A 121896-nucleotide genomic window follows, 5' to 3' on the forward strand; every position below is an offset into this window, starting at 1 on the left:
TCAGACAGATGTACTTTAAATGTTTCAATACTTCCCATCCTTGATCATGTCCATTTTTTCTCAATATTTTACTACAATATATAAAGTTACAGTAAGTACCCTTAACATACTACATGTCCTCTGCATCACTGGTTAGTTCCTTTAGCTGGATTCCTAGAACTAGAATTATTGGATCAATGAATGAGAACTTTGAAAGATGTTTATATTCATGCAAATTACTTTCCAATATGTGGTACCAATGTGCCTTCCCATTAGCAAAATACACCTGAGATCACCTCACCTGTCCTCTCATTACTCCATCCACCTTTTCTCTCTCGCTAAATGTAAGGAGATTGAAGCGGTTGAGTTTCTGGATAATTGGGTCAAGCAAGTGTCTTGGGTCCTTGGATTTTCGTTACCCACTCTGTAGCAGATGTGGATGTCTGTGTGTTGCACACGTACACATGTGCAGATGGGAAAGGTGATGCAGAGTGAGACAAATGCCAATTCAAAAATAATGCAAGCTGTGATCTCATTTTGCTGCCAGTCACCCTTCATTTGAAAGCAACACACCCTCTTTTCTGTCAGTCACGTCAGGAGGTGTTCTCCTGGGTAATTTCAGGGAATCTCTCATTGCTCACATTCACATCCTCCTCCTCTGGATCTTATCTGCATTCCCACCAGCAAAATACACCTGAGCCCATCTCACCACACCTCTTATTTCCTCACTTAGAAGCTAAGTGGCCTCTCCTACCTAATCCCCCTATTCTTCCTAGTGGTGTAAAATAAACAACAAAACCCAAAGGATTGCTTTGGCCACCGAACCTTGTCATTTTGTGCTGCTAGTGAAGAGGTGGGGAGAACAGCAAAGGATTAGATATGGGCTCTCGTGAGGCTGAGACAGTTACTAGGAGAAGAAAAGAATCGGATCTTCCCTGGGCTCTAAAGCAGAACCAAGAGTCCTCACCCAGAGCCAATGGGACTCCCGTGTTTCCTCCTTACAGGGAAACATGAGCATGCTCTCACCTTGAATTTTACGACACCTGGAGGACCAGTAAAGCATCAGTGGTCCACAAAACAGGTTTTACAACCCCCTGCATCACTCTTTGTCAGAAAAGAAAGTTCCCCTGAGGAATAAGATGCAGGCTCTATGCTTGAGGCCCCTGTGCACCAGAAGACGAGAGTCACTTGGAATCCCCCCACCACCACCTCCCTGGATCAATCTTACTCTCCTTCCTTATGTTTTTCAGGCAACAAAGGAGCACCCATCAGAGAAACTCAACGGAAAAGGAGAAAAATGAGAATGGGGTGGGAATGATAATATTCCCATTGGACATTTGAGGAAACTGAGCTTAGTGATGTTAAGTAACTTGTCAAATGTCACAGGGTTAGGAAGGGGTTCCATCTTAAATCTGGTTAATTCTCAAGTCTGGGCTGCTGGACTCCACTCCACGTGCTGACCCTGTGGGCCAGGAACACAGTGCAATTTTGCACTTCAGAGTAGAGGACAGAAGGAACACTGTTAACTGACCTGATGACCCACTCAGGGAATGGGCTCAGTCTGTTTTGTGGAGGTGCTCACCCTTCCACATCCTGATAGAGCTCCCTAGCACCCTAAGATCCAAAGGGAATGATGTGAATGTGATGTAATTTCAGAGTCCCTGAAATCACCCAGGAGGACGTCCCCTGATTCAGCTGGTGCAAAACGTGCTCTACTTTCAAGTAAAGGGTGACAGGCAGGTGAGCCCACAACGTCCATCTGTAGAACTGGCACTGGGCCCACTCTGCACCATCTTGGCCACCACCTTCAAATGTGTCCATGTGCAACACACAGAGAGAGGTATTCAATGTTGATAGCCCAGCAGTTTACACAGACTTCCGCTTTCATCACATGTCAACTTTCCTTTCCACACCAGCTGTGGTTTGCCATTCCCCATTCCTGATCCCTTTTCTCTTTCACTTCCATAAAAAGGATGTCGAGAGCTTTAGTGGAATGGGCACAATTGAGCTAATGGGATACAATTAATGCAACTTCAGCAACATTAATTAGTTCAATGTTTAATAATAATTGAAGTCAGAAATTCAAAGTCATTCGAGTCACTGAATGGCTAATTTGGCCTGAATTATTCAGATAACACTTCGTTTCATTTTACTTACAGAGGCTCAGGCACAGAACAAATGCATGATGGATACAGGAAGAAAAGAGAAGGGGTCTTCTGAAATGAGTTCTGCTTTCTTGGGGGTCAGAAAGGCTCTTCTGAGTCCTGACCCCACCCTTCTGAGTCCTGACCCCACCCTGCTGAGCTCACAGCCTCTCGTAGCCAGGAGAGCCAGGAGTCAGCAACAATTTTGTAAATAACCTTTCAAGAGATCGCATACCACAGAGTGAGTCAGAAGATGCGGCGGCTCTACGTACCTGCGTGAGCACCAGCCATTCTTCTCCAGTCAGCCAGGAACTGGGTGGCCAACTTGTCCCAGTTTGCCTAGGACTTCACCAATTTAGCGCTGACAGTCTCACATCCTGGAAAATCTCTCAGCCCCAGGTGAACTGGGATGGTTGGTCACCTTGGCCAGGAAATGAGGGTGGAACAACGGGTCCTCTAGTTCATCCCTGTCTCTTTCCTTCTCTACAAAAGTAGAGCAACCTGTAACCCTTATGGGGCCTGCTGCTCCCATCTAGCCACATGGGGAGGGCATTTCTGTCAGTTAGGACAGAGGGCAGGTTGTCCAAATTTATCCATTTAAATTTTGTGTTACTTCTCTGAACTGAGATGTGTGTACGTATACACATGTGCCTCTGTGTGCATTAACATACACACACAAGTAATATATCATCACTGTAGGAAAATTTAAAATAAAGATAAGACAAGGGCTTCCCTGGTGGCGCAGTGGTTGAGAGTCTGCCTGCCGATGCAGGGGACATGGGTTCGTGCCCTGGTCCGGGAAGATCCCACATGCCGCAGAGCGGCTGGGCCCGTGAGCCATGGCCACTGAGCCCGTGTGTCCAGAGCCTGTGCTCCTCAACGTGAGAGGCCACAACAGTTAGAGGCCCGCGTACCGCAAAAAAAAAAAAAAAAAAAAGATAAGACAAGAAAGGGATCAAAAGTATTCATAATCCCACCATCCAGCAGTAACCATTTTGAGAATTTTTATATGTACCCTTATAAATTATAATGTAGGTATATAGATAGGTATAAATAACAGTTAAGTCCATTCCAGAAACAGATGGTAACAAAAAACGATGCTTTGAAGCTATTGTTCCTTCAACAGTATGAGTATGTATCCATGTCAACAAGTATACTTTTACAACATCATTTTACATGACCACATAACATTCCACAATATGCATATACTACAGATTACTCATTGCATTGATTAGGTAGGACATTTAGGCTGCTTTTCAATTTTTCAGTTAGGTAGGACATTTAGGCTGCTTTTCAATTTTTCAATTAGGTAGGACATTTAGGCTGCTACATCATTGAATACACCCTTTCTTATTGTCTTAGAATAAATTCTTAAAAGCGGAATTGGTGGGTCGAAGAGATTGCTTTATTAACTCTTCTGATGTATATTAGAAACACATCTTCCAGAAAAGTTATCACACTAGCAGTGTATAAGTATGGCTATTTCTCTCTTCCTTGAAAAGCCTAGGTTTGAGTGCTGCATGGTCTCTAAGAGGTATCTTAGAAACCATAATCAGTGTGAGAGGAAGCATTAGACCATCTGCAAAGCAATTATTGCAGTTTTAGAACTAGAAAGAATCTCAGAGATCTGGTCCCAGTCCATCATTTTCCAGGTGAGAAAACTGATGACCAGGGAGGAAGACACCTTGCCCGGGATCTATGGTACCCAGCAAACAGTCTCCTGGGCATTGCCCTGGGGCTCACATAGTGAGGGACCAGAAAATGGGTGGAGCCCTCACTGTGTGGCTGCCTTTTCTTCATGGAGAAGGATCAAAGCAGAGTAATGAAGCGTGACCAAGTAACAGTTGTCTACACTTGCTTCTGAAGAGTTCTATTATCTTACATCAATCTCAAGTAATCTACCCTAGCCACTCTCCGCACCCTCTGAACTCACTTTGTAAACCCACCATCCCTACTTTTTATCATTTGTGAAAAATGCCCCGACAACACAAGTACAGAAATCCAGATTTGGAAGAGGACTAGAGTTATTTCTCTAATATTAGGGATAGAATTAGGCCTTGTTCTGATTTTCCTGTGATTGCTCCTGGTTGTTTGACAGATTATTTGTCTTCTGGATACACATACACACACACACACACACACACACACACACACACAAAGAGACACACATGCACCTTTTTTTAAAAAGTAGTTTGATTAAATAAGATTCTGTTAAATTTAAGTCCTCAGCAGCAAAGATTGCCATTTATAGAAGTCAGAAATCGCCAGCTATCCTCTGTTCCACAGACCTCAGCTAAATGGTAGAAGACCGCTCTTTCATGGAAGCCAATCCCAACAGCCATACTTAGTCACAAATTAGTGTCAGGCATTCCTGTTCAACTCTTATTGACTCATCCTCTTTTTTTTTTCCGTGATAAAAGACTTTAATCTTTTAAAAAGATGTTATTAATATCTTAAAAGGCATGTCATCCTATCCAGTGTACACATAAAATATTGCATACAAAAGATTGAGATTCATGTTGGTGGTATAGTGGTGAGCATAGCTGCCTTCCAAAATATCGAGATTCTAGTTTTAAAGAGCCCAGAACAGTATCTGGCACATAGCAAGCACTCCATGCATGTTAAACCAAACTTTAAAATATGGTAACAAGCATTTGAAAATGTGTGGCTTATAAAGGTTTGAGGGGTGTGGGGAAGTGAGTTGAATGCCTGGTCCTTCCAGGGCAGGGAGGACTCCCTCTAACTTTTATTGACTCATCATCTAGCACAAATCGAAATCAGCGGTCAGCAAATTCTTCTGTAAAGGGCCAGGTAGCAGGTATTTTAGGCTTCATCGGCCGTATGGCCTCTGTCACCACCACTCAACCCTACCATTGTAGCATGAAAGCCAGGACAATACATAAGTGATTATGGCTGTGTTCCAATAAAACTTTATTTACAAAAACAGGTGGTGGGCAGGATTTGGTCCTCATGTTGCCATGGCTGCCCCAGATTTAAATCATCTAGAGCTTGTGAAAACACAGATTTCTGGACTCCTCCAACCCTCCGCCCCCCTCATTCTCCAAGGGATTCACTAGGTCTTGGGAGTGGGCCCAAGCATTTGAGTCTTTAAGTGATGCTAATGCTGCTGGTTGGAGGCCAAACTCTGAGCACCTCTGCTCTAGGGCAGTCCCATCAGCCCGAAGTGCATTATTAGACTCACAGGAGCCATCACATTTCTCTTCTGAGTGACTTAAAGGCTGTGTGTGCCTCTCCTCTCTCACCTCTTTGGAAGGTAAGCACTATTAGCTTTTGTCTCGGTCAAGGTAGCAAGTTAAAGTCAATGGAATCCTCTCTAGACAGTGCATGAGGGAAGGATGTATTAAGGTATGTTAAAGTGCTCAGGCTCTTTGCAAAAGCTGGAGGAATATGTTCTCGGATCAGCTTCTAGGAACAGCTCCCAGAGCGACACTGCAGAGTGGGCCTAATGACATGTTCCCACTACCCATCCTGTTTCCTCCCGTAACCTGAGTCCCAGCCAAAGTCCTACGCCAGGTGGGTCTGATTTTCAAGTCCCACATATGGGCCATGAGGGCAAGGGAGGCTGGAAAAGGCAGATTTGAGGATTTGATATTGGGAAGGCTAACAACTAGAGAACTATAAAAATATGGAGCAGGGCTTCCCTGGTGGCGCAGTGGTTGAGAGTCCGCTTGGTGATGCAGGGGACGTGGGTTCGTGCCCCGGTCTGGGAAGATCCCACATGCCGCGGAGCGGCTGGGCCCATGAGCCATGGCCGCTGAGCCTGAGCGTCCAGAGTCTGTGCTCCGCAACGGGAGAGGCCACAACAGTGAGAGGCCCGCGTACCGCATAAAAAATATATATATATATGGAGCAATGTTTAGAAGATTTGGGGGAACCACTATCCATACAATTCCATTACTGGGAAAGCAAAGGTACAGTGAGGAGCAGAAAGTTATAAACAATAAAGCTCCAGCTCGCTGGAATTTGTATCAAATTAATGGGGTTGGGATGGATAGAATAGGGGGGTTACAGATGAGGCAGTATTGATTATGAGTTGATGATTGTTGAGGCTGGGTGAACATGGAGGTTCATCATTCTTTCTTCTTTAGTGTCTGTTTAAAATTTTTCATAGTAAAAAAAATAAAATTTAAAAAGGCATCAAGACCAGGAAAGCATGGAGTTAAGTAATGATTTCTGAACCCTCAATGGCATGTTCTCTCCGAGAAGCATATACGACGTAATAAAAGACCTTTGGATGGGAGTTATTTTCATAGCACAATCATTGTTTTAACAACATTCCCAAAGGGGAAAAATAGGTGACTTTTTCACTGAAAGTAGGCCAAGATAAGGCATGATTAAGATAAGGCATGGGACACACAGTTTTGAGAGGCATGAGCCCACTGTGTCCCCCTTTGCCTGGCAAAGCAATAAAGCTATTCTTTTCTACTTCACAAAAAAAAAAAAAAAAAAAAAAAAAAAGATAAGGCATAATCACTGTGCTTGCTTCACTGAACAAATACACCATGACGACTTGTTACATCAATGGAGCAAAAAAAGATCAAAACAACTGGGCTACTATACAGGGTCTCCAGCAAATAAAAATGCAGGACCCAGGTACATTTCTGAATTTCCGACAAATAACAATTATCATTTTTTTAGTATATGTGTGTCCCATGCAATATTTGGGCCACGCTTATACTCAAAATGTATTTGTTGTTTATCCGAAATTCAAATTTAAGTGGGTATCCCACATTTTATCTAGCAACTCTATTTCTATGGCTTATAAAATTTAGGAGAGTCCATCCTCCCCACCCTTCTCCAACTCATGCCACACCTCACCTCCCTGCAGAGTGATTAGACACAACTCCTATAATTATGACTCTCTGGGTATTTACCATCAACTTTCCTTACGTTCCTAGAAAGACATTCTTCCTGACCCAAGACAGGTTCAGACTGTCAGCCTGACCTCTGGCCCTCGAAGAGAAGTCAGGAAGGAGAGCAGCCATTTGTCTAAAAGCCAGCTGCCCCCCAAGTTCCCTTCAATATCCTCCTACCATGGCTGAAATTAAGACCCCTGAGATGCACAGGTCACTCCTGATGCTGCATCCTTCATACACACAGATGGAGTCTGTAGAATCTGAGCTCCAAAGGAAACAGGGAAAGAGTGATTCATGCTGGAAGGCAGGAGAGATCTCTTCATCCAACCTAACTCTCTCTCAGGTTGTCACTGCCAGTTCCAGATGATCGAGTTTTTGTAGCGGGACGTTGCTTTCAACCTGACTTGCCTATTGGTCACTTGACAACTCTTTTGCATCTCCACTGGAGGTGAGCCAGAGGAAGGAAGTGACAAAATAGCATGAGTCAACATGTTACTCACCAGAAGTTCTGGTAAAAGGAGTAAGGGGAATTTAAAGGAAGAGAAGTATGTAGAAAACACGAGTTTTAGGAGATTGTAGGAGTTTCCCTTCGCCTGCGCCTCTCAACCAGAGACAAACCAAGAGTCAAGTCTCATAGCCGAACCTCTCCTGACAGAAGTTTCTAGACAGAGACTAAATTCCCTTTCCTGAAGTCATAGAAATATCTACCATTCATGACTTCTACTTTGCAGTTAAACAAATTTGAGAGCTCTGATGGGAGAAATACAATGATTTTAAAAGCTGGCGGCAGGATCCAGATGGACTGGGAGGAAGGCAGAATTCTTCATGAGGTTAGAACAGTTTTTGTTCAGAAAAACAGTACGAATGGGTATGTTTCGTTATAAAAGAGCAGGTGCTTCCAATGGAGGCCTGATGGGAAGTCTCAACAAAAAAGAAACTGCTGGGCTTCCCTGGTTGGGCAGTGGTTGAGAGTCCGCCTGCCGATGCAGGGGACACGGGTTCGTGCCCCGGTCCGGGAGGATCCCACATGCCGCGGAGCGGCTGGGCCCGTGAGCCATCGCCGCTGAGCCTGTGCGTCCGGAGCCTGTGCTCCGCAACGGGAGAGGCCACAGCAGTGAGAGGCCCGCGTACCGCGAAAAAAAAAGGAAAGAAACTGCTTGCTTTGCATAGAACAGGATAATTGTTATTATTATTTTAGAGTTCCCCATAGGTGGGGAAGACAGGGTTTTAGTGGGTCATAGAAGGGAAGAGAGCGGTGAAGAAAGGCGTGGCAGAGGGGAAGGGGGATCCAAGCAGACACATCAACAGGCAGGGCCATAGACAGAAGGATGGCCAGAGAGAAACTACCCATGCCAGGGCTGGCTGAGGATTCTAGGACAGTTCAGGGATACCTAGCATCCGTTTAAAAGATTATTTATTATGAAAAATTTCAAGCATATACAAAAGTAGACAGACAGGTATCATGAACCTCCATGGACCATACCCAACTTTAACAATTAACTCGCAGTCAATCTTGTTTCATCTAAAGCACCCCACCGACTCACCCCTCCCCCATAAATTATTTTGAAGGAAGTTCCAGATAGCATATTTCCTGGGTAAACATTTTAGTACAGCTTTCAACTTTAAGTAGTAGCCTCTTCTGGGCGCTGCTGCTGTCTCCCTAAATAAGGCAATATCCTCCCTAAAAACCTGTATAGAAGAAAGACACATCCCCACGTGTGTCCTTTACTCTCAAAACTCTGCTACATCACCGCTGACTGCACTTCAGACACCGGACGTGTGGCAGTTTTCCCACACGAAGCAACTCTGCAACACCAGCTGGGTGTCCTACAATTTAGCTCAAGTCTGACACCGCCCACCCTGGGAGAGTGTCAGATCCCACAGGTTAAGGGCTCAGTCCCACGAGACTCCCCCACCCCCAACCCCATGCAGATGCCAATCACAAGTCCAGGGTGTCACCTGTGCTTCTGACCTACCAGCTATAAACCAGAGGTTCCCAAAACCCCCTTTCCTTGGGTTCAATTAATTTGCTAGAGCGGCTCACATAACTCATGGAAAACAGTTTACTTACTGGATTGCTGGGTTATTATAAAAGGATATAACTCAGGAACAGCCAGATTGGAGGGGATGCAGGGGGCCAGATATGTGGGAAAGGGCACGGAGCTTCCGTGCCCCCAGCAGACACATCACCTTCCTAGCACCTCCACGAGTTCACCTACCTGCAAGCTGTCGGAACCTTGTCCTTTGGGGTTTTATGGAGGCTTCATTATGGAGGCATGATTAAGTCACTGGCCATCGGTGACTGAACTCAATCTCCAGCCCCTCTCCCCTCCCCGGGGCTCAAGGGATGAGACTGAAAGTTCCAACCCTCTAATCACGTGTTTGGCTCTCCTGGCCACCAGCCCCCATCCGTAGAGTCTTTCCAAAAGTCACTTCATTCACATAAACTCAGATGGGGTTGATGAAATAAAAATTCACATTCTAAGGCAAGTCAAGGAAAATTTAAACATAATTTTTCTCTGCCCTTTGGCCTCCTCTCGCCCCTCTACCGTGCACTGTATACCTGCATTATGCATGGACCAAACCTCCCCATCGGCAGAAATACCTGCTCAACCATAAAAAGCAACATTCTCCTGGCACCAAGACAGCTCCTTAAAAGATAACATTCCTTCTTAATCTTGTAAGGGGCCACGATGACCCATGACCCACTACTCACTTTGTATGCTTAGATCTGGATTGTGTAAACTGTCCATAATATGTCATTTAACATACAGCCCTATGTCTCAAAAACTTAGATAACTATGTTTTGACCTATTAATGGGCAGAACAGACCTCAGAGCTTTCTGAAAGACTGCTTCCCAGGTTATAATCCTCTATTTGGTGCAAACAAAATTTTCTATTTCTTTTTAGATGACTGATTAAATTTTTTTGGTCCACAGGGTTGAAAGGGGCTTGTTATGAGTAATAAAAGACACCTTCGTAACTCTTACCACTTAGAAAATTCCAAAGGTTTTAGGAGCTCTGTGCGAGAAACAGGGACGAAGGCCAAATATGTATTTCTTATTATAAATCACAATATCATAGCCTGTTACCTAGAGGAGCCTAGTTAGTGGTGCTTTGTGGAGGGGGAGAATTGAAAAAGGGGCCAAGTTCCACCCTGGGGATATCTTTTCAGACTCTGAAATAAGGTGACAGCAAAGTTGACTAGGGAACAGGAACCCACGGAAACCTCCAGGAAGGTCGGGGCGGGGGGGCGGGGGTGGCTTCCTATAGTATGCGTACTGTAGGATGACTCAAGCTGTGCTCTCAGGACACTAGAGGTAAGTTCACACCAGAGGCTTCTTGGAGACTTACAGGACACATCCACTCTGGCGACAGACTATTCGGGTTCCGCGAACTTTAGCAGGTTCCTCTTTCTCACTAGCTAATTCTGTATACATTTGAAATGAGGGTACCAAGCAACATTTTGCATTATTCAAAATAGCTTAAAGAAACCAGGAACCTTTCAGAGTTTGTTTTTCTTTTTTTCTCTCTTTAGAACAATGCATTGCTTAGGGAAAATAAAAGTCTATAGCTGAACTCAAAAGAAAATGGTCACAGGAACTCAAATGCCCAAGTCCATTCTCTAGACTAAGGGGTTAACCTCACCCTTCAGTACTTTATTACCTGTTCTCTACACCTGGGTTGTTCCACTCTTTTACCACAGGCCTGTTGTCAGCTGTTTTCAAAGAAAAAAAAATCTTTAATGTCATTTCTTTTCCAAATTAAAACTCTGTAATAACTCTTTGTCTCCCCTCCCCATGCGTTTTTCTGACACCCATGAAGAATTTCCCTTTCAAAGTCCTGTCTTCTTACCTCCATCACTTAAAGCTCCACTTGACACCTGCCTTCCAGGGAAGACAACACCCTTTACAGCTCAAAATCTTGCCAGTTTAGTCTTTATTTATTTTTTAATCCCTGATAAAATCTCCACTCACTCAGCACTATATATATGTATAGTTTGCTCACTCATCCTCTCCTCTGAGAATCAAGGTTTGCGTACTTGCTAATGATCCGATAATGCCCCATCCCTGGAGGACAAGGGACCCACAAAGAAAGAATAATCCTCTCTCACAGCCTTGGTTCTCAGAGCTGAGCATGCATCAGAATACCTGGAGGGTTTGTCAGCACAAAGACACTGGAGTCACTGATTCAGCAGGTCTGGGGTGGGCCTGAGAATCTGCATTTATATACAAAGATGAAAGATGAAAATGACTTAGTCTCTGGCTTTGAGAAAACTGCAGTCTGATGGATAAATCCCTCCTTCCATCTGAGCAGCACTTTACATTTGAAAATTGCTCTCATCCTTAAGAGATTTTTTTTTTCTTGTGGTACGCGGGCCACTCACTGCTGTGGCCTCTCCCGTTGCGGAGCACGGGCTCCGGACGCGCAGGCTCAGCAGCCATGGCTCACGGGCCTAGCCGCTCCACGGTATGTGGGATCTTCCCGGACTGGGGGACGAACCCGTGTCCCCTGCATCGGCAGGAGGACTCTCAACCACTGCACCACCAGGGAAGCCCCTTGAGAGATTTTTATTTTTATTTTTTTTAACTAGTCCTCACCACAATCCTAGGAGGAAAGTAGATTCTGGATTGAGGGTCAGAAAACCTGCATCCGAATTCCAGCTCTACCAAATATTAGCTTTGTGACTCTGGACAAGTTACTTAAACTCTCAAAGCCTGAGTTATCTGCAAAATATGAATAAAAACCTCCCGGGTAGATAATACCCATGTTTGTGAAAATTCTTTGTGGCTGAAAAGTGCTGTACAAATATTACATATATTATGTATAAATACATAATAGTAGAAAGGAACACAGCCTGGGGTCGGTGTCAGAGAGACTGTCAGAGTGTGACGAGAACACGGAGAAAGAAGATGCGTTCAGCTGGCAGGAGAAAGGGTTGGATGCGGGGAGCTTCAGGAAAAACAGGCAGGGAACTGGGTGGGGAAGGGAGGTGAAGGGCAAGGCAGGAAAGTGCATGACATACAAGGAGATGAAGGGTACGGGAAGATGATTAATCTAATGATACAGGTGGAGAAGGAGTTTAAGGCCACATTACTGTAAGCTTTGAGGACCAAGAAAAGGAGTTTGAACATGATTCGGTAGGTAATGGGCAGCCAATGAAAGGTTCTGATCAGCAGCTCAACGTGCTCAGAAGATAAGGACACTGGTCTGTGGACACGGCGGGGTCGGGTGGGCAGGGATGGGAACGGGGAGGCTGTGGAGGCAGAGAGATCTGTTAAGAGTCAGTTTTCCTTAACAGCCCTCCCTCCCGACCCCAGGTCCTTATCCACCTCCCCATACCTCACTGCTCTAGCCTTAGAGTAAATCCCAATCCTCTGAATCATCATCATCTCCCCCAGAGATCTCCCCCTTTCAAAATGCCGGGCAGCTCTTCTGTGGTCCCAGCCCTGCCTTCTGGAGTGAGTTACAGGTGAACACACTCTCCCTCTCCCTCCTAACTTTCCTGGTGACTCTCTTGTCCTTATTCATGTTTCTCTTCTTACTGCCAAGCACACCCAAATTTTTCAGCCATTTCTCACTTAAGAGGCTCTCTCCGCCGTTCTGGTTACCCTTCTCTGCATAGAATTTTGTTTCTCCCATAGAAAGAGAAGCACACAGCATTACCAAAGGCACTTGGATAATTTAAGCAAACAAACTCTTGATGTTTGGATAAGAATTTAATTCCCGGCCCCACCTCTTTTCTTTATGGGGTAACTTCACTGGGAGTACTTGAGAGAAGTTCAAGTTCAAGGTCAAGGTGGGTTCTCACTTATCTATGGGTGATTCCTTGGAGGCTTGATTGTAGTTAATTAAATCCTTCATCTCATTCTGACTTGGGTTTGCTTGGATTTAAAGTTGAACCCTACATGTTGCACATTCTTCCCTTATGAATGCCAGCCCTGAAATTCACACCCTCTCTGTTGTCCCCTAAATGTGTCACCAGACTTGCTTGTATTTCCTCCTTAAAATTTTCTTCAGGGCTTCCCTGGTGGTGCAGTGGTTGAGAGTCCGCCTGCCAATGCAGGGGACACGGGTTCACGCCCCCGTCCGGGAAGATCCCACATGCTGCGGAGCGGCTGGGCCCGTGAGCCATGGCCACTGAGCCTGTGCATCTGGAGCCTGTGCTCCGCAACGGGAGAGCCTGCAACAGTGAGAGGCCCGTGTATCGCAAAAAAAAAAAAAAAAAAAAAAAAATTTTCTTTATGCTTTTCATGTGATGATAGTAATCTCTAGACGAACGTTACATTGTTTCTTCATTTCCATTTTTCCAAGCCTGAAAGGTCAGCCTTTCTGTCTGTGGCTGATGTGTGGACATCTTTGGGGATCCTTTGTGGCTTCACTAGGCCCACTATAAGTCTCTTTAGCAGCAACACAACAGAAATGCACTGCTAACAAATGCCCACTTCCCCTAATTACAGGGCCAGTGAGATTTCAAGTTAAGACCACGTTCAATCATGCTATATAAACAAATCCTATCACCTAATGTTTAAATGGAAGCTCTCAGGAGTTCAAAATACCTTTAGACTAATGAATAATCATTTTATTATTATTATACACAAAATTCCTCAGTAGCTTCCCCTCAGTCTCCAAACCCCGAGAACGTTTTCCAATGTGTCTCCCTCATTTCATCAAACTACATACATAACATGTGTAACTAAGGAAAAATAAGGACGGACTGGATTTTCACTTCGTGTGGAGACTCATTCTCTTTGCTTACAGAAGTGAAACGTCTGTCTGAACTCAGTGGATGAAACGAGATGTTTTGATTTGAAAAAGATGTTTCTTTCATGTAGCTCAGTGTGGAAGCATACTCAGATTCATTCGGAGAACAATTTTTATTGACTGTGACTCATTAGAAAGAATGTCATGTGCTGGCATTTCATCATGAAGCAGGGAGTCTTTCCCTTATAGGGCCTTTGGCTCAAAAATGATTCAGGAAAGGAAAAATGGGCTTTTGTGGGAAACCTACTAACTCAGCCAGGACCAGATGGATGCAAGTTAAAGGATGGTACCCCTGCCACTCTTTTATGCTACCTCCTGAGGTGCTGGAGGAGTAAACCTTGTTCTTATGGCTCTGAAAATTAAGAACACAAGCACATGCTGATTTTCCCTCAGAAGGACTGAAATAAGCCAAGAAGACTATGTCCTCTATAAATTAAAGCTTCAGGAATTTTATTTTCAGGGAGGTGGATATTACAGGAAGTATCCATCCATATGTATGTGGCCACTTTAAAAATAAAGCACAGTGCTTCCCTGGTGGCACAGTGGTTAATCATCTGCCTGCCAATGCAGGGGACACGGGTTCGAGCCCTGGTCTGGGAAGATCCCACATGCCGTGGAGCAACTAAGCCCGTGCGCCACAACTACTGAGCCTGTGCTCTACAGTCCGCAAGCCACAACTACTGAGCCCGCGTGCCACAACTACTGAAGCCCACGAGCCACAACTACTGAGCCTGCACGCCTACAGCCCGTGCTCCACAACAAGAGAAGCCACCTCAATGAGAAGCCCGCGCACTGCAACGAAGAGTGGTCCCCTCTTGCCGCAACTAGAGAAAGCCCGCGCGCAGCAATAAGACCCAACACAGCCAAAAATAAATAAATAAAAATACAGCACAGTATTGACTGAGTCATGGAATTTTATAAGAGACTACAGGGTTTGAATCTTTCATTAAATGAATTATTAATAGGAGAAAGACCCTAAAACAAAAGTTTTACTGGACTAGATACAGTTTCATTCCAGTCTCTACAGTCCTGATTGCATCAGAGAGAGAACAGCTGAAGTATGTTTAAGCCTATTTAAGAAATAGGAGGCTTATTCTAATACCACAAATTTTTCACCCCAGAAGAATGTAATTATTCAGGGACATTTTAAAAAGCCTAACATCAAGTGTCTTCAAAGCAAAATTGAATATAGAATGGTTAAAAGACTTGTAATTGTTACAATAGAAATTGAACTGGAAAACCAAAAGAAAATCATCAAAATTCTTCTACATCAAAATGATAAATGAATGATTACACTGATCTCTACCATGTTCTGCTTTCTAACATGCTCTCCTCCCCACCTAAACGTCCCCACGTATACTTTCTCTTGTGCTCACCCTTCTTGGAAGTATTCAGGGTCATGAGTGGAGATATTTTAATACAAGAGTGCATAATACCCTTCAACAGACAATAAGTCTCAGTTTAGACAGTATATAGTGCCTTACATCTTTGGGATGATGTGGCAGATTAATGCTACTAGAAGGTGGTGAAGACACAGCCTTCAGGGAAGATAAATAATGTTGATTCACTCTTCTTCCAAAATCAAGGACAAAGCTGTGATAAACCTCATGGCTGAGAAGACAACCAACCAATATTCCAATAGACTGACAGCAAAAGGCAGAAGAAGGATGATGTATTTGTTCCCTGATGAATGTGGTGGTTATAGATGAAACATCCTAAAGGCAAGCACAGTAAAAAGGTGGATGTAAATTAAAGAAAACCAAAGAGGGAAGGTGCAGCAAAAAGCTAGACCACAACATGTTTTTGTACTTCCCAAGAGACAAAAGAGGAATCCTGCAATTTGATCTCCATGAAAAGACGTTAGGCTGGGGAGGTTCTCCAAATTCTGGGTCAAGATTTTCAGTTCACCTGAGAACACTCTGTGCTTAACCCTAACCCTTAACCTCTATGCGGTGCTACTTTTAGGTCATGTTCCCTAGGGTACGGGCTCCAACTGAAGGGGAGAGCGTACATCAAGGTCTGGTGAAGAACTGATCAAAAAACAGTGGAGATTTATATCAAAGTGCTGATTCATGAGGGCTTCAGAGATTTAAAAAAAAAAAGTAGCTCAGTATTTGTTTAGGTCTGGAGGGGGTGGGAGGTTACGGAGGGGACAGCTAAGGGATGTCGGATTTCTTCTCGAGGTGATGAAAATGTTCTAAAATGGACTGTGGGGACTTCCCTGGTGGCCCAGTGGCTAAGAATCCATGTGCCAATGCAGGGGACACAGGTTTGAGCCCTGGTCCGGGAAGATCCCAGATGCCGCAGAGCAACTGGGCCCGTGCACTGCAACTACTGAGCCTGCGCTCTAGAGCCCACGAACCACAACTACTGAGCCCGTGCGCCACAACTACTGAAGCCCGTGCACCTACAGCCCTTGCTCCACAACAAGAGAAGTCACCGCAATAAGCCTGCGCACCACAATGAAGAGTAGCCCCCGCTCACCACAGCTAGAGAAAGCCCACACACAGCAACGAAGACCCAATGCAGCCAAAAATAAATAAATTAATTAAAAATAAAATAAAATAAAAAATCAACTGTGGTGATGGTTGCACATATCTGAATGTACACTTTATTTTTTTTTATTTATTTATTTGGTCACGCCATGTGGCATGCAGGATCTTGGTTCCCAGACCAGGAATTGAACCCTTGCTCCCTGCAATGGAAGCACAGAGTCCTAAACCACTGGACTGCAAGGGAAGTCCCTGAATGTACACTTTAAATGAGTGAATTGTATATTATGTGAATTACATACCAATAAAGCCTTTTTTTAAGCCTATAAGAAATTAGAGAGACGGGTCAATGTGGCATGAGAACCAGCCTTAACACAGCAACCTCCCAGGGCTAGAAGGTAAAAACTTGGGTATAACTGACCCCGAAAAGGAAAGGTATTATCAAATGCTAAGTAAAGAATCACAGGGAAACTCAAAATCATCATATTCCATATTTTACACCTCTTAGGGGAATTCTGCCTCTCTGTCATTGTCTAGATACCACTATTTCCAAAGTTGAATTACCTTGCCCTGTTGGAGCCCACAAACTATGGGTGTGATGAACGTGTTACAGTTCAAACACTTGAAAGGGTGGTACCAGCCAGAGAATGGCTCGATGGGAGCAGTTTCCACATCTCCCTGCAGAATGGGGGTCCAATTAAAGGAACCATTATCCTGTGCTATCTGGAGAAAGTGTTTCTCAGATGAGTGAATTGGGAACCGAAATCCGGTAAAGGTGTTTTATTCCTTTACATAATTAGGATATCATTTACAGGACTTGGACCTCTTGGGTGTCCCCCAAAGCTCCTCACATAGGGCTGGCATTCCCAGAAACTTAATAAATACTTTCTGTTTTTAACTATATTGAATTCCAAAGAAGGAGCTTAAAGGTTAGGCATTTTATAATGGGTGTACATTCTACTTCCAAATGTAGTATCTAGAATATAAACCCTAGAAAAAGGTAAGTAGTTATTAAATACCAAAGCTCCTTTGAGAAATGATTGTGTCAAGTTTACTGGTTAGCATTAGTTTTATTAAAATGGTTAAGAAAAACTGCCCTAGCAGATATCTATAACTATGCAATCTTCAGCTTAGAATAATGTATTATATATGTGTAACTATAAGAACTTTTCCTTGTGAGCTTAATAATCTTAGCAACAGCTCCCTTTCCAAACATGCCAAGAAAGATATGTTGCTTCGGGTTACGGACACTGGAAAATCAACAGACCAAAACACCCAGAAGAAAGAAGTAGCGAGAAGTCTGACTCGGGTCACCCTGCAGTCTGGAGAGCTCAGGATGACAGCAGACTGTGATGCCCTTGAAAGCTTCTTCCCTCCCTCCCAGACCACCACTGCGTCATCCCCGCTGGGCCCGTCACACGTGCATGGTCTGCCACCATGCTGAGAGAAAGAGGGATTTAAAAGAAAGTCAGCCCCACAGAACCACAGTCAAAAAATAAATAAAGAAATAACTTTGACCTATACCCTTGAGACCGGAGCCAGATCCTGTTAGATAGCAAGTATCCTCTTTCTGTGTGCATCTGCAAGGACGAAATGCATTGGTTAAGTGGGTTAATTGGTCCGTGTAAGCAATGAGTTCTTGTGGGTATTCATTATGAATGCTCTGTGGGTGAGTAAGTAGTTGGGAAGAGAACCAATCAATTTCTTCCTTTCTGTCCGTGCTGGTTGTTCTGAACACCACCAGTGTCTCACCAAGTACAGTCGTCCCTTGGTATCCATGGGGGGTTGGTGCCGGGACCCCCACCCCTTCCCACTAAGTATTCTAAAATCCAGGGATGCTCAAGTCCCTTATATGAAATGGCATAGTATTTGCATATAACCTATGTACATCCTCCTGGATATTTTAAATCATCTCTAGATTAGTCATAATACTTAATACAATGTAAATGGTATGTAAAAAGTTGTAAATATGATGTAAATGCTATCTAAATAGTTGCTGGCACGTGGCAAATTCAAGTTTCACTTTTTGGAACTTTCTGGATTTTTTTTTTGTATGTATATTTTCAATCTGAGGTTGGTTGAATCCGAGGATACAGAACCCACAGATACAGAAGCCCCGACTGTCTAACTAGGTACCTTTACAGTACTTTAAATATGCTGAGTAAAACCATCAGTGTCCTCTGCACTGCCATCTTGAGTATAACAAATCGTTATGATTGCATAACTTGTTTATACTTCTTAAAATGCTGTCAAACATGTTTGATCTTCATAACTGAGAGAAGCTGTACAGTAATCTTTACTTTACCCAGGGAAGATTAACTGAATTTTCTTGACCATTGAAGTTTATCCCTTTATGTTACCATAATCAAAAAAGAAAAAAATTTTAATGAGTTTGAACAAAACTCTTTCTAAAATACACTGAAACAAACAAATATAAATTAAGATAAGAATTCTTTTTTAGTGTTTTGTCTCGGATATCAACAAGGGCTTTTCACTGAGTTATAATACCCAGGTTCAGAGACGAAAAGGACCCTCCTGGACATCACTGATGAGAATGTGAACTTTGACATTTTGGGGGAGGCAACAAGTTGACAATATGGATCCAAATCTTACGAATGTTCCAACTCACTGACCCCACAATTCTTTTATTCTTTTAATAATATTTGAGTGCCTATCAAATGCTACACACTCAAGGTACACTGATGACCAACACAGGTGAGCTCCCTGCTCTTAGGAAGCTTACATCCTCACGAAGAGAGAGCAAAACAATGAATAAGCGCACAGGTGAAGGGAGAAGATAAATTCAGACTGTGGTAAATCCTGACAAGAGAAGTAAGCCATGGATATGATGGAGCCTACAGGCGAGGAAGGAACTTGTTTCTGTCGGTGTCAAGAAAGCCCCCTGTGGCAGAAAGGCTGTTGCCCTGAGGATATCCAGTCTCCCTCTCACCCTTAAGAAGAGAGCCCCAACTCAAAAAGAAAACACAAAACTAAACCCATCTTTCCTGGCCATCCTGAAGAGCAGGACGGCATGTGAGATGTAATGGAGGTTGCTCGGTGGAACTTCTAGAAATGCTTCTGCATAAGGAAGATAGTGTCAAGTCAATCACATATAAAAAGATGTCAGAGATATCAGGGAAAAAATTTGGATTTTGAAAGAAGTACATGGATGATAAAGAGAAAAGCAATTCTGGCTTAGTTCTGGCTCTAAAAATACATGCCCTCTGCTTCCTCTACTTATTTAGCTGTAAAGCTTTAAGTGAAATAGTTCATGGTTTGGTAGAAAGTTCTTGCTTGGGGGAGGGGACTGCTGGGGGAGGAATGTTATATATAGGTGGTGTAATACTCTGTGCCAATATGTGTAGAAACATTGCATAATACAGGAGAGAAGTAAACTAAGGTAGAAAGAACACTGAACTAGGAGTCCATTGACCTGGCTTTCAGCGCTGGTTCTGCTCTAATAAGCTGTGTAATCCTGGCAATCAACCGCAGCCAGCTTCCTCAACTTAAAATGAGGAAACTGGACTCGCTCATCTGTAAGGCCTCATCTGCCCTCTGTAAGGCCTTGTCCACATTTCTTTTTTCCTTCCTTTTACCATTAATGTCACACTCACCCCCACACCCCCACACACATAAACATATAGGCTAAAGATTAAATCTCAGTATGTCTTTATCATGAATGGGTCAACAGAGAGGAAAAATAACAATCATGAGGGAATTCTCTGGCGGTCCAGAGGTTAGGACTCTGTGCTTTCACTGCCGTGAGCCTGGGTTCAGTCCCGGGGCTGGGAATTAACCCATAAGCCACATGGCACAGCCAAAAAAAAAAAAAAAAAAATTACAATCATGAAATGATGGTTATTTATGTCCAGAAAACTTAATACAGATTTTAGGATGATGAAAAAATGTGTCTGTGATCATCGGGTTGAACACATCTTACATGTATGAATAATGCACCTTATTGCTAGATCAATAATAGAGGCTTACATTTATCTGTATAATTAGTGTTTACAAAGCAATTTTATGTCCTACCACTTTCACTTCTGAACGTCAGAACTAATTTAAGAAATAGGGAATCCAAATTATTTCTTTTTTACAAATACACTAAGCTGTGCATATGTTAAATGATTTGCCCAAGTTTATACCGCAAGGGGCCGACCATGGGCCTTCTCCCAATTCACCAGCACTGATTCCTGTTCCATGCTGCCAGGCGGCTGGGATGCTGGAAGCCTGGTGCTTCCTGTGTCTCTCACTTTGTCTTTCTGTTCTGCCCATTCTCATAAGCACAGCTGAAGTCTCGGAGAACACCCGAACAGTGACGCAATGAAATTTCCAAACTTTCATAAAGTCGAAGCGATCACAGAGATATTCACCCAGCATCTTCATTATCAACTCACAGAGCAGTCACCTTTTTGTCTCTGCCACAGGGGTCTGCAAAGACTGCTTTTTTCTTTTAAATTTTCGATAGGAAAATAGACTACATAAAATATGTTAAACACTTTCATTTAAAAATAATGGTTAGCATTACACATCCGTCACCCGTCATTCATAACGGAACACATCTTTAACAAAATGTCCTACATCGACACAAAATAATCCACCTGCTTTCTTTCTGCCTGTAATGTGTCACCACCTCCAGTTTGCCTAACAATCCGAACACAACGTGAACACACAATCAAATCACTGCGAGTGTGGGTGACTTCAAAAGACATCAGGGGTACATCCTGTATAAGAACCACAATTGGTTACCAAGATAGTATTTATTTTAATCCAATTAAATAAAGTTAAACAGGAATATATGATGACCCTGAAAGGACGGACCAAATGCCACAATCGTGTTATCATTTTTATTTGTCCTCTCATTAAAGTGGATAAAACCACTGCCCCTTCTGAGTTCTCATGGCAGGAATTAATTCTCATGGCCTTAATACCTGAAGCTGTCTCTGTGAGCAAATTTGTTTCTAATTTTAAGTCTGGAAATGTTCAGAAACATTAATTAAAGGCCCACTGTGTGCAGAGTAACCTGAGAGGTCTTAAAAAGAAACAGTCCTTGAGTCCACCCTTTTTCAGAATCCACATTCACTCCATCAGGAAACCTTGTCTCTACCAGGATCCGAGCCCCTTACCCCATCTCCATGGACAAGCAAGGCCCCTGCATCTTTGCAGCAGTCTCCTAACTGATCTCCCAGCTTCTGCCCTTGACCCTGCAGTCTATTTTTAATGCAGCATGGACAATTCACCTCACTGGTTCAAAGCCTTTCAGGGCCTCCCATCTCACTTCAAGGAAGGCCCCAGTCCTGACTATGGTCCCAGAGGCCCTACAAGACCCATCCCTTTGACTTCTCTGGCCTCAGGTTCTATTCCTCTACCCGCCACTCCCTCCATCCCTCCAATCCACTTAACTTCCTTGCTGTTCTTGAGATACACCAGGCATATACTTGCTCCAGGACCTTCACCTTGGCTGAAGCCATCTGCAGCCTCTGCCTGAAGCAATCTATCCCAGACCATCCTTGCCACACTGTCCCACGTCTTTCAAGTCTCTGCTCAGATGCCACCTTCTCATTGAGGTCTAGCCCCACCACCCTATTCAAAATTGCTGCAGGTGCCCCTCCTCCCCAGAGCTCTCAATGGCCCTCACTCAGCTCTTCTTTTCCCCCAGCACTTACGCCTTCCAATGTGCAAAATAAGACCTAATATGTTTACTGTCTTCCTCTCCTCACTAGAATGTACACTCTATAAAGGGAGAGATTTTGTCTGATATTTGTCTGAAACAGTGCTCAGTACACAGAAGACCCTTAAGCATTATTGGTTGAATAAGTGAATGAATATCGATGCCTAATCCTTGTCTTGCACAAGGATTAACACAAATTAGTTAACAGGTGTGATTTCTAAGCATGGACCCCCAAATTATTGGATTTCTGCGCTGTATGCTGGGTCTTCTGTGTGACCACTGAAGTGTTTGCCAATCCTTGATTCAACACGCATTGGCCTCACTCTGCAATTAGAAGTTCTGAACGGAAGAATGGTCCAGAGCTGGGCAAAGTATATGAAAAGAAGAAATAAGTGGCTAAAAGCACATGAGAAAAGACTATTTTAACTTCCAAGACTAATCGAAGAAATCCATATCAAAGCAATAAGCCCAATGTTCAAGTATTATGTTAGCAAAGGTTTCAATATATCATAACACTCAATACTGGCAAAGCAACGGAGAAAAATGTACTTTTAGACACCACCCTTTAGAAAACAGAGCCGTTTTGGAAAATTATTTGGCTAATGTGTCTAAAGCCTTAACATATTCAGGAATTAATTGGTACAATTTTATCCTAAATGTGGAAATAGCTTTATTGGGCAAAGATTTTCTCACAGCTGTATTTGTGAAGGCCACATCTGGAAGCCACCTAAATGGCCCACTATAAGAAGATGATTAAGCAAACTCTACATGTCTCATCAACTCCATGCCATTTTTAACGACTCGTTAGTAGTCTAACAATGTGGGAAAGTCCTAATGTGATGCTATAGAACCCTCCACAAAGGTGGCAAAGAGGTAGGTTGAATATAAACAGAGGTAGGCCCATGATAGAGCAGCGCTCCTGGATTCCAGGCTGTTTGACCCCATCCATCTGATCCCAAATCCTCAGACAGCGTCTTCTGCTTTCCTGCACGTGAGAATAGTAGTTCCAATGCCCAGAAACCTTACTGTTTCCAAACTCTTAATCATATCCCTCCTCGGGGCTCCAGGAACCCTAAGCATGTGGGTACCCCGTGATCTGCTCTGAGACCGCATTGTTGCTGAGGGACGGGTATGAATTACAGTGGCCTCACTCCAAATACATAAAAAATAAGCGCAAACAAAAATGTAAGAACAGGGGTGTTAAATAGACAGCAAATGTATCTGTAGAAACATAACGCTGAATCCTATAAAAGAGTAAATCAGAATCAGGACTAACTGGGCACATAACGGTATACTTTGATGGATATAATTTGGCCCTCAGAAGTATTTTCCCATGGGAGTCTGCCAGGCAGATAAGTTCAGTCACAGGTACTTCTAAAATGCCATTACCACTACAATTTATATTACCTTTGATACATCCAATTCCATGGTGGTGTTTTTACACAGTAAGATGATTGGATCCACTCTGGAGCTTCAGCAGGAAAAAAACACAAATTGAATAAATTTCATATATGAACGTGGCCCCGGGCAGGAGCTCATTATCACACCAGGTAGTATATGGGGTTTTAGAATTTGGTAAAGATGTTGTTTACTCACCTATCTATGATCTATTCTCTTTCACTTCAGAAGATCTGTTGAAAGTTTTGCTCTGTCTTTAAAGGTTTTGAAGTACTTTCCTGGAGGCAATAGAGGACTGAGTGCTTGGCTGCTTTGCAAAAGAGACTTCCTATAGCCAGTTCCTCCAAAGTTCTGACCTGGTTCCAACAGCGAGTCACTGACACCAACAGGGTGTCCTACAATTCAATCCAATGCTGACATTAACCAGCTGGAGTAAGCACTAGACCCCACAAGTGAAGGATTCAGTCTCACGAGACTGCCCCCCTTTCAGATGCCAGCACAAGTGGGGTTGTTAAGCAGGTAAGGTAGGGGGTCCCCAGAGAAAGAGAACCAGGCGTAATTTTCTTGACATAAGAGAAGCCATTTTTGGCCTAAGCCATTGTGTGATCTACACCTGGCTGCAATGTTTGCCCTTGAACACATCTCCATAATTAATGATCTTAAGGGAACAAAGGAATGCAGGAACAGAGAAGTGGTCAAGAAACAAGACTCCTAGTTCCTCCTCGAGGGATGTACGTAAAGATATGTATCTGATACATATCTTTGAGTTCCGCAGGAACTAAGGCCCCATGCAGAAGATGGTAACTACCTGCTGAAACCCCAGACTGGTCAGAACCTGGGGGATGATGATGTTGACTTTTTCTGACCCTCGTGACTTCAATCAACCAAAGCTTGACTCTGTCCACCAATTCTATGCTGAATTCTCCTCTGCTTAAGCCTCTTCATGAATATGCATGTACCCTTAGCTTAAAACTTCTATTTTGCTGTTTGGGGAGACACTGCTTTGGGAAAGATCCCCAGTGTTCTCCTTAATTGCTGCAACTAATCAATCCTTCCTTCTCCCCAGTTTGGCTTGGTTGTTTCTTTTGGCTTGACACCGACCAAGAGGCAAAGCCAGTTTTTCAGTGAACAGGGTTCCCAGGCCACCAGCACTTCTGTCTTGCTGACTACAAATTTGGGGCTTTCTATACAAATATCAAATCATTGTCATACACCTGAAACTAATATATGTCAATTATACCTCAATTTAAAAAAATAGTCCAAAAAATTGGAGGGGTTTCCAAGACCCCTCTCAGGTTTGATAATCTGCTGCAAGAACTCACAGAATCCAGCAAAGAGCTATATTTATAATTATAGTTTTACAAAAACAGCCAAATGAAAGAGATGCAGAGGGTAAGGGGTGGGGTGGGGGTCAGGGCACAGAGCTCCCATCCCCTCCCAGGTACTCCACTGTCCCAGAACCAGGATGAGTTCACCAACCTGGAAGCATCTCAGAACCTCACTGTTCAAGAGTTTTTATCGAGGTTTCGTTACTTCGGCATGATCGGTTAAATCATTGTCCATTAGTGACTGAACTCAATCTCCAGCCCCTCTCCTCTCCCTGGAGGTTGGGTGTGAGGCTGAAAGTTCTAACCCTCTAACCTCACGCTGGGTCTTTCTGGTGTGGTCAGCCCCTCCCCTGAATCTATCTGAGGTTCCCACCACGGGTCACCTCATTAGCATCAACTCAGATGGTCAGAAAGGAGCTTGGTATGAACAACGAAAGATGCTCCTCTCACTGAGAAAAATCCCAAGTAGTTTTGAAGCTCTGTTCCAAGAACCTGGGACAAAGACCCAATACATTTTTTATTATACCGCAGTTCTGAAATGTGTTTTGTGGTGAAATCTCTTTACTTCAGCTTTCTAAAATGTAACCTGAAGTTAACACATTTAACTTCACGGACAGCTATGACCCAGGTTTCTGCCACTCTGGTTTTACCACAATGCTTAACACAGTTCTTTGAGCAAAGAATGCACCTCAACATGGGTTCTCAATTAATTACCTGATAGTGCTGGTATGTGCCACTTACACCACAACCCTGCTGGTGTTAGTGAGAAAGCATTGCCAGGATCCCAGAAGACCAAGGGCTCGGAAAGAGTTAGACCCATTAAATTAAGAACAGGAGGTGACTGTCCCAACCTAGTGGTGTTCTTCCAGATTCTATTGGCAGCAAGAGACAGAAACTGGACTCAAATTTGCTTAAGGGAGACTTATTGCAAAAACACCCCAAATTCTCTCTCTATATATAATTTTATATATATATATACACACACATATATATAAATGTATGTATACGGGTAGCTCATAGAACAAAAGGAAGAGCTCTTTGTTCAACCATAGACAGAAAACCAAGGAACTTCTGGGACTCCAGACATGGGAACCGTGTCTCCAATAGCATTTGGTCTCTGTCTCTGACTCTCATGGTCTGTTTCTCTCTGTCTCCGTCTTCTTCCCTCTCTCTGCCCCCCTCCTTTCAAATATTGTTTATTTTTGTACACCTTTTAAATTTTATTTTTATTTGTGTTAGCTTTCTCTCCTTCTGTTGATCAGCTTCTTCCTTGACAAAGCGGCAACAGCTTTGGGACTAGAGGGCAAAAGAGTCTTCCTGCCATCCCATCTTTTTTTTTTTTTTAAGATTTATTTATTATTTATTTTATTTTTATTTTTGGCTGCATCGGGTCTTAGTTGCAGCAAGGGGGATCTTCGTTGAGGCATGCAGGATCTTTTCGTTGTGGTGCCCGGGCTTCTCTTTAGTTGTGGCACGTGGGTTTTCTTTTCTCTAGTTGTGGCGCGCAGGCTCCAGGATGCGTGAGCTCTGTGGTTTGCGGCACGCAGGCTCTCTAGTTGAGGCGTGCAAGCTCAGTAGTTGCCCTGGGGCATGTGGGATCTTAGTTCTCTGACTAGGGATCGAACCCGCATCTGCTGCATTGCAAGGCGGATTCTTTACCACTGGACCACCAAGGAAGTCCCCCGCCATCCCATCTTAAGAATTGTTAGAAATACCCAAGTCTTGGGCTCCAGATTCTTACTCCTTGATCAATCAGTGTAGTTGGGAGATGGAGGGAGGGGTCACATAAAGAGAAAATAATGAAAATATCTAAGATTTATTGAACTTTACCATACACCAGGCAACATTCTAATCTTTAGTTACCAAACTTATAAAGCACTCGGAACGTGCCCTATTTTAGATGTATTGTAAATATTAACCATTAAATCCTCACAACAATCCTTAAGCAGGTGCTATATTATTCCCATTTTACAGGTGAGCCCACTGAGGTGTGAAGAGCTAAGAAACTTGCTCAAGACCACGTGGCTACTAAGTGGTAGAGCTGGGATGTGAACCAGGCAATCTGGTTCTTGAGTTTATGCTTTCAACCACAGTGCTACATCGTCCCCCCACTCTTCATGTTTTAAACTGCATGTGAGGTAAACAGTCTACTTGTCTCCAATTTACAGAGGAAGAAATGAGCGACAAACTGCATCCATAAGGTTGTAGGGTCAGGATTTAAACCCCCAGAGTCTGAATCCAAAGCCAGTGCTGTCATGGATTCTGCTGTGCTGCAGAGTTGGCGGCCGATGGGCACAGTGCCTTAAGCGTGGAGACATAAGCAGACACTGCATCCTTTGCACGTAGGACAGAGTGCAGAGCCAGCCACTCTTAGGAATTCTTAGCAGCCCCAACCCTAAGCTGGGGAGTCAGGCATGCTCAGCAGTAGAGGAGCTGTGGTCGAGGCCAAGTCGAGGTCAAGGTCAAGGAAGAGAGAGCCAACAGAGCCTTGGGAGAAAACCAGGGCTAAGAGAAGGGTTGGAGGAAACCCTCCACAAAGAGTGATCGGCCTGGGACGCTGATGGGTACGGCCACCTCTCTGTGAGCATACATGCAAAAGAGTCCCGAAGGCTGCCGTCAAGAAACAGCTGGAATTCTTCCCGAGCTCCTACCGCACAGGTCTGTCCTTGCCCTAGAAAGCCACAGGACTGCGTCAACTTAGAGTCCCTGAGAAATGCCTTCCCTGAGTTATAACTGAATGTCGCGCACTCAGCTTTTATCAAGAATTCAGATAGGAAATGACCATTTAAGGAACATCTTGTATTCTTCAAAAATCTGCCACTGAATTCATTGTTCTTACTTCTTATACAACGAGTCCAATATTCTGCCCACGGTTTAGAGCCAGGGAAAGATTCGCCTCTCCAGGTAAACATGCGTGCTAATATTTATCGGACAATGTGAACTACGTGGTACAACATGTTTTCCTCTCTGCATTGGCCCCTGCAAACCATAAGTTAAATTTAGTGCTGAATTGTTCCCGTATCATCCTAGGCTCCTGGATGCCTCCTAGTGAGTTCTGATTTCCCTTTTTGTCTTGAACCATCTTGGTGTTTTGTTTTTGCTTTTGTTTAACTTTTTAATTGTAAAGTAGAACATACAAAAACAAAGGAGTGTACAAAACAAAAACATACAGTACAATGGTTATCTCAAGATAAATACCCACACAACCACCACCCAGGTCAATACACAGGAATTGCCAGCACCCCCAAAGCCCTTTCGTCCTCCTGCCAAACACCACACATCCCTGAAACCGAGCAGACCCTGTGGGGCTCCTGGGCACAAAAGCCTTTCTGTGTCCCCCACTTCTTGATTACAGGAAATAGGCTTCATTCAGCTCCCATGCCCTTCCCTGGTTCCAACGGGTAGGTTCAAACAGTTGCTAATCAGGGAAGAGAGGGGATGTGGAGACAAGGGAGGAGCAGTCAAGAAACAATAGTGCAGCCTTGGGGCAGGGTCCTGGTTCCCCCTCAAGGGAAACATATAACAGTATCTTTGAGCTCTTTTGCAGTTACTGAAACCCCCATCAGGTGGGAGAAATTAATGCTGTGCTGTCCACAAGCACACAGACCCCAGACCGGCTGGAACCAGAAGGTTGATGCCAACTCCCAATTACCTCACCACCAACCAATCAGAAGAATGTCCACAAGCTGATCACACAGCCTCTTTGAACCATTATGATAAAAGTCCTCACTACTCCCTCCAGGTCAGGACACACAGTTCTGAGGGCATTAGCTCACCGTGGCCCCCTTTGCCTGGCAAAGCAATAAAGTTATTCTTTTCCACTTCACCCAAAACTCTGTCTCCGAGATTAAATTTGGTACCGGTGTACAGAGGCCAGATTTCAGCATCATCCCCTCTCCCCACCACCCCTCCCTTATTATTCTGACTGCTTTGTTTCTCTTTCTATTCCTACTACTTAAGAGCTCACCTTTCAACACTATGGTTTAGTGTGGCATTTCTCCTTTTAACTTCACCTAAATAAAATCATGCACTATGTAGTCTTTTGTGACTGTCTAAGTTCACTCAATGTTACATTTGGGCATATATATACAGTCCATGTTATTGTATATATTTGCAGTTCATTCATTTTCACACCTGTATAGTAAGCCATTATATGATTAGATCACAATTTAGTCATCATCTATTTCATTGTTGACAGACACCGCATTTTCAAATTTCATGTTCCTTTATTACTAATGTGGCTGAGGACCTTTTCATATGTTTATGGGTCATTTGGAAATTCTTTTTTTCTTCCATAAATTTATTTATTTATTTTTGGCTGCGTTGGGTCTTTGTTGCTGTGTGTGGGCTTTCTCTAGTTGCGGCGAGCGGGGGCTACTCTTTGTTGTGGTGCACGGGCTTCTCATTGTGGTGGCTTCTCTTGCTACGGAGCACAGGCTCTAGGCACACGAGCTTCAGTAGTTGTGGCATGCGGGCTCAGTTGTTACAGCACTTGGGCTTCAGTAGTTGTGGCTCGCGGGCTCTAGAGCACAGGCTCAGTAGTTGTGGCGCACGGGCTTAGTTGCTCCGCAGCATGTGGGATCTTCCCGGACCAGGGCTCGAACCCACGTCCCCTGCATTGGCAGGCAGATTCGTAACCACTGCGCCACCAAGGAAGTCCCGGAAATTCTCTTTTTGAACCAAGAAAACGGATTCTCCTGTGGAGCCTCCAGAAGAAAGACAACGCTGCCAACGCCTTGAATTTAGCCCATGAGACCCATTTTGGACTTCTGACCTCCATAACTGTGAATTTATGCTGTTTTTAGCCACTAAGTTGTATTGAATAGTAATTTGTTACAGCAGCAACAGGAGGGAGAAAGACCTCCTGGAATCAGTCTTTCTATATAAGCCTTTCCATTGCCACTGCGAAGAGAGGAAGAAAGCAAAGAAATAGAGACAAAAACATTGCCAGGAAGTGTGATAGGGAGCAGTAATTGGAATTCATAGAAATTGCCCCATAGAACAAGTTTCAAGCTTCAGAATTGCACAGACCAGTGTGACAGCTAACACGAACAGGGTCAACACAATACCGGTTAACATTTATTGAGTGGTTACTATTCGCTAGGCACTTTATAAACACCCATTCTTATACTTCTCCCTACAACCCTATGAGATCAAGGCTACTGTGCCCCATTTAACAGGGGAAGGACACTTACTTGGTGGCACTGCATGACATCAGAGCCCATGCTCTCAGTCACTGCCCTGCACTCATTCTCTAATGATGGCTGGAACATGACTCTGCCATTCAAGTTAAAGTTTGAATTATGAGCACCTACAGTCAAAATTATTGAAAATTCTCATGAATTCGTGCATGAGCTTTGAGAAAAAGAAGTGGTGCTTCAAACACATACTCATGAAGAATATGTAACTACATGGGACATTTAAGAAGATCAAAACATACAAACTCTGGACAGCAAGAGAAGTAGCTGTACTTCTGGGATGAGGAGAAAGACATTTCCCCAGTTCCCTATGGGAAAGTAATACAGTTAAGGCCAGAACTAATGTCTGTTCTCTCTACTTAGAACAAGAATTTGGCAAATAGTAAGTAGTTCATTCCAGGGTCCAAATTTTGTTACTCTCAATTAATCCTTTCTGCTATCATTTTAAAGTCCTGAATGAAGAATCTACTTCCAAGGATTACTGAAGTTCAGTATCAGAACCAGGTGAACTAGTTCAAAGAAATAAGCCACTTCAAGAATTAGACCTTAACAAAGCATATTTCCATCCGAGTGGGCAACTCTGAGTGGGCATCTGAGTCGCTTTTGCACCATTTTCTCTTTGATCCCACAACAGGAGAACAACATGAAAGATACTAATATTTTTATCCTCATTTCATAAGGAAGAAATAAAGAGGCCCAGAAATGTGAAGCGACATAGCTAACTTACACGGCTAACAAGTTCTAAACCTGAGACTAGAACCCAGGCTTCTCCACCTCTTCTCTAATCCTGACCTATTTTAGTGACAAATTCCCAGATTTACAAGCAACAAAATTGACTGATTTGGCCCACCCTCTGGTGAGTTATCAGTGAGCAGTGAAATGTTCCAAAAGTGGGCTAAGAAGGTAGAGCTTCTAGAACAGACTTAGAAATGGAATCATCATATAATAATGAATGCCATGCTTTTTAGCACTTAGAATGTACCAGGCAGTGTCTGAAGCCATTTTCATATATGATGTCATCTCACCTTAAAACATCCCTGTGAGAAATGTATATTATTGGCTCTACTTTACAGATAAGGGGAACTGAAGGTTAAATGGGTTAACTTACCAAGGGAACAGTAAGGAGCCTTATGACAGGGAATTGTGTGTTCACAGGTCCAGAATGCATCCCAGCCTCAAGAATCAACAGATAGGGACTCCAAGGGTACCCCTAGTGACAAGGGCTGAGCCTGCACTCAGCTCACCCTCTTCCTACCCTCTCTGTGCATGGTTTTCCTCTCTCTCTCTCTCTCTCTCTCACCTGAGGGTCATTTTTCTGTTGACATCTTCACTTTGATGCAGGAAATAGCATCAGGCCTCCAGGAGGCTAACGTTCTGATGCTTCTGTGATATTTCCCTCCCTCAATTCAGAAGGATCTGAACAAGCCAAAAAGAAGTTGTTTACTCTTCTTGAGTAATCGATGGGGCCACAAAATTTAAGAAGAATAATACTTTCATACAGTATTTTTAAAAATCAAAATTAATGCCAAAATATCCACGGGACTTCCCTGGAAGTCCAGTGGTTAAGACTCTGCGGTTCCACTGCAGGGGGCACGCGTTAGATCCCCGGTTGGGAAACTAAGACCCCGCATGCTGCGCAGTGTGGCCAAATAAGACAAACAAACAAACTCAGAAGATCCAAGCCTACAGTTGCACCACTCTCGCCACTCCCCTCGTCCCAGCCCTGTCAGATCGTCTATATTTAAATCCCTGACATTTTGTTCACTGTGGGTGTTTTTTGCATTAGTTTTTATTTTTTTAATATGGCACTAAAATAGTATTTATTTTGATGACTGAGTTTGGGTTTTTTTTTTTGAGTCCCCTTAAATTTGTGCCCAGGGTGAGCACCTCACTCGCCAATCACAGTCCTGGACTGGGTACATAGCATTCAGAATCACAGACAGTGGGCCCTGAATGCCAGTTTATAGTTTTCCTGCATCCTTTCTGTCTCCTCTACACGTTAGCTGCTCTCCATGCAGATCCACTGAATTAGTGACCGCCACACGCTCTCAAGTTCATAGCTGAGCAGTGGGGGAGAAAGAGGAGTCTGCCATGTTTCTTTCTCCTTCTGAAAGGACGTATTTTTACACCGTCAGTTTTTGCCATGAGGGAAATTCCTATCTTGGACACCCTCAAATCAGTGTTGACATGTAATCTTAATTATTGAATTCCTATCACTGTTTCTCTAATGCAATGGCTCTCAATCTTTAAAAAACAAATCCCTAAGCCCGGGCTGCTCCCCAGATCCAGGAAATCAGTATCTCCGGAGGCGTGAGCCTGGAGTCGGTAATCTTCAAGTCTTCCCAGATGGTTCTGATGTGCAGGCAAGATGGCTTTAGTGAAAGGCTGACACTCTATTTTCCTCCCTCCGTTGGTTTTCCCTTTGGTCCTTTCTAGAGACCAATAACAGTCAGGCTCCAGGGTCACAGGGAGCAGAATTCAATTCCTGGCTTTCCCATATACTAGCTTTGTGACTTTGGACAAGATACTTGACTTCTGTTTTCTCTTTTGTGCTCTGGAGATAACGACAGAATTGTTTGAAGGCACAAGTTAAGGCATCTAAAACACCAAGCACAGTGTCTGGCGTGTGTGCCTGCAGTTCCTCATGCACCTCCACACCCAGTATGAGCTGTTAGTATTATTAGTTAAGTGTCCATTCTTCCAACCAAATGATGGAAAGTCCAATGAATAAAGGTGGGACTGCTTTAGGATGCCAGGGGTTGGGAGAGACTCAGACCTCACTCTCTCTTCCAGGGGTCTGCAAACCCTTAGGGGTTCTAGCAAATAATTTGAAAACCACTCGTATGGGACGTAATGACATTACAGACCCAATTTTCACTCTGTTTGGGGTGGCTTTTCCTGCCTTAGAACTGCTGTGGTCCATTTCCAATCTCTCTTCTGGTGGTAGGATCTGGCTGGCTGGATTCAGGGACAGCTCTGTGGCCAGAAGAGCCAGCAGAGTAGGGCTGCTTGGCTCAAGTGTCCTCTGTAGCCTCAAGCTCATTAGTGGAATAGGCAGCCACTAACTTAGCCCACTGACCCACCCGAGAGACGCTGCTCTAAACCCCCGATCCCCTGGCTGGCTGGATGTCTCTGCTTGGTTTTTAGTTGTGTGGTGGTGGCTGGGAGGCTTGAACCGTTTCCTGTTCAAGAGTAGGAGAGTATTTAAATGCCCTGTGCAGGAAGACCCTGAGGGCATCCTGGTTTGGCAAGGATGCTCCCTTTGGGAAAGAGTAGCTTGCCTGTTATCCCATCTGAGAACAGCTGTGCTCTATTTGATTCTTGGACAGTGTTGATTGTTTTAAACCCGATGGGTCAAACATCCCGGCCTGGTTCAGGGACCTCTGCCAGCCTTGGTCTGACTCAGAGAGGATGAGGCAGAAGGTACAGATTTGGATTAGCATAATGGAGGCTGGCTTGGCCTCAGAGATCGTCCATGCCACAAAACTGGCTGTAGTCCCTTTTCCCTTCTGGAGGGCCATCTGGACCCTGCTGGTTCACGTGTGGCTTCCATCGCTTTCTGTCATTTTCTCCTATCAATATAGCCTCTTTTTCTTTCTTTTTTTTCATAAAGGAGTACTACTTGTCCCAAGTTAATAGCTAAATAAACCACGCAATAGTTAAGAGTGGTTTGGTTTTTTTCCTCCCCTGAGCCCATTTCCAGACTTGTTTGGAAAGAAAGCTGATATTTTGTACCTGAGCGTGTTTAAAGTGTATGCTTGGGGGAGGGATAAAGTAGGAGTTTGAGATTAATGGATATTCACTACTATATATAAAACAGATAAACAACAAGTACCTACTGTAGAGCATAGGGAACTATATTCAGTATCTTGTAATACCCTATAATGGAAAAGAATCTGAAAATATATATATATAACTGAATCACTCTGCTGTACATCTGAAACTAACACAATATTGTGAATCAACTATACTTCGAAAGAAAGAAAGGAAGGAAGGAAGGAAGGAAGGAAGGAAGGAAGGGATTGATTTCTCGACTGTTCTTTAGAGAAACTATTTTAGTTAGACTCCTAGTTGTTGGGCTCTTTAATTGCAAGTAACAAAAACAACTTGTGCAGGCTTTAGCCATAGAGGAGAATTTATTATAAGGATAAAGGAGCATCTCAGGGAAGCAAAGAAAGGAGTGTGGCCAGGCTTCAGAAAGGGACAGGGGACTGGAAAGCTGCCAGGACACGTCTGCAATGTCTCATCTGCAAGGCTTTGCATATGAGCTGCTTTTGTGTGTCTCTGCTCACTGGCTTCTCTTGCCTCCACCTACGAGAAATGTAGCTACCACTCAGAGGGCAGTGCCACCACTTCCCCTCAAGAGCATGACTAGGGCCTCCCTGGTGGCGCAGTGGTTGAGAGTCCGCCTGCCGATGCAGGGGATACGGGTTCGTGCCCCGGTCTGGGAGGATCCCATATGCCGCGGAGCGGCTGGGCCCGTGAGCCATGGCCGCTGAGCCTGTGCGTCCGGAGCCTGTGCTTCCGCAACGGGAGAGGCCACAACAGTGAGAGGCCCGCGTACAGCAAAAAAAAAAAAAAAAAAAAAAAAAAAAAAAAAAAAAAAGAGCATGACTAGTGTCTTCCGGTATCTATTCTCAGGAAGAACCTGACTGGTCCGATTTCATCAGCAGCAGTCACTGGACAGTTAGCCCAGTGGCTGTCTTCTCAACCAAGGTTCTCAGATCTGGCTGATGATTCGAGTCACTTGTGGGAGATTTCTTTTGTTTTAATACAGACCCAGGCTCCATCCTAGAATCTCTGAGTAGGAGCCGAAACTCTGCATTAAAAATTCCTCAAGCAATTCTGATGATAAATTATATTTGAGAGGCACTGAAATGCAAGACTTTGGTATCCATTAATCTTTCCACTAAGATCTAACGAGAGACTGCCTTTTAAGCTGTCTGCTATTTGTGGAGGCTATTACTGTAGGGCTTGAGTGAGCGATTCATTTCAGTGCAAATATACGTGAGTGGGGTGGGGAACTCCCTGAGCCACAGAACACTTGTTGCAGAACCAGTCTAGTGGAAATCTGAGACACCAGGTCAGAGCTGGATCTAACATCACTATTCTTAAAGGCTTCATGGTCAGGACTTTTAGACAAGGTTTCAAGAACACTTCTTACCAAGTGAAATCTGCCTTAATGTTAGCCAAGCAGATGATGCAGGTCAGTGTAAGAGTCCAAAACAGGTTTAGACCCTAGGTCACACTAAAGAAAAATGGAACTCCACTGGGAAAATACCATCTTAAAGAATCAAGCTGTGTTTTACGTTCCCACACCTTTCTTTCTTACACATACTGTTTCTGCTGCTTGGTAATATCACCTCTTCTAACGTCTGTTGGTTTGTTCTTTAAGACTTCACTTGTGTTCCCACTTAGAAGAAGCGTTCTCTGACTCACTAGCCCATTTATCTTGACTTCTACCCTTATACTATCCTCTGTGTATCTCAACCACATGGATTTAATCATTTTACGTCTCCATCACCTCCACTTGACGATGGGTAGCTGGCACTTCGGTAAATAAATCTACTTGTGTGGGGGTTGGTGGGAACTGTCCTTCTACTGAACTGAGGTAGTGATGTGTCTGCTAATCTGGCCGCTGGCTTTCCTTCTGTGCCTCACATCCCCCTTATTCCCACAGTCAGAGCCATTTTGCTTTTGCCAACAATCTCAGTACTATTCCAGGCTCTGGGATCACTCATCCCTTAATCATGGAAAATAAGGTGACCTGTAGGCCTGCATCCATTATGCCGGGCCAATCAGGATTACCCTTTAACACCATGATGAGTTTTGCAGATGTTTTATTTGTGTTTTACTCTGCAATACTCTAGCTACATTGGTCATAATTCACTAGGCATGACTCAGACATTACGTCATTTAACTCTTGCAACAGGCCTACAAAGAAAGCTTTATACAGAAAACTGAGTCATAACGGTTCAGTAACCTGCCTCGGCCACACCACCAGTGTCAGGACAAAGATCAAGACCCAGATCTGACTCCAGATCCTTATGCTCTCAAACACCAGGCTGCACTTGAGGCCCCTTGAGAAGCCCGCTTTACAGTCAGCTATCTTTCCCTGTGTATGCCTTAATGTCCCAATTAAAATGAAATATTCAATAAGTATAATCATATTGTTACAATTATACTTATTAATTATGGATATAATTATATATCCATAATTATATATGTATCTCCATACATAATTATGGATGGGATGTCATGACCTGCACTAAAAAAAAGAAGTGCCTAACCTTCTCTTACCAATTGCCAAGCGCAGAATGACTTCCTAGAAGTGTCTTTCTTTTTGGCCGTGCCATGCCATGCAGCATGCAGGATCTTAGTTCCCTCACCCACACCCCCTGCAGTGGAAGCGTGGTCTTCACCACTGGACCGGCAGGGAACTCCCAAGAAATGTCTTTTTAAAAGTTTCCAACAGAATGTGAGCCTAGGCCTATTTGCATCCCAGCTACTTACCAGGGCTGAGAGAAAGAATCCTCTACGGTTGTCTTCATTTTTCATAAAGCATTCTTGAACTCCAAGGAAGCCCTACTTCCATGGTGCTGTTTGTTTTACGTGGGGCCCTACATGGTAGGGTCTGAAAATGTCCACGTACTGTATCAAGACAGGGTGATGGGGCCAGTGATGAATCTCAGAGGATTCATCACTGAGTCACAAATGCCAGGTCTGGAACTGGGCATTGGGGGAGGGCACCACATTCACAGGTTTCCCAAGTATACCATCTACCTACCTGACAGCTCACACAAGAAAGCACTGACCACTTGTCTTAAAGGGGGATGTTTAAGAAGCTCTTTGGGATATCATAAATGACTGGCATCAATTATAAGCAGAGAAGTACAAAGACGATTTTAAAAAGAAATTAGAATTATGCACCCCTTCCACACCCAAGCATGGTTCAAAGGCCAGAAATCTAAGAGATGCACTTAGAGTAAAAGCAGAGGCAAACCCCAACTATTCCAACGGAAGAGATGAAAGGCAGACTGCAAGGAGGCAGGGGCCGAGCCATTTCTCTCCAGGGGCTGCAGAGCCCGCAGGGATGACAGAGGCACTGGGCAGACATGTGACACCACCCCTGGGAGCAATGGAGTGGGGGCTGGTTGGAGCAGGCTCAGGCATCGCCTCCTAAAAACACAGCACTTCCCTCCAGCTTTGTTAGCAAATTTTTCGTTCTAGATGCAAAGGGTGATCACATCTAGGCTTCCTCCAAGAGCAGAAAGCCACAGCATGCCTGCACTGTGATGAATGAAGCAACCCTTAAGCCCAAAGAACAGGAAACTAGCAGTTTTGCCACAGATTCTGAATGAGTGATGAGCAGGTGGCAGAAGAACAGGCTGCGGTGGGGGGGGGGAATAGCCACGTGTTTTTGTTTTTTGTTTTAAATGTATTAAACTAAAGATGCTGGTGACACTCATGAAAAACTTATAGAACTCAAGAGAGGTCAGGGCACTAGATTTTAGAACCTTTTACAGGAAGGTGATAAAATCTTGTGCATCCCAGGCAGAAAACAAAGCAAGGCGAGGACCACGGACACAAGCTTAGGGAGACACACACTGGATGAGGCACTCTGGTACCCAGTTCCCAAGTCCTTCCTCTTCTTTGTACAGAGAATCCTCTAAGCCTTGAGAAATTCCTAACGCTTATCTTATTCTATTTCCTTCTACCCCGGACAAAAGTAGGAAATTTGGGGACTTCCCTGGTGGCGCAATGGTTAAGAATCCACCTGCCAATGCAAGGCACACGGGTTCAAGCCCTGGTCCAGGAAGATCCCACATGCCGTGAAGCAACTAAGCCCGTGCGCCACAACTACTGAGCCTGCACTCTAGAGCCCACGAGCCACAACTACTGAGCCCACACACCTAGAGCCCGTGCTCTGCAACAAGAGTAGCCACCGTAATGAGAAGCCCGTACACCGCAATGAAGAGTAGCCCCAGCTCGCCACAACTAGAGAAAGCCCGCGCACAGCAACGAAGACCCAACACAGCCAAAAATAAGTAAATAATTAATAATAATTTTTTTTAAAGTAGGAAATTTTCATCCCAATCCTGACAGTCAAATAGAGCCTTGGAATAAATGACTTTACTCAGTAAGCCCATAAAAAGTCTTGTAAGAGTGTGGTCTTTGAATGGATTAATAAACTTTCTCAAAAATAAAGAACTGTGTTATCTAAAACAGCATAAGATTCTTATTGAGTACCATTAAATCCAAGTATTTGTGCAAAAAATCCCTTATAATAATGTCTGAAATTATTAGTTGGACTTTTACTAGATTCACTTTTTAAAAGCTCCCCTTCCTTCTCTCCTCCGCAAACACTATTGATAGAACACAAGGAAGTTGCCTGTATAAGGAATGTAGGACTTAATGCAAGTTTTACGACTTAAGGTTTATTTATTTTATTTTACCTGTCTTTCCTGAATGATGATTCAGTTACTATTTGGAGTTGCCACATTTTTCTCACTATACACAGAGAATGAACAAAAGTCACGGTCATGGTTCCCCGCAGTGCTCTTTACACATTTTAAACAAGCGAGCAGAAGGGCAGTGTAATCACCAAAACACTCAGCAGAGTGAGTGATTGCGTTTCAGCTGTCTGCACTGAAAACTGTTTCTTAACATCATGCCTTGTATGTATGCAGTTTCAACACAGCTCCGGACTGAATAAGCACTAGACTTAGGTGGAAAGAATGCTATAACCCAGGTGTTCCTGACATTATCTGATAAAGGAAACTCAAAAGGCTTGGTGTTGGCCGGTTGAAGGATAAGCTTTATGACAGTAACGAGGAAGGGGCAGGTTAGTTTGTTTTACGCTCCCCTACGAACGACTAACCCTAAGGAAGTCCTAAATAAGAACTTTCATCAAATGGGAACTCAAAAAAAAAAAAAAAAAAAAGCACAGTCACTGATGAAAGCATTTTATGAACATATGGAAATAAGAACAGAAATCTTCAACACTCTGGACCGGAGTGTTCATATGGGGTATGTCTAACCCTATGAGGGGCCCTCAAAACCTTTCAAGGAGTCCCTGAGCAAAGGGTAATCTTAAAGGGAACTTTCTCCACATCTTTACCTTTCGTACACAACTTTCCCTCAAACTGAGCAATCTAAAAAACAACAAAATACTGTGTCCACAATGTTTCTTCCATTCTATACACTAAAGGCACACTACTCACCTTCCCAGCTCACGCTAGGCTGCACTGCCCTGAGGCATTCAGGGCTTCAGGGTCCACGAGTGTCAGTCCTTGGGGCTGCCTAATGTTCCCTGTTCTATATTTCTGTTAAGGGAGATTTAGAGACGAGATATTTGGGGAATTGTTAAGATGTTCAAAATTTGGATACGTGGTAAAGTGTGGTACTGTGGAAGTAATGCTGATTTTTCTTTAACAAGTTGGCTACTTCCATTTCCAGATTCATGCCAAGGAAGAAATAGATCACTCTTGATAGAAACCCTACCAGCAAAGCAAGAAGTACCTGTAAGAGACATTGAACGCTACAAACAGCTTTTCTCATGAGTACCTTACTATTTAAAATATGCATCCTTAGAACAATCACTGACCCCCTAAAAAAGTACCTTTGAACAGTCAAAACAGGAATAGTTTAGTAATGCTGATTATTTTAATTCTAAATTGGGATATTTTTCAGGACTACCAGAATGTTCATGTGTTGAATAAAACCTACAGACAAAACTTTTCATGATCATATCATGAAATACATATTCCAAATAGTCAAATCTCAATTTATTGAATTTTATGAAATGATTAATATTTCCCACCACCTAGTAACAGAAAATAAATTAGATTCTAGCTGCCACACCAGCTAGTTTTTAGTACCCTATAGAACGTTCTATAGAAAAATCTGATCCTAATAAAATTAACATTATTTTTTGATTCCTAATTCTACCAAAAGCCACAGTAGTTCAATATATGCACATACCTTTATTGAAAGATTATCTTGCCTTGTCAACCTACTTGCTTCCTAATAACTTATAATTTTAGCTTATAGAGGATTGTGACTTGTGAAAAGTTAAATAATGAGAAATCGTATATGGAGTTACATCGTTTTTAAAAAATATATGTGAAGTTTATGGATTTTACACCTTGAGTGCTTTTAGTAATCTCTTACAAAAGGTGTTCTGTGATGTTTTTAATAAGTTTTATAATATTTTTCAAAATTCTTTAACACAACATTTGAACTGTCAAGTCAGACTTTTTCTGACAGAAAGGAAATAGGATTTGGTTATCTGATTTAATGATGAAATGGTGGATATTTGACTTGATTTCATTATATGGTAGACATTTAACATAAATTGAATGATTAAACCTGCGGCTCAGGGACTTCCCTGGTGGCGCAGTGCAGAAGACTCCGTGCTCCCAATGCGGGGGGCCTGGGTTTGATCCCCGGTCAGGGAGCTAGATCCCACACGCATGCCGCAACTAAGAGTTCATGTGCCGCAACTAAGAGTTCACATTCCACAACTAAGGAGCCAGCGTGCCACAACTAAGACCCAGTGCAACCAATAAATAAATAAATAAATATTTAAACCTGCGGCTCAAAGGTTTTGAATGAATTATATACTTAATGAAATATATAGTATGGTAAAACTATATTTAAAGCACTAATTGTATCAAAAAATATTTCTGAAAGGTGTTTTGAAAGTAACAGGTTGGATTTTCCAGAGGGATTAAATGAAGTTTTTCTAAGTGAAAGAGTAACGGGTACGATTAATAATCATTTGATAGTCTTGGTAAAGCTGTTTGGGTTTATGCCCCCAAATTTGAGAATGAATAACTCTAAGTAACAAACAATTCTAAAAGTTAGAGCTACCAAATCTCTGTTTTCAACAAAAATAGAACAATAAACTAATCAAATTGTCAGTTGAAGGATGATTAAAAACACAATGTGATCTTTGGCATGGAAGTTAAAGAACTGAGTAAAATGGTTTCAATGAAGCTACTTCCACACCCATTTCTTTATTTAGGGGCTGTTTTTCAGCATTTACATAGAAATGAAAGACAGACAGAACTGACATTCAGCCCTCTTTCATTCTAGCAATGTCACATTTATCCAGGGATAAACTAATCAGAGAATCACTCTCATTAAAAGAGGACTTTCAACAACTTCACATTTCATTTAAAAAGTATCCAAATTTTAAATGTTTTGATCAATTATGTAAAATAATTTTAACAACTCAGTATAGAAGAAATTTAGCACAGCCTTAAGGTCACAATAAATAAATTTTAGAATGTTAATTTACATACTTTTTTTTTGTCAAAGATTATGACAGTATGAACAATATTACTTTGGGTCGTAAAAATATATAGTAAAATCGTATGTCAACAAACTCGAAGAATATGAGAATCTGATCTAATGGACTTGGCCCCATCCTCCAGTCCAGGCCCCTATTCCCAAACATTTAAGCTTCTCCAGGGAAGGCATGTGCTGGTGGTGGTTAGAAAGCAACTGCCAAGAATTCCCTGGCGGTCCAGTGGTGAGGATGCCACATTTTCACTGCCAAGGGGCTGGGTTCAATCCCTGGTCGGGGAACTAAGATTCTGCATGCCGTGCACTGCAGGCCTGCCCCCAAAAGAAAGTGACTGCCTTGTGATCACTGGGGACTTGCTCAGTTCAGTGCATGGTCGGTCAGTTAGTACAATAAATTTCACTACTTTTACTTTTGTCCTCTGTGTGACAGTACAGACTAAAAGGTACTTTTTTTCTTTCATTATCATTGCAATAACATGACCCTGCATTTTCACAATTAGATTTTTTGTATCCCATCTAGGCATTATGTTGTATTATATTAGGATAAAATCCTGTGGGGAAATTGCAATGAAATATACAAGTTCAAGGAGAAAAAGGAAAGATGTAAAATTTTCAGTATCTTTATGTATCTTTTATATGGTTGATGGTATTAAATTTCTATGATATTTTGCCTCCGTTGGGTATATCTGAAAGAGCAGTGTTTTGTTTTAAAATGTCAATATTTATACTATGCTGGAAATTCTATCCTTTGCCAGTATTTAAAGTTAGGAACAGCTTTAAATGTACAAAGGAACAGTTTCCTTTTAAGACGAGTTCTAAAAAACTATTAGGGAGTACTTGTGCAAAAATGTTTGCAAATCACTGTTCTAGATGGAGAAGGTTAGCAATGACCTTTTCAAGGCCAAGGATAGCTGGAGCAGATTTTTTATCACTAGTGCATAGAGTGAACAACTAAGAAGGAGAGCTTAGCATTTGTTTGCTTTTCCTGGCATCTAGAGGGAAAGCCAAGCATAGAGAGGGATTAAACATTCCTGCTATTGAGTCAAAGGCCCTAAAAACTGATTTACGGCACACTGTAAGAGGAAAGGGAACAGCTCTTATCCATAACTCTGTCCAAGCAATAACTCGTGCTTGACCAGAGACTAGTCAAGACTTAAACTCTATGGGCTTCCCTGGTGGCGCAGCGGTTCAGAGTCTGCCTGCCAATGCAGGGGACACAGGTTCGTGCCCTGGTCCGGGGAGATCCCACATGCCGCAGAGCGGCTGGGCCCGTGAGCCATGGCCCCTGAGCCTGCGCGTCCGGAGCCTGTGCTCTGCAATGGGAGAGGCCACAACAGTGAGAGGCCCGCGTACCACATAAAAAAAAAAAAAGGAAAGACTTAGACTCTCTCTTTGCAGTTTCAGGAAAAGGTGCTGATTTCATGGAATATATTTTACCACCACTAATTATTTTCAACTGCATCCCTCATGAAACAGAAAAAACACTGAGATAAATATGAATCTGTGTAGCACAAATTAAGGGTCCAATGGCTATGATGAAACTGAAATGAACGAATAGGCGGAGTTATTGCCAAAGGTCAGAGTGGTCTGGGAAGGAGAGGGCTGGAATCAAATTAGGTCTTAAAAAAAACAAAAAACAACAACAACAAAAACAGAATCAAGAGAACAAGACTGATGGGCTACTTTGGTGGGGGCAGAAATAGGACGGTGTAACCCTCAGAATGGGACAAAATATTTGCAAACGAATCAATGGACAAAGGATTAATCTCCAAAATATATAAACAGCTCATGCAGCTCAATATTAAAAAAACAAACAACCCAATCCAAAAAGGGGCAGAAGACCTAAATTTCTCCAAAGAAGACATACAGATGGCCAAGAAGCACATGAAAAGCTGCTCAACATCACTAATTATTCGAGAAATGCACATCAAAACTACAGTGAGGTATCACCTCACACCAGTTAGAATGGGCATCATCAGAACATCTACAAACAACGAACGCTGGAGAGGGTGTGGAGCAAAGGGAACCCTCTTGCACTGTTGGTGGGAATGTAAATTGATACAGCCACTATGGAGAACAGTATGGAGGTTCCTTAAAAAACTAAAAACAGAATTACCATATGACCCAGCAATCCCACTACTGGGCATATACCCAGAGAAAATCATAATTCAAAACGACACATGCGGGGTTCCTTGGTGGTGCAGTGGTTGAGAATCTGCCTGCCGATGCAGGAGTCACAGGTTTGAGCCCTGGTCTGGGAAGATCCCACATGCCGCGGAGCAACTAGGCCCGTGAGCCACAACTACTGAGCCTGCGCGTCCGGAGCTCGTGCTCCACAACGAGAGGCCGCGCACGCCGCAATGAAGATTGGTCCCCGCTCGCTGCAACTAGAGAAAGCCCTCGCACAGAAACGAAGACCCAACACAGAAACAAACAAACAAACAAATAAATAAATAAAATTTAAAATGACACACGCACCCCGATGATCACTGCAGCACTATTTACAATAGCCAGGTCATGGAAGTAACCTAAATGCCCATCGACAGACGAATGGGTAAAGAAGATGTGGTACATATATACAATGGAATATTACTCAGCCATAATAAGGAATGAAATTGGGTCATGTGTAGAGATGTGGATGGATCTAGAGACTGTCATACAGAGTGAAGTAAGTCAGAAAGAGAAAAACAGATATTGTATATTAACGCATATATGTGGAACCTAGAAAAATGGTACAGATGAACCGGTTTGCAGGGCAGAAATAGAGACACAGATGTAGAGAATAAACGTATAGACACCAAGCGGGGAAAGTGGCGGGGGACGGGTGGTGGTGTGATGAATTGGGAGATTGGGATCGACATATATACATTAATATGTATAAAATGGATAACTAGTAAGAACCTGCTGTATAAAAAAATAAATAAAATTTCAAAAAAAAAAAAAAAGAAATAGGATGGTGTAGGTGTGATGCATGTATGACAATGATGGGAACAGTGATTAGCCCAGAGCAGATGGCTGCTATAAAAATTGGAAGGTAGCTAGAAACCAGACTGTGGAGGGTCTTAAATGCCAACGAAGAGCTGGCTCTTATCTCACGAGAAATGTGAAGGTTTCTGGGATCACTGTGAGACATTTTAGAGAGCTTTTTTTATGACAGTAGAATGTAGGAAGAGAGAAGAGTCAGTTAAATTTTAGCAACAGTCTGGGGAACTAGGATGGAAGCAGAGACTGGGGTAAGGATATTGTGACTGGAAAATAATCAAACAACAACTCGCTAAAAGGGGAGGGGGAATCACAAGTAATTCCAAGGTTTCAAGCCTATGTGACTGTGATAATCATGGTCCCACTGACAAAAAACAAATCCAAAGGGAAAGCAGCCTGATGTTCGAAGAAGCAGGGTCAACAAGCAAGAATGGACACGTGAAGGGGAAAGTCTAACCTCCAACTCATCTGCCATCACCAGCCATATGGGAAATCATATGCTTTCTACCACGTCCTCTTGTTCAACAGGAGAAAAAAGAATTAGTATTCTGAACTGGTAGTGATCATACTACATGACTTTCTGATTTATTGGTATTCACCCTAAAGAATCATACTGCATGAATTAATGACCCTAAAGAATCATACTATATGACATAATGATTTACTAACATTCATTCTAAAGAAATCTAAGGAAAATTTCCTTGAGAATACTCATTTAGCAGTCCAAAAGCAGATCTAGCTTAAGGCCTCAGAATCATCAGCCTCTTACACGTCTTGACACAGAATCCATACAACCACACCTCCACCTTCGGCCCCCTCATCAGCCAAGCTTAAGCCCTCTGACCACTATGTCTCATTACAGACTCATTATAGTCTTTGCCTCCAGAATAATGGGATAAATTATAAACATAAATCCTTTCCCTTCCTCACTGACCCTCATCCCCAACAAGCCTTCCAAGCTTGTCATCTGTGAACAGTATTTTGTATGTTTGTTCCATCCAAAGAATGAACTTCAAATTCTTTCCTGGTATGTAATATTTAGTACAATCAGACACTGGAAATGTCTAATTTAAACTGCAGCTGGGAGACGGACTTCCCTGGTGGTCCAGTGGTTAAGATTCCACACTTTCACTGCAGGAGGCACCAGTTCAATCTCTGGTCAGGGAACTAAGACCCCCCCATGCTGTGCAGCACGGCCAAAAAAAAAAAAAAAACCAGAACTGCGTAAAGATGTTCACACAATGTAGGACAACCTATCTGTTCTTAGAATATCAAGGGAGCTGAAGTCTATAACAGGAGGTGGCATAGCAAAGGGGTAGAGTGCAAAGGCTCAAGGCAAACTCTCTAAGTCTCAAATTCCCACTATGTAAACTTTGGCAAGTCAACCTCTCTGTACCTCAATTTTTCCATCTGTAAAATGGAGGTGATAATGTGTAGCCTGCAGGCTTCTTGCTAAACATGGGTGAAAGTGCTTTCATAGTGTTCAAAATCAGGTACGATTCTTATTATACCTGAATATCCAGCTCTAGGTGATCATTTACCACAGTTAACTTATTTATTGATGGAACTTACATATTGCTCTAGATCAAGGGGTAGGGGTAAGAGTAAGTGAATTTTTCTGCAGAGGGCTAGGTAGTAATATTCTCAGCCTTGCTGGCTACGTGGCCTCTACTTCAACTACTCAATTCCACTACTGTAGCACAAAAGCAGTCAGAGATAACATGCAAACAAATGAACATGGTAGCTGTGTTCCAGTAAAACTTTAAAGTTGAATTCCATATAACTTTCACACTACCCAGTACTTATTCTTTTGATTTTCTTCAACCATTTAGAAATGTAAAAACTATACTTAGTTCAAAGGCCATACAAAAATAGGCAGTGGGCCACACTGGCCCAGGGGTTGGTAGTTTGCTGACCCCTGCTCCACAGTAAACTTAGTAAGTTGATGGGCTTTGGAAGTTTGTGGGGGCAGGCAGTTCTGAAATACGGGTTCGGTCTGTGGCACAGAAGAGGAAACTTCTAAGTATAATAGAAAAAGGATATTTAATGCTGTCATTCACTTATTAACACCGGACTCAGTTATGTGCAGAACATTTTTGGACTCACGTACCATTGTAGATGTCACAGCGCAATCCAAGATGCAGAAGTCACAGTCCCTGCTCTCAAGGAGCTTATACTCCTCCACAGTGGCTTAGAAACTGAAAGCCTTCCTTCAAAATACAATAGCTCCTATCAGGCTTTCCCAGCATATACAGGCATGCTCATGCAAGAGGCTGGGAGTGTCTTTGGTGACTCCACCCACAGCCCAGGTCAAACGTGCACGGATTGTGACCACCCTGCTTCCTCGTCTCCTCAGTAATTTTACGACCAGTGCTCTCCCTTGCCTTCAAATTATTCTGTTTTGCATGATCATTTTGGGGGTAATATTCATTATAAGGTACTAAAGACAGCAAGTCAATCAGTCCTGTCTTTAAAAACTGACCATTTAAACTACTCTTCAAAGACACCGTCTCCCTTCTAATAGGTACCATGTTAGTGATTCCATAGTTTTTTACTTCAATCCAGGTAGAAACCTATCCCTGGTAAGCAGGTTAAACAGGTCTATCTTTAGGCAAAAGAAAAACTTCAGGAAAAAGATTTTTCACAGCAAGTGTTTTGAAGTATTTTATCTAAAAGAACAAAAATAAACACAGACAAAATACAGCGCTCCCACATACACCTCAGCTGGTTCTAAAGATTGTGGATTTGAAATAATACAGCAGAAACCCAGTATGTCAATATGTAACCATAAGTGAAAAAGAGAGAGCAAGAAATCAACATGGCTAATGATTAGGGAAAAAACAAATAGCTGTTTGTAAATAATAATTATTTTAAAATATTAACATTCTAGTATATAGTATGTATTACAATAATATCATTAATACAAAACAAAAACTGACAATAAAATATTACTAATACTGTTGATTTTCTGGAATACTAAACAGCATAAATGCTTAAGAATAAGAATTTTCCTTGCAAGAATTAGCAGTATTGAATACTTTAAAAACAACAGACCACAACAAAAATCCAAAACAGTACTCCTGATTTTCTGGAATACTAAACAGCATAAATGCTTAAGAATAAGCATTTTCCTTTCAAGAATTAGCAGTATTGAATACTTTAAAAACAACAGACCACAACAAAAATCCAAAACAGTACTCTTGATGTTTAAGATCATCTCATCAGAATAGGCAATTAGTCTCAACAAAATCCCCCCAAAAAGCCCATATGATACAAGGCATATCACATTGGAGACGAGGGCGGAGCCTCAACAGAGCAATTAAAAATGGGGTGGCGGCATGAGTAAGATGGAGGGCTAGAAGGTGCTCCCACTCATCTCCCCCCCAAAAACAATAAATCAACTACAAATCGACAGAAACAGGGAAAGCTATGTTTCCTTAAACAGAGAAAGCTCTGGACTACAACAAAGCAGCAGCGAAAACCCTGTAGAGCTCAAAAACCAAGGACGACTGCACAGAAAAGTGAAGGGAACATTTTAGCTGCGTCCCCTCATCTCTCAGTCCAGAGCAGCTTGGCTCCAGGAAGGAGGCCCTCAAAGGACTTTCACCCCATGGGGAAAAGGAGAGCAGGAGAACCCCAGCGAGCCTCCCTGCTGTGGACATCTGCAGCAGTTGCTACAGAGTCTTTGCCAGTGCCATCTGGAGTGCCCACCACTGCCTCGGCTCCTGGGGCTGGCACTGCGGTGAGAGCTGCCCCCAGGGAACCCAGCTGTTGCTGTGCCCCACTCTCCAAGATCGGATGCCACAGGGCCTTGCCGTATACACACCAGGGCTGCCACTGCTCTGCACCCGGCTCTCAGCTCCCGGTCACAACTCTGTCCCACCATTTCTGGGATGTCTGTTGCTGTTTCTGCTCCTATCCCACATCACAGCTCTGACCCATCGTCATAGAGGTCAAGCTCCTGCTGCTCGGCAACTGTCCCCGCCCGGGTGCCGACAAGTGGCTTTAACAGGCCTCCACCAGGGACATGCTGCTGCTATTCTGAGACTGCCCCCTGGGGCCAGAGTTGGGCCTTTGACCCACTGTCCCCAGCTGCTACTGCACTCTGCTCCCTGGACCCAAGCCACCACTGCACCCCATCATCTCAGGGCCTGTGCTGCTTCTGTATCTCTCCCCAACCCTGTCTGAGTCACTGAGATGAGCCCCAGAGACCCAGACCTTGGTTCCACAGGATATGTACACACACCTGCACTTTAGATACCAGCGCCACAGACCCTACAGATGCCCCTGTGCCTGAGGACCCAGGCACTGCAGCAGTTCCACATGTGTCTGACCCCAAGATTCTACTCCACTACTAATCTGAGTGCCAGCATGCCAGACCAAATGCCAAGAGTTATCCCCTTGGCTAGAACTTTCTTCCATGGGCAAAAAAAAAAAAAAAAAAGGATGACCCCAGCAATCTTCACCTCTGAGGATCCCAACAGCCCTAGCCACCACTGGACCTCTGCAGCCTTGGCCACAGAAGATCCCATCAGTCTGCACCACAGCTGACTTCTGCTAACAGAGCTACACAGAGACTACACCACTGTGCTCTCCCAGGAACCCAAGATGCTGCATCCCACCCAGTTGGTGTCTGCACAACCAACTTCAGGTGAAAGTCTTTCCCACAGAAGCCAGGCCAAAAAAACTGGAAAAGGTGACTGCTCTCTCAGTGCACAGACACCAAAGCAAAGCCATCAGAAACATGAAAAAGCAAGGAAACATGACACCACCAAAGGAACACAGTCATTTTTCAGTAACTGACACCCCTGAAAAATGAAGATCTGTGAGTTACCTGAAATAAAGATTCAAAACAATCATTTTAAGGAAGTTTAGCAAGATTCAAGAGCACACAGATAGACAACTCAGTGAACTCAGTAAAGCAATGCATGAACAAAATGGAAAGTTCAACAAAAAGAAATCATAAAAAAGAACTGAACAGAAAATTTGAAGCTGAAGAAGACAGTGAATGAAATGAAAAATCAATAGAGCTTCAACAGCAGGCTCAGTAGGGAGAAGAAAGAACCTGCAAACTTAAGACAGATCTCTTAATATTATCCAGAGGATAAAAAAGAAATTAGAATGAAAAAGAGTGAAGACAGTTTATGGGGATTATGGTACATCATCAAGTGAAACAACATTTGTACTATAGGAGTCCAAAAAGGAGAAGAGAGAAAGGGACAGACAACTTAAGAAACAATGACTGAAAACTTCCCAGATCTGGAGAGAGATATGGCCATGCAGGTACATAAAGCTTCTGAGATCCCTAAACAGATTCAACCCAAAGAACTCTATAATAGAGATCTCAAAAATCAAAGAAAAAGAGAAAATTTTGAAAGCAAGAAAAAAAAAGACTTCTTATATACAAGGGAATCCTAATAAGGTATTATCAGACCTCTCAGCAGGCACCTCATAGGTTAGAAAAGAGAGGGATAATACATTCAAAGTGCTAAAAGAAAAAACTGTCAACCAAGAACACTTTACCCAGCCAAGTTGTTCTTCAGAAACGAAGGAGAGGTACAGACTTTCTCAAACAAAAACAGGGATTTATCACCACTAGACCAGCCTTACAATAAATGCTAAAGGAAGTTCTTCAAGCTGAAATGAAAGGGTACTAATTGGGAAAACTAAAACATATAAAAAATATAAAGTTCACTGGTAAAGGTAAATATATACTCAAATTCAAAATACTCTAATACTGCAATGGTGGTGTGTAGCTCAGTTTGGACTCTAGCATATAGACTGAGATATAAAACTGTTAAAAATAACTATAGCTACAATACTTTGTTAATGGATACACAATACAAAAAGATGTAAAATGGAACATCAACAACATAAAATGTGTAGGTGGGGCAAGTAAATGTGAAGACTTTTTAATGCAATTAAGTGCAGCTGTTATCAGCTTGCCTAAAATAGACTACTATACCCATAAGATGTACAGTTGACCCTGGAACAACACAGGAGTTAGGGTTGCTGACCCTCTGTGTAATTGAAACTCTGTAACTACAGTTGGTCCTCCATATACCTGGTTCCTCTGTATCCACTGTTTCACATCTGTGGATTCGACCAAATGCAGACTGTGATGTACTGTAACATTTACTATTGAAAAAAAAATCACACGTAAGTGGACCCACACAGTTCAAACCTGTGTTGTTCAAGGATCAATTATACAATGAAAGCCTTATGGTAATTACAAAGCAAAAACCTATAACATAGAATGGATAAAGAAGATGTGACACACATATATAATGGAATATTACTCAGCCATAAAAAGAAATAAGTTATTTGTAGTGAGGTGGATGGACCAAGAGTCTGTCATACAGAGTGAAGTAAGTCAGAAAGAGAAAAACAAATACCATATGCTAACACATATATATGGAATCTAAAAAGAAAAGGTCATGAAGAACCTAGGGGCAGGACGGGAATAAAGACGCAGACCTACTAGAGAATGGACTTGAGGACATGGGGAGGGGGAAGGGTAAGCTGGGACAAAGTGAGAGAGTGGCCCAGACATATGTACACTACCAAATGTAAAACTGATAGCTAGTGGGAAGCAGCTGCATAGCACAGGGAGATCAGCTTGGTGCTTTGTGACCAGCTAGAGGGGTGGGATAGGGAGGGTGGGAAGGAGGGAGATGCAAGAGGGAGGAGATATGGGGATATATGTATAGCTGACTCACTTTGTTATGAAGCAGAAACTAACACACCATTGTAAAGCAATTATACTCCAATAAAGATGTTTAAAAAAAAACCTATAATAGATACACAAATGATAAAGCGAAAACCAAAGCATACCACTACAAAAAGTCATCAGCTCACAAAGACAAACATTAAGAGAGGAACAAAGGAATTACAAAACAATCAGAAAGCAATGAACAAAATGGAGATGAGTTCTTACCTATCAATAAGTACTCTAAATGTAAATGGTTTTTACAATTAAAAGACGTAGAGTGGCTGAAGATATGAAAACAAGACCTAATTATATGCTCACTACAAGAGACTCGCTTAAGCTATAAGGACACTCATAGGCTGAAAGTAAAGGTATGGAAAAAGATTCCATTAAAATGGAAAACAAAAGAGAGCAAGAGTAGCTATAATTACATCAAACAAAATAGACTAACTCCAAAGCTGTAACAAAAGACAAAGAAGGTCACTATACAACAATAAAGAGGTCTGAATTGACTTCAACAGGATATAACAATTGTAAATATGTACATACCCAATACCGGAACACCTAAATATACTAAACAATTATTGACAGATCTGAAGGCAAACATACACAGCAACGCAATAATAGTAGAGGACTTCAATATCCCACTTTCAACGATGGATAGAGCATTCAGACAGAAGATCAGTAAGAAAATAATGGACCTGAATGACACTGTCATCAAATGGACCTAGCGCATACATATACAGAACATTCCATCCAGCAGCAGCAGAATACAGGCATAGCTCACTTTGTCGCATTTTGCTGTATTGCGTCTCACAGATACTGCACGGTTTACAAACTGAAGGTTCGTAATAAACCTGTGTTAGGCACATCTATTGGTGCTATTATTCCAACAGCATTTGCTCACTTTGTGTCTCTGTGTCATATTTTGGTAATTCTTGCAATATTTCAAATCTTTTCATTGTTATTGTGTTTGTTACGGTGATCTGTGATCAGTGATCTTTGATGTTACTACAGTAATTGTTTTTTTTTTTTTTTTTTTTTGCGGTACGTGGGCCTCTCACTGTTGTGGCCTCTCCCGTTGCGGAGCACAGGCTCCGGACGCGCAGGCCCAGCGGCCATGGCTCACGGGCCCAGCCACTCCGCGGCATGTAGGATCCTCCCGGACCGGGGCACGAACCTGTGTCCCCTGCATCGGCAGGCGGACTCTCAACCACTGCGCCACCAGGGAAGCCCTGCAGTAATTGTTTTGAAGCACACAAACTGTACCCATATAAGACAGCGAACTTCGTAAGTGGTATGTGTGTTCTGACTGCTCCACCAACCAGCTGTCCCCATCTCTCTCCCGCTCTTTGGGCCTCTCTATTCCCTGAAACACAACAATATTGAAATTAAGACAATTAATAACCCTATAATGGCTTCTAAGTGTTCAAGTGAAAGGAGTCGTCACACATCTCTTACTTTAAATCAAAAGCTAGAGATGATTAAGCTTAGTGAAAAAGTTATGTCACAGGCCGAGATAGGCCAAAAGCTAGGCCTCTTGCACCAAAACAGTTAGCCAAGTTGTGAGTGCAAAGGAAAAGTTCTTGAAGGAAATTAAAAGTGCTACTCCAATGAACACATGAATTATAAGAAAAAGTTTTATTGTTGTTTAAGTTTTAGCGGTCCGATAGATGAAACTAGCCACATTCCCTTAGGCCAAAGCATAATCCAAAGTAAGGCCCTAACTCTCTTCAGTTCTATGAAGGCTGAGAGAGATGAGGAAGGTGCAAAGGAAAAGTGTGAAGCCAGCAGAGGTTGGTTCATGAGGTTTAAGGAAAGAAGCCATCTCCATAACCTCAAAGTGTATGGTGAAACAACAAGTGCAGATATAGAAGCTGCAGCAACTTATCCAGAGGATCCAGCTAAGATTAATGAAGGTAGCTATACTGAACAACAGATTTTCAATGTAGACAAAACCACCTTCTATGAGAAGATGCCATCTAGGACTCTGACAGCTGGAGAGGAGAAGTCAATGCCTGGCTTCAAAGCTTCAGAGGGCAGGCTGACTCCCTTGTTAGGGGCTAATGCAGCTGGTCACTTAAAGCTGAAGCCAATGCTCACTTACCATCCCAAAAACCCTAGGGCCCTCAAGAATGATGATAACCTACTCCGCCTGTGCTCTATAAATGGAACAACAAAGCCTAGATGACAGCACATGTTTACAACATGGTTTCCTGAATATTTTAGGCCCACTGTTGAGACCTACTACTCAGAAAAAAAGATTTCTTTCAAAATATTACTGCTCATTGACAATGCACCTACCTGATCACCCAAGACCTCTGATGGAGATGTACAATAAGATCCACGTTGTTTTCATGCCTACTGACACAACATCCACTCTGCAGCTTATGAATCAAGTAATATTTTGACTTTCAAGTCTTATTCTTTAAGAAATACATTTCCTAAGGATACAGCCGCAATAGATACGGATTCCTCTGATGGTTCTGGGCAAAGTCAACTGAAAGCCTTCTGGAAATGATTCACCATTCTAGATGCCATTAAGCACATCTGTGATTCATGGGAATAGGTCAAAATATCAACATTCACAGGAGTCTGTAAGAAGTTGACTCCAACCCTCATGGATGACTTTGAGAGGTTCAAGACTTCAGTGGAGAAAGTAACTGCTAATATGGTGGAAATAGCAAGAGAACTAGAAGTGGAGCCTGAAGATGTGAATGAACTGCTGAAACCTCATGATAAAACCGATGGATGGGAAGTTACTTCTTATGGATGAGCAAAGAAAGTGGTTTCTTGAGAAGGAACTTATTCCTGGTGAAGATGTTGTGAAGACTGTTGAAATGACAACAGAGAATTTAGGATATTACATAAGATTAGTTGATAAAGCAGTGTCAGGGTTTGAGAGGACTGACTCCAGTTCTGAAAAGTTGGTAAAATGCTGTCAAACAGCACTGCATGCTACAGAGAAATCATTTGTAAAAGAAACAGTCAATCGATGTGGCAAACTTTCACTGTTGTCTTAAGAAATTGTCACGGCCACCCCCAGCCTTCAGCAGCCACCACCCTGATCAGTCAGCAGCCATCAGCATCGAGGAAAGACCCTCCACCAGCAGAAAGATAATGACTCGCTGAAGGTTGGTGATGGTTAGCAGATGATGGTTAGCATTTTACAGCAATAACGTATTTTTTAATTAAGGTATATACATTTTTTAAGACATAATACTATTGCACACTTAATAGAGTACAGTATACTGTAAATATACCAAAAAATTCATGTGACTCACGTTATTGTGATAATCGCTTTACTGTAGTGGTCTGGAACCGAACCTGCACTATCTCTGAGGTACACCTGTACATATTCTTCTCAAGCACACAAAGAACATTCTCAGGATAGATCACAGGTCATAAAAACAGTCTCAACAAATTTAAGATGACTGAAATCTTATCAAGTATCTTTTCTGACCACGACGGTATGAAACTAGAAATCAATAACAGGAGGAAAGCTAGGAAGTCCACAAATATGTGGAAATTATACCACACACTTCTGAGTAACTAGTGGTTCAGAAGTCAAAAGGGAACTCGAAAAATACCGTGAATAAAAACTGTACACACACACACAAACACATACACACACAGCGGAATGTTATTCAGTCATAAAAAAGAAGGAAATCCTACCATTTGTGACAATGTGGATGACCTGGAGGTTTAAGTGAAATAAGCCAGACGGAGAAAACAAACACTGTATGGTATCACTTATAGGTGGAATCTAGAAAAAGAAAAAAAAAAAGCACCAATTTCATAGAAACAGAGAATAGAACGATGGTTGCCAAGGGCTGGGGACAGCAGAATGGGGCAACAGAGGTCAAAGGATACACATTTTCAGTTATACAAAGAATACTTTCTGAGGATGTAACATACAGCATTATGACTATGGTTAATAGTACCGTACTGTATACCTGAAAATTGCTGAGAGTAGACCTCAAGCATTCTCACCATCAAACACAAAGAAAGCTAACTATATGAGGTTATATGTGTGTCAACTGATCTTGGTACCATTCCACAATGTGCATCAAATCACTACATTTATACTTAAACATATACATTATATTGGTCGATTATTCCTCAGTAAAGTTTAAAAAATGAATCAGGACAGTAAAGCATCACCAAATAAAATATTTGGTTGAGCCAAAAGGATATTGAGAGCTCATAATGTTGAAGGTCTTAAAAAGAAATATAAAATGAGCTTGTTGGTACTTGGGTACTTGGCAAAAAGAAAAACAGGCAAAAAGATTAGCAGCTTGACTTAAAAACAAAATAAAGGAGGAGGGCAATGCAGTAGTTCCTTGTCATAGTCAGATTTCCTACTTGCAGTTTTTAGCTCTTGTGAGCAACCCTGGAAGCTGGTGAATTCGAATTCTACGGCGAGGTGGCTATGTGGGAAAGTCGCCTAGGGAGTGTGAGTGGACTGCCCAGCATCCACACCTCACTAGTGATTTCCTATTTTCTGCTACTTGGCCCTGGCACAGTACCTCTGTAAGGATGTGAAGGAAATGCTTTAAAACGTCCAGTAATACTTTATGGTATATTGTATGGTGCCATTTGGGATTCACAAAAATCTTAGCATATATCCGTTTCACCCCAAGAGTTTTCTGTTTAAACCTAAAACATCTAGATGTCCTTGTTTTACTATAATGTGTATTTTGTCCACCCTTGTGCCTTCTGTTATCCACTTATTTTTTTATTATGCTGATTCTGTAACTACTGCTCAAAGGCAGAAATTCATTCTTTTAAGTTAAAAAGCTACAGCACTGGGCTTCTCTGGTGGCGCAGTGGTTGAGAGTCCGCCTGCCGATGCAGGGGACACGGGTTCGTGCGCCGGTCCGGGAGGATCCCACATGCCGCGGAGCGGCTGGGCCCGTGAGCCATGGCCACTGAGCCTGCGCGTCCGGAGCCTGTGCTCCGCAACAGGAGAGGCCACAACGGTGAGAGGCCCGCGTACCGCAAAAAAAAAAAAAAAAAAAAAAAAAAGCTACAGTACTGTGTGGAGAATTCTCATACCAAGAAAAATGCCTACTTTTCTCCTATGCACCAGGGTTGGAAGACCTCTATAAAATTCATTTGATTATAATGTATAAATCATTAAAATAAAGTAGCATCACAATTACTATTATGAAGTAAACGAAAAGAAGCAAACAATGTTAATGAAATTGTTCTAGGAAAGCTATAGGGAGAAATCCAATTCTGAAAACATGTATTTTTAGCTTCTAGATAAGGAGAGTTTTACTTTCTCAACTCCATAAACACATTTTTGTTTTTAGAATTAGTTAAGAATTAACTATTCAACATTTAGTGGTCACTATGTAAAATCAGTTTTTAGTAATAGAAATGTAAGATATGGTAGACAGCATTATTCGACTTTACTAACCTCACTCATAATGTTGAATACAAATGCAAAATTAAGTGGTGACCTTTAATTTTAAATCTAATTCAAAGCATGGTCTCTTAGATTTAAGAAACAAGGCAGATAGATATATGTCACAAGGGGGAGGGGAACCAAAAAACCAAATCCAAAAAACCCCAATGATTTATCTATGTATTATAAAGTTCAAGCTGTAGCCCTTATATTCCTTTAAATGGTATTTTCTTTTGAATTTCCATTAACCTCATCAGTAATTGAATTTTTAATCAGACCCTATAATCTATCATGAATCTTCCAATTATAAATTAAAAAAAAAACAAAGGCAGATATGTGTACCAAGTACTTTATGAAATTCACCACTCACAACTGACCTTCACATATACATTTCAAAAATCAAAAGGACACTGACATTCTTAAAACCCAAAGGCTAGATAAGGCCCACCTTTCCAATCATTTCTGCATTTTAAGAAATGATCTGATCTAATGATGTGTTAATGTAGAAACACATTATATATTTTAACATCAATAAGGTATGACATTCAAGGGGAGAGCCAATAAACCTCTGTATTTTAAAACCAAAGGAACACATCTTGGACACCTTAAATTATAAAATTCAGTTCTAAGCAGGAACTGTTACTGTGTAACAAATACTGCTCATATCAAAAGTGCTGGTGACAAAGAATTCAACAAAGAATTCAATATGCCCTCCCCACAGAATCTGTTCACATACATATGCATATATCTATAACTGTAATAAGATTTTAAATGTTTAAGGTGCTTAAATTTTGCACTGCAGGACTAATTCAATAAGTATTCATCTGCTACCTCTTTGTAGCAGCTCCAGTTAGAGTGAATGATCCACGGGCAAAAGCACAAAAATGCTGTTATTTTCTGGAATGCGGCATTTGTGGCACTGGAGTGCCCTCTATTGGTAGTGAAGAGGACACACTCATTAGCTGCCCTGCATGCATCTTCTCATTAACCCGGAGTTCACACCCATCCTGCAGCATTCTAACTGCTATTCGGGCAATGTTCTTAGAGTCATCGAGACCACTGTGAGGCCGCCCATCGTAATCCATTCCAAGTTTTTCAAGCATTATTGTCAGCTTGGTTTGGCTTCTAGGAACCTGAAAAATAAACAGCTCAGTAAATAATTCTTTAGTATTCTATAAGTCATTGTGAAGTGGAAAAATAAGCTGAAAATGAACAGTAATAGCTAAATAAAGTTAGGCAAAGGGCAAATACTCTCGGGTCAAATGAAGCAAATAAATAAACCTTCAGAGCTTTAAAAAAATGATCTTAGAGTTTTAGATAAAAAATACATATAAACAGATGGAATCCTTAAAACATCTAAAAAGTTTGCAGTTTTATAACTTAACAAATCATTTATGGAAGGAAATGCATTGTTCTGAACATCTAAATTTAACCCAAACTAATTTTTTGGCATGGTATTTTTCTGTAATGTATTATTTTACTTGACTGACAAAATTTATAACTTTTATATATCAAAGGACACTATCAACAGAGTTAAAAGGCCGTCCACAGAACGGAAGAAAATATTTGCAAATCACATACATGAAAAGGGATTACCATCTAGAATATACAAAGAATTCCTAAAACAACAAAAAAAGCAAACAACCTGATTTAAAGAACTTGAATAGACATTTCTCCAAAGAATATAATACACAAATGGGAAGAGGAGAAGAAAATTTTTTAAAAGGAAAATGTAAGTTTCCTCAACTTACACTACTAAGCAGCATTATAATTGGTATCTAGTACAAAGGGGGGAAACCACCCAGAAAAGAGCAGCCTAAGAAACTGACCAATATAAACAGATCCACAGAAAAATGTAATTCTCTACTCAAAAAAGCACTGGCAATTCTGCCTTAACGTATCTACAACTTTCTGATCACTCTAATGTACTATGAGCTGTAGATGTTTTTACGCAGACCTGAAAATTCTTTTATGGTTTTAGTAATTGTTAATAATTATTCTTAGAATAAGTAAATTATTCCTCTAAGTTAAAGGTTGGAGAAAGACCCCTTACATAAGAAGGCATTACCACCTGGGAGTTGTAGCATGAAAAGAATCTAAAGCTGATCAGCCCCTACAAATTTATATGAAATTCAGAGGACAGAGGCACATTTGAAACTATATCACAGGATACAACAAGCAAAATCCAGACTATGGGAAACTCTACAGGACAAATGGCTTAGGTTCTTGGGGGGTGAAAAAAACTGCTAAAGGGAAAAAAGGAGGCGGGAAAGGAATTTATAAATTTAAAAACTTGGGGCTTCCCTGGTGGCGCAGTGGTTAAGAATCTGCCTGCCAGTGCAGGGAACACAAGCTCGAGCCCTGGTCCGGGAGGTTCCCACATGCGGCGGAGCAACTAAGCCCATGCGCCACAACCACTGAGCCTGGGCTCTAGAGCCCGCGAGCCACAATTACTGAAGCCCACGCACCACAACTACTGAAGCCCACGTGCCTAGAGCCCGTGCCCCACAACGAGAGGCCACTGCAATGAGAAGCCTGCGCACCGCAACAAAGAGTAGCCCTCACTCACCGCAACTAGAGAAATCCCGCACATAGCAGTGAAGACCCAACGCATCCAAAAATAATAAAATTTATTTTAAAAAATAATAAAAAAAATTTTAAACTTACGAGACACGTCACCCAACTGCAAATGTGTGAACTTTATTCTGATCCTCATTCAACACACAAATGGTAAAAGAAAACAAAATATTTATGATATTTATGATGATTTGATAACATTAAGGAATTACTGTTAATTTTTTTAGGTGTGATAATGGTGTGATGGTTATGTTTTCTAAAAGAGTCATCTTTTGGGGGTTACATAATGAAATGTTTAAAAAGCAAATGAAATAATGTTTAAGATCTTCAAAATAATAAGGAAAAGGTAAAGTGGGTAGGGTTATAGATGAAACAATGTTGGTCATGAGTTACTAACTGTTGAAACTTGAGTCATGAGAGTTCACTGTATCTGTCTACTTTTGTGTATGTTTGTAATTTTTCATAACCAACTTTTTTTAAGAAATCACAAAATTAGTGAAAAATCCACAGAAAAGGAAAAAATATTTACCAAATATAATCAAAGGAAAGAAATCCAAATGACTAATAACATAGGAGAAGCAGCTCAGTTGCATGAGTAATTAGGCAAATGCAAAACAGAACCTCAATGAGATGTCATCACACATCCACCACACTTACAAACATTTTAAATGACTGGCAATACCAGATGCTGGCAAAGACGTGGAGCAATAGTAAATCACACACTCTTCTTGTTGAGAGTGCCAACTGGTACAACCACTTTGGAAAACAATTTTTGCATTATCAAGTAATCTCAATGTGGTACGTATTCTATAACCCAGCAATTCAACTCCTAGGCTTATACTCTGGAGAAATGAGCAAGCAAGGCACCAGAAGATATGCACAGGAATGTTTATAACACCACTGTTCATAAAAAGCCCCAAACCAAAAACCACCCAAAGTAGATAAACCAACACAATGGAATTCTACACAGGAGTAAAATAAATGAACTTCAGCTATATACACAAGAAGGATGAATCTAAAATATAATGTTGAGGAAAAAAGCAAAATAAACAATACAGCCAGTATGATGCTAATTATATCATTTTCAAAAACAGGCAAAACTAAACCATATGCTATAAGGATCAACATATAAATATTAAAGCTATAAGGAAGGGTGGGAGGGAGGCTCAAGAGGGAGGGGACATGGGGATATATGTATGCATATGGCTGCTTGACTTTGTTGTACAACAGAAACTAACACAGCATTGTGAAGCAATTATACCCCAATAAAGATGTATAAAAATAATAATAAAAAAATAAAGCTGTAAGGAAAAACAAGAAAATTATCTCCATGAAAGTATGGATTACAGGAGCTCTGGGAGGAAGGAAGAGGGTTAAGTGGGTGGAATTTACAAGGGATTTCACTCTAAAAACAATCTGTCAAAATCCACTTTTCTGTACACATAGTTCTCAATTTTAAAATGCTAAAACAAAAAAACAAACAAAAAATGTTTTGAGAGAAAAGCACCTTTTCTCAGGAAAGGATGTGCTTTACCAAAATGTGGTTGTAAAGGGAAAAAGATGACCCAAGATCTAACATGTGATAGAGAAGCAAAGGAAATCTTCTAGGATGATTTTTGAAGAAGCCTGAAGAACAGTTCAGATTAGAACAGGATTAAAGGTTCCAGAAACCTAGTCTCCAAGGTAAAAAAGGAAAAAAAAAGAAAAAGAAAAAAGAAAAACTGACACACCACCTGAGCGTTTTGAGTACTGAAAAGTGATTTTCAGTTTGAATGGAGAGTAACAGCATAAGAAAACAACTAAAGAAATCAATTATTAAATCTGGGGAAAAGTGAACACTCTCCATAATCATTAGAAATGTAAACACCGAATAATGATTTGATTATAAAGCTAACATAACTAAGAAAGATGCAGGGAGGGGAAGGACAGGCAGGAATGGTAGCTGTTTAATGGTGCTGAATCTTCACTTTGCATTGCAGGAACTCAATAGATACCTCAGACTGAAAATTCAAGAAATAGCATAAATATATAATCTGGAAACAGGAAGGTTAATATGAGAAGAAACAGGGCCTCCCTGGTGGCGCAGTGGTTGGGAGTCCGCCTGCCGATGCAGGGGATACGGGTTCGTGCCCCGGTCTGGGGGGATCCCATATGCCGCGGAGCGGCTGGGCCCGTGAGCCATGGCCGCTGGGCCTGCGCGTCCGGAGCCTGTGCTCCGCAGCGGGGGAGGCCACAGCAGTGAGAGGCCCGCATACCGCAAAAACAAACAAACAAAAAAAATATATGAGAAGAAACAACTTTAAAAAGTTAAAAGTGGGGCTTCCCTGGTGGCGCAGTGGTTGAGAGTCCGCCTGCCGATGCAGGGGACACGGGTTCGTGTCCTGGTCCACATCCCGCGGAGCGGCTGGGCCCGTGAGCTATGGCCGCTGAGCCTGCGCGTCCGGAGCCTGTGCTCCGCAGCGGGAGAGGCCACAACAGTGAGAGGCCCACATACCACAAAAAAAAAAAAAAAAGTTAAAAGTGTTTGGGAGAATAGGAACCAGTACTGGTGAGGGCCATGGTGGAAGACTGCCATTTCTTATGAGACTTGCAATATTATTTTTAAAAATTTACACTACACACACGTATTAACTTTGATAAAATTAAAATGAAAAATCAGTGGGGAGCATCTGTTCCACAAACAATCCATATACTGAATACCCCTACAGTTTCAAACCTCTGTTACTGAAGATCATACATATATAGTTACCCTATTTAAGTAACAGGTTGAGTGAGGAATATACCTTATTTTTCTAAACTCAGATGAACATAACTATTTGGAATCTGAAGAATAACAACTAATTATACGACCTTTTTCTGTGAAAAGCACCTAGTAAATCATAACTTTATGTACATGCAAAATATAATAAATTTATCAAGAACAGTATAATCAATATAGAAATCTTACCTTGTAAAAGTTTCCATATGACTTTCGAATATTGATCCACTTTTTGGCAAAAGGTGGATATTTGAGCCTGCTTAGCTGGCACTGAATGTTCAGGAACTTACTCATATCCCATGAACTTAAAGCAAAAGAGGAAAAAAATCTGGATTAAATAAATGCTATACCATTCTTAAAAATGAGGATTTTAAGTCATTCTATTTGTTTTTATTTACACATCACCTTTCTTATATTCACACACAACACCAAGCTTAGAAAATTTACTTCTCTTCCTCCAAAATAATAACTCAAAAACAAACTTTAAAAAGCAAAGTGGAAGTTGGATATATTAAAATTTTTTTTGACAAACTAATTCTTTTTTTTTTTTTTTTTTTTTTTTTTTTTTTTTTGCTGTACGCGGGCCTCTCACTGCTGTGGCCTCTCCCGTTGCGGAGCACAGGCTCCGGACACACAGGCTCCGCGGCCATGGCTCGCGGGCCCAGCCGCTCCGCGGCATGTGGGATCTTCCGGGATCGGGGCACGAACCCGTGTCCCCTGCATCGGCAGGCGGACTCTCAACCACTGCGCCACCAGGGAAGCCCTTGACAAACTAATTCTTATTGGGCTCATCTTGACCATTTTTATGGTTCTGATTACCTAGGCACACCTCTATCTTGTTGAGTTTTGTTTTTTTTTTTTACAACTCTAAAATAACTGCTCAGCTTACTTTTAATGCCAAGTTTATCACATTAGGAAGTTCCTTGAGGGTATGCTTTGAAATAAAACAAAAAACACAAACAAATGAACAAAATACTTGAGAGAAACAAACGCAGCTGATATCAAGCAGTTAGAATGCAATTTGCTCTGCCACAACATATGTTTCTACAACTCCAATCCACCTATGTAGTTAAGTAGGAGAATCCTGGCTGTATCATGTAGAAATTATGTTGCCTCATATGTGGTTTTTCCTCGGCAAAGGGAGTCAGAATTGCAGCAGTAGAAATTATAACCTTCAGCGGGAAAGAAAAAGCTCTCAACTCGGCCGCTGTGCCAGCAACAGGAGTACTTTTAAGAAAATTAAAAACAAGCACCTGCCCCCACAATCCTCTGGCTTCTGTGCCTTTGTAACATCCTCTGAGGTGCCTTCTACAGACCCCGGCAAGCTTGCCTGGGCTGTCCAAGTTATTTCTGGGGGTATCAATTATTGTTTTGTGAGTCCTCTGGTTGCAAAATTGCACAGATTTTGAATGATCTGTCCCAGAATGTGAGGTTTTTTACAGAATTGCACACACCATGTTATGACAGAAACACCTGTGACTTTAGCACGAACACTGCTCATTCATGTTGAAAATCAGGAACAGATTTCTAAAGAGGCCCATCAACATTTCCCCAAACTTCCATTTTTAAGCACAATTATGATGGGCCTAAATTCAATGCTCTTCTCCTACTGCACCTTAGGGCCTCTAAACCCTTCACTTAGGTGACACCTCAGCTTTTGTCCACAATTTGAAACAGAAGTTCATTAGGACTTTCTTCTTCAACCTTAATAGCACAGGGTATAGGAGGTGCCTCAGCACAATGCTGTTAATCCTGTTATAATCTCTCTCATCTCTCCACTTGGCTTTTCATTTAACTAATGCTTCTGGAGCATAATTTTGAGCTCAGCACTATAGTAAGCAATATGAAAGACTACCAAGTAGCAACAATCCTTGCTCTGAATGGAGTTTTAATCTCCTTGCAAACCTAAGTCTTACACACATAAAGTTTAGATATCAGAATATTTAGTCAGATGCCAACATGAATGGTACATATCAGAGGCTGTAAGCCTTCAAGAAAAAGGTCAACGTGAGTTGTAGTGTCCAAAATAAAATATGAGGTAGGCTCTGGGTAATAATAAAGAAGAGTCAAGGAAGAGAACCTTCCAGCAGAGAGGAAAGCTGTGTGGGTACAGAGAGGAAGGATAAACCGTGTGGTTCATGGGCCAGCCTGACTGGAGTAAAAAAGAAAAACGGCAGGAGGATTAGGCTACACGGGCAGAGTGGGATTAGACAACAGAGCCTTGAAAGCCAGACTGAAGAGCCTGGACTTTCTTGAGCAAGGAAGTGTCCTGATAAAAACAGCGTTTCAGTAAAGTCATTTAAGTTTTATACATTAATATTTAATCTTCTAGCACTGGATCAGACTGTTATCTCTGCTTTCCCTCCTCTCTCTGACGTCTAGGACTTAAAATTTAACCAGGAATAAGAATGTAAAAGGAAAACTACTGTCTGTTGTGGGGACTCCTTTAGTAAATAATAGTTTTTGTGGTTATTCTAAAAGTTGGATGAGTTAGGACATCTTTAATCTTAAAAAGATTAAAAGATTAAAAAAGATAAATTTCCTAAATACTTACCCATCCGTTAATATGGAATATTTATACTTTGTTCCTAATTCCTTCAATTTCATCCAGTCAATGACTTTCTTCAGTACCTGAGGGAAGGTATCAGCTTTGTCTACCTGATCCTGAGGATATGAAAGTAAAATATATAAAAATCTGGGTAGTTACATGTAGTCCTTCCCAGAAACAAACACTGGAGGGAAAGAAACAGTAGGAGAAAGTCTTAACTATGATCTTTTAAACTCTTCATGGTTTCCTAGGCTAAGATTCACCTAAAATTCCATTTTTAAGACAATTAAAAATTGTTTATAGCCAAGTATTAGGGACTGCTTTCAACTGAAGTATATAATCCTCCCCAGATTAAGATTTAAGATCATCCTCAGGGGTTCTCTTTTTTCAGGCCTCAACCTAGTGGCTTACTGCTTCTCCAGAGGGGAGAAAAGGGAAATCTCTCCTCAGCTGAAAACCACAGCCCTCTACACTGGTTTCCCTATCTCGAAGCTCACATCGTTCCAGAATATACTACCCATCTGAATGATCCATCACATCACTCGCATACTTAAAATCCTCCAAACACTCCCCAAGGTCTTCCAGACAAAAAGACACACAAGACCCTTCATGATCTAGCTCGCCTCTATCACTTTAGCTTTATGTGCGACCAGTTTCTCACTAGCCCATAATACACCTGAACCATCCCGAACCACTTACAGTTTTGCCCTTCACACCTGAAATGCCTGCCCAGTCATTCTTTTCCACCTATTTACCTATCGTTGACTCAGCCCAAGTTCACCAACTTGAGTACTGCCCAGGACAGCCCTCCCTTCCCTCTGTCAGAGGGAGGTCTTTCTACAGATGCCCATGACACCCTAATGAAACACTGTCAGTCTTCCTAACCATACTGTGACCAGTGTTTTTTTCTGTCTGTCCCCCTGACTTACAGACTGTTAAGTGAGCTGAGGAGAGAGACTGCCTTGACCATCTTTGTATGCATCGTAGCTTGGCCAATACTGAATATTATAGCAGGCCCTCAAATATTTGTTGAATGAATGAATAAAGGAACTAAATAAATGAACAAAGGGCCTACCACATTAGAATACAACCAAAAATCAGAGGCCTAAAAAAAATTAAGCTATATATAAAATCACGTTGTAACAGATACATTTTAAAACTTCATCTCCAAGTTCAATATGGTAACTAACATTTCCTTCACTAATGCTCCATACAAATGAAATGATTACAACTCCTTAAAAGGAAAGGTTGAAAAAAAATCTTAGCAGGTGTAAAATGTGCTTTTCTATTTTTTAAATATTACAATACAAAAGATCTTTACCAAGCAAGGAAAGTATCACATTTAATTATTTACAACAATAATTTTTTTAAACTATGAAATAAATCCCTAATTTCAAAACTTCTTTCAAACTCTAGAAAAAGGAACACAGAATTATAACCTGAGTAATTCCAGTTAGATTGATGCAGAAGTCAGAAAGTTGTGTGTTAATCTCTGGTCTCACATACTGCTGAAATGTATCTTCCTACAAGGGAAGGACAGCAAGTTAAAGTATTTTCTATGACCTAAGATACATGATACATAACGTGACTATGTCAGCCACATAAGGTTGTAATCTTATAGATGGCTCAAGGCACAGACCTGTCTAGAGTTTTAACAATTTAAGGATAATGCGCTATTCCCAAAGTACTCTAATTTTTTAATTAAAAAATTATGCTTCATAGTTTAAAAAAGTTTAAGATAGAACAAGTACCTGAAAGCAAGTCTTCAAACCAAAGTTTAACCAGAGGAGCAAAATGTCAGTGATTTTGTTTATAATATTTTGAAACTGTAAAGCCTATTAATGCAACCTCTAGTTCAAGATATTAATAGCTTTTTAAATAACATAGTACGCTGAAGAAATGCCAGTCTGCAGTTACAACTAAATTAGTTCAGATTCCTGCTCTCCCATTTACTCCTGACTAGTCCTTATTTTTATATTAAGATTCCACTAAACTGAATTCTGAATAATCAAAATTTAACTATATGATATGTAGTAATTTAAAGGGCAATAATACTACTAATTTTTTTTTTTTTTTTTTTTTGCGGTACACGGGCCTCTCACCGCTGTGGCCTCTCCCGTTGCGGAGCACAGGCTCCGGATGCGCAGGCTCAGCGGCCATGGCTCACGGGCCCAGCCGCTCCGCGGCATGTGGGATCCTCCTGGACCGGGGCACAAATCCGTGTCCCCTGCATCGGCAGGCGGACTCTCAACCACTGCGCCACCAGGGAAGCCCTTACTAATTATTTTAGCAATGTTTAACCTCTTCAAGAAGCTTTCATGATTGCCTTCGTATTTTATGCTCACAACAATTTTGTGAACTCAGTAAGGACGACATGGTTATCATCAGGCTCAGGTCTCTAAGCATTTTTTCCTCTGGCCCAATGCTGCCTCCCTAAACCAGATCACACTAAGTCACTTGTTAAAAATTAAGGACAATTACAAAGCCTAAAGATTTATTGGCAGCAATTATTAATACTAGGTAGCTATGGAGAAAAAGACAAAGAATATTACTTATAGTAGATTAAAAAATTAATAAAAATCATGTTTATAAAATTCTTTTTATACATTAGTGTATTAAGCAGATGAATTATCAATAGTTACTAACAATTATAAAAGAGTAAAAGAACAGCAAAGAACATTTCAACTTCGAAAGTTACAGAGGTTCTTTACTTACCAGACATATTGCAAAAGGAAAAATTCTACTTAACTGAATTTCATAGATAAATGAAGTCTATCCTTTTAAATATCAGTATTTTGTTTCATAATTTTAAATGAAAACCTTTTAAAAAATATATGCTGCAACTTCCCTTACCATTATAAGCAGGTACTACTAAGTATGACATTAATAAAATTGTATTTGCTATTTAATACTTTCAACAGAATGATGCCACAGGACTATGCATTCATTGACCAAATATTTAATAATCACTTAAATAAATTACATAGTAAGTTAAAAGGTGATGAGGGTTCTTAAAAAGTAGAGTAGATAAGAGGGATCAGAAACATTGGGTCTGTGGGGTATTCAAGCTACACTATTGCACAGAGAACCAGTTAGACTTTATTTAGAAGGCAAGAGTTAAGGAATGCCCGGAAGGAAGGAAGGAAGGAAGGAAGGAAGGAAGGAAGGAAGGGAGGACAAGAGGGAGGAAGGGAATTAGCAGCAAGATCTCTGCAGGAAAGGAATTTGAGCTAAAGCTCTGGGAGGTGAGGGGGTGGAGCATGCCTGGAATTTCTAAGAAACAGCAAGCAGGTCAATATGGTGCAATCAGGTAACAAGAAGCCAGATCATATAAGGAATATGACTTTTACTCTGAGTTAAATGGGGAGCCATAAAAGAGTCATGAGCAGAGGAGTGAAATGCTCTGACTTATATTTTATAAGGATCACTCTGGTCACTAGGTTGAGAACTGGCTGCAGGGAATAAGGATAGAAACAGAGACTGGTTAAATGATGAACAAAAGCAGCAAATCCAGACAAGAAATCAGTGGGACTCAGACTACAGTCACAGCAGTGTGGTTAGGTGGCTGGGTTCTGGATATATTTTGAAGGCAGAGCAAACAAGTCTCTGATGGCCTGGATGTGTGATGAGAGAGAAACAGGAGTTAAGGATGACTCCAAGGTTTCTGGACTGAGCAATTAGAAAGACAGAGTTGCTAGCCCTCAAGCTAGGGAGGCTGAAGATAAAACAGGTTGCGGGTAAATTTGGGACATGTTAAGATGTCTGTTTAGATGTCCAAGTAGAGATGGTAAGTAACAGTCTGGATTTGGACAGACGACGAGATTGGAGATATATATGTGGAAAACATCAGCATGTAGTTTCTAAAAGGTATGGAATAAGATGATAGATGAGATCGTTAAGGGAGAGGATCTATATAGAGAAGAGGACCTGGGATTGAACCGACAGCATCCTGTATTAGGAAGTTGGGAAGAGAAGGAGCAACCAGCGAAGGAAACTGTGAAGGGGAACCCAGTGAGGCTGGCGAAAATGCAGGAGAATGAGGGGTTCTGGCAGCCACTTGAAGGAGACAGTGGTCAATTCCACCAGGACTTAGGTAAAGGTCAAAGATGACACTGAGGAGTGATTTTAGTGGAGTGATGGGCTGGAATACATAAATTAAACCTACAAGTGGTATGGGTTTAACAGAGAATGGGAGGAAACAGACAGAAGTGTATATAACTTTTACAAAAACCTGCTGTAGAGGAACAAAGACACGGGGTAGCTGGCAGGGAGTGGGATCAAGTGAAGGCTTTTTATGGTGTGAAAAATAACAGGTTTGTATGGGATGGGAACGATACAGTAGAAAGCAATGAATCATTCATGTCTAAATGAGGGAGGAGAACGGCTAGAGCCATGTCCTTGAGGGAGAGAGAGGAAGTAAGATCTAGTGAGTTATGCAAGATGATTTGCCTTCATAGCTGTCATTTTTTTCTTTTAATTTACTGACCTTTAATCTGCTTTGGACAAGGAAATTATATAAATGGGCTGATTAAGACTATAACTAAAAGAGGCTTCAAACAACAGAAAGAAAAAACTGTATGCATTTTAATGCACCAAGACTTTTTATGCTTACTCCCAGTGTGTCGGTGGCAACTGGGGATACCACAGACGTGGTACTTCTGGGTAGATGAGCTGTTACAATCCTTGTTCAGGATTTACAAGGCAAACAGTATTAATTTGGAGGGATCTTGCTGAGTTCCTAAACTAACAACGCACTGACCATGAGTCTCTAAAGCAAATATGTTATATGGCTTAGAAGCCAAGGTTACAAGAGTTGCTCCCCCCATAAACTTTTCACCAGAAAGCTAACCAGCTTTAAGTTGAAAGGTAATTTCTATACCTTATCATTTTTATAGATCAGAGTATACATTAGTCTACCACAGTGGTTTCTCAACCCTGACTGATACCAACTGAGAAGCTTTAAAAAAAAATGCTAATGCCAGGGGCCCCATGGAACAACTAACTCAGAATCTCTGGGATGAGGACCAGGCATCAGTTTTTTTTGTTTGTTTATTTGTTTTAGCTACTGGAAAAGGAGAGGAGCAGACTCTGAAATTATTTTATTATAGCCCATCTATCAAGTATGCAGCAAGAGCAAACACCCCCTCTTTAGAATTCTAATTCTAGCTGAAACAGCAAATGGGACCTTAGTAGCCAACCCCAGAATAGCTGCTGCTAAAAATAAAATTAAAACAATTCACTTACTATTTCTAAGGTATGAGTATTCAGTAAAACAACAGGAAATTCAATTATTTCATGTATGAACTCAGGTGGGTTACCCTCTTCACAAGTGGCTTCGAAGTCAATAACACAAATGTAGTCGTAGTAACTGTCAGCACAATTGCCCTCTTTCAACATCAGCTTCTGCTTCTTATAATAGTTTTTCAGTCTCTTCTTTAGTACATCCTTTACACCTCTAAGGAAAATAAGAATAAAATTAACGCTTAGGTGAATTTTACAGGCAAGAATCTGAACTCTTACCTGCTGGCACTGGGTTGAACACTGACAGCATTATCCCAGCATAATTTAGCAAATGTTAGCCAAAATAAATGTAAAGAAAGCAAAGCTAATTTAGCAAAGAATTAAAACAGAACATTTAATACAGCATCAATATTTTAATCCACACGTAACTTTTCATTTTTGTAGTACAATATATAAAATATATATTGGTCTTTCAAACCATAACCTTTGTCGGCATACACTACCTACACAGCCCTGTTGCCTTATATAATAAGATGACATACATGATACAAAAACCGAAATTAATACTGAATTATTCTGCTGACCAAACACAAATTTCAGAGAATGAAAATTCAGGAAAATTGAACATAGTATGCTCTCTCTTTCCTTTCTTTTGGCTTTTGTAAGTTAGACAACTAAAAAAATCCACATGAATTTGAAAGCATTATGAGCCTAGCAGTATATAAAGTTGAATGTCTCTTAGCTATTTAACTAGGAAAACTAATATAGGAGACCCTAGAATAAACCATGTCCAGAAGAACATTGTCATAGTCAGTAGATTCTTAATTGCAATTAGATTTCTTAATTTACCATGGGTAGAACTGGATTCAGGAGACTTCTGTTTTACAGGTATTTTTAAAATATACGTTCCACAAAAGGGAGGTGGGGCAAAGTTGTTCTAAATTTATGACAATGGTGGGTAAAGGCGGTCACATTCGTTCGTCCAACAGTATATATTACTTCAAAAAATCAAAAGTCGCAACCATTCCTTAGACTTCCTTCACTGTTACTTGGTTGAGTCCTGTAAGGGCTTGCAAATACAAAATGGTAGTAAAAATAAGAGGATCTAAAAACTGTAACTAATGGGAAGTGACGAGGAAGGCATTTTGGCCCCGTCACCAATTAGTGACCGTTAGAAAAAATGTTTCTAACCTTTTGTTCTCCTTTCTAAACTACCACTAAAAAGGAATCTTATCCATGAAAAATCCTGATAATTAACCAGCAAGTTGGTTTAAGACAAAATGTGTTAATATGTTTATTTGCTTGAGATTTTCCAAACTGCCAAAACCTAGGAAGGAAACCCTCAACTCCTTTCATATTAAGGTATTGTGCGTGACCTCTGCATCATGTGACAGCTTTGGATTACTTTGTCTTAATTTTTCTTTCTTTTTTTAAAGAAACTATAGTTTACTAAAGGTGAAACGTTATTTACTAAAAGGCTGTCTGCAAACCTAATGGCAACATAAACACATAACCAACCAGTTACTCCAGAGAGAAAACTTCATCTTTAACATCTTGCCCCTTGCCCCTCCACATCCAAACAATCACCATTTCTGCCAATTCCAACTCAGAGAAACATACAGAATCTGGTTCTCCTGAATTCTCTCAGGTGGGGCTCCCAGTAGCTTCCTGGACTCTGGCAAACATCTCCCCTATCACAGCCCTCCTCTTCGTTCTTCACCTTGCTCGAGAGCTAAGCACTAGCACCACCTTCCTGCTGAAATACTTCAGTGGCTCCCTTCTGCTTACGAGGTAAAACGCAGACTTTAGCACAGAGTTCCTTCACCACTAGGCTACGACCTATCATTTCATCATCTTCTTCAGATGCTCCCCCTCCCCACAGTACACCGCACACTGCAGACAAAACACAGTACAGGCCACGTCCTGAAAATGGGGCATGCTTTCCTCTTCCATAGCTTTGGTTGTACAAAGAGAAAGCAGAAAATATACAAACAGAAATTAGGAGTTTTGATTTCTTTTCGCCCCAAATACCCTGTCCCTCCCTTTTCTGTTTTAAGTCAATTCAAATGTCACTTCTGAATCCCTGAGACAGACTCTTCCGCATTCTCATGCTGTACTTGGCCAAACCTTCAATACAGCTCTGGTCACTCTGTATTGAGATTATTGGTTTGTGTATTTTCCTAAAAGGCTGAGATTTCCAAAACAGGGAGTAGATCTGTTTTACCTTTATAACATTATTACCTAGTAAAGTGCTTACAATTCAGTAAGTGTTTGTTGACTAAACGTATAAACATATATTTGATCTCTCTGGCTCCCATATAAGTCAGGAGTGAGCAAATGATCTTCACACCTGGGAAGAACACACATTTTGCCCAGAAAATCTTAAGTAGGCTACACGTTGTATTCCCAGAATAGAAAGAGTCAGGGGGAAAGGGGGTAAAAATCTTCTTCACAAATTATGGAGTAGACAATCGAGAAGGGGGAAAAAATACATGTGTGCTCTTTTGAAAAGCAGTGAAGCTCTACTTTAAAGCAAAGAGGAGGAATACTGCTTATGAGAATAAGGATTCAGGGGGGCCTCAAAACAATGTTTTCCTCTATTACCTGTAGTTATTTTTTTCTAGATGCCTGGCAATTCTCTTGTGTATCAAGAAGCTACATGTTTTTCTGGATCCCAAAGGTCATTCCTGCCCCATGCCCCAAGTCAAAATAAAGTGATTTGTTTCACAAAAAGTTATTAAAACTTAAGTATGTATACATCTCATTGAAGATACACACACATGCACACATACACACTCTTGAGTTGGCTAAGCTGCATTATTTTCTCATTCAATATACAGTTACAATATACAGCTTACTATCATACTGCATATTTTTAGAAACTAAAACAGAAGAAAAAATACTTCCTAGTAGGTGAAAGTTGTTTTTTTTTTAATTACCTGGTTTCAAAGAAATCTTCTTTATAAAAATAATACAAATGAACAAGAAAAAGGAAAAATACTCAATCTCGTTAATAAGTTATAATTATCTATCAACCAAACGATCAACTAAAAAAATTTTTTAAACATACTCAGTATAAAATGATAGCTACTCCTAGACACTTCTGGTAGATGATCAAAATATTCATCAACTTTAACTCAGCAATACTACTCTATTGTCTAAAAGACTGACAGAAATAATCAGAGTCACACAAGGATTCATGGGTAAGAATGTAAATTACCGCTGTTATTTGAATTGTTAGTAATGGTTATCTCTTTATAATAGGGTTACAGATATTTTTCAGTGTTTTCAAGATTTTCTAGATGAACATGTACTACTTTTATAATTTTAAAACGTTATTTTTAATTACCTGGTTTCAAGCTTGAATTCTGAAAGTTTGGCTCTGAGCTCTTCCTTACTCATTCTATTAATGCAACCATTCGTAATAGCAATCTCTTTGTAAACTGGGTCACTGAAATCACTTGCACTGGAGGTAATGAACTTAGATCCTTTTGTTTCTTGGCCATCAAGTCTCCGTCGCTGCTTTTTCTACCACACACACAAAAAATACATACATATATATATAAAGTTTATAATTAGTACAAACATCTTAAAGATTCAAACTCCTAAGGGCTCTTTGTGCTATATGTTCAATAAAAAGTGCTTAGGAAGAAGGAGGATGTATTTCCAATACAATTTACCCTGCTCTCTTCTCAGTCACGAGGTTCCTTACAGGAAATGAAGCTAAGTAAAAAGAGCACTGGTTTTGGGAGTCAGAGCAACCTCAGTACAGAGCCAGCTGATTGTTTAATAGTAGCATAACCTTGGGTAATTACTTATTACTCTGATCTTCAGTTTCCTTATCTATAAAATAAGGTATAATAATAACTGTCTCAAATGGTATTTGGTATTGGTAATAATAAATAGTATTTGGGAGAGATTATTATAAGGATTAAATGAGATCAAGTATATTAGGTTCCTGACACCATACCCACCATGGCTATTAATAAATGGTAACTTTACTAATTACCATCACAGACTGTAGGTCAGACCTTTTCACAAGCAGTAGTCTAAAATTTACAAATGAACCAATTTTTAAGTAAACTTTTACAACATTACGCACGTATACATCAGTGCCTTCCTGAGAATTTTTTAACCTGACTTCGTTTCACAAAGTTAACAGAAATTGGCCAATATAAAAATTAAAGGGACCAGAAATCTGATTCAAAACTTGCTAGTACCCAAGGCAAAGAAGGAAATAAATTCAGTTCCAAAACAAGCAATTTCCCAAAGTTACACATATATCAGTTTTTCAGGAGAACTATAGTTACTATACTATAAACCTTTTCTCCTTTCTTAAATGAAAATCCATGTTAAGAAGACATAATCCAATTCTAATCACACCACAGGTAGTCCCAAATTACTAATATGTTAAGTTCCAAAGATTCATTTACAAGTTATTTTCCACGTGCAATGTTACAAATATTAGGTATGTTTCAGAATTTTCAAAAATACTTTGGAATTTACTAGCAATCCATACTAAAGCTTGTTAACTTAGTTATAGCTTACCACATTGTCCCCATGTGAACTTTAATGACAGATTAAGGAGGGATAACCATGGATAGGACACAGTCCCTGAGTTGGAACTGATCCTAATGGTTCAGGGACTATTTCTCACTCTTAGCTCTCAATTTAATGCAACACACATTCTGCAGATACTGTGCTAGAATACTTAAGAATTACTCTCTCCCATCTCCTCTGAGGAAAGAGGACAGGAATTCCAATGTATGAACTGTCCATAAATTGAAGAATAATTTTTAAAATAATTTTATTTATTTATTTTTTTGGCTGCATTGGCTCTTCATTGCTGCGTGTGGGCTTTCTCTAGTTGCAGCGAGCAGGGGCTACTCTTCGTTGTCGTGCGTGGGCTTCTCACTGCGGTGGCTTCCCTTGTTACAGAGCACGGGCTCTAGGCACAAGAGCTTCCATAGTTGCAGCACGCAGGCTCAGCAGTTGTGGCTCGTGGGCTCTAGAGTGGAGGCTCAGTAGTTGTGGCGCACGGGCTTGGCTGCTCCGTGGCATGTGGGATCTTCCCGGACCAGGGCTTGAACCCGCGTCCCCTGCATTGGCAGGTGGATTCTTAAACACTGCGCCACCAGGCAAGTCCCTTGAAGAATAATTATATTGAAGTTCCTTGTTGACCAATGTTTTAAAAGCTTTATTACACGGATATTTGACTAAGATAAGAAAATAATTAGCTTTCAATACCTTATTAAATTTACAGTGCCTGGTTACTTTATCATTAGCATTTAATCAGGATTCCTGATTTATCCTTTGTCTTTACACTTACAGTGAATTTTAAACTTCATCTTCAATTGGGTTAAAATTAGGTCAACAATGAGTAAGAGTTTGTCTACCAAAAAAATGTCTCACTTAATTTAAGCAAACTTTCTCCTTGGCTAAATCCTCTCTCTGACTCATTTGCTTAATTCTTAACTAGAACTGTAGCTACAAATATTACCCACAAGTAACACTTAGGCCTCTTCTAGATATGCTACAAATCATGATTTCTATAAAGAAAGTTCTGCTTCCTCTCCTGGGTCCAATCCTAGCCCTCTTCCTTCAGTGAAGTTTAGGACATGGTCAAGGTCCAGTCCTCACAAACTGTGGTCTACACTAATGGTTTCCATAGAAAATCCACTAAGACAACTCACTAAGGAGCAGAAGGAAAATATTTAAAACCCTGTATGTATTATTAATCTACAAAAACACAAAATTAGTTTACTAAGTAATACATGGATTGATAATGGTGCCCTCCCCAATGTCTGTGTCCATCTGTCACATGTCACAAAGTACCGGCCATACAATGAGGAAAGTAGGGACAGACTCCACAGTACAAGGGAGAATATTCACCTTCATGATACTGTGACATTTTGCAATTTTCACACGTCCCAGTAAATGGTTGCACGGTTAATATTATCCCAAATGAGAGAAACTTTACAATATGGAATTGACCATGAAAATCTTTTATACCAAACGGAGGCTGACTATCTTCTGGTAAAGTACTTAAAAGTGCTATTGAACTTACAAATGAGTTACATATTTCCTTTTACAAAATGGTATTCCAAAATTGCTGCCATTTTCTGTGATGAGAAAGGGATTAATAGCTTGATCCTTAAAAGTTATTTTTTTTAAATAAACCCTATTTGTTTCAAGATGAAAGAAAATATGTTTTAACAATAACTTAGCAAGTAACTGCTTATCAAGAGAAACCTCTTCTGTGGCAAGAACATTTGGAAAATAGATGTTTTGGAAGTGTTTCCATTATTTTATTGCCAAAAAAAAAAAAAAAAGAAAACCTGCTCATTACCTATTTTTTAAAAAAAAGACTTTGCATCTACACATAAAAAACAAACAAACAAACTTAGAAGCAGAATTAAACTTGGTTACAATCCTTCCAAAAGAAGAGTTCTGATGAAATTTGAACCTACTTGGTTAAAAATATAAAAATACAACACCTATTAGTTTACAAAAACAATTTTGTTGACATCAAGGATAATGAAAATTTACTTAGCTGAAATCCAACAAAATATTTTGCTTACTTGAGCCTGAAAAAAAAAGGACTGTATCATTACTTATTAAAAGTATCCAACGACAGGTTTTTAACAAATACGATAGTCACTAACATCAACTAGGAACATAAACCCAGGTCTTAAGTCACTATATCTCAAAGTTTTAAGACTTCCAAATCTAATGAAGTGTATTCAATCACACTTCTCTCATTAAAAATAAAGTTTTTAAAATTATTTTAAACCGACTCACTTGATGATGCTATTTGACAGTATCTCAAACTGAAGAGGGATGGTGGGGTACAAGAGCGGTTCTTTAGACAGAAGGGACATGGAGGCCTCTTTGAAAGTAATATCATAAGGCGAAGCAGATAACTATGCAAAAGACCCAGCGGGAGAGCATGCACAGCAAAGGAAGCACACAAAGACCCTTAACAAGAATGATCATCCGCCATAAAACCGAGGATGCTGGGCCCTGAGAGCAAAAGGGAAGAGTTGTACGAGGTGCAGTTAACAATGGAGAAAGGAGCCAGGTCCTGTGGGCAGCAAACTGAAGACTCGGGAGGGGAGAAACCGGTCAGATTCATGTTACTAAAAGCTCATTCTACCTGCTATGTGGGGAATGGGCTGTAGACGGAAAAAGCAAGAGCTAGGAAGCCTCCTGCAAGTACCCACACTCTGAGGTGCTCCGCAATTTGTATGTTATTAATAGAAAATGACCAATTCGGGTATTAGCTCGTTCACACTCTGCAGCGCCAGTCAACAATAATTGTATGTATCAAAGAAGATGAATAAAGAAGTTTTAAGACGGTTTTTACAACTCTGCCACTGTAACTAGGATCTATCGGTGAGCTACCAAACTCATTAAGGGTATCGGTCATACAGTACGTTTATATGAGGTAGGAGTAAATGGGCGAAAACCAGAGACGAAGCTCCGGCTAACAGGCACAATCACCTTTTGCCAGGGCTGGGAGCTGGGCTTAAAGGTCTTAAGAAGTGACACAGCTAGAGCTGTGGTGGTATTTCTAAATACATCAACTACCCGCTACTGATTAGGGCTACACAGAATGACAACAGTAACCGTGCGCCCAGAATGCTTAGAGCAGAGTTCCCACGCAGAGCTAATAAAACCGCGGTTCGCATACTTCTCGTCTGGACTGTTGACTCCCCTCCAGACAGTAACTGGGACCAGAAGCGGCTTACTGACAACCACCCCCGAGTAAAGGCTCCCGGAGTTGGGGCCAGGGAAGGAGGCCAGGGCTGGGGCCCCAGGGTGCACGGGCTGAGGTTCCTGAAGGAAACGCTCGAAGACAAGGGCGCGCGGGCGGATTCTCACCTCAGGATTCGGGCGCTGCGCCTCCTCCCCGCACGCCGACCCGCGCCGCGCGGGAGCCACGGCCTCGCCGCCGGGCTGGTGACTCTGTTCATCCTCCATGCTGCGTGTCACGTAAGAAGAGAGCTGCTGGAGCCCACCACTCACTCTCTCACTCGGCCAAGCCCGAAAGCCTCGCCTTTCTCCGCTGAAAAATTAGCAGGCTCCCGTTCCCGCGGCGGCTACCACACAAACTCGTGTGGACGCCTCCCACTTCCGGGAGCGTGAGGCGTCCACACGCCGCGCAGGCGCAGTGAGGCGGCGCGCGGAACGCCAGCGCCTCCGCCGAGGCAGGAGGTGGCGGGCGGTGGGTGGAAGGAGAGATGGGAGGAGCGAAGCGGGGGGGAGGCGCGCGCGGGAGAAACTGAACGCTGCGTGCGCGGGGTTTAAGCGACGCCAGAATTCGGGCTGTAGTCCCTAGAGATGCCACCAGAAGAAATGACCCGACACCGTCTCCTGAGAAGTAAGCGAGGAGTATCCGAGAGAGAGGTGAATTTTAGCCATAGAGAATAGCATTTATAAAACAATCTACGTTTTTCCGTAAGGCGTTTGAGACGCCCACTGCTGGACAAGAAGAAGCAATAGGTCTGGAGTTACTACGAAACTAAACAAAGTATGTGAAACAACTGTTTTCAGACATTGGACGACAGGTAGTTCCGGACCTTTGTAGCTGAGAGAAGAGAAACAAATGAGATGGGGATTTTTTTTAGGGAATTTGGCGAGGCCAAGTTGGTTGGAATTTATGAGGCGGAGTTTATGGAGAAAAAGCTTCAGAAATCTGCATAGGCGCACCCTTGCATCTTTAGCTGAATAAAAATCAGTGAATATGTTCTGTGAAACTCCACAAGACCAGGAAAGAACAATTATTGGGGAGCAGTAAGCCAAACAATTTTCAGAGCTCACACTGGGCTAGGAATCATTTGAGTTCCCTGGAGCCAGAGTGGCAGACTGTTGAATACGGTTGTCAAACGGAGTATGCTATAGAGACCCCCGAAGTGTCATGTCTTAGTAGTGAGGTAAACTAGCCCTAGACTCTGGGCTAGTTTAGACCCTTCAGAAGCTTAAAGACAAGCCCTGATAGAGTCAAACTGCTCAGTAAGTAACCTAACTGCCTGCCAAAGCAAAGCCTGATACTCTCTAAAAGACTAGGACAAAATCCGGGATTCAACAACATTATATTCAATATATCAGGCATCCAGGCATCCAGTCAAAACTTAATAGGCATGCCAAGTAAGTAGGAAAATATATAGTCAATAGAACCATATCCAGAAATGACAAAAATGATGGCATTAACAGAGAAGGACTTATGTGCTTAATATGCTCAAGGATTTAACACAAAATATGACAGGAGAGAAACTGAAGAGTTTTTTAAAAAAGAAACAAATAGAATTCCTAGAGATGAAAAATATAATATCTGAAAATTTTAAATCTCTACATGGGATGGATAGCGCTTTAGGTGCTGCAGGAAAATAAAAAGTAACAAAGCTGAAGACAGTGATAGAAACAATCCAAAATGGCACACAGAAAATAGACTTAAAAAAAAAAGCAAAAAAGAACAGAGCTTCTGTAACCTGTGGGACAATATAAAGAGGTCTAATGTATATATAATTACAGACCCAGAAAGAGGATGGGGGTGCAAAAAAAATATTTGAAGAAATAGTGGACAAAAATGTTCCAAGTGTAATATCTGATATTTGATCCAAGAAGGTCAAAGAAGTACCCAAACAGGGTAAATATAAAGAAAACTACACCAGGTCACATCATAATCACACTGCTGAAAAACAGTGCTAAAGAGAAGATCTTAAAAGCAGCTAGTGAAAAAAGGCACATTATATATAGAGAAATAATAATAAGAGTATTCATAGACTTCCCATTAGAAACTGTGCAAGCCAAAAGAAAATAAAATGCAAAAGTGCAAAACACAACTGTCAACTTGGAATTCTATACTCAGCAGGATGAAACAGAGACCTTTCCAGACAAACAAGTCCAGGAAAGCCGCATCCTGAAGCAGAGCCATCCCAGCTGACTTGCAGACCTGGAAGGAAGAAAAAGAAATGCTTATTGTAAGCCACTGGAGTGGTTAGTTATTCTGCATTATTATGAAAATAATTAACGAGTATAAGATCTCTTCAAGTCATGTGGCAATGGGTGAGGACATATAACTCCCTAACAGCAAAAGGGACACAGTTGGAAATCTGCCACAGATGTTTTACCTCTGAAATCACCTGCTTCTTTCTAAGTGGACTGTATTTTTTCTCTTATAATTACAGACTTATCTTTGTGTTTATACACGAAAGTTTATGGGCTCAGCAACACAATACAAATACAATACAATACAAAGATTTCTAAGGCACAACTCTGATCATCTCTTTTTGCCAGGATTTATTCATTTTCTCTTCAGATAATGATTTTGAGTCCTGACATACAACTGCAGGGAAATTAATAAGAATTGCTAATCACATCTCTCTCAAAGAAGGAAAAATGACCCAGTAAACACTATCAGGATTCACATCATGTGAACATTAATAAGCACTAACTGAAAATTGTTCTGCTCGCACTTTTTGATTTGATACTTAACTGTTAAGTAAAGAAGATTCACTGTCAAGGATTGATTGATCATTTATTTGTCCTTCAAACGATGGGCTTATACCTTAGTACTGTTGCCAGTATCTATGGGAAGGCTAAGACACAATAACCATTCATTCAACAAATGTGCCAGGAATGAGCACTGAACAAAACGACAAAAACTCTTTGCCCTATGGCATGAGTTTACGTTCAAGAAGTGGAATAAAGACAACAAACAAAAGAAAGAAGTAAAATATTTACAGTATGGAGGAAATTAAGCAGGTAAGGGGAATGGGGGGATGATCCTGTGGGAAACGGGGGGTTGCAATTGTAAATAGAGTGGTTATGGGAGGTCTCTCTGGTGTGCTATTTGAGCAAAGACCTGAAGGAAGTGAGGGAGCAAACTGTGAGGCTGTCAGGGGGAAGAGAATTTTAGGCAGTGTAAGCAACAAGTGAAAAGGCCCTGAGTTGAGAACGTGCCTGGAATGTTCAAGAAAAACCACCATGTCCCATACTTTCCTTTGATTGTATGGTATCAGCAAGCAGGAGACCCACATTTCATAAATGGTGACTGCTGTTACTCTCCATGTACACAGAAGGAGAAGTCCCAATGATGCCAGTGCCTTCTGCCTAAGAAAATAAGTGCCCTAGTTGGACAGCTCAAGGGGAGAGCCTCCCTAAAAGTTTCAGTTATGGCCCAAGCCTAAAAGAGAGGCTCTAGAATCAGTTATTCTCTTATTAACCCCAGTGAAAAACATACCTGCCTTTCATTTAGCATTAATGTCCCTGGATTAATCCACTGTTAGTGATAGATCTGTGTATTGAATACCAGGTTTTGTAAATTGTTCTAGGCTGAACTACAATAAATATATGACCTTTGCAGAGTAGAATGCCATTTGTTTTTAAGTCATTTACCCATGGCTGCCTGGTGCCAATGTATATTTAATTCTATATCTTTAGGTTTGTATCTGAGTGCCCTGCTCTGTTCTATTGGTCCGTGGTGTCCGTTCTTATACCCTTCCCATGCTGTTTTTATTGCTTGTCTCTGCAGTATGTCTTAATATCTTGTAAAATAAGTTCCCCCTCTTAAGTCTTCTTTTTCAATACTGGCTTAGCTATTTATGGATTTTTAGCCTTTCACGTACATTTGAGGACAAATTTACTGGTCCTCGAAAATCCAACAAAAATTCTCATTAAAATTGAATTCAGTAGAACAATTTGCAGATAACTGACATATTAATATTGCCTTCCTGTTGAAAAATATAACTGTTTATTCTGATCACGTTGTATGTTTTTTAAATTTTATAATTTTCTCCATAGAAGTCTGGTCCATTCTTGGTTAAGTTAATCCCTAGATACATTATGCTTTTTGTTATCATTATGAATAGCATATTATTTTATACTGTATTTAAAATTTAGGTTGGTTATTTGTGGTGAGAAAAATACTATTGATTTTTATCATTGCCTAAGCTCCCTTATGAATTTTAATAGTTTTTTTATTCTGTTGGTTTTTGATGGATGATCATATTTCTGTAAATGTTTTAGCTTTACGTTTCCTAACTTTATACCCCTCTTTGTCTTTTCTTACTGCATTGCCCAGAAGCCTTTGGTAGTTTGTTAATAGTAATGATACCAGTGCTGAACTCATGGGAATTGCATATAAAACCTTTCTATTTAAGGCAATGTTTTCTGCAGGTTCCAAGGTCTTTTCCTTTAGTACTTTAAAAATATTACTTTATTTTTTCTTGTATCTAATGTTGCTTTGAAAGTCTGATATCAGCCTGATTCTTGATCTTTTTAGATATCTGTTCCCTTTCTCTGAGAACTCTGCATATTTTATTTTTGTCATCAACATTCTTAAATTTCACTGTAATGTTTCTAGGTAGGGAATCTTCTTTTTTGTCTGTTTGGTCTTCTTTGATTTCTTTCAATCTGAGGCCCTTCATTTTTCTTTAATTTAGGGAAATTTACCTTCATTATCTCTTTAAATGTATCTTCTCCAATTTTCCCCCCTCTCTATTTTGAACCCATAAAATCTAGATATTGGCATGATTCTACCTTCCTTACCCTCCATATTACTTATTTTTCCTTTTATGTTTTCCATATCTTTATTTTTTCCTGCAGCCGCCTGGGGAAATTCCTCAATCTGATTTTACAATCTCTAACTTACTCTTTAGCTGTATCCTCCATACCATTTTTTCCTATTTGTTGCATTTTCCCTCTATTTTGTTTAGTCAAAGAATAACTCAGGGGCCTTTAGTTAATTTGCTTCAGCAATTTAGTCACATGAGGAAGGCAGTCATTACACTATTGTTAAAAAACAAAGGCAAAAACAGGATTTAATACACAAAAGAGAGGGGAAAGAGGCCACAGTCTGGAAATAGTGATTGGTGTGCACATATTTGGGGTATAGTTGTCAGCCAGCAGCTTGAATAAGCGCGATAGGGGTATCAAAGAAAACAATTACAGTAGTTTGTGGATTTTTGGAAACCCGTGAGTGTTTAACGAGGGGCCCTCATATTTCCAATTTCTAATGATTTTTTGGTTCAGGTTGCTAGTATCTACGTTTATCTCCTTAAGTATATTCATTATGCGTCTTTGAAATTCTTGGTTCATCTGTTCTAATAATTCTGATTCAGTTGGTATATGTGATTCAATTTGTTGTCTGCATTTCCTGGTCTCTTTGCCCCCCCACAGGTGCCGGGTTATTTTGGCCTGTGAGCTCCTGTGCCTGTGGGAGTGTCTGGTGATGTGGATTGGGGAGGAGGCATGTGTGATCCTCCAGACGAATTTGAGAAGGAAGCCTGTGAGCCCCTGTCACCACAGCATTAGTGTTCATCACTCTTATTTGTTTTCACTCCATTCAACAAAGGCAACTCTGTTCAGGGTTACACTGTTGATCTCTAAGGAAGAAGTAGCTTTGAGAGACCCACTCCCCAGTTCATAATCCATCAACCCTGGGATTTGGAGGGGGAGGGGCATAGAAGTCAGTGTCAGAGGGGAGCTGGTCAGCCTGTTGTTTTCATCAACCCGTCACCCCAGCCAAGTGCACTAATGCTGTTACTCTGATATAAGTCATGGACAGGCTGGGAATGTTGCTGCTGGTTTCTGCTTTCCTCCAGGCCGTCTCATGGCTGCTTCTGGTCGCCCACCACCCCAGGCAGAGCCCCGTGCCCCGCAAAAAGACACGTCTACCTCCCACACTATTTCAAAACTGCCTTCAGACTCCCAAGGAGTTTCTTGTTTTGTTGTTTTTATTATTCATTTCTCAAATTCATGTTTTTTCTTAATTCTAGAATTTTTCCAGGGTTCATGGGAGAGAAGGGTTAATAAGTTATGAAGCTACATTATTATTTCTACAACATTAAGATATGTGGTATATTAGTTTACTAGGGCTGCCATAACAAAGTAGTACCCCAGACTGGGTGGCTTAAACAACAGAAATTTATTTTCTCACAATCCTGAAGGCTAGGAGACCAAGATCGAGGTGTCTGCAAGGCTGGTTTCTTTGGAGGCCTTCCTCCTTGCCTTGTACATAGCCATCTTCTCCCTGTGTTTTCACATTTTCTTCCCACTGTAACTATCAGTGTCCAAATCTCCTGTTCTTATAAGAACATCAATCATATTGGATTAGGGCCCACCCTAATACCTCATTTAACTTAATTATCTCTTTAAAGACCCTGTCTCCAAATACAGTCACATTTTGAAGTACTGGGGATTAGGACTTCAACATATGAATTTGGAGACTCTACAACTCAGCCCATAATGTATGGCATTTACATTCCCTTATGGAGCTGTAATTCCACATTTGGTTTAGCTTATTTCTCCTTTATTTTTTTTCAATTGTTTTTATAGTTTTAAAATTTATTTTTGGAATTGGAATCAAAATCACATTCATACATTGATGTTAGTGGATGTGACTCTTAAGCCTCTTTAAAAAATTTTTTTTATTGAAATATAGTTAATGTACAATATTTTATCTTACAGGTGTACAATAGTGCTTCACAATTTTTAAAGGCTATACTCCATTTATAGTTATAAAATATTGGCCGTATTCCCTGTGTTGTACAATATATCCTTGTAGCTTATTTTATACATAATAGTTTGTACCTCTTAAACTCCTAACCCTATATTGCCCCTCCCCCTTCCCTCTCCCCACTGATAACCACTAGTTTGTTCTCTCACTGTGAGTCTGTTTCTTTTTTAATTATATTCACTAGTTTGTTGTTTTTATTAGATTTCACATGTAAGTGATGTCATACAATATTTTTCTTTCTCTCTCTGACCTATTTCACTTAGCATAATGCTCTCCAAGTCCATCCATGTTGTGGCAAATGGCAAGATTTTATTCTTTTCTATGGCTGAGTAGTGTTCCACTGTATATATATACCACATTTTCTTTATTCATTCATACATTGATGGATACTTAGGTTGTTTCCATATCTTGGCAATTATAAATAATGCTGCTATGAACATTGGGGGTGCATGTATCTTTTGGAATTAGCATTTTTGTTTCTTTCAGATATATACCCAGAAGTGGAATTGCTGGATCACATAGTAGTTCTATTTTTAGTTTTTTGAGAAACCTCCATACTGTTTTCCACAGTGGCTGCACCAGTTTACATTCCCACCAACAGAGTATATGAGGGTTCCCATTTCTCCACATCCTCACCAACATTTCTTATTTGTGTTCTTTTTGATGATAACCATTCTGACAGGTCACACCTGTGATATCTCATTGTGGTTTTGATGTGCATTTCCCTGACGATTAGTGATGTTGAGCATCTTTTCATATGCCTGTTAGCCATTTGCATGTCCTCTTTAGAGAAATGTCTATTCAACTTTTCTGCCCATTTTTTCATCAGATTGTTTTTTTGATGTTGAGCTATATGAACTGTTTATGTATGTTGGATATTAACCCCTTATCAGTCATATCATTTGCAAATATTGTCTCCCATTCAGTAAGTTACTAAAAGCTTTTGCACAGCAACGGAAACCATAGCTTCTCTGATTTTGCCTTCCTCCCTCACCAGCAAAGGTCCTACTCCATTATCATAACTAAATCGCTCGCCAATATCCTAAATTTCTTTCCTTGACTAAACCCCCATGATAATAAGTCTATCTGCCTTCCCTGTGCTTGCCCTGAGTTCTGAGAGATGCCTTGGAGATCACAGAACAGGCGGATCATGAGAAATGAATAGTCACCAGCTTCCCTTGCAGCCCTATCATGCTTCTTTCCCCACCTTGCCTTCCCTCTCCACAACTTCTGTGAACCTGTGCTCTCACCTCCAAACTCCCATCTACTTCCCCACTTACTTTCACCAGACAACCGACCTCACCTCCTGCTTCACAAAGAAAATAGAAACTTTCTGAAGAAAACTATTTTAGCTTTCCACCAGCCAATCTTCACCCACCCATATCTGATCCTGTCCTTGTTTAATATTTTAGCATTTTATTCATCATACACTCTTTGCATTAATTTTAATCTGTTTAGAGATTGCACTAAAATAGTGTTTATCTTAATTACAGAGGGTTTATTTTTTTGGTGCCTCCCTAAATTTGGTGCCCTAGTTGAGTGCCTTATTCGCCTCACTCTAGCCCCGGCCCTGCTCCATCCCTCACTCCCTCCTTCCCTCTTGCATTTTCTGCTGACTCTCACCACATACTCTGAATTCTGCAACCCACCTCCTCAGGAGCCTAGAATTTTGTGCTTTCCACTGTCTCTTCTGTATCTTCAATCTTTTCCTTGCAAATGGACCTTTTCCTTCTGTATTTAAATAAGCTCAACTCAAGATGTTCCAACTTAAAAAACCAAACCAAAACAAACACCTCCTTCAACCTCAGAACCCCTGCAGCTGCTGCTCATGCTCTGTCTTCCCCTTCAGAGCTAAACCTGTAGAAAGTAGTGTCTTTTTTCCCATGCCACCCACTCCTGATACAGCCTACCCTAATCTGGATTCCACCCGCACTGCCCAGGGCCTTTCTTTCTCCATCCATGTCATCAACTATCTCCATGTGGTTAAGCCCTGTAGGCTCTTATCAGAGCTCATCCTGTGTGAACAGCATCCAACATTGTTAGCCATAATTTATTTACTGAAACACTTTCTTACTTTGGTCTCCATGACAACAAACTTGCCTGGCTTCCTTCCTTTCTCTCCGGCCATTCTTTCTCAGTCTCACTGGTCCGTCACCACTCTTACTCAATCATTGAATGCAGGAATCCTTTCAGGGCTGGATTTTAGACCTTCTTCTCTCATATTCTCTTCTCAGTTTAGACTTTTTTAGGTGTTCCTATCCATTCCCAGGTGTTCTTATCCATTCCTCTAGCTTTGTTTACCATTCACTTGCCAATGACTCCTAAACATATATTTCCATCCAAGATCTTGGTGGATCTCAGCACCAGATCCACATGACCAATTGCCTGCTCACAAACACCTGCAAGTCCACACATCCAAAAGTGAACTCATCATCTTCCCCCCCAAAACCTACTGTCATTTCTTTTCTCAGTAAATGGTTCTAAAAACCACATAGTTGGATTCGCTTTGGGGAGTCACTTTTGACTTCTTCACCTTCCTTAATCAAAAGGCTACAAAGCTTCGAGTGATGTGGGTTGTGCTGACCTCTGCAGTTTTAGCAGGAAATACCTTCTATCTCCTTTCATACTTAACTTCTTTGGGTACCTCGACACCCCATGCTTGTTCTTATCTGAAAGTGTTTCCAGCCTAGTTCCTCTCATTGTTTAGATCAGAGATTAAACTTCTTCTCCAGAATGTTTCCCTCAAATCCCCAGATTTGGTTAGATTCTGCTCTTTATGAGATCTGCTTCCTTCCTTGGGATATTTTTTTTTTTTTTTTAGAATAAAGATTCGACCGTGTAAGAAAACGACCTTAAATGGCAGTGGCTTAAATGACATAGAAGTTTGTCTGGGAAGTTAAACCTTGGCCCTGTAACTCAAAGATGTCCAGGGCCCAGGGCCCTTCTGTCTTGTTGCTCCACTATTCCTAGTATGCCATCTTTATCCCCATGTTCCAGACAGCTCAGCACTCTGTGTGCCTTCCAGCCAGTGGAAAGAGGGAAAAATTGAAAGGGAGAATGGGCCTTTCCTCTTAAGGCCACACCCAGAAGCCATGCCCATTATTCATGCTTATATCCCATCTGTTGGAACTTAGTCACATAACCACACACTAGTTGCAGAGGAAGCTGAGAAAAATGTTGTTTTGGTTCTGTGGACAGTTAACTATGAACAGTGAAAGTCTGTTGTGGTTGAAAAAGGGGAGATCAAATATTCAGACAGCTGGGGCTTCCCTGGTGGCACAGTGGTTGAGAGTCCGCCTGCCGATGCAGGGGACACAGGTTCGTGCCCCAGTCCAGGAGGATCCCACATGCCGTGAGCCATGGCCGCTGAGCCTGTGCGTCCGGAGCCTGTGCTCCGCAATGGGAGAGGCCACAACAGTGAGAGGCCCTCATACCGCAAAAAAAATATATATATATATATTCAGACAGCTAACAGTTTCTGCCATAATCCTGGTGAAACCCACGTATCCATGCACACTCTCCTCCTGCACAGAAAGCACACTCATCCCTCCCGCAGTGGAGACTACCCCTGGATTCTATTCAGCAAGTGCATCCAGCTCAGTGTCTACAATCTCTGAGGGATGTGCCATCCTCTTCATCAGGCTCAGATCAGGCTCTTCTTGGTCCAGCCACTTCTAAACCAAATGACAAGTTGTCTGCTCTGATCATACCCAATATGAAATAGAAGGAGCAGGATAAATGTAATAAGAATGCTTATTTGGGGGAGGAGGAGAAAGAGGAGGAGAAGGAAGGAAGGGAAAACATAGGCAGTCACTGGGCCACAGAAATAACTCATTCTGCTGAGCAGGAACTGGAAAGACTCTGGGCTCAGACTGGTTAAACTCCTGTGGCCAGCACTGTTTCTGCTCTCAGAGAGATGGGGAAAGGAGGGGGAGTCTCTCTCACCTTTATCTTCTGTGGGTCTCATCTGATAATACCTGTTTCTCTTATATTTGCTTGGTATGAATGTCTTTGCTATGTAAAACATTTGAAAGTTTAAATAATTTTATTCAGTTTAGATATAAATACGTATGTGTGCCACATATATGAATATATATATGTATATATATGATTTGCGAGTTAAATAATGCCTTGTTCTAGTAGTTTCTCTTCTTGTATGGTGTTATGCAATTGCTCAAAACATTTGTGGGAACTGGTACCAATCACGTCCTATCTCATCCTGAACACAAGCAAACAGGGTCCTCTGCTCTGCCCACAGAGTCCCCCTGCATAGTCTTGCTGACAAGCACAGACCAGCATGACAACTCAATGATGGGGGAGGTGTGTACAAATTTTGACCCCCTCCTTGAATATATCATCCAAGAAAGTTTACTTTGCACATTTTTATATGTGCAAAATATATAAAAATATTTGTTTAAATAAACATGATTAAACCTACCTATTAAAGATTTCAGATTTATTTTGAATTTGAGCAGAAGAAACTCAATTTGGGTTTTTGGTATATAAAATAAAATGGATTTTCTGTTATAAAAACTTCAGATATTTACTTACCATTTGAATTATAAATGATTCATTTGAAGGTTATTGTAATTCAGCTGAGTCAGACTGAGAAATAAGAAAAACAAAGTAAACATTTCAAATAGGTTGTATTTTTAAAACACGTATAATTTGTATTTGTACTTTTGTTCAGCTTCCTAATGTCCTTATATTAATGTCCGATATCTCAGAAACTCATCAAATGATTTTGAAAATTATAGCTTTTCTATGATTGCAAAAAGCCATGCATATTCAATTAGGAAAATTTTAAAAATGGAAAGATGTATTCCATTGAGAATTTGATAGCAATAATACCAGATATTCTCTCTTTAAAGACCACCCACGGGCTGTACAAGAAGTTAGTTTCTTGAAATGCCACCAGAGGGCGATCAGTTCAAAAATTCATCTATCTGATTTATAAACAGGCTTCTATGCTGCGGAGGTGCTGACAGGTTTTCAGTTTTAAGTTGGAAAGACAGAAAAAAAAGAAGAATTAAAAAACCTTTTAGTTAGTAGAAAATATATCCAAATAAGTGTTCATTTTTTTAAAAGGTTCATCACTACCCTTTTGGGAACCTAATTATTATACATTCTTGAATATAGCAAAAATTTATGGAGTGCTTACTTACTGTTAATTGTAATAGGTGTTGTTTATAAAACTTGGTCCTGGGCCTCCCTGGTGGCGCAGTGGTTGAGAGTCCGCCTGCCGATGCAGGGGATACGGGTTCGTGCCCCGGTCTGGGAGGATCCCATATGCCGCGGAGCGGCTGGGCCCGTGAGCCATGGCCGCTGGGCCTGCGCATCCGGAGCCTGTGCTCCGCAACGGGGGAGGCCACAACAGTGAGAGGCCCGCATACCGCAAAAAAAAAAAAAAAAAAAAAAAAAAAACTTGGTCCTGACATTTTAGGATTAATATTTTCTCTGGGAAAAGAGGCGTACATAAACAAATGAATTAGGATCCAGTATTTTGTGTACCACACTAAAAATCTTCAGATGCTGTGAAGGACAGGATTAATTCTGCTAAAAGCAAATAGGTCAGAAGAATGCTTCACAGAAGAATTGAACTTTGCAGAATGAGTAGACTTCTCTGAACTTTCAGGTTACGGTGGTGGATTGAACATGTGCATTTAATTTTCCTCCCTCTTGAACAATCAAAAATAAGAAGTGTTTTAGGACCTAAGCCCACACGGATTAGAATAGGAGAAGAGACAACAGCAACAAAATTCTGGAAGCTGAAAAACTTATGGATTAGTGGTAAGTGATTTAACAGACCTGAGAAAATGAACCTCAAGCTGTCAGTGGGAAAGCTGAGAAACCAACAGTAATCACACAGCAAAATCTTCAAAAGGCATGATTTGTAGGCTCTTTAAGTAAGGACTACAATTCCAGGACTGGAGGTAAAAGGGAGAAAAGAGCCAATATAAGGAGGACCAGGATGAAAAACTGCTTGAGAAGAAATTAGAGCCCTAGACCCTCCCTCACCCTGGTAGAAGTCTGGATGTTTATTCTTATTGAGGGGGATTAAGAGATCATCCCTTCGCCAACCTCTTCCCCCTACTTGGTCCCCAGAATGTAACAGCTAGATCTTTACTGTTTAGGTGGGAGATTGGAAGACTCTTCCCTGGAGAAATCTGGTCATCCAAAAAGAAAACATTTAAAGGTTGATGTCAAGGTTTTGCCAACAGCCTCTCTACCAACATCACCCTATAGTGAAAGTCAAAAGCTCAGAGTTTTTAATCGGTTTTTAAATTTCCCAATCTTAATTTTGAGCAGACCACCAAGGATGAAAGCCTGTTGTATAGAAGATTGAGACCAAAACAAACAAGCGTAAACAGAAGAAGCATCTTGGAGGAAACAGAAATTAGTCAAGACTTAAAAGCAACAGCTATAATCATATACTCAGACAGAGAAGAGGGGATATTGCATCCATTAAACAAGAACCAAAGCTATGGAAATGGAAGATTTAGGGGGGGAAAAAAAAGCAACTGCAAAGGGCTCTTGGAAATTAAAATCATGGTAGCAGAAAACAAATACTTGTGCTGTCCAACGTGCTAACCACTAACCACTTTATTGAAAAGTAAATCACTTAGAATTAACAAAATTAAAAATTCAACACAAAATTAAAAATTCAACACCTCATTTGCACTAGTTGCATTTCAAATGTTCAAAAGCCACATGTGCCTAGTGGCTAAGGTGTTGGACTGCTCAGATATAGAACATTTCCATCATTGCAGAAAATTCTATTGCTAGCACTTGAGAAAGTACATTTGAGGACACTTCACATGAAGTAGAAGACAAAGAGAAAAGATGAAAAGAAAAAAGAAAAAAAAAAAACCATACGACCATCCAGGAGATCAAACAATTGAATAACAGAAGTTCCAGAAAGAAAGAAAGAAGAAAGAAAATGGAGGGAAGAAAATCATCAAAGAAAAAATTCAAGAAAATTTTCTGGAATTGAATGATGTAAGTTGCCAGACGGTAAGAGCCCTAGGTACTTAGCCCAATATATCTGCTCTGAGGCATATTCTTGTGAAATATCAGAAATCCAGGGGTAAAAAGAAATTATTCATTTCCAGACAGGAAGAAGTAGTAGTATACCCAATATTAGGAAACAGAAAGGCTTCTGACTTCTCAATAGTAACCTTGGAAGCAAAAAAACATTGGAGCAATATCTTCCAAAGTCTGAAAGAATATTGCTTGCAATTTAGAATTCTATACCTAATCAACAATTGTTATATTTATTGAGTAGAAACAGGCTTCTCAAGATAATCCATAGGATACTTAACTGTTAAAAACTTAGCTCTCATTCAATCTCCAGGAAATGTGACTTTCAGTCAAAGAATAAGTCACAGAATAAGATGACCACGCTATTATAAAAGCATTGAATTAATTTTTTGTACTATAGACTATGCTGATTGAAGAAATTGGAATTTGCCTACCGAAGTAACTGAACTCACTCGGCTTGTGTTAGTTGACTTCTTACTTTATTATGTAGGTGCTTCTATTAGTCAGAAAGCTCCAGGCTCTGGGGCTTTGTTTTCTGTTTCATCCTGCTCCATGTAGAATGTATCTTTAGCAGACTAATTCAAACACAACAGAAAAACTGTTCCTTCGATGTACTTGAAGTACTCTCATTAATAATGAAATGATATTATTGCTATGTTTACACATATTTGAAAACAGCTGTGGGAGTTATTCAGGGCAGTTCTGTGCTCCCCACTTAACGGAGTTCGAAAGTTGCTGCCAAGAGATTCAGAGAGCGTTCATCCCAGGCTCTCATAGCTGGAACTTGACTGGTCCAATCAGAACAACATCTTCTACTGCAAATCAAATGAAGGTTTTAACTTTCTTTGGAAAAGAAAACATAAAAGGAGACCGCAGTTATATATAACAACAACAAAACTCATGTCTTTCCCAATCTATGAAAATATTTGTTTTTAAAAAACAATACGCCTTTTTCCCTAGAAAAGTCATGCATGGAGGAATCATTCCAAGAATGTGGACAGCGGCCCTCGTCACAGCCCTCTCCCACCGTAGCTTTCAGGGGTTGGAATGCTGGTGCGAACCTGTCAGAGGCAGGGGTATTTACTTTAAGTGTCATAGGCATGGGGTCTCTGTTTAGAGATTCAGTCCGTTGGGGAATTGCTTTCTCCTCCACCAGGCCGGCCCAGCATGGTAGTCTGAAGCTGCTTCTGCTTGCGGGCTGCACCACTTCAAGAAGCAGGTGGTGGAGAAACCCCCTACAGGAGGTGGGGAAGGCAGCTGGGGGAGCAAGGTCAAGTTCCCAAAGGCGGTGGCAGTAATGCGTGAAGCAGCGCCCGCTATCTCATGCCAGCATCAGTGGTGGACAGGCTGTGGGGGGTCTTGTGTAGGTGACAGTGGCAGTGGTGTCCTCACTGGACTGGCTTGTGGTTCTGGCAGCCGCCCAGTGTCCTTTGACTCTGTCTCTAAGCAGCCGCCCAGTGTCCTTTGACTCTGTCTCTAAGCAGCTGCCCAGTGTCCTTTGACTCTGTCTCTAAGCAGCCGCCCAGTGTCCTTTGACTCTGTCTCTAAGCCTGTTCCTCCAGCCTCCTCACAGGAGTGGGAGCTCCAGAGTAGCCTTTGAATAATGTTCTTCCTTCCCAAGTTATCGGAGTTGGATTCTGTGACTTGCAAATGAGATCCTTGCCAGGTACAATTTGAGAGATTAGAGGCACTCTGATGTAGCTCTCAGGAGGGAGTGCATTCCCCTCTTCTTCCCTGGATTTGCCTCATCACATTGGGCTGCTCTGGAGGCTGTGACTTGGACTGGGTTTAGAGGAAGGAGGCCCCTAGAGGCTGCTCATCCCACAGTTAGGAGGCAGCCCCTTGGATCTGCCTGTAGCCTCGGCCAAGTGAATCCTTCACATCATTTAGCCCAGCTCACCATACTAGAGGCTTAGGGCTAAAGCCTCTCTCTCTCTCTCTCTCTCTCTCTCTCTCTCCCTCCCTCTCTCTCTGCCCCCTCTCTCTCTGTTCCTGGTGATAGGAAAGGAGTGAAGTAACAGCTTGACTCTCCCACCCTGTTCTTTCAATCTCAATACCACAGATCACCTTATCCCCTTACACGCACCAGGTAGACTATGCATTATACATGAACATCCTAGTCCATTTTGTGGAGCCCTTAGGGCCAGAAAAGTGCTGGCTACACAAGTCTGGGATTAGTATTTATAGAACATAAACGGATAGAAATTAAGATATAAGATATTCTGAGAGAAAATAATGAAGCCTAGTATGTGCTTTTGTGGAGGAGGATTAGCAAGATACAGGTTCAAGGCCGGAAATGTCAAAAAAGACTGGGAACGGATTCAGTTATGAACATTGAAAATCTTTTCAGTCCCCTCCTCGTCTATGTTCAAAGGAAAACCCCTCTAAGAATATGAAATGATTTTTTGTTTGCCTTTTAGAATGTGTACTTCTTCCCGGAGTGCGATGTTGTGTATGAATCTTCAATCCAATATTTTTTATTCTACTAAATAATAATAATAAGATGACGATGATGACATAGCAGCTATTTATTGAATACTTTCTATCAAGCACAGTGCTAAGTGATTTACACATATCATCTCACTTAAGCCTGACACCTGTATAAGGCAGGGGCTATGACTAATCTCCTTTGACAGATGACACTGAGTCTTAGATAAATTAACCAGCCCAAGGTCATACCATGAAGTTAATATTCCAGGATGAATACAACATCGTAGCCCAAACCTCCTTTGTGGAAGCACCCATATGTATTTAATTACTTTGTAAAATCTCTGGACTGGCTAAAGGGAGTTTTGTTTCCAGTTTCCAGTTTAGTGTTCTCCACCTTGACTGCACATTAGAATCACCTGATGAGCTTGTAAAATTGATGCTGGGGTCCTACTCCCACCAATGAAGTCAGAATGCTGTGGCTAGATACATATCAGTATGGAACAAGTTAAGCTAACTGTATCGATTGAGATGGGAACAGATTTGTCGATGGAGGAAAAAAAAGCCCACAACCTAAAATTTGAAAGTTATGTTTTATTCGGTGCCGTTACTGAGGACTATAGCCTGGGAAACAGCCTCTTAGGTAGCTCTGAGGAACTGCTCCAGAAGAGGTAAGGGAGGAGCCAGGATACACATAGGAGTATTTGCTGGGGGAAAAAACAAACAAACAAGTAGTCAAACGTCAAAAGATTACTGCTAATCACACAAACAGACATCTCCAGTTTATTATTTTAGTGTTTTTCTATGTATGGGAATATGCAAGAGCCTGGGCTCATTGAAAATATTCCTTTGATATGCATTTTTTAAAATAAATAAATAAATAAATAAATTTATTTATTTATTTATGGCTGTGTTGGGTCTTTGTTGCTGCGCAAGGGCTTTCTCTAGTTGCGGTGAGCAGGGGCTACTCTTCATTGCCGTGCGCGGGCTCCTCACTACCGTGGCTTCTCTTGTTGCAGAGCACGGGCTCTAGGTGCGTGGGCCTCAGTAGTTGTGGCACACGGGCTCAGTAGTTGTGGCTCGAGGGACCTAGAGCACAGGCTCAGTAGTTGTGGCACACAGGCTCAGTAGTTGTGGCCCGAGGGACCTAGAGCGCAGGCTCAGTAGTTGTGGCGCTCGGGCTTAGTTGCTCCACAGCATGTGGGATCATCCCGGATCAGGGCTGGAACCCTATCCCCTGCATTGGCAGGTGGATTCTTAACCACTGCGCCACCAGGGAAGCCCTGAGATGCATCTTCACTACCTGAGGCTGGTCTCCTGTTTTCCCCACCCTGAATCCCCTCAGGGCGCACCGCGGGGTGGGCAGGGCGGCAGCTGCTGCGGCTCACGGCTTGATGGGGGGCAGAATTCAACGTTTACCAGGATGGCAGGCAACATTCTTTGTTTACTGAAATGGCAGGCAGCATGTTTTTGTCCACAGATTGCACTGAAAATGTGATGGTAGATTCATGGTTAGGAGAATGTGAGTTAGAGGGAGAAGGGGATGGGACTACACAGGCAGCTTTTAGCTTCGATGAGTGGGAGGTTGAGTGGAGGGGATATTGGATAATCAAATGAATGTAGGGTCACTGGGTTTCTATTTCATAACAAGATTGTTATAAGTATCCTGAGCCCTGAATTCGGAAGGAGAAAACTATTGAAATGTACAGGTAATTCGCAAAAATAATCTCATGGGGGACAGATAGTATACAAAATTAAGGACATAAAACTAAATAAAGTCAGCTAATAGTTACTCGTCAACTGAAAAAAAATGCACCACCTAGAAGTTGTGCATTATATTTTATTCGGTGGACATTCTGAGGACTTCAAGCCCGGGACACAGCATCTCAGATAATGCTGAGAAACTGTTCCCAAGAGGCAAGGGGGGGTGGGGGGATAGCTAGGATATATAGGAGTTTTTACAACAAAAGAGCAGGTATTCAGAACATCAAAAGATTACTGTTAATAAAAGAAAACAAGGGGGCGGTGGTGGTGAGATGAATTGGGAGATTGGGATTGACATATATACACTCATATGTATAAAATAGATGACTAATGAGAACCTGCTGTATAAAAAATAAAATAAAATTCAAAAAAATAATGCCACAGGAAAAATAAAAAAAGAAAACCAGCTATCTCAAATTAAGGGATTTAGTGCTTTTCTCTGTACAGGAAGGTGCAAGAGTCTGGGCTCACTGAAATCATGCCTTTGGTATGCACCTCAGCTATCAGGGGCCAGTATCCTGTGTTTTCCTCTCCTGAGTTTCCTCAGATGTACCATCAGGGGTGGCTGAAGCAGCCGACTGCTAAATGTGCTTGGCATTCGGCGGCCTGTTTGCCTCCATCCTGAGTTCCCTCAGCGCTCACCCTCCGGGCGGCTGTAATGTGCTTGCTTGATGGCTGCAACATCCTTTGTTTACTGATATGGCAGGCAATATTTTAGTTCCCATACTGAAAGAAAATGAATTCCAAAGGGATGGGCCTAACCATCCATATTTTTTAAAGGTTTTCCAATATCAGTGTGCAGCCAGGGTTGAGAATTCTTGCCTCATCTCTTTCCTCTTAATTCAGTCTTCCTTCTTTGCACAACTCCGTGTCACTATTTGGTAGACAGCATATAGAATCTGCTTGGAATTTGTGTTTTTTGCATACAAGCAAATGGCACTTAACCCTGCAGAAGAGATGCTGTGCTCGAGCTGGCTTGACATGGTTTCTACAGACAGGCAGCTGTTTGGAGATGGAGAAGCTGAGAATTCTGCATCTCATGCCCCAATTTCATTCAGCTCATCGCTGGCCTCCTTTTTTGCTACTGTATTATTCCCCATGACTGAGTTCCTAAGGCATCACCTTGCCTTGGGACCAGCTGCACTTATAAAATGCTTAGAAAAGCTTTTGGAGACCTAGCCCTTTTTTGTTTGTGAATACGCAAGTCATTTCAGCCTCTCTTGAAGTGGCAAGTTCTAGGAAGTTAGTCTTTTCATTGTGATCAGTTTACCACCCTTTGACTTTAAGACAGTCTCTTTTTCAGCAATTTTGCCTTCCATTCTTTGATTCAAATCTCAAGTCAATTTATGAAGTACATTAACATTATGTTCCTGTTGGAGTTCTGTCTTTAGAACAGTGGTTTCAAAGGTAGGGTGGTTTGGAATTACCCCTAGGGAATGTTTTGGAAATCTGTGTGGGAGAGAGGATTAGTTGTCACAATATTTGGGTAGTGCTGTTGGTATGGGACAGTTCTGTCAACTTTTGAATACCCCATCAGATATTTGTGTAAGAAAGTCACATAAAATGAACACCCTATTTATGATTATCTGAGCCTAGAACCCAACTTATTTTACACAAAATATTTTTTGCATGGTTTTAATATACACTGAATTTCATGAATGCAACTACAGTGTAAAAAGAGGAAGATCACACTTTGTTTTGCTTGCTTTACTAAGAGTTATTTGTCATTTCAGAAAATGCTATCACCAATTTGGGATATTTTACTTGCCAATGTGAGACACCTATATCAGCCTTCATTTGTGGCTGTCACTTTCATATGTGGCTCTACATGTAAGGGACTCTACATCGTGTCCCTGTACCGTATTATTATTATTATTTTAGACAATTTATTCTTTTTTTTAATTTATGTATTTGTTTTTATTTTTGGCTGTGTTGGGTCTTCGTTGCTGTGCACGGGCTTTCTCTAGTCGCAGCGAGCCGGGGCTACTCTTCGTTGCGGTGCCCGGGCTTCTCATTGTTGTGGCTTCTCTTGTTGTGGAGCGCGGGCTTCAGTAGTTGTGGTGCACGGGCTTAGTTGCTCCACGGCATGCGGGATCTTCCTGGGCCAGGGAACGGACCTATGTCCCCTGCATTGGCAGGCAGAGTCTTAACCACTGTGCCACCAGGGAAGCCCCCCGTATTATTATTAATGACTTACCTTTTATTTCCCCTTTATATTTTAGTTAGAGCATTAAAGCATTGTATTGATTTTTTAAAAATTATGTTGTAGGTAAATGACATTGCCTATGAATTGCATTTTAGGACAGTTAAGGAGGCATTACAAAATATTTGTGATAAAAGTGAGCACCAGGTCTAATAGGGTTGAGAACTCTTCTGTTAGAAGGAAATGAAGCCTTGCTTTTCAGGCTGGATCCAAAGGACTCTTTTTTTTAACATTTATTTATTTATTTATTTATTTTTGGCTGTGTTGGGTCTTCATTGCTGTGCGAGGGCTTCCTCTAGTTGCGGTGAGCGGGGGCCACTCTTCATCGCGGTGCGCAGGCCTCTCACTGTCGAGGCCTCTCTTGTCGCGGAGCACAGGCTCCAGACACGCAGGCTCAGTAGTTGTGGCTCATGGGCCCAGTTGCTGTGCGGCATGTGGGGTCTTCCCAGACCAGATCTCGAACCCGTGTCCTCTGCATTGGCAGGCGGATTCTCAACCACTGCGCCACCAGGGAAGCCCCCACAGGGCTCTTGAACCTCAGCTCTGTATTCAATATAAGAAGGTGTTATATTAAGTGCTGCAAGTGTTTTCCAAACAATATCTGCTCCAAAGTACAAAGTTTCAAAATAAATGGAACATTATAAATATATGCAACAATTATATAACTTATATGTGCATTTTATTGTATGCACTGTGTATATGTATATATCCATCTATACATCTAGCCATATCTATCTATTTATAATATCAAGGACAGTGCATGCAATTGTGTGAATACGAGCTAAGGTGCAATACTTTCCCCTCATGTAACTGTTTGAAATAAGCATTAACTCTTAATTCCAACATTTCCTTCTAACCCAAAGAGAAGGGCATACTTTAAAATTTTTTTCAGTTGAGTTGGCACCATGCAGGACTCCATCGTGAAAACATCCTTGTCATGCTGGTCTTTCTTCAAGTCCTGTTCACCAGGCCCTCCCTTCCTGACCAGGCCCTAAAAGGGAGAGTCACACCCATGGAAGAAAGCAGCTCTTGGCTTTCTTGAGAGGTTTCCTTTCCCCACTCCGGTGGATGTCTGATCTTGTTTTCTGGCAGTTGCCATGGGAGCGGTGTGTGTTGCAAGGGTGACTCCATCACTAAAACAAATACAGGCAAAGAGCTGAGAAGCATATTTCAGCCTTCAATGCTTCATACCCCGAGGAATGAAAACAGTCTGTGCAATTTAAATAGAATAAATCCCAATGCCCCCAAGGGAAGCGGGAGTTTATTTTCAGGCTACAAGCACTGCCACCCAGGCTTTAGGAATGACAGACTGAAAGTCCAGATTGGTGTCGAAGTGTGTCTGTTGCATTGCGGGTTTGCGGCCCTTAGCTGGCCAGGGAGGCAGGGAAACAAACCAGTGCGGGGCTTGCTTCCCAGCCTCCCGGGCGCCTGCCCCTGCACCCTATTAGCCACGGCTGCCGTTCGCAGAGTGGGGCTCAGAGCAGACCCGCTTGCTCAGCATCTTCACCATCCCTGGTACCAGGGCGTGGTGCGCACGGCCAGTGGCCACACGCGGTGCTGGGCTGGCAGGTGGAACCGGCGCTGTGGGATGCGCGGGCCCGGCCATGTGGCCACAGTGATCACCAACCAGATAGAAGAGGCACCTGCCAGCACGTGGGAGCTGCCCCTGGTGCCCAGCACCCTAATGGGAATCAGAGGGATCCTGGCGATGGAGGGTGCCTGAGGCCAGCTCTTGCCAAGGCCGTGCCAGTGGATGAGGGCGCATCAGGTCCGCACCAGCTCCGATCCAGGCAAGACCTGGACCGGTCCCCAGATAGCTGTATATACAAACTAGATAAGGAAGAAAGGCATTCAGTGCCTTACCTTATAAAACATGATTAGGGCATCATAGTCCTGGCTTGGTTTTGAAATGATAGTTTTCAATTATATTATGTTATTATTGGCCATTTATTATTACATATAAATATTAAAAGCCAACATTAAGTTATTTAAAAATTAATAGACTTTTTAAAAGGGCAGCTTCAGTTTTACAGAAAAATTGAGTAGAAAGTCCAGAGAATTCCATGTGTCCCTTCTCCCCTCCCCAGTTTCCCTCTTAACATCTTGCATTAGTGCAGTAGGTTACAATTGATCAGTCAATATAGCTACATTATTATTAACTGAGTCCATAGTTTACATTAAGTTTCACTCTTTGTATTGCACTGTTCTATGGGTTTTGACAAATGAATGTCCTGTATGGATCATTACAGTAGCATACAGAATAGTTCCACTGTCCTAAACACCCCCTGTGCTCCACCTATCCATCCCTCTCCCAAACCCTGGCAACCGCTGATCTTTTGTGTCACTATAGTCTGGCCTTTCCCAGAATGTCATATAGTCGGAATTATATGGTATGTAGCCTTTCCAGATTGGCTCCTTTCACTTAGCAGTGTGCATTTAGGGTTCTTCCATGTATTTCATGACTTGATAATTCTGGTTTTTTTAAAATCACTGAATAATATTCCATTGTATGGATATTCTATAGTTTGTTTATCCATTCACCTATCGAGGGACATATTGGTTGCTTCTGATTTTTGACAATTAGTTATCACCCCTTTTTAGTATCTGTAATGAAGAGCTTACAAATCAGAAGTAATCTTAATACCAGTATTTATTAGTCAAACATGATTATCAATGACATTCTGCATCCAAACACATTTGGACACTATGATGGCACTCTTACATTGTTCTAACACCTCTTCTGCCTTCTGTTCTTGCACAGATCAGGTACACAAAGAAATATTTTTAGAAGTTTAATTATTATAAAAATGATACATTTGTATTGAAATACATCAACTATACTTCAATTTTTAAGTCTCAAGCACAAGAAAAAAAGCAAACAAAAAAACCCCCAAATTAAAAAAAAGGATACCCACTTCAGGTGAACATTTTTTTTCAAATATGGAATATATAAAGTGAGAAGCAAGTACTCACTCCCACACTAGTCCCCAGCCCCATTCCTGCTCCCCAAAGGTAACCACTCAACATTTTTATATGTATCTTTCTAACTACTTCCTCTTCATATACAAGCATTCCTGTATATTATCTTTTTTTGGTAACAAAATATATATTTTGTTACCTTTTGCAATATATGTGTGTAAATGATTTCTAAACAAGGTGTCCTGCTTTTTGTTTTTGAGAAAGTGCATTTGAAAATATAGTCAAATGGAACACTTATTTTAAATCCTCCTTTTGGCATCTTCAATAGGATAGAGCCTTTTGATTCCCTTTCTCCAAAATGTTACCCTGTTCCATGGTCCCTAGAACTACACTAAGTGAGCAATACACTGATACCACTCCTGAGCAGGAGAGTGAGTTTGGAAGTTGGCTTATTCATCTCACTCCCAACTGCAGATTCCTAGATCAGCCATCATTTATCTTCTCTTATTCTCACTACATTCTTGGTGATGTCACCCCTTCCCCAAGAAGCGACTTGTCTCTTCCCTTCCTCTTCAGAGTTTCTCATATAAGTTTTAGCACAATAAATTCTTTTATAGGGGGTAACTTTTAATTTCCCCTTGTACTAATAGCATAAAGGCTGTTTTTGTTTTTGTTCTAAGCCTATGCACTTCCCTCAGATATCTGTCCTACCAAGCACATCTGCAATTCTTTGGAAAATGGGAATAGAAAATAATAAAAGTTCCTCAACTCCAGGAGGGGAAATAATAACCATAGGAGGGGCTCAAAGGGTAATCAAATATTCATCATTTCCATATAGAAGGCCCAGTTGCAGAAACCACTCCCTCTTATAAACCATTGCTTCTGCAGTGGTCATTTACAATTGAAACATCTTTTTATAGAATAAAATATGAGTGTTTTTACATTGGGTCTTTGGATCTCTCAGAGGATGCTTTATTCTTTTAAAAGCTGTCTTGAGTACTCAGGTTTGAACATCGTGTCTTATTAAACTGTGTTGGGAAAAGGATCTCCTCTCAGTGGGTGCTCTCAGTAAATGAATGAGCCCTTGCATTGGCACTTGGGTTGGTTCCGTTGACAGAGCCTTTTCACAGAGTCAGCTGCACTCTGTAAGGCTGGTGGCTGAGCAAAACCATAGTTCAGTGAGAGGCCACTTTACATAAGAAATTCCTGCCTGAGAAATTCCATTCAGTTCTTGTGTGTCTGTCTCAGTAGGCTCTTGAACATCAACTAAATAAAAAAGTGGAAACCAGAGAGGAAAGAAGCCAAACAATGGGCATCAGGAAATATAAACTATCCAGGGAGTTAACAGTAAGGGAAGAATGATGGGTTTCATATGGTGCATATGGAATATTAATATTTTATTTATCTAAGTTGTATAGATAAATGTGTATAATTAGGAGAGATTAGGGGTCATCTTTTTTTTTTCCCAATCACCTAGCACTGTGACCAGCAAATGGTCACATTTGTTCTATTTCTAACCACTACATGTGTAATATAAGGAACTGAGGTGGAAGAAAATACTACAATGTCTCTTCTATTTGTAAAATCCCTAAGCCCACATGTGCAACAAAAATTAGGGCATATGTAAGTGGTGGGGTGACAGAACAGTAATGTCAACTCAGTGCATAATCACATGGTCTCGTTATGTTCCTAAATTCCTAAAATCAAGTAGGTTAGAGGGGACTATCTTCCAGGGCCAAGTCTCCCATAGATAAATTACTAAACACCATGAATTACTTGGCCACATGCCTATATCACTGTTTAGATTATGCTTTGATACAATCATTTTTTTATTAGTTTCTGCTTTATAACAGTGAATCAGTTATACATATACATCTGTTCCCATATCCCTTCCGTCTTGCGTCTCCCTCCCTCCCACCCTCCTTATCCCACCCCTCCGTTGATACAATAATTAAACAAACAATTTGGTCACTGAACAGCCCACTTGTAAGTACCTGTGGGCTACTCATTGGTATGGAAGGTACTCTGCCACCCGGAGATTCTAGGATACTTTTGAATATTTCCAGGATGTCCACCCACTTGGTACAAACTGTCCGAAGGGGACAACTAGCCAACTGCTCTTCCAATGAGCTCCGTGTACCACAGCAATTCAATCTAACAAGCACGAGTAACCTGAAGATTTGTTGCTACTTCTTAGTTTGAAATATCTTCAGGTTCAAGAGCTCTAGCCCTTCTGTATTCACATCAGGTTACATGAACAAAATCAAACACCTCCCCTTAGTTCAACAGGTCAAGAGCCTGCTACAACCAAATGCATGTTAAAATTTTTGTGTCCATTGAAAGGACACAGACCAGTAGGTAAATTCCTAATTTTATTTTACTTCTTAGGCTGGTTTTTTTTTGGTCTGGAGAGAAAATTGATTAAAAAAGAGTTTTGCTTTGGGGTTTTTCTTTTGCTATTTATATCCATGAAGTCAATTTTATATATCTTATTATGGCAATAAGCTCTTATTCATAAAATGTTATGTTGTATTTTTCTATGTGAGCATTTACTTATTTGATTTGTTATTTACCATTCCATTGTCCATCAGATGTGACACATACCATCCTAACTGAATTCCGATAACATCTCTGATGATATTTTAACCACTTGTTTATTAAGCAATTTTAAAGGCACATTGTTCGCTTTAAAATTCTATACAATCATCTGATCATTTTCCTTTCAATGTGGCTAACAAAAATAGAGGAAGGGGGGCTTCCCTGGTGGCGCAGTGGTTGAGAGTCCACCTGCCGATGCAGGGGACACGGGTTCGTGCCCTGGTCCGGGAAGATCCCACATGCCGCGGAGCGGCTGGGCCCGTGAGCCATGGCCGCTGAGCCTGCGCGTCCGGAGCCTGTGCTCTGCAACGGGAGAGGCCACAACAGTGAGAGGCCCGTGTACCGCAAAAAAAAAAAAAAAAAAAAAATACAGGAAAGGGTTAGATATTTACAGAAAGTATCTCAAGTAATTGGGAACAATTGGTGCTTTCACATTTGCACACTTCCCTTTGGAGGGAAGGTAATAAAACCCCCAAGTAATTACAGTCAAATAGCCCTCCAGCTGTGTCATTCTGAGCACATAAATCACATCTTGTCAATATTACATCAGTCAAATGGGCCAAATAACAGTAATATATCTGAATTCTGTATAACTATTAATAGAATAAGAACACGTAAATCTGAAATCTGAAAGGGTTCTATCCGGAATAGAATCTATTTTCATAAAAGGAAGTGAGAATTCGAACAAAGACAGAAAGAGTTTATTTCTTGCCATCCACCCTCCAGGTTGTCAGAGAAGTCTTGTTAGATGTGCCTTAAGAGGATGGGGAGGAAGACCCTCCTATGTCCCTGTATCTCTGTCCACATTGTGTGTAATATCCTCCATGTCATCCTAATGTCAGACAGAGACAGCCTTTTCTGGACCTTATGGATTCTGAAGTCCAATTTGTGACTCTGACAATACCTCCGTGCTGAATGTAGCTGTCTCGTTTATCTACCGTTGCAGAAACAGACGCAATGCACAGTATACACACCTCTAGCACTCATTTGTCTGAATTCGACTTTTAATAAGTGTGGAACAGGAAAGCCACGCTTTCTTTCTAAAGTGCTTCAGAACATGTGGCAGTGGCTACCCCTTACATAAGTCAGCGTGTTTCTATCTATTTTCAAACATTGGTGGTCCCTAAGCCTTTCTGTATTATACTTTTTGTGAAGTGGATGTATTCAGGAAGACCTTACGGGATTTAAAAAAAAAAAAAGCCGCATCGTTCATTCATTTATTCATACACTTATTTGATGAAAAAATAATTACCAGACTCCTACCATATGCCAGGCGCTCTTGTAGACACCGAGGATGCAGAGGTGAGCGATACCCTCACCGGTTTTGCTGGCAGTTGGGCATCCATCCAAGACGTTTCCTATAATGTGTGTGAAAGGAAGCATCGCTCCCACCGCCTTCCAGGTATTCCCGCTTTACCCCGAAGTGGAGAGGAGGTCCTAAGGGTGACGTGTCCCTAGGCGCCCGGGGTGAGCGACGGGGCCAGGCGTGGAAGCGGGGCTGCGGCCGCCCGCGGCGGGAGCCCCCAAGTCTGGGCACCCGCTCTCCGGGCGGGGCGAGGCGGCGCGCTCCGCTCCAGGCCACGCCCTCCGCCGGGGCCTCCAGGGGGCGCTCGCGCCCAGGCCAGGGGGCGCGCGGGTTTCCTCAGAAGGTAGAAACTCGGCTGAGAAGCCGTCTCCCGCCGCCCGCCAGCACCCCACTCCCCCTTACCGGTCCCCGGTGCCCCCACCTCCCGCCCTGAGTGACTAAGGGCCGAGCGGCCCCGTCCCCGCCGCCCGGAGTGGACCCGGTGCCCGCGGAGCCCGAACTCCCGGCTGGGGCATCTCTTTCCTCCGCCCGCGCTGAGCAGCCCCGGGGCCCGCGGGGAGGGCGGCGCGACCGCCGACCCCGCCCACGGCCGCCACGCCGCCCTGGGGACGGACCCGGCGGGCGGAAGCCCAGTCCGCCCTCGGGGCCGCGCGTCAGGTAAGAGGGTGTGGGCCCTGCACCCGTCCCGGGCTGCGGCGCGAGACCAACCTTTGAGGCGCAGGCGTTCGCCTGGAGCCGCAGCTGCTGTGTAGGGAGAGCTGCGCGCGGCGTCTTAGGCCGGGGAACTTTGGCCCTTCGTCTCGCCTCTGCCCTCCGCTCGGCTTGCTCGGCCCGGCGTGAGTGGGGAGGGGCCGACTTGCGCGTCCTGAGGGGAATCGGGGGCGGGGAGGCGCAGAGTCCCGGCTGGGGTGGCAGCGCCCCTCGTCCTGACGGCAGGGAAGGGCCGAGGGAGGGCTGTGCTGGGTTCCGGGCCTGGACCCGCCGCCGTGGGACTCAGCCTCTCCGCCTCCTAACCTCCCCTTCCCCGCCCTTACAGTAGGTTCCAATAATATTTAATTGGCTCTCGGGTTTAAAACTCATCCATAGGCTCGCAAGTCCCTTGATTCAGCCAGGCTCCTCTCCGCTCCTTCCTCGGTTGGAGAAAGTGCCGGAGGGCGGAGGGAACGGGGGAGGGGACTGGAGGGACCCCTGAAGCGCTGGCCTGAGCCGACTGAAGAGGCCGAGACCCGCGCCGTCACAGACGCCAGAGGACCCTTGGGGCGGAGTCCAGGGGCACAGTTAGGAGGTGGGTAGAGCCGCGTCGAGTGAGTATTGATCACCACCGTCGAGTGAGGAGCGGGCTGGCCCCTGAGAAGCACTGTGAGGAAGATGCGTTCTTCATCCCCTCGAAGGAAGTGGGTGGCCTTTAAGGCTCTAGTTCCCCCACGCGCACCCCACCCCCCGAACTCCAGGCCCGAGTGGCCCCTGGCGGCCGTGCAAGCCTGGCTTTCAGTCCCAGAACTTGCCGAGCTCCAGGAAGAGTCCGGGCTGCAGAGGTGGCCCCTGGGGGCTAGAGCTTAAGAAGTGCTGCACACCCCCGGGGGGGGGGGTCCTGGAGGTGGAGGGAGGAAGGGTGGACGGAGTAGTGGGGCGGGGTAGGGAGGGGTGAGTGCCCCGGGAGACTTTGAGAAATACCCCCCACCCCACCCCCGCCCCCGCGACGGATCCATTGATGCCGTAGGATTCCGGCGCCTTTTGGGAAGAGGTGCGTCTGCTTCTTTACTCCTGTGTTCAGAGCTATGCAAAACCAACTCTTCATCCTCTTGCTGCTTTGCCAGGAGTTTTAAAGCACCGCTCTATTCTGGCTCACTTGGTTCTTGGTTCCCCAAATAGCAGTTTTGAGCTGTCCAAGGTATTTAAAAGTGTTCTCCTTGAACTGAGACTGAACCCTACTCTTCTGGAAAAACTACCCTAACTTCAGAGGAGATATTCTTTTCTGCCCATTCCGTCCTTCTGCTGCCCTCTTAACAATCCCTGTTCTCAAAGGTGTTTGTGTTTCAATTTTTGCTTTATGTGGAAACAACCTTCCCCCTGCACCCCCCAAAAAACTTTCCTGGAACATAGGTGTTTCAAACCCATGACAGTGTTTTGTAGTTAGTATACACTGGTTAAACGGCATAGCAATCCCCCCAAGAGCCAGAGGCAAGCAACAACTTTACTACTTATTTTATTTGATGTCCTTCAAGTTTAGGAAGGTCCCATTTTTATTACCCAGCACATAAGACAGAGCCCTGCCTGGATGGCTGTGGCTGTGATTAGATAACTTCTGATGTTTTCATTTCCCTTACTGAGCTGCTGCTTCTAGATTCAGTTCGTTTTATTGCCTGTTCTTTTTTAAAGAAAGACTGACATAGTCACTCTAATAGATCAGGGGGTCTGAGCTCAGAGTAGGTCAAAGGTGCTCACATGTAGGGAGGTGGATAAAAATAGCAGGAGGGGACTTCCCTGGTGGCGCAGTGGTTAAGAATCCGCCTGCCAATGCAGGGGACACAGGTTCGAGCCCTGGTCCGGGAAGATTCCACATGCCATAGAACTAAGCAACTAAGCCCGTGTGCCACAACTACTGAGCTCGCGCTCTAGAGTCCGTGAGCCACAACTACTGAGCCCACGCGCCTTAACTACTGAAGCCCGAGTGCCTAGAGCTCATGCTCTGCAAAAGAGAAGCCACTGCAATGAGAAACCCGTGCAACCCAACGAAGAGTAGCCCCTGCTAGCCGCAATTAGAGAAAAGCCTGCGCTCAGCAACAAAGACCCAACACAGCCAAAAATAAATAAATAAATAAAATTTATTTTTTAAAAAAATAGCAGGAAGGTTGGCAAGTACAGCTAGGTCCCCTGTGTTAATTGTGGACACTAATAAAGGCCAGAATTTCCTCATTAATTTCTGGTGGGAAATTCTGGTGGTTTCATGGGATCAAACTGAAACCGCATCAAAACTGAGTGGAAGTATCCTTCCACAGTAGGAGTGGCTGTTGTATCCTGGATAGTTTTTAAATGGTCGGAGAGGAAGAGCTTGCCTGCAGTGGAACCAAAGTTCTGCTCACGTGTCAGCATGTGAAAACGCTCATGGACATCAACCCTGTACCGTTCCTGTGAGCGCTCAGTCTCATGTTTATTCTTCCAGACACACTCCCAGCCTCATTTACTGGGAGCAGGAGCCGATGGGGTCCAGTGTGCTTCCCAGCGTAAGACAAGCACTTTCCTTGAGCTTCTAAATATTTATTTAAAAATAGTTGCTCTGAGGTTTGTGAGTTGTTTTTTAATTGTGCTTAAAAGACTTCCTATTTATTTCCAGGTCTCTGGTAGCAACATGGCATTTTGCTTGAATCATTGGTTTGTCTTAAGGAGACCTTGCTTTGGGAGACTTTGATTAAAAAGTGCCGTGTACTACAGGGTTTCTTGATCTGCATGTAGACTTCTGATTTTAAAATACTGCATTTCAGTTAGTAGGAAGCAAAGATGTTATCTGTTTCCAGAAAAGTTTCATGTAGTATTCTAGAAAATAGAGGCTTTGATTCATCCCATCATCAGATGATTGGAGTCCATCATAGTGTCTGAACAGCTTTAGATTATATTGACTAGAAGGAATAATCACAGAGGAAAAAAAGGGTTAATTGGAATCTTTATTCTCATCTGCATTTGAGCCTTTTGCAACCCAACTGAATGTATTTATATGATTTGCACCATGCATTTCTCTGGCTTCTCTTCACAAGTTCCCTGAAATGTAACACTGTGGACCTTTACCGCCACTTTTATTTACATAAAGAAAGGATTTTTCCATCTGGAGATAAACATGTTGGAGGTGGGTAGTTAATATTGTGTATAATCAATGTCCCACATTTTCAGAGGGGCCTCAATCCAGAACAAAGAATGAGAAGAGGACTCTGGTGGTAGCTGCCCCACTGGTTGGGAGACGGTCTCTGTACCAGTTGGGAAAGCCACTTCATGAGTCTTTGTATTTTTTAATCAGGTATATGATCAGAGGATCTGTACTGCATGCATTTTGAAGAGAAAAGGGGCTGAATTTGTTCTCCATATTTACTTTTTCCATGTTTGTCATGTTAATATTTAAAAAAAAAAAACAAAAAAACCCCTTTGTATCCCTGCAGTAACCCATATTGCCTTGGCAACAGTAGCTAGCCCAGTGGAGTCACAAAATATCAAGACAGAAAATTTTAAATGCACTTAAACTGTCAGATGGTTCAAGATCATCCTGTAATGCATTAGAACTGACCTTCCAGCATGTAATACAGTTGCTTTTTTTTTTTTTTTTGGAACTGAGTGGACATTTTTTTTTCCTGCTTTATAACAAATTTAATCAGTTATACATATACATATGTTATCATATCCCCTCAATACAGTTGCTATTAACTGCCTTTCTCCTGATTGAATGTAGATAGAAAAGACAGATTACAGAACTTAAATTCTTTTTAGGATGTTCTAAATTTTTATGGTTTTTCTTTTGAGGGAAGCATTCTTTGAAAATTAAGGGGGTTGGAATTACAAATCCTTTCTTTGAGTGAGGTGTTCTTATGGAGATTGGTGATAAGTCCAAAATCAAGCTCAATCAGTGGGTCAGGCAAGATGTGCTATCTTTTCTATGCTATTTGAAATAGACAATATATAGTAGAACCTCAATTAGCATTAAACTCAGTGGATATCTGCTAAAACTGTGACTGCAGAATAAAAACATAGTAATGCCTATGTATACTTGAAGTCTTTTCTGAACTAGAAATCTCATTTATGTGGGAGCTTTCTGTTTAGTGTATGAACGACTAAATATATACAAAATATAGTATATGTTTTCTTTAAGTTAGCAAATGCTGCGAAGTCCTGCATAGACTTCATGACCCAACTATAGGACATTTTGGAGTAATGCTTTCATCTGTTTTTGTCTTCCTCTCATTTTAAAATCTCAATATATTTTTCTGTATTGTTGTATTGAATTTTTGTTTGCTGCTACAAACTCCTTTTTTTTTTGGACTGAGGAGAGGAACAAACTAGTAACTGGATAAACCTATCTTTCTCTTCCTTTCCCAGAGAAAAGAGCTGAAACGTTGTTAGCCCAGATTGGCTCTGAGCCAGATAATTCTTTGAACTGAAGTGACCTTCTCATTTCAGAGGTCAGAGTTCAACCTTCTTATTTTAGCCCTGAGAAAATGGAAACCGAAGTTTATGTGATTAGATACTAGTTGATGACACCATCTGTGTCCTTGATTATTCAAAACACTTTTGCCAATTGGGTATCAGGTGTCTAGAAAGGGAGGCAGCTGTAGGTGGAATTTCGTATGGTGTTACAGACAGTGTTACAGACTAATGATGCCAATTGAAATTATTTATGTTGTTAATCATTAATAATAAACATTACATCATATCATGAACATTTTATCCTTTAGTAAAGTCAAGCTGCCATTCATCTACATTTCTACTGTCAGATTCCCAAAGCAAAAATCTCTTAGTTATTCTACTTTTTGCTAATTACAAAGTTAAAATTTTTTAGCAGAAGACTTCTTGTTTCTCAAAATGGAGGGTTGGGTTAGTTGGATCCCGTTAAAAAAATTGAAAAGTTGAAAAGGCTTGACAAGTGGGACTCTCTGGCTAGTTTTTTGGATAAAAGACTGTTTTCAGAATAATATTTGGAAGGGGTGGTGGGAGTGGGGAGTCAAAACTGCCTATGCCGCAGGGGAATTGAAGACAGCACCCAGCTGACCAAGGTTGTTAGCCCTGCTCGGGTAGGAGGGACAGAGGTCAAGTCCAGCAGGGAAGGCAGTTCTGGAAGACTTTCCCTATAGCCTTTAACGCCAAAGTGCAACGGCATCGGTGTGAGTTAAGCAGAACTAAATATGCCCTTCTGCATCACAACCACAAGAGACTAGAAAATGCTACTTGGAGGTGAGCAGAACAGGAGGAAGAAGGAAAAGAAAAAAAATCCCATAGAAAATTGGCCACAGACCAGTCCTCACAGGCATTTGCATTTTGGGCACATACAATCTGAGGGAGCCAGAGAAAGTCAAGCCTTAAATTTGGTTTGACTTGGTTTTCAAGTAATGGAGTTTCCAAGAATCTAACCGGCAAATGCCCTGGGGGAAGCACATTCATCTCAGGCCGCAGGAAAACCTCACAGGCAGTTTTCAAGGTCAGTGGCAAATGCGCACTTATAGGTAACCAAGCTCACAAGAAAGCAAGACAATAGGAGGGAGAATCAGCCAAAAACAGGACAGCAGGAAAAGGTTGCATAGACTGCTGATATCAGAATTCTCAGGCTCGGATTATAAAGCCACTTTGCTTACTGGGCTTAAAAAAATAAATGACAATATTGAAAATGTTTTCAGGAAAAGAAATAAGACAGATTGGTTAAGGAACCAAACAGAATTTATATATTTTTATTATAAACTCTGTATGTATTTGTTATAAATTATATATATATGGACACCTTTGGCAGCAGATTGGATACTAGAATACAGCAGAAGAAGATTAGTGAACTAAAAATAACTCAGAATATATATCATCAAGAATTTACAAGAGGGTCAAAAATATGAACAACGGAGGAAAGAAACCTGGAAGAGACAGAGAGAAGATTGAACACGTTTTTAAAAATAGACATTCTTTAACAATAAGAATTCTTAAAAGAAAACGACTACAATATCATCACACCGAAATATTTATAATAATTCCTTAATACTTTCAAATATCTATTCCATCTAACATATATTTGATCAAAATCCCAGAAGGCAAGGAAAGAGATAATAGGGGAGATTCAATATTTAAAGAAATAGTGACAAACTTTTCCAGTGCTAATGAAAAATACTATTCCCTGACTCACTGGCAAGTTAATACCAAGAAGGATCATTTTAAAATCCACACCTACATTCAGCAGAGTAAAACTGAAGAAAACTAAAAATAGAGGTATGAGGGGGAGAGGGAAGAAGAATAGCCAGAGAAAAAGTCAGATTAGCTTTGAAGAAAGGACAGTTGGACTTGTTGATTTTTTAAAAAATAAATTTATTTATTGTATTAATTTACTTTTGGCTGCGTTGGGTCTTTCGTTGCTGTGCTCTGGCGTTCTCTAGTTGTGGCGAGAGGGGGCTACTCTTCGTTGTGGCGCGTGGGCTTCTCATTGTGGTGGCTTCCCTTGTTGCGGAGCACGGGCTGTAGGCATGCGGGCTTCAGTAGTTGTGGCCCGCGGGCTCTAAATGCTCAGCAGTTGTGGCGCACAGGCTTAGTTGCTCCGCGGCATGTGGGATCTTCCCGGACCAGGGCTCGAACCCGTGTCCCCTGAATTGGCAGGTGAATTCTTAACTACTGCGCCACCAGGGAAGCCCCAGACTTGTTGATTTCTGAACAGCCACAATGGTAGCCAGGAACCAGTGGTATGATCTCTTCAATATGCTAATAGAAAATAGTTGCCAGCGAAAAATCCTACATCATCAAAAGTGACCTTTGAGATGCAGTGTTCATGTGCATCTTGTAATCCTAAAGTCTTGTATTTTATAAAATTCTGTAAGTGCAGTGAGCCACACAATTACGGACAAAAGCATGTGACTTGAATCACTGCCTAATAAGTCTTTACATCCTTGTACTCTCTTATTTCCACCTTCCTCCCCATCAAATTATCACCACTATTAATTATTTAATATTAATTTCTCCACTGACACAATTTTCCTCTATGATTTAAAAATTTAGTTTTGTTTATATTTATCATCAGCAGGGCAGGGACTCAAGATAAAAGGATACTTTGGAGAATATGGCCCCATTTATACTTTCTCATCCATGTGCTTTTTAAACACAGAAAATAACTAGATTTTGTGTTTACAAGAGTATTGCGGAAAATGTGCTCTCAAATATACTAATTGCTAGAGCTTTTGGGGGAAGCAGTTTGGCAGTATGTCTTGAGAACCTCGAAGTGTCCACTTCCTTTGGCCTGGTGATTCCATGAGTGTGGAATCTATCCAAGAGAAGATGGCATACACACTACACACCTGGTACACACAGCATCACAGTACAGAAAAGTCGTTCTGAAAAAGAGACGCATCACATTATATTTATAATAATGAAAGATTGGAAGTAACTTACAAGTCCAGCAATTTAGGGAACAGCTGAAAAGTTGTGATTCAGTCATACAATGGAAAGTTTGTAGCTTTTTAAAAGTGATGTCTAATGATACAGTAATAGAAGAAAATACGTATGGTCCAATATTAAGAGGAAAAAGCAAGTTACAAAGTTGTTTCTACAATATGATTTTCTACATTAAAAGATTTGAGAGAAACCTATACAAATGCTACATTGGTTCCTCTTGGGTAATAATATCATAGATGATTTTTCTCCCTCTTCCTTAGTCTTTTTTATACTTTCTAAAATACAACAAATATATATTATTTTAATAATCAGAAAATTATTTAAAAATCTAATTGGTATTTCTTAAGCTGGGCGAGGAGACTCCCCAGCTCCTGTTCATTTTGTCATTTATTTTTATTCCTACATATGTCTATCATACTTATATAATATAACAATTAACAAAGCAAAATATAAATAGATGACTTATAAAGGTAGGATATAACCATACATAATGTTACTTCAAAGTCAGGAATCAAAAGGTGTTGTGTCCCCTGTCTGGGCATTCACAGAGACTATAACTCACTAATAGTAAACATCAAAGAAAGTAAAATGGACGATAAAGAAATGTGTGTTTTTTTTGTTTTGTTTTGTTTTGCGGTACGCGGGCTTCTCGCTGTTGTGGCCTCTCCCGTTGCGGAGCACAGGCTCTGGACACGCAGGCTCAGTGGCCATGGCTCACAGGCCCAGCCGCTCCGCGGTACGTGGGATCTTCCCGGACCGGGGCACGAACCCGTGTCCCCTGCATCGGCAGGCGGACTCTCAACCACTGCGCCACCAGGGAAGCCCCAGAAATGTGTTATTTATGAACTAAATATTAATAACCCAAAATTTGTTTACATGTCAAATTGAGTACATCCAAATTGTCTATTTAAATAAAAATAATCTTTTGCTACATCCTAACAATCAATAACAACAGAAGAAAAAGTTTATCTCATCTAGCTGTTAGAGAAATATGTCTTCTTTAGAATAAAACTTCCACAGATTATAATTTCAATGTTATTGAAATTACACAGCCTCACAGATATATATATATATTTTATACATATATATAACATATATATTTATATTATACACACTTATCAAGAATTTAGAATAGGGAGTCAAAAATATAGAAAATACAAAGTAGAAGACCTGAAAGATACACTGAGGTCTAACATACACTTTTAAATAACACATTATTTAGAATATATAAATATATCCTAACTTATCATAAATTATATAATTCCAAAATTATGCAAAGGTCACTTGAATGAACATGACAGTATGACTGTGACTTGAACATTACCTGGCTAGGAGGTCCCTGAGAGGGTCAAGGGCGGGAGAGAGATTTTGTTAAAAGCAGATTCCTAGCCATGTAGGTTTCTTCTGTTTTCTCCTCCTCCTGTTCCTGCTCTGTATTCTTTATCACTAAGAGTCATCCTGGTCTCTCCTTCATCTCCCACAGCCAGTTACCAAGTCCTGCTGATTTTACTTTGTAAACATTTCTCAAATATGCCCCCTCTTCCTTACCCTGCTCTCATTGCCCTATGGAGGTCCCATTCTCTACCTGGACTAAGGCCTTAGCCTCATGACGGGTCTCCCTGCCGGCTTCACACACCTGCTGGAGAGATTCCTATGAGATACATATCTGTTGGCATTCCTTCCAGGCGTCATTCAGTTTCACAAATACTTTTTTAGCACCATTTAAGTACCCAGCACTGTTTTAGGCACTGAACACACCAGTGAACAAGATGGATCAAGTTCCTACACTCAAGGAACTTAAATTCTAATAGGAATAAATAATTCAAAGACATGCTTGGATGTTCTTTCTAAGACCTGGCCTCTCCTGCCTTCCTGCCTTCCTTCACCCATCAAATGCTGGCATTTCTGCCCATGGTTTACGTTTGGGTAGTATTCAGCTTTTTGTGGTTCAGCTTAGGCATCATTTCCCCCCAAGAACCTTTACGAGCTTCATACTGGGCTAAGTGGTCCTTTTCTGTGCCTCATAGCACCATGTGTATAACTTTATTACAGCACCTCCCACATTTCATTAAAATATGTGTTTGTCTCCTTCATGAGGTTGTAAGCACTTTGAAGAAGGAAATTATGGCTAAATCATTTTTGTAATTCCAGTGGTCAATGCAAATGAAGGTAGAAAAGATGGGAAGCAGGATTAATAGGTTAAAAAAAAGTTGGAGTGATACTGGTTTAACATATCTAGTCTGATGGAGGAAGGAAGGCTTCCTTGGCTGGGACAGTAAAATATTGTGAGAAAGAAAGTTTGGGGCAAAAAGAGAAGATCTTGCTTGTGGTCATATGTGGCACTTCCTCAACACTGGTTTGTTTATGAATGTGGATGTAACATGAGTGTGGCCTTTGCTGTTAACACAGGAGGCTGCTTGTTCTAAATAGACAATTCTCTGCAAAGGACTAAATCAAACCACTTTATTGTTCCTGTGACCCTTGTCACTTGCCTCCCAGGTCTTTTGGTCCCTGTGGAAGTCATGGGGACAAGGAATGCGGATACTTTGATCTGGTCATGGAGAAATATAACCCCCATGAAAGTAAGGAGGAGATGCTCCTGTCCAAGTTTATATCTTTTCTTACCTTGTGCTATTAGTTAAAGTATTTAGCTACTAAGCCCCTTAGTAAGTAATTAGGAAGCATTAAGTTATTAACCAGGAGCAGCATAGAGCCAGTAGTGATTATCCTCAATCCCTAAATGGAGAGCACATTGCAGTGGAAAAAAAAACCAAACAAGAGTTATTTTAGTGAATGGAGAAACTAGGTAGAGCATCTAGCCACAATCACTAGTTAAGCCATTAACAAACAAGATCACTCTCCCTAGGCAGGGTGACATTGAATGCCAGAAATGAACTGAATCAAATAAGCATTAACAGCACAACCAAAAAGCCACAGTGCAATCCTAAGATGGGGTGCAAGGCAGGATCCGTATCAGTTATCCTGTTCTAAGTAGTAACAGAAAAACCCAATGCAATGGGCTTCCCTGGTGGCGCAGTGGTTGAGTCCGCCTGCCGATGCAGGGGACACGGGTTCGTGCCCCGGTCTGGGAGGATCCCACATGCCTCGGAGCGGCTAGGCCCATGAGCCATGGCCGCTGAGCGTGTGCATCCGGAGCCTGTTGTTCTGCAACAGGAGAGGCCACAACAGTGAGAGGCCCGAGTACCGCAAAAAAAAGAAAAAAAAGAAAACCCAATGCAAGCATGTTTAATCAGTAAAGAGGATTTATGGGACCATGAAAAGGAAGATTCCTAGGTAAGGAAGTGAACTAATCAGGAGAGATTAACACTGTAACTGATAACTTTAAAATTCTGGTGATTTCGGGACTTCCCTGGTGGTCCAGTGGGTAAGACTCCATGCTCCCAGTGCAGGGGGCCCAGGTTCGATCCCTGATCGGGGAACTAGATCCCGCATGCATGCCGCAACTAAAGATCCCACGTGCTGCAACAAAGATCCTGCATGCCACAACTAAGACCCAGCGCAGCCTTAATAAATAAAAATAAAATATTTTTTTTTAATTCCGGTGATTTCACACAATGTAAATTTGTTTCTCCATGCAGTTCAGTCCAGTGTTCCTGATCAAGCAACCATCCTGAGATGCTGTCCTCCAAATGGTTACCCAGGCTCTCTACATTGTGGTTCTCCACTCAGCCAGCAGATGGGGAAAGAAAAAGGAAGATCACTAGAGAAGAGGCAGGCTTGAAAGGGGAGACATCGATTGGCCCACATTCCATTGGCTAGAACTCGGTCATATGGCCAAGGAGGCTGGAAAATGTAGTGAGCTGTGCACCCAGGAAAAAAAGGAAACACTGGCAAATATTTAACTAGTTTTTGCCAGCTGCAATGGGAGCTAAATGTTTTCTGGCTTATTTCCAATGAAAATAGAGTGCCTCGGTCCCTGTATTCTAAGAAAGACACTGAGATTCACCTTGAGTCACAGGCACATCCCTGAACAGATGAACTGACCAGGGGACTGCAATGGGCTGATGGCCTCAAGCCCACCAGAGTCCACCTCTTGAGCTAGGGGTGGGGTTGGCTTTCCCTGAAATGTCTGGACTGCACGGGAAAGAGGTAAATATCAGAGAGATAATGTAAGTACTATTAGGAAGTAGGAACAGATTAGTGAACTAACAATGTCCACCTAAGGTCCTTATCCTAGAAAAATGGAATATCAAAAAGATGACGAGATAGCTCAAGGATCTGGAGGAAACTATGGGCGAGACATGTGACCTGGTTATTGAAACTTGTGCCTGCCAGGCACTCAGGCGCTGGGAATGAAGCAAGAGCCCTGTTCCTGGCAAACCTGTGTAAAGCTGAGAAAGTAGCAAGGAACAATAACTCTGTCCTTTAAACTGAGCACCTGCCTTTGGGTCCCTTAGATTCTCCTGAATCTGGGGACATCACTAAATCCATGAAGAAGAGAGGTCCCAGTTTAGGTTAGAAGGCTACAGAGGCTGGAAGTAAGAGAAATTGCTAGGCTTAATATTCCACTGTCTTTCATGAATGATGTAGAGATTTATTCAAGGAAATGAGCATACACATTTTCTCATTAAAAGGACCCAAACTCCATGCATTATTCTGGGATGATAGGTTTTGAACCTATTGTTTCTTCAGCTGGTACTTTCAGTCCGTTTATTGTTTCCAGAGAATGTCTCTAATCACAAATGAACTATGTCTTTTGGCCCAGCTAAAGTCGATATATTCACCATCCATTCTCTCATATAAGAATATAAAGAGAACTTTATTTCTAGAGTCCCACACTCCTTGATCTTGTGAAATTTTTATTCATTTTTAATATTCTTTGTTTTTCAGATTCACAGCAGCTAAATGTACTCAGGACTCTCCGATTACCACTGTCTTTCCAATTTGGGACTTGGCTGTCATCAATCCAGGGAAAGATATTCAGGAAACTTTCCCTTTAAGGTTAGAAGTGCTTTGAAATCTAGAGCATATTCCTAAACACCATCGTGTTTCCTGAACAGACCTGTTCAGTGAAGTTTCCCACCCTTCACTACAAGCCCTGAGTGGTGACAGCCCAGTGGGGGTGTGGGGAGGAAGAGGGGGAGAGGGGGAGAGAGAGGATGTACAGAAGAGGGACAGGCATTCAGAGACAGAATACTGGTGCTTTGGTCTCTGTCTCCCCACTCCAGCCAGGGGGCGCTTCAGAGTAGAGATCACCATCTTTTAACCCTGTCAAACCTGAAAACTACCCATGTGTGCTCAGAGCAAGGCACCAATTCAACAACCATTTTATTTAGGGCTTATCATATTCCAGGCTCTGTTGTTAGGGAAAGCATCCCCCAGTGAGAGGATCAACATATGGAAATAATTTAAATATCTATCTATCTAATGACTATTAGAAAAACCACAGAATTATCTTAAAAGACGAGCTAGAATCATGTGTATTGACAGGGAAGGACACTCGAGACTAATAGTTGAGGGGGAAAAGTTTACCAACAGTCTGTATAATATGGCCCCTGTTTTGATTGTTTTTAAAGTATAGATAAATGATCAGAGTTGGATTTACAGCAAGGCTAAGGCTCAGAAGCTCTCACTTGCAGAGATCTTGTTCAAAACTCTGAACTTAATTTTGTATTTTTCATAAAGAGGGTCTCCAAAAAAGCATAAGTATGAGGTCAAAATCTGAATCATCCCCTGATATTTATATACATGACCCACTTAAGGCCAACCGTGGTTATCTCAGGCAGTTGGAATAAAGAGACTTTCTCTTTTCTATCATCCCAAAGAATGCCTCCTGAAATTCCTTTATAGCCAACCCTTCTGTTACCCGTAATCCCTGGCCAACCCTCCCTGTGTTTCTACACCTATCTCTGAGTGAGATAACTCATGGGCTTTGTAAACAGAAGTCCAATATTCAAATAGTAAATACTATTTCTACCCTATGTCCCAGCCAACCTATGGGACACCTTCTCTCATCGTCTTCCTCCAAGTTCTGCTTTTCCCTGTTTCCCAGTGAGCAGTATCATGACCTTCCACTTCATTCCCTTTAACCAATATTCCCTTAATCTCATATTGTCTGTTTCTCTCCCACTCTGCTCATTTTCTGACAAAAAGCAAAGACCAAAAATTACATATATGTGTTTCTAAGACAGAGACTTTATTTCTCACTAGTGATAAAAATTTTCTAGCACAATAAATATGCCTAAAATCTACTTAAAACTTAAGACAGGGGCCTCCCTGGTGGCGCAGTGGTTGAGGGTCCGCCTGCCGATGCAGGGGATACGGGTTCGTGCCCCGGTCTGGGAGGATCCCGTATGCCGCGGAGCGGCTGGGCCCGTGGGCCATGGCCGCTGGGCCTGCGCGTCCGGAGCCTGTGCTCCGCAACGGGGGAGGCCACAGCAGTGAGAGGCCCGCATACCGCAAAAAAAAAAAAAAAAAAAAAAAAAAAACTTAAGACAAATAAAAATAGCTAGTAAAGTCCATAAAACCAACAGCAGTACTTTAACTAGATTATGTTGCTTTTTTGCATATGTTTTCCTTACGTGGTAATGTTTGGTGCCCAGAGAGGCTTAGGGCTATTTACTGCTGTCTAAAATTGGCTTTTTGGACCAGCTACACTTTCTTAAGCATCTTAACATTTTTAAAATTTTGCATTACAAATCAAAATGCTACATTCAGCCAGTAGTTCAGTGCAATTAGTAGACTGTAAACTATTTGATCATCATGGAATCAGTTCAGTAATTATCTGTGATTAAACTTCATTTATGTGAATTGAATATGCAAGAAGCATAATTTAACTGTACCCTGTATTAGTTCAAATTAAGTTCGACTGCATATAATAGTTAGCTGCTTTCTCTTACAAAGGGATTTTACAAATACTAGGCAGTTTGGGGTTGGCGTGGCCAGGTGTCCCAAATTCTTTAAGAACTCAATCTCCTTCTGGCTGTCAGCTCTATAATCTCTAAAGTGTGGGCCTGGTATTCATGGTCTAGGAAGGTAACTGGCGCTCCAGCCATCTCATCTATGTTCCAGGCTGGCAACAGATGACGAAGAATAAACACATAAACACTTAATAAGGAGACTTCACCCAGAAATGCTGCACAGCATTCTCACGCCTCTATGGGAAATACCCCAACATCTGACTCAGTGAACTGTTCATGAGAATAGGAAATGTCATCTTTTAACTGGACTGCAATGCACCAACTAAAAATTTGGGATCTGGGCTTCCCTGGTGGCACAGTGGTTGGGAGTCTGCCTGCCAATGCAGGGGACACGGGTTCGTGCCCCGGTCCGGGAAGATCCCACATACTGCGGAGTGGCTGGGCCCGTGAGCCATGGCCACTGAGCCTGCGCGTCCGGAGCCTGTGCTCCGCAACGGGAGAGGCCACAATGGTGAGAGGCCCACATACCGCAAAAAACAAACAAATAAATAAATAAATAAAAATTTGGGATCTCTTACTAAAGGAAAAGGGGAGATTAGGTTGGGTGAAGAAATTTACATTCCCTGCCACAGTCTTAACATAAATAATATCATGATGATTTAAAGATGTTATATCTCTTCATAATACTTTGAATTCTGTTAAAAGATAAAGCACCTAAAAACCTTACTAAAAAGAAAAGTAAAACCTAGTTCGATCAGTATAGTGAATCATCAGAATTTAAATAGATTCATAGTGTCAGCAGTGCACAGATGGGCTTCACTTGAGCAGAGGTTGCTTGGAGGGTTGCAGAATACTCAGGAAGCAACCACTTCTTTTCCTTGTCATTGGGAAATGGGTAAAAGCAGAACTTGGAGGAAGATGATGAGAGAGGGTGTCTTATGGGCTGGCTGGGACATAGAGTAGAGATAGTATCTACTCTTTGAACAGTTGTGGTCATGAAGATCTGGAAAGTGCATATCAGATCTGCGTGTTTGACTGCGGAATTCAGTGCTGGAGGACAGGAAGAAGCAGAAGGTGAGGTTGCTGTCCCGAAAGGCGTTTCCATTTAGGCTGGGAAACAAGTTCAATAAATCCTTCAACTTTTCATGTATTCAGTATACAAGAGCTCTCAATCCAGTGATAGAAGACAATCCACAAGTCAGTGTGTGATTTTTCTTTCCAGTCAAATGCGTAGACGACTGGTGCTGTAAGTGATTGCATGTGTTCTGCTGATGAGGCAGTAAGGGTGTAACTAAAGGAAGAAGAGGTTTGAAAAGGAGTGGGTAAGGAAACCCAGACTGCAGATCGGGGAGTTAACACTTACTGAGCTCTGCTCTGTGTCAGGCACTTTGTCAGGTGCTTTATGTAATCTGTGGGATAATTACTGTTATTCCATTTTTCAGACGACGAGTCTGAGGCTCACATAACTAATTTCTTGCGGTTGAGCAGCCAGCCAGGAGAGAGAGCAGAATTTGAATGCGGGTCTGTCCCAAAATATATGCTGTTTCCATTACAGAATCCCACCTGGGATAGGAGTTGGGGTGGGATAGTGTTGTATAAATGTGCTGTCATCCAAGCCTCACTAGCTGGGAGGTTCTGGAGGAGGTCACATTTATATATTCAGATTTCACTAGCTCAAAGTCTGTATCACTCATTTAAGAATTCTGATTTTCACCCAGTGAATCCATCTGCACTACTACCCACATTGGCCTCTTCCATCTGGGAAAACTCGCCCTCACTGACCTTGACTGCTCCATGCAGAACCGCCCCCCACCCCTCCCCACCATGATTCTCTCGGTCCTGACAGTTCAGCAGTCTCTTTTACTGTCAGAAGCCACAGTGATTCCATGACATAGCAGGGTTGATTGATTCACTCGAATATTTATCAGGGGCTCTGTGAGATGGAGAGGTGAGCCAGAGCTCTGAACCTGGCTCTGACACAGAGGCGGGTGTTGGTTTAGTGAGAGGAGGCCGACAATAAGCATGATAATTGCTAATTGTGGTAAATGCTATTAAGAAAATAAACGGAGCAATGTGATAGGAAATAATGACAGGCAGTGGGAGGGTGTTAGGGCTTCTAAGGAGACAGCCATTTCTTTTCATAAAGCCAGTTTATTATTTTTTTAACTCCTTGGAGCAGTCATTCATATCAGGGTAGCTGGGCCAATATAAAATGAAGTAGCAGTTATGATGCCTTCCCTGGAGCCATCATTCCCCTCTACATCCCACGCACAGTGCAGAATCCTACCAACCTCCTTCGTCCTTCCAGTGGTTCTGAAACTTGGCTAAGTTATCAGAATCACTGGGAGATCTTTCAGAAATACAGATACCTGGGGCTTCCCTGGTAGCGCAGTTGTTGAGAGTCTGCCTGCCAATGCAGGGGACACGGGTTCGTGCCCCGGTCCGGGAAGATCCCACATACTGCGGAGTGGCTGGGCCTGTGAGCCATGGCCGCTGAGCCTGTGCATCCGGAGTCTGTGCTCCGCAACGGGAGGGGCCACAACAGTGAGAGGCCCACGTACCGCAAAAAAAAAAAAAAAAAATACAGATACCTGGGCTCTGCCTTTAGAGACTCGAGTTAGTTGGTTTGGGATGGGTCTCAGGCATGAATTTTAAAGTTCCCAGGTGATTCTAGTATGTAGGCAAGAGTGCAGATCACTGGTCAAAGCAGTGGTTCTCAAACCACTTG

General features: G+C 41.7%; 1 protein-coding gene and 2 long non-coding RNA genes across 4 annotated transcripts; 1 reads left to right on the top strand and 2 right to left on the bottom strand.

Moving 5' to 3' along the window:
- Positions 1-56622: 56622 nt before the first annotated feature.
- On the bottom strand, positions 56623-77527 carry ERI1 (exoribonuclease 1). Its single transcript, XM_082608839.1, has 7 exons — positions 77278-77527; positions 72743-72921; positions 69397-69607; positions 65592-65675; positions 64159-64268; positions 61794-61908; positions 56623-57402 (listed from the first exon to the last, which is right to left on the bottom strand). The coding sequence occupies exons 1-7, from the start codon at positions 77374-77376 to the stop codon at positions 57160-57162; spliced, it is 1041 nt and encodes a 346-aa protein (XP_082464965.1). The 5' UTR covers positions 77377-77527; the 3' UTR covers positions 56623-57159.
- A 20682-nt stretch (positions 77528-98209) lies between these two features.
- On the bottom strand, positions 98210-105434 carry LOC309796009. Of its 2 annotated transcripts, none has more exons than XR_014292400.1 (3): positions 104594-104753; positions 104130-104224; positions 98210-98482 (listed from the first exon to the last, which is right to left on the bottom strand). It is a non-coding gene; the product is annotated as an uncharacterized lncRNA (long non-coding RNA). The 2 variants fall into 2 exon arrangements; XR_014292401.1 differs by lacking the exons at positions 98210-98482; positions 104594-104753 and adding exons at positions 102212-103169; positions 104881-105434.
- On the top strand, positions 104777-118495 carry LOC309796010. Its single transcript, XR_014292402.1, has 3 exons — positions 104777-104829; positions 115887-116397; positions 117139-118495. It is a non-coding gene; the product is annotated as an uncharacterized lncRNA (long non-coding RNA).
- The last annotated feature ends 3401 nt before the right edge of the window (positions 118496-121896 follow it).

The sequence above is a fragment of the Mesoplodon mirus genome, assembly GCF_964341445.2.
Source record: "Mesoplodon mirus genome assembly, chromosome: 20".
In the NCBI taxonomy this organism is placed as follows: Eukaryota; Metazoa; Chordata; class Mammalia; order Artiodactyla; family Ziphiidae; genus Mesoplodon; species Mesoplodon mirus.

Bases quoted from the DNA above. Each gene is read 5' to 3' on its own strand.
- ERI1 (XM_082608839.1), bottom strand. From the start codon at position 77,376: ATGGAGGATGAACAGAGTCACCAGCCCGGCGGCGAGGCCGTGGCTCCC. The intron at 65,676-69,396 runs GTAAGTGAATTG...CTTCCCTTGTAG, and splicing joins ATACTCATACCTTAGAAATA to GAAGATACATTTCAGCAGTA. The intron at 57,403-61,793 runs GTAAGATTTCTA...TTTATTTTTCAG, and splicing joins CATATGGAAACTTTTACAAG to GTTCCTAGAAGCCAAACCAA.